The 144179-nt window shown below is 37.1% G+C and overlaps 1 pseudogene; it reads left to right on the plus strand.

The window, feature by feature from the left end:
- Positions 1–44219: 44219 nt before the first annotated feature.
- On the plus strand, positions 44220–95664 carry LOC145627763 (ABC transporter B family member 3-like; annotated as a pseudogene).
- The last annotated feature ends 48515 nt before the right edge of the window (positions 95665–144179 follow it).

Raw genomic sequence — 144179 nt, forward strand, 5'->3', positions numbered from 1 at the left:
AAAGTCGTACCACGATGATCTAGTTCCGAACATGTGTAGTGGACATGTCCACGTGGTGGCCGCCCCAAGAGGCGCTCACTGGAAATCCCTGCGGCGATGGTCTCGCCGGTGCAGCAGAAGGGAAGTGCTCGTAGAACCAAATCTACAAAGAGCTAAAAGTGTGAGTAAATGCTAAACTAATATGCAGAGCTAAACTTTATAGGGAATAATGTTTACCTCTACGACCTTCCAAAAGGCAGACAAAGCAACGTTCGTCCCAAAGGACCGGTGTCGATACGAGTCCCTCAGCGCATGAACAAAGTCAGCATAGGCCAAGCTGGCCCAGTCATAAGTCCCGATCCGGTGAAGATCATGGACAGCAGGGAGATAGTAAAGCAATGCCCTACTACCCTTGTAAAGGGAGAATGTCCCTAACAACAACATTAGCACAAAGATGCGCACATGCTGCTCTCGGGTGGTCGCATCGTCATCAAGATCCGCTGCCAGCGTCGAGCGGCGAATTCCCCTAGCGCTAAACTAAGTCGTCTCGACCTCAGCTCGGGCCCGAATAGCGATCGGCCCCAACAGCTCCTCGACCTCCGAAGAAAAGACGTCGATTCCACTGTCAAACGGCAGTGGCATAGAGGTAAACTCCAATCCTGTGATGAGACTGAATTCTTTAGGGGTGACCATCATCTCCCCCCAGGGGAAATGGAAGGTGTTGGTAGTGTCCCAGAAGAACTCCACCAAAGCGCGCACTACATGATGACCCCCACTGGAGGCGACCATAGCTTCAGAGGTCTCGAACAGAGTAGCTAGCCCGCAAGACTCCCATAGGAGTCTCGTCTCAAGATCCCTGGAGATGTACATCCTGTACAAATCGCCCAAACCATCACAGCCGGAGCCGTGATGCCGCGTCCTCCCGGGCACGATGCCCTGTCTCACCCTCTCAGAAATATGGTGGACGGGGGCGAAGAACAGGGTCCGCTCATCCCACTCCGGAAGTCGACCAAGCGAAGTGGAAGGCGTGACGTCATCCTCTACGGGCTCATGCTCCCGTCTAGTGTTTCGGGACCGTGAACCCCAGCCTCGTTGTCTAGCCATGCTACATTGTGCAAAATCATCATAAGTTAAGGTTCTACAGTATCTAAGGTTCGCCTGGCCGCATGATACTATGTTCGCAAAAACAGAGTACGTAGTACTAAAACAGAGCACAATTTCCAATTAAGTATAACGACATTTTTTCAAGCAATCAAACAATTTCTTGCAACAAAGCAAATTAAGCGTTATAAATTTCGAATTTTCATGAAATTCGTGAATAAACATGCCAAAAATTCATGAAAACCGATGTGAGTTTGAAGAAAACTTACATAGATCGGGAAAATAGATGAAAATAGCTTTGATTTGCAACAAATTTTAGCAAATTCGGTTGAGAAACGAGCAAGAACCGAGCAATTGAAGTTTTTGGACTTTTTTCGAGCAAATTCGCGACGAGCAGCCAGCAAAATGAAGAGGAAAGGGGTATTTAAGGAAATCCCCGTGCTGGCGCCAAGCCCTATGCATTGGCGTCACAAATTTGGCTTGGCTCCTGGCGCCAATCTCAGCGCCTTGCGCTAAGGCTAAGTATTGGCGTTGATGGCTTTTCAGTGGCGCCAGATCACCCGGCCCCTGGTGGGGTTGATCTACCTTTCTGCAACATATTTTTGGGTTCCTTGGTACGCCAGTTAGCCCCTCTAAGAAATTTAACATGATTTAGTAATCGGCTTGATTACGTAAAGTGATCGACCTGATGAAAGATCGTCTCACTTAGCTTAAAGCGCCTAAGCATTGGCTCATTAACAAAAAGCACCGGCATATTGATTCAAGATCAAAGGGCACCGATGTACAGGTTCAAAGCAATAGAAGCGCCAATGTACAGGCATAGCGGGAGCAAAGTTCAGGCAAACTTTTAAAGATCGACAGGCGTGGATCTTCGGTAATTTCCTTTGGAAAATTATCGCATCAAATGAGGATGACTTCAAGAGAGGATATCTTCGACAGCATTCCCTAGCTTGCAGAGAGTTGTCACCAACAACTGGAGGTAATTTCGGGCGAAGTTGTCTTCGATCATATTCCCTTAGGCATGGAAGATGGTCATAATGCGGATGGGGAATGTTTCAAGAGAAATAATCTTCGATAGTATTCCCTTGGACGTAGAATATTATCAATGCGGAGGAGGATCGTTTCGGGAGAAGTAATCTTCCAAATTGGAAGCAGTTACGGGCGTAGCGGTTTTCAAGCGGGATGACATTCTCTAGCTTGTAGAAGGTCACCAAAACAATCGGTTACTTTCAGAGACGTGTGCTCGACGGTGTAAGATATGCGTTTCTTAACTATTTGATCTGTTTAACTAATGCTAGTTTTGCAGGTATCGGCGTTACAAGAGTGATTTAGGATCGCAGAACGTTCTGAATCATTCTCCGTCCCTATCGATACTTTGACTTTTGTTTTCGAAACTTACGTTTATCCAAACTCAGTCAAAGTGGGGGCTTCTGTAGACACCCAAATGTGTCTCCCCAAAACCAAACTCGGTGATGAGTAACTTTCACGTCAAATCATAATCGAATGAAGTGAAAGTGTGGAAAGTCTAGTGTTGCAGAAAGTTTTTTATTTTCTTTTCTCTTCTCTCAGTTTTTGAAAACTTATTTTAATAAAATAGCCAATACAGTTTGGTTGGTCCATGATATGGGTCCAATAGTAGTGTAGTTGGATGGGGCTTTCAAAGACCTTTCCAACGATATATTATAGGCCCAATTTCGATGAATATTGAGGAAGTTATGGCCAATTTACCAAACTGGGCCCGGTTTGAGCTTTATGTACGGCCCAATGATCTAGGGGAGGGCCTAATATGATTTATCATTCCTAATGAAATTAGGAATGGTTTTAGTCCTCTAGATTCTTCTAGAAGGTTCTTTTCATTCCTAATTCAATTAGCATTGATAAATTGACTTTTGTTGACTTTTCAGAGTTTTAATCAAAATCAAATAGCATTTTCGAGGAAATTATATGATTTTATCCTCCAGTACGGCAAACTTATCTGATTTTCGAAAATGCGTTAAAATTAGGCTTGGCGCCTGACCCCAGGCCTGGCGCTAGCCATTGGCGCCTGGCGCTAATGTTGGTGCCTGGCGCCAGCTAGCCGGGGTTGGCGCTAGCTCTGTTTTTTGTGCGTCATACTCTGTTTTGTTTAATTTATCTTTTTGGCTGATTTTCTCTATAAATATCGTATTAAAAACTCCGTTTTCTTTAATCATTTATCATCAATTCTCATCTACATTCATCTACAATCAGTTTTAATTAGCATTCATCAATTCTTTCTTTCTTTCTTTCTCTAAACTTGCTTTTCAAATACAAAATTCCGCATTCATTAGATCTAGATACACCTAGCCATATTCGAAGTTGCCTTCGCCCTAGACGTGAGAGGTTTAATTTCTTAGGGTTTGGTCCCAAATCTCTCTTTCAATTATTTAATTTAGTTGTTTTGATTATTATTTTCCTTGAAGTAACTAACGTGTGTATTTTGTTAATAGAAAGAGGTACGAGGCATCAAAGTAAGTACTTTAATGGTTTTAATTGATATTATGATGTACAAATCATGTTTAAATTGTTATTATTGATTCCTAGTGTCATGTCTAGGGTAATTTTAATATTAAATATTATTCTTGCGATGCTTCCTATGTTCTTCCTAATATTTATGATTGTTAGTATCATGTTAGGGTTAAAGATTTGATTTTTATTGCTTAGTGACATGCTAGGGTTTGTTATTAATCTTGTTAGTATCATACCTAGGATCTTGCTATTATTATTATGCTTTAATATTAACATGAACATGATTATGATTATAATTGTTATAATTCATGATGATTATTATTCATTATTTATCATGATTATTTTTATTATGTTGCTTGATGATATTTATTGCTTGATCACACTTTAATGCATGTTTAAAGGGAATTTTTGTACTTGTAATCACGCTGAATAAGATAATTAATAATCTTGTTTAGGGTTAATTGTGATTATAATTCAAGTGATCGCCAATAATAGTTCGGATACCCTCCATCAAATAATAAAAATGACGGAATTTTTGCGCAAAATTGTTTGTCACACTTCACACACTAACATACACATAATAATAACAAACAAATAAATTCATTATAGCATAAATATACAAAATTCTAAGGAAATGTCGCAAATTTGTTCGAAAAAAGTCCGAAAACTTCAATTGCTCGGTTCTTGCTCGTTTCTCAACCGAATTTGCTCTAATTTGTTGCAAATCAAAGCTATTTTAATCTATTTTCCCGATCTATGTAAGTTTTCTTCAAACTCACATCGGTTTTCATGAATTTTTGGCATGTTTATTCACGAATTTCATGAAAATTCGAAATTTATAACGCTCAATTTGCATGTTAATCAGAAAGCGCACATGAATACGATCAGAATGAAGTAGAGGCCTATTATTAGGGCAGGTTCAATCTCTTTTAGGTTGGATTTGTACCTTCATCCCCGAACCCTTATTTGGTTCATGACCTTATGGAGTTGACGATCTCTTGGATCGTTAAGGGGTGTAACCTTCACCTCGTGAATGGTTTACAAGTTCCTAAAAATACTTGTTGGCGACTCTTTTGCTCTATCTTCTTCCCTTTTGGATGCCACCGTACTTTAGTGTATGATCACAGTGGGGTTCAAGCTAGTGGGATTAAAGCTTGAAATTATTCCCTAAAATTACATATATCTTTGCATGGTGATTTTCTTCTACTAAATCATACAGTATAATGTACTTATATAAAATTGGACTATGCATTTAAATCATTACATTCATAACACATTTACAAGTATTATTATTTATTTCACTTTATTAGTAGTGTTAATGACTTTTTTAGGTGCTCAAATTTAATTACAATATATATTAGTATTCAAAAATTAGTTTTATCGAAAGAATCTGTTTAAAATGATAGGTTGGATTTATGCACATCAACGTATCATATGTCTTTATTTAAGTTGTGTATAATTTCATGGACTTGCTAATAATATGATTAGCCTTTATAGTGATGACCAAATCAACTAATTTATGTTATATCATATTTGAGCTATTAAGCGACTAATGATTTTATTTAAATTTTTTACAATATAAATCACTATCATAATTAGCTTATTGTGACAAACAAATCATTTACACACATCTTAGGTGAAGTGTATGATTATATTCAATTATACGTAATTCCAACTTGAATCACTCAATTTTATGTGCAAACTCATTATTTTGCATTCGTTACTTTATTTTCATCTAATTGAAAAACTTCTAAATGTGTACTCTTTAAATTTATGGGACCAATTTTTTTTGAAATCATTCTATTTAATAAACCATTGAGAAAAATTAATAAAAATGATACAAGCTAAATTAAATATGTCATTAAATTTATAATATTTATTTTGACAATTAAGATGAAGTATTTAAAAGACTAAAACGTATCTTATGTTATTTACATAATTATTTAAAATTGCTCGTCAAATTATTACTTATATTGTACAAATAAGAAAAAAAATATATTTCTATTTTTAGAAAATTCCCATGTAGTTAATATGTATAACAACATCAGATAATCAGATATTATTATCTAAAATGTCCCTTCGTTTTACGTGCACTGAGTGAAACAGTAAAACTCTTCCCTTTTGCATGGTATGGAAGGAATTAGAAAAGACATAATAAAACTGACGGCTTGACTTTGAAATAAAAGGCATCAACCCCATCATTCCTCTGCAATCGGAAACGCCTTTTCATATCAATCTTCTTCTTCCATTTTTTTCTTCAAAGCTTCAAACCTAATTATCTCCATGGCAGGAAGCGGTGATGACACCCCGTTCAATGATTGGTACTGAAATTTCCTTGTAAAAAGGAAAGATAATGAAAAGGGACAGTTCATTGCATCCAGTCAAATTCATTTTCAACTGAAGCATAAGCTTGAAATGCTTATGGAAGAGATGAAAGACATTGATGCTCGAATTGCTAAATGTGATGAGGTAGTGAGAAACAGAAACAAGGGAAAGGATTCTAAGTGTGCTGAGGCAGGCCAAAATCAAAAAAAGGGTAAGGATTTTAAAATTGGAAGCGATTTTAACTCTCCGATGGATCTTGATAGTGATACGGATGAGGAGCTAGTCAGGATGAGAAGAATTGTGGGTTTCAGAGGGATAACATGTGAAAGAAAGGGTGAGTGTAGTAAGTTTAATGAAGTTAAAGGTGAAGGCGTTGAAAGCGGGGAAGCCGACATGGATATAAGTGATGAAGAGGGTACATAGAAGCTAGTCATCCCTTCATCGGTTATTGCTCGGGCTGAATAGGTTGAAGAACACCCTGCAATTGGTGAAGGTAATGCCAATGGGATGCAGCCGGGGCAACAAGAGCCGCAGCAAGTGGAGCTAGAAGACGAGGATGAAGAATATGAAGAGGATAAGGATGGGGAGCAGCACAATGGAGAGGATACAGAGGATTCTTGGTATGCTCACTTAGAGGAGGATCTTGGTGTTCCATACCATTATCACTCCCCTAAGGTTTCTCACAGTGATGATGATGCATATGGTTTGGACTCCGATTAGAGTCTTTAATTAGTTTATATGACTTTGATTTAGCCTATGAAGTTATGAATTAAATTCTTTTGAAGTGCATATTAAATCATGATAATATTGTTTTTGGATGTCATGAATTGGATGCTTTGCTAGCAATGTTTTCTTTCTTTATTTTGTGTTATTAGTTCTGAAATTCCTTTTTAGACATGTTTAACTTATGTAATTTCTCTATGATTTCTTTGCTTAATTATTAGTTGGTGAACTTGTGAATATACTTTTTATTTCAACAACTTACTAGACAATTATTTGGTGAATTGTTGGAAGAATTATAGTTGATTTTACTGCTTATATTTTGTGGATTGACATTTGGGTAAAGTTCTGGTGACAGAACTAACAAAGCAACAATATTATTTTCTTCATTAGATTGAACTGATATATTTTTATGCTTATTATAAGTAAGACTATTAAGTTATCTATTGGAGTTTATAAACATGGCACATTAGTGTATTATCAATAAACTGAAGATTTTGTAATTTATTGAACTTAAATTACACTCATGAACTTGATTCAGATTAGTGATAGCAGTTTATTAAGCAATTATTTGTAAAGGTGCAGTTCGTGTAGCAATGGTGTGCAACAAGTGCTCATTCACAATTCTTAGATAAATAATAGCAAAAGTAGCATATCAGATTAATTTATACTGACTAAATACTTAAGGAACAACACACTAAAGTAGCTAGCAAATCTTACAATAACAACACTCTTCAAATAAACTAAACAAGGCTAGACAAATGATTTAGGATATGTAGATAGCCTGCAGTAATACCCCCATCTTAAAATGAAACATTGTAGACACCTAAAAATGTCTCCCCAAAACCAAATCCGATGATGAACAACCTTTCACCGCCATTATTGGTCAGGTTGAGTATTTAATCTTGGAGTGCTTAAATCCATATTTCCATTTCATAAACTAACCCAACTTCTAGCCCATTTCCCCAAACCATAACTTATTTTCCTCTTTTCGTGTCTTTACACCCAAAATAATTCATTTCGTATCCTTTAAAATCATTCATTTCATGTCCTTTTTATAAAAACGTTTAGTACAGTTTATGTAGGTCCATAATCTGGGTTTATTGATTGAATAGTTGGATGGGGCTTGAAGAGAGCTTTCTAACGATATATTATAAGCCCAAATCCAAGTTATAACGAATAAGTTATGGCCAAAATATTAAGCCGAGCCCAAACCGAACCTAAGCCCACCTTACCTACGACCCAATGATCATATGGAGGGTAAAGCTTTAATCCCAATCCTAAACCAATTAGGATTAATTATAAGCTTCTATAAGTTTCTAAAAGATCTTAATTATCCTTTTTGAAAAGATAAGATTAAAGAGTTGGAAATTAAATAAAACTTTTCTTTTTGAAATCTTAATTCTATTCGAATTGAAAGACGTTCAAAGATAGACAGATATTAATTTTGTGACTCATAGTTTTTATCCAAATTTTATATGGTTGGATAGCCCTTGAAATTATATTTCCAATGATATATTATAATATCAATTCTGAGCTATAATGGAAAAGATATGAATAAAATGTCAAACTCTATCCAAAACTGACACCGTCTCACTATTTCGGCCATATATTTTATTCTAAAAAATATTTTAATCTTATTCCAATTGGGTTAGAAATTAGACTTCAAGAGATTTCCAACTATATCTTATTTATTTTATTTCAATTTCTGGATCAAAAGATATAATAAAAAACAAAAACCGCAAAAACTGCTGTCTATTGCAAGAGTTTTAATCCGATTCGAACTCGATCTTTTCTTGATTCTTCGACCCTCTTAATTTTTTCCCTATAAATAGAGGTCATATAACCCCCTTTTCAATCATCAACAAGCTTGATCAACAAATCATTCTCTACTCCCTCTTTAGCCTAAACACTAGCCTCCCCATTCTTTTACTATTTCTTCTTTAAGCACTCCAAGGAGTCCATACAATACCCGAAGTTCTATACTTAAACCAAGGCGTGAAAGTTATAATTAACTGAGGGTTTGGACCAAATCAACTCTACTTTTTATTTAATTTAATTTTCATTTGCTATATATTTTTTTATTGAAGTTACTATTAATTTATTCATGATGTAGCAATTTAAAGGAACGCGTAGAATGTGAGTAATTAATTAATTTAATTACTTTTTTTATTTTTATATTGCTAGTATCATGATTAGGTTTATTTATTATTTGATTTGACTAACACTATTATTGTTAAATTTCTTCCAATATTAATGTTTATTATATTATTATTTATTGATCACCACATTGCATGTTTAAAGGGAATATGTAATTGAAAATCACGCCTAATAAGATAATTTGGACAACCGGTTTAGGTTCCTTTTAATCTTGTTGTTTAATCAAGTGATCACAATATTTTAGAATAATATGTTGCATTAATATTAAACCAATTTAGCATAATAATAGTTTGGAGAGAATTGAATATTTTGTTTGTATGCCTTTGAGATCGCAGGAATCACTTTTCATGACTATAAGAATCGAGTAGAGGCCAATACAGGCGAATGTGACTCCATGACTCACTTCGTACCATCATCCCCGATCCTCCTTTCGTGGTTCCGAACCATATGGAGTTAGTAATCTCATGGATTATGAATGATGAATGGGGTGTAACCTTCACGGGTCAATCGTTCTTGCCTATCGTTGTCCCTTATTCGTGGTTGCCTTTTATGATCCGTGAACGGTTTACAAGTTCCTTAAAAACTTGTTGGAGGCTTCCTACTTTCCTTGTCCTTAATCGTATAATGTCAATTTCCACTTCCTATGAGTGCCAAGCATGTTCACAACATGCTTTAACGTAGGCGCACTTCAAACGACGCCTACAACCACCATGTGACGTATCACTTCCAAATGAGTGTGATGGACTGGAGTGGTGATGAATCTCAGAACTAGGAATGAAAGGTTGAGCACTGTAGGTGCTGGTTTCTCCCTGAAGTTTCTCTTTTGCTCCATCTTCAGCAAGATTAATGGAACATCCTCTCTAAGGACTAGGTTGCTTGTCTTCTGGTTCACCAAAACAAAGGGAAGCAACAACAACTTCTAGCTCTCCTATTTTCTGTTCAAGATACCTAACCCGTTCCTCTAACACTTCTAAACTGATATTCTTGGCTACCTCACACTTAGCAATTCCATTAGCCTTCTCTTTACCTTTACTTTCCTTAGAAATAGGAACACTTCTTGCACAATAGGGTAGTATTTTAAATAGTGAATGCTTATGAAATATGAGATTTCTAGCAGTTCACTCCTCTGTTATATAAGCTAGGTGGGTTATAGTATATTACCTAAAGGTCAGTTGTAGGTGCTTTAAATAATTCTCACATTGACTCAATATTAGATGATTCTTAGAAAAGTTTCATAGACAACAGTTTGTACTCTTAGAGTATACAAGTTACAACACTATGTAGGTAATAAATATGTAGCATACATGTCATTCATACCAATCTTTGACTGACACACTTATCTAGCTATATATAAAATGCTTATAGAGCATATTAGTAAGGCACATTCAACAATAAAGAGCTTTAACACTATTCAAATATGATTAGTGTATCAAACTTATGGATAAAACTGAGAAACACCGTAAATCTAGAATGTAAGTAGATATATAATTTAAATCACCATAGAAAGTAATACATGCATGAAGAGCTAACAATACGAAAACCTAAATTGAACTATCATCATCATACTACTTTTATTGTGTCCATAAAGCTTAAACAATAGATCATTTTGAGTGAGTCACACTAAGACCAAGTCTATATCAAAATCTGTTAGATGTCCTTCTCGATACTTAATCAATGCACCTTCATCTTTTTCAACATTGTACCGAGCAGTAAATTTCTTAACACCATTGTGTAATTCACACTTAGTAATAAGACTATCTTTCTTCACAACTTTCAGCTTGGCAGCAATTTGTTCATCAAAGTTCTGCAGCAGTACATTATTTGAATCACCAAATTCACTTAACCAATTGTTAGCAAAGTCAATAGGAACATTCTGCAAACAATGAAACCAGAGTAAATAAAATTATATTTCATCACAAGAGAAGATTTAAAATGCACAGCATGTAATTCACCACAATTATTTCTTATTAGCAACACATACAATTACTCCCGTCTTCAGGTAAGCTGCAGTGAAAATGAATTTAAAAAGTGGCTCAACACAGGTACGTACAAGGTCATCGATCCATTCATTTGTTTCGACCATCTTTGCTGAGCTACCATGGTAAGTAGGTGTGCGCCCACGCCTCTTACTCAAATCACCACTAGTAGAAAAATAGCAATAGGCAGCGGTTCAAACCCGGTCTAAGGCACCGGTTTGAACCGGTTTCTATGTGGGGGGTGCCAATTACCCCCCCCCCCCTCTTTTTGGCACCGGTTTAAAACCGGTGCCCTAAACCGGTTTTGGCACCGGTTAACCGATGCCTAAAATAAACTCCCGCGTTATTTTTTTTTTGGTGGCAGCTAGTTTTGGCACTGGTTAACCGGTGCCTTTTCAGTATATACTTCATTTTTCGTGCAATAATATTAAAAAAAAAAACCCTGGCCTGTTTCCAGCAATAATATTAAATAAAATAATTAATAATATTATTATTATAATTACTAATAATAATAATAATAATATTAAATATTATATAAGATACAAATAATATTAAAAACAAGAATTCATATATATATAGATATAAATATTCCCAAACGCAATACAATAAAAAAAAGGTGTTATATATATATATATATATATATATATATACAAATGATAGTAAGTAAATAATGAATAATAATATAGTTCAAAAGTTAACATAAATTTACAATTAAAATGCCATTTACATGTTGAAGGTGATAAAAGACGCCAACATGTCACGAAATTCATTAAGCTTCTTGATTGTCAACAAACCATCCTTTTGGACCTTGAAAAACTTGAGATACAAAAAAATTATGTTAGAATTAATTAATTGGGCAAAACAATATGTATTTTATCAAATATGACCTATATGACTTCTATTTAGCCCATTTCCTACATTTCTTATCAAATGAACTATTTCTTTCATATAACGTGTCAATGTCACCTAGTTTTATGTGTCTAAGCCCTAAAATTGAATCAAAAAAACATTTTATTAGGGTTTAAGACGCTTTTTACTCAAAATGGCCCAAATATGGCCTATATGACTTTACTTTGCCCATTTCCTACATTTCTTATTAAATGAACTTTATTTATCTCATAACATGTCAATATTATCTAGTTATATGTGTATAAGGAAAGAAATCACATCAAAAGAGCATATTAACACAAAATGGCCTAAATATGGCCCATATGACTTCTATTTAGCCCATTTTCTACCTTTCTTGTCAAATGACTTCTTTATTTCTCATAACATTTCAATGTTTGGTAATATTAGGTGTCTAAGGCTAGAAATCACATCAATATAGCATTTCATTAAGTTTTAGGACTTACCTCATCAAGCTGTTGACTGTCCATATAATGAGTCACTATGTCAAGCATGAATCTCATCACATACAAAGAATAATCAAGTCCATTTTCTTGTTGTGCGCACTAGCATATGACAAACAAATCACATCAGTGAAACATGCAAAGGAAATTAGCAAATATTTACTAACATAGATTTTGAAGATAATCACAATATCATGTAAATTACCAACGGTGACTTCCATGTTGGACCCTGTGGAGCACGACAATGTAGCTTCTTCATAACACTGTAGTAAATTAAGTACATTCAAATTTGATTAGTCGTTTGACTACTAAATTAGTTATTATTAGCAATAATCATCACTAGGTAGCTATATATATTTACTTTTGCAATATAGACTTCACGAGCCACTTCTCCGATGATCGAGCTGAATCAAGGTGATAAATTGTGTTATTGGAATTACAAATCACCATGAGGCTCCAATGCTCCCTACATAAGTTCACAATAGACAAGCAAATTAATATTTAGGAGTCAACATATAATGAGGCTAAATCGATTGAATTTGACATGGTTAGACTTACTCTTTAAAACATGGGGTGAATATGAACTTGTCTCCCGCACGCGCTGATTCCTTGATACTCTGTTCAACATAGTACAACACGTCATGGGGGTTGCCTATGATTCTAGTAGTGGATAACTGCTCGGGGCATAACCACCTAACTTTACAAGGAGAATCAGTTTCAGTTAAGTGCTCTTGTAGTGCTCTGCGTGCATGAACATTTAATAATTAATCACATGTAGGATAATCACCATAAATTTGAATAACTTGAAAAAAGTGTAGATTATGTTGGCATTGAAGTACCTCATGAATTTTGAATGAGGGAAATGTTATGCTTTGCACCACGTAGAAATTCCTTCACATCTTCTTTGCTGATCCATGCAACTACATCCTCATCATAGTGGAACATTGCCTTAGGAAGTGCAACTTCCATGGGATCGACCAAATTACAAGCACGGTTGTGAAGAAAGGTCATGTCAGCAGAGAGAGATTGAAGAACAATGTCTTCAACTAGTGGAGTAGGTTGCATGGGTGAACCTTTCGAAGAGTGCAACTTCGACGCTTGTTCACTCTTGGACCTTTGTTCACTTAGCTTCTTCTTAGGTTGATCAATGCTTTTAGTCTTATCAACCCTTTTTTTCTTTGAAGTTTTTCTTCCATGAAAAATCTGAAATAGTTTGAGGAAGAATAAGTTTATCAGTTGAGAAATGAAGATAATAGGCATATTATAAGTTATTTTGGCTTAAAATGGTTTTATTTTGATGAAATGGACCCATTTACTTAGAAATTAGCTTCTTTTATGTAATTTCAACTTACAATCACTTATAAATATGTAATTATGAGATGGTTTGAGAATGAATAAGTTTATAAGTTGAGAAATGAATAAAATAGGCAAGTGGGAAGCCATTTCGGCTCAAAATGGCTTTATTTTGATGAAATGGATTTAAAAACATAGAACTTAGCTTCTTTTTTGTAATTTCAAGTCACAATCACTTATAAATATGTAATTTTGAGATCTTTTTAGAAATAATAAGTTTATAAGTTGAGAAATGAAGAAAAGAGGCATGGAAGAAGCCAATTTGGGTCAAAATGGCTTTATTTTGATGAAATGGGCCCAAAAACTTAGAAATTTGCTTATTTTATGTAATTTCAACTCACAATCACTTAAAAATATTTTATTATGAGATGGTTTAAGAATGAATAAGTTTATAAGTTGAGAAATGAAGAAAATAGGCAAGTGAGAAGCCATTTCGGCTCAAAATGGCTTTATTTTGATGAAATGGGCCCAAAAACTAAGAACTTTGCTTCTTTTATGTAATTTCAACTCATAATAACTTATAAATATGTAATTATGAGATGGTTTGAGAAAGAATAAGTTCATAAGTTGAGAATTGAAGAAAATAGGCAAGTGAGAAGCCATTTCGGCTCAAAATTGCTTTATTTTGATGAAATGGACCCAAAAACTTAGAAAGTAGCTTCTTTTAGGTCATTTCAAGACACATTAACTTATAAATATGTAATTATGATATGGTTTGAGAAAGAAAAAGTTCATAAGTTGCGAAATGAAGAAAATAGGCATGTGAGAAGCCATTTCAGCTCTAAATGGATTTATTTTGATGAAATGGACTTAAAAACTTAGGACTTTGCTTCTTTTATGTAATTTTAAGTCACAATCACTTATAAATATGTAATTATGAGATGGTTTGAGAAAGAATAAGTTCATAAGTTGAGAATTGAAGAAAATAGGCAAGTGAGAAGTCGTTTTAAGAAATTGCTTTATTTTGATGAAATGCAGCAAAAAACTAAGAAATTAGCTTCTTTTATGTCATTTCAAGTGACATTCACTTATAATTATGTAATTATGATATGGTTTGAGAAAGAATAAGTTCATAAGGTGAGAAATGAAGATAATAAGCATGCGAAAAGCCATTCTGCCGAGTGAGTTGAGAAAAAAAATATGGCTCAAAATATTTAAAAAATAAATACGCAACTTCCGCCAAGGCCGGAACACCCGAGGGAGCCGCCTCCGCTGCCTGAACAGCGAAGGCAGCCCACGCCGAGGCCACATCAGCCCCGGCAGCTGCCTGCAGAGGCTGCAGCAGCCCAGGCAGGCTGCTGCCAAGGCTGCAGCAGCCCTAGCAGCCGCTTGCCAAGGCTGTCGCAGCCTAGGCAGCCGCCTGTCGAGGCTACAGCAGCCCAGGCAGGCTGCAGCAGCCCTGCCAGCTGCTGCCTTGGCTGTTGCACCCCAGGTAGCCGCTGTCGGGGCTGTTGCAGCCACCGCAGCTGCAGCCCCGGCAGCAAGGTGATTTCGATGCTGAAGCAGCCCCGGTAGCGGCTGCCGAGTCCGGAGCTGCTTGGGCAGCAGCTCCTGAGGGCAGAGCTGCCCGAGCAGCCGCTCTGGAGGCCGGAGCAGCGCAGGGAGCACCAGCCGAGGCCGCCGCTGCCTTGGCATCGGAGATGGGGGTTGGGGAGTCGTGCTATTTCGGGGGTTTTATTTTCAGAGGTGCAGTTAGAGAGTGTCTAACGGTTATTTAACACTAAAAAAATTGAGAAATAAATAATTTACCTCCTTAATCAACTTTACCCACGCACGTGGCCAATCAACGAAGCTACCTATATCTTGCAAAAGCTTTGTTATCTCAACCTCCTCTATCGATAAGGGTAGTGGGATGTCTTCGAACCCCTCAACCACCGAAGCGATCCCAACCGAGTAATGATGTGGCCCCGCCGTAGTACCGGTCGTCGCTTGGGCACTACCATACGCCACGAAACTCAACTCCATACTATTTGCATGCCCCGGGGCTAGAAGTGGACGCCGGGTGTCTTCCTACACAAGTACAAAAACAAGATAGTTAATTAAATAGGTCTTTTACTACAACATAGATAATATAACGAAATTCATTAAGGTAGAGGGTTACAATGCAAATCACCTGTAACTCTGGATATTCATGCGGTGTTGGATTATCAAGCTCCCTCGAGTCCGCATGTGTGGGAGTAGGAACCTGCAATAGTACACCAATCATGCCACCTTAGATCTCAATTAACTCAGTATTTTAAAACTTTTAATAACCCAATTGAAATTACCTCAGGTGGCACATCTTCACCATGTTTCTCATCTCCTCCATGTATATCACCTTCTCCTTGCCCTTTTGGTTGAGAACATGATTCGACTGGTGTACTCGCGAGGAACAGCAAAGTCGATAAGTTAATTTGCTTCGCCCAAGCATTGAATTCACCTACTAAATCGTTGCGTACTTCTTCCTTAATTGATGCCACCTTGGCATCCAACTCCCCCGGTGAGTTGACACTGGCTCGAGATCTACCCGATTTCGTGTATTCTTGACCCATCACCTTTTTCCATCCAAGCAATGAGCCTCCCAAACCTACTACTCGTCCTGGATGGTATGGCCTTCCCAAAGCCATGGTGAAAGGATCATTCTCCACACTTGGTTTAAATTTTCCCTCCATCGGCTCTTGAGTGTGCTCAAGCTGTAGCAAAAGGAAAAAGGATGTCAGTAAGAAAAATAATGGTTTGTATAGTGATTTTGATGCAAAAGTGACTTAAAATTCAACAGTTCATAGGTAACTTACAAGCTTATCTGCCATTTTTTTGGTTTCCGAACCCTTGATGACCTATTTTCCGGTTTCCTTATCAAACGTATGTAGAGAACAAAAGAAATCACCAGCATGACTCACCAAAGTAGTGATCGTGGAACTAGAGGGTTCCTTTGATGCCACTAGAAGCGATTTAGGGTATAAACCCTTATCGATCCACTCAGGTCTCTTTTCAGAAAATGTCTTAGGCCCCATACAATGGACGTACTCCTTCATCTCTGCATTTTTTTTTATTTTGCTCTCGAAGTTCCTACATAAAAACAAATGTTAGTATCATTGCTACAAAAAGAGTCAAGCTATTATTCAATTGAGATCAGATTTACACAAACTTACAATGGCTCTCTTTTAAGTCTCCATTCTAACGAACTCTTCCCATTCTTCTTTTTACATGGTCGACCATTATTGCCACGGGAGAAGGTCATCCTCATCAGCTTTCTTCTTCTTCTTGTAGATCCATCCATTAGTCAAGTTGGTCTTAAAGCCTCTGAATCTTTCCGCTAATAAATATTCAAACACCCTTCTCTTCTCGCATCATTAGGAATAGAAAACAGCCTCTGCAATCACAAATAAAAACCGATTATTAGTTTCTATTTACTAACAACCATAAGGTTAAGGTTTCTTAAATTGTCTAAATGTGCCAAAAACACACTTACCCTTGTATCATCCCAAAAGTTTTGAATCAAACCCGGAGGTAATTGCCGCATTACAAGTGTAATGGGGATTTTCCACGCACACATGCCAACCTGATTAGCATATTGTCGACACCATTTGGCCTCGGGTTGGCCGTTGTTGTCATACTCCATGACCATGGGACCGTCCGGTTTCATAAAACTTCTCGTCGGACCCCTTCCCTTTCTTTGAGCCGGTGCCTTTACCCCCCCCCCCCCCCCTCCACCACCCTTGTTGTTTTGATCTTGTCCTTAACCATGAGTTTCAGGAGTCGGTTTCTCACCAACAATCTCACATGCTGTATTTTCAATAGGCGGTGCACGTTCAGCTGAAATTTCAAATTCTTCAAGCCTACGCTCAAACTCATCTTGAGCCTGATCCTCTCCCTCACCCAAGTCATCCTCCTTGTTCACATTAAAAGGTACATCCTCGTCCGCATCCTCGTACTCGTCCTCATACTCATCATCGTCAATGTCCTCCACACAATGAGGGTAATGATCGTCCTCCATGAGATATAAGCACATGTCAAAGCAATCACAAAACAATATTAGTGTATAGTAAAGTATGAGTGCAAATGGGTACACTTAGGTAATTTCAAACTACAAGAATGTTAAATATAAAGAATATGGGTTGTTAGAATGAATAAATGTTTGTTCATACACAAAACAAAGGACTTGGGTTAAGTAGAAGCTCATTTAAGCCATTTTCACCTACTTATGGCCCTATAACCTTGTATATGCATGATAATGAGTAAACTTAGGCAATTTCAAACTACAAACATGTTAAATATAATTAATATGGGTTGTTAGAATGATTAAATGTTAGTTCATACACAAAACAAAGGCATTGGGTTAAGTAGAAGCTATTTAAGACATTTTCACCTACTTATGGTCCTATAACCTTGTATATGCATGATAATGAGTACACTTAGGCAATTTCAAACTACAAACATGTTAAATATAATGAATATGAGTCCATAGAATGATTAAATGTTATTTCATACACAAAACAAAGGAATTGGGTTAAGTAGAAGCTATTTAAGCCATTTTTACCTACTTATGGTCCTATAACCTTGTATATGCATGATAATGAGTACACCTAGCAATGTCAAGCTACAAACATGTTAAATATAATTAATATGAGTTCATAGAATGATTAAATTTTAGTTCATACACAAAACAAAAGAATTGGGTTAAGTAGAAGCTATTTAAGCCATTTTCACCTACTTATGATCCTATAACCTTGTATATGCATGATAATGAGTACACTTAGGATATTTAAAATTAGAAACATGTTAAATATAATGAATATGAGTTCATAGAATGATTAAATGTTATTTCATACACAAAACAAAGGAATTGGGTTAAGTAGAAGCTATTTAAGCCATTTTCACCTACTTATGGTCCTATAACCTTGTATATGCATGATAATGAGTACACTTAAGCAATTTCAAATTAGAAACATGTTAGTTTATATACAAAACAAAGGATTTGGGTCAAATACAAGCTCATTTATGTCATTTATGGTCATTTTCGCCTACTTATGCTCCTATATACATGATAACTAAACTATATTTGCAATGAAACCATTACTAACTTTTAATCAAACTACCTCAATCTGAAATTCCTTCGTTGTGGTCTGATAGCATATAACCTGCTTCGTTGTCTATGTCATTTAGTACAACAGGTCTAGGAACAGTGAAAGGTGTAGAATCATCAAACGCATCATATTCTTCCTCATCCTCAACATCTCCAATGCCTAGGATTCTTCTTTTGCCAGCTAGCACTATAGACCATTTTGAATCGACTGTGTCAGTTACACGTAGAACACTTGATTAGCTTGAGATGCAAGGATAAATGGTTCCGCACTATCATTCAAGTGACCAAGGTCTACAAGAGTAAAGTCCTCATATTTGACGTTACGCCTGATATTATCAACCACTTACACTTGAAAAGAGCAACCGTGAAGTTACAATAATCAAGCTCCCATATTTCTTGAATTCGACCATAGTATGATAGCTCTGCATCGACAGGTGATTTATCCTTAGCACTTGCAAACTCCCTTGACAATGCCATAAGCGTTACACCACTATTTTGGGTGGAGGAAGATTTCAAATCACGACCCTCGGTCCAAAAAGTGTACCCATTGATGTCATATCCCTTAAATGAACGAACATCATCCCTAGGACCGTACGCAAGCCACCGTACTGTATCGGTCACATTAGTATCATCTAATCGACTCATTACTCGATCAGGAAACCAATTAACAAACCTCTTATTATGCAATTGCATAAGTTCCCTTTCACCTTTCGATGGAATTCGTCACGCAAACTAGCCATGTGCTCGTCTAAATATGGGTGCACATCTGAAACATGGTGCAACACATAAAGGTGTGCTTGTAAGAACTGATCTCGGTCAAGTGACATTCGTTACGACCCAATTGTGCCATGACCATCAAGTCTACCTTCATGTCGAGAAGAAGGAAGACAAATAGGTTGAGAAAGGGCTATGTAGTCCGCCACAAAGTTACCTATCTCCTCACCCACGGTCCCTTGCATCATACTTCCTTTATGGTGAGCCCGGTTCCGTACTTTATCTTATAATGTACCCATGTGTCTTTCAAAAGGGTAGCACCACCTCATGAACACTGGACCACACAACTTAATCTTACGCACCAAATGAAAAACTAGATGTACCATTATGTCAAAAAATGAGGGTGGGAAATACATCTCAAATTTGCACAAAGTCACAACCACATCTGCTTGCAAAGCATCTAGTGTACAAGGATCAAGCACTTTGCTACAAATTGTATTGAAAAACGAACAAAGGCTTGTAATCGCTTCCCTCACGTGCTTCGGTAGAATACCACGGAATGCAATCGGTAGGAATACTTTCATCATAATGTGACAATCATGGGATTGCATACTTGTCAGCTTCAATTCTCCATTTAATGTTACAAATCTTTTCATGTTAGATGAGTACCCTGATGGAATCTTAATGCCGTACAGACATGCACAAAACATACGTTTCTCTACCCTTGACAATGTATAGCAAGCCGGGGGGTAAACAATTATTTTCATCATTCCCTTTACCCTTAACTTTCTTCTTTGACGCATCTTTGGCATTTCCCTTTCCCTTGCTCTTCTCCTTCCCTTTTTTTGAAACATTTTCATCTTCTTTTTTCGATTCCTTCCCCTTTCTAACCTTTTCTTGAGGCCACAATTCTGGACGAATCCCCATCTCTTTCAAATCTAATTATGCACCCTTTCCCTCCTTTGTTTTTCCTTGGATATTCATAAGCGTTCCCAAAAGAGCATCACACACATTCTTCACTATATGCATCACATCAAGATAATGCCTAACTTCATGTTCTCTCCAGTACGAAAGCTTCCAAAAGATTGATTCTTTCTTAAACAGAGCAGCTTAGATCACAATTTTTTCTGATTTTCCAAAAACCGTTTATCCCTTTCACCCGAGCACAAATATCAGCACCAGTTAATGGTCTAGGCGCAGTATCCTCTTCCACTGTTCCATCGAAAGCCTTTTCTGCTTACGGTACGGGTGATCACGCCTAAGGAACCTTCGAGTCCGTAGGTAGAAATCTTTGTAAGAATGAGTAAGGTATACGCTTGATGTGTCATCAATACATATGAGGCATGCTTTTTTCCTTTTGACCTTGTACCCACACAAGTTTCCATATGCAGGGACGTCATTCATGGTCCACATAAGGGTTGCACGCAATGTGAACATCTCGTTCTGATGAGCATCGAAAACGGAAACCCCTTCGTCCCACATCTTTCTCAAGTCGTCAATAAGCGGCTCAATGTAAACATCTATGTCGTTTCCAGGTTGCCTAGGCCCCGTTATTAGCAATGAAAGCATTACATACCAACATTTCATGCACAGCCAAGGAGGCAATTATAAATCACTAAAAGTACCGGCCATGTGCTATGTTAAGTACTAAGAGTGCCAAATGGATTCATCCCGTCCGTGCACAACCCAAGCCTTAAATTTCTGACTTCATCACCAAATTTCTCAAACTTCAAATCAATGTTCTTCCACTGTGGAGAGTCAGCTGGATCCTTCAGCGTTCTGTTTTTCTTTCTTCCCTCTGCATGCCACCTCAAGTTTTTAGTGTCTTTTGGTATTGAGAACGGACGCTTAAACCTTGGAATCATGGGAAGATACCACAACACCTTAGCAGGAGGTCCCTCCGTACCAGGATTGCAACTCATGCGCTTATAGCGCGACCGCTTGCATCGTGGACACTCCTGCAATTGTTCATACTCATTTCGATATAGAATATAGTCATTAGAACATGCATGTATCTTCTTATACTCCAAACCAAAGGGACACATGAGCTTCTTTGTTTAATATTAAGACTTAGGAATTTCATTCCCATCGGGAAACATATCACTTAATGCGGTCAACAAAGAAGTAACACTAATGTCCGTCCACCAATGCTTCGACTTAATGTTGAAAAGTATTAGCACGACCGATAGTTTGGAGTATTTTTTGCACCCATGATACAAAGGCTTTTTGGAAGCTTTCGATAATAACTCTAACACTCCACCTTCAACACCATGCAACATCTCATCCACTTGTTCATCCTCGACCTCATCCGCCTGATCATCATCGGCTCCATCCTCACCATTATCAACAATATAGTCGTCATTCTCGTATTCCTCGTCCACATGAATCTCATTGCTTTTAACAAGCACATCATTCCGATCAAGATCCCCACTGTACTCTCAACTTTCTCCGTGCCAAATCCACACATGGTATAAATGCCCAAACCCACGACATAATACATAATCTCTAATGATTTCAACACTATCGACCACATTCACATTATTACAATCAACACAAGGACGATAAAGGCCTTTTCCACCCACCAATATTACGCCATTTGCACCCACGAAACTGCTAGTGGAGGGGAGAAGGGTGGCTAGGGCTATAGAGGAGGGTGGTCAACGTCGTTAAAGGGGTGTGTTTAGAGTGGTCAATGCCGTAAAAGGGGGTGTGTTTATGGTGGTTAACACCATGAAAGGGTGGTTTTGTGGGTGTGGCTTAGGAGGGAGGTGGTTTTGTGGGTGGGGCTGGGGAGAGAGGTGGTTTCGTGGGTAGATTGGGGTAGTCAACGCAGGAAAATGGGGTCAAACCACATTTTTCGACATAAAGGTATTGATTTGCAAAAAAAATTTTGATTAAGGTAAACTCTTGAACCCCATTCCAAAATTCCAACGTATCGCGTCTACCATACATCCAACCATGACCCTTCTCCATTTAGTAAATTGTCTCTAAACATATATAGCAACATATAATGAATAACGTGTAATTACTACATATTTTATGTAAATCAAATGCAAGTACAAAACGTGAATATACCATTCATATAGTGAAAAAATGCATGTTTCCAAAGGGTCCTTATCACTAGTGAATGTATGTTAACTTTCAAATTTTAAGGAAAATCCGGCAACATTTCCCCCTAATTCTCCAAGTACACGATGTAGATAATTAATTACCCACATATGTACCCCAGAGAACATAGTGAGAAAATGGTAAGCCAAGATGTTCCTTAAAATCGAAAAGAAAACATACATTCACCACCTAAGTGAGAGTACACATTCAAGAACAGTCCCAACCGGGGACTATTCAAGACTTCCTCCTAATGAGAAAGCCTTGAACGGGTATCTAGGCTTATGATGATGCAAGTATTCTATATATTGTTGTATTTATTTGCAATAAAACAATACACAAGTTGCAATTTCATGAATAAACTTTTATTAAATGGATAAATAGAAAGAAATATAGCTTAGTAAAGTTTATAAGTCATACCAATATAGAAGCTACCCACTTGAGCTCAATATGTAGTCCTCAAGCTAAACTCGTGCTTCAATTCACAAATCTATTAAAAAAAAACAATAAACAAAAATTAGGTTAAATATTATGTATGTACTATTTCTTTCTCATAACATGTCAATTCACTAATTTATTTATAAACTAAAACACATCATTCATCGAACTAACAATTGCTAAACTATGTATTCACTACTTTAATTCATCTAATTTATTCAAAATTGCTAAACTAAAAAGGTTACTAATCTCTAATTTTTTTTCATAATTACCCATCAAAACAACTTAAAAGTAACCATTCACTCATTCCAAAATTCATCTACTTTAGTAACAAGTTTACTAATCTCTAATTTATTCAAATATACCCATCAAAACAACTTAATATTAACCATTTTAACATTCCAAAATTCAACCAATTTAATAACAAAGTTTCTAATCTCTAACTTATTCAAAATAATCCATCAAAACAACTTCAAATTAACCATTAAAAGTAACATACCAAATTTCACCTATTTAATTACCAAGGTTAATATTCTATAATTATTTCAAAACTATCTACCAAAACAAATTTAATTAACCATTAAAACGTAATAAAATCCAACTAATTGAGAAAATTCACTAATACTTTCACAAATTCCCAATAAAATAACCTAAAATTGAGAAAAATTAGAGTATAACTATATTCAAACCTAAATTTTAATTTGCAAACAATGATTCAACATGCAAAACACATTAATATAAGTACATAATTAGAAAATAATTGTGAAAAAAGGAAAAACCTTGAAATTAAGGAGGAAATTAGGTCGGTGGTGGAGGAGGGCAGCAGCAAGACCTGGCAATCCTGACCCAGACCTGATGACCCGACCCGAATGACCCGACCCATGACCCGAAATCGACCCGAAATTGACCCAAAACCCGAATTACCCGACCCGACCCATACCCGACCCGAAGTGGAACTGACCCGACCTTGACCCGAAACCCGAAATGACCCAACCCGAAACGACCCGACCCAAAGTTGACCCGAGACCCGAAACGACCCGACCCGAAGTTGACCCGAGACCCGAAGTTGACCCGACCCGAAAATGACCCGACCTTTAACTTCTTTTAGTAAATAATTATATAAGTTACTACCTCCGTTAACTTTTATTTGCAATTTTGGAATATTTTATATCTCACAAATAATACCCCAAAGTTACAAATAAAAGTTAACGGGGGTAGTATAAAAAGTTTATATTAGGAAATTATACATTAAAATAAACCCAACAACATCTTACATGACTACATTGACTTTCATATAATAGCTAAAAAAGATGGTCAAAGTGAGATGTGTGAATAGTGCAAAATGTCAAATCGTTAAGAGTAATTTGGGACGAAGGGAGTACAAGAATAATTCAAAGAAATTATTACAACAATGACAATGATAATAAGAGTACGTATTAAAACTAAGATCAATAAGAGAGTGAGGTATAACTCAATTAGTTCTTCTTAGTTTCAGGAGATCCTGAAAGTGATTCTTAGCCTAAAGTTCTAAACAAAAAAAAAAGTTAATAAAAGTCAAACAATTACTATAATCCATGAAAAAAATAGCCTTAATAAATATAGTGAGTTTTTCGTCAAAAAATAAATAAATATATATAGAGATTTGAATTTAACCCAATGAATCACCCGAATATGACTCGACTAGAAGTTGACCCGACCTGAAGTTGAACCGGAAATTGGACCCAAAAATTGACCTGACCCGACCCAAAAATTGACCCGACCCAAACTAACCCGACCCAAACTTGACCCGACCCGAACTTGACCCGACCCGAACTGTTGACCCGATACCCGAGCCGACCCGAAATTAACCCGAAACCCGAAATGACCCGACCCGACCCGAACTTGACCCGATAATCTTTTGACCCGAACTTGACCCGACCCGAAATGACCCGACCCATACCCGACCCAAATGACCCATTTGCCAGGTCTAGCAGCAGCAGCATGGCGAGCTTAGGGCAGCTGAAGCACGGAGCAGCGACCTTTGGGCAGCAAAAGCATGGCGGCGCGGCAACCTTAGGGCTGTGGCGCGACGAGCTTAAGGTGGTGGCGCGGCTTAGCTTCAACACCTTCACAACCCACTTGAAATTGAACAGAGAAAGAGAAAGAACAAGGGAGGAAAACCCGGTCAGGGGAGAAAGAGAAGGACGGGGCTGGTGGCCGGCGACGGTGGCGGCTGTAATGGTAGTGGGAAAATGGAGAAAGAGAGTGCAGTAAGCTAAGGGTTTGGGCTCGAATGAAACAGTGAAATGAAAGAGAGAAGGAAGAAGAAAGAAAGTATAAGGGCTAGGTTTTTTTTTTTTTTTTTAAATGCAGCGGTTCACTAGCACTGGTTCAAACCGGTGCCCTTTTTATTTTTGGCACCGGTTTGGCCTGAACCAGTGGCATTAGGGGGCTGCCTATTTGCATTTTTCTACTAGTGCACCAGTATTCTTTCCAGCTCAAAATCTTTTGTTTTCTCACTTCCTGATGACCTTAGAATTCGTACAGAGAAAGATCTATTCCCTATATATGTAAACGTTAAACCATCACCAACACTTATCCCATTCTCTTTAACAAAATCAACCCAACCACCGTCTAAGATAGTCATCCAACCATCTCTAGACTCTTCATGTGCCATAGTAGCTTCCCAAACTCTACCATATTCATGCAATTGCAGATCAACTCCTTTAGAACCATCATTCAAGATGTCCTTAAATTCATCAGGAATACGTTGTAGATTAATATGCATTAGCAAAATACCAACTCAATATATAAGCAATTAGCAAACAAAATCAAAGCAAAAAGTAGTCTCATCAAAACATATAACTAAACCTACCTTTCTTTTCAAACATAATAGCAATAATAAATCAGTAATTATAAATTTCATATCAGCTTATCTTTGTGTTGATCTTCATAACGAATGGTGAATGTCATCGCATAATTTGCCATTCAAGTTCCTCTACAAGTTACTAAAATATATATCTATACTTAGCTTTTTATCACAATTTAATAGCTAATTTATACAATAGTAAACACTGCCATATATATAACAAAGTTATTGCCAAAAATTTATAACACATTAATTGCAATTAAATATTACTTTGACAAGAAAGGACTTGAACAAATCTGATTTTCAAAAACTGAAATCTTAATTTCAATATTCCTTCCCAATGGTCATACTAGCAATAATTACCAGTCAAGTAAATTCAAAAGGGGCATAATAATCTACACAATTGCCACAATAGCTTATTGTCCTCATCATACACTAATGTAACCTTCCAATATAATAATTGATTTTTTTTTTCTAAATTAGTCTATCCATGAATATAATCTGATATGTATACATGCTACAAATAGCAAGATATGTCACTACTTATTAATATGAAATATGCCATGCAAAACTATACAAATAAGAGCCATTATCATATGTGTGCATATAAAAATAATACAATTAGCATCATACTTTTAGTAAACAAATTTGCATGCATATATTCATTAGTACTAACCATTTCTTACGCCCTGATAACCAATTATATTTCTATATTATTGAAAATAATCAAAATACATAGATCAAGATATAACGTATATAGTTTGCAACACTTTAATTTTGTAACAATAATATAAATCTTAATTATACAAACCAAAATTATATACATGATAATACAAATAAAAAATGATGCATACAATATAAACGATTTTAGACATACTACAACTAAAGATGACTAAATTTTACACACGCAATCAAATTGTTTAATTTTTATAAAATTCATAATTAAAACCATATAGAAGTAATATTGAATATAAATATTGTTATTATATACGTAATTATTTTCACTCCAAAGTTGATTTACAATTTGGTGAGCGCGTATCGCGCGCGTAAAAAAACTAGTTAAGTAAAACATACAATTAACTTGAATTTCTGAATCTTATTACTAGCTATAACTTGAAAATGAACATTCATTTGGACTAATATGTTAGGTTCACACTCTAAATTACTCTACTCTCAGCTTATACGTATACAAGAAATGAAAAGTGATTACTTCGAACTAGCTAAAGACGTTAATGAATCATGGGGCCAATCTAGTCAAGAAACAATGCCATTAGGAAGTTCTTGAAGTAAAACAAAGAAAGTTACATGATGTTTCCATATGGAGTCTTTTGACTGTTGGGATTTAATGGCTAATGGAACCCTTCATTTTAGCTTCCTCTTATTGCTTATTTAATGGGCATTATTGCTGATTAATTTTGTCACTTAAAAACTAGCTGTTACCTCTTTTAATGTTGATAAATGCTAGCTCTTATTGGGGAATAATGGGTGGATTTTACACCACTTGATTGATGACTTTTTCCTCCTTAATTGCTGGTCGTTTTACCCTCTCCATTGCCTTATAAATCAACCTTATTCACCTCTAAAAGACATAACAACAAAAAATCAGCCATCTTTGATTTCTTACCTTCTCTTAAAAAATATCCCTTCGGTTTTTGGGCAAGTATTCTGAGTTCCAATCGGGTTTGTGAGTGCACACAAATTCTGGCGCCGTGCTTATCCTGGAGGGTGACCACTTGTTGTCTACTGCATATTGTCAATTTGGTCCACACAACATTAAGATAAGTATATTCCGTTTAATTTGCTTATTTACTAACAATCTAAAAGACGATCTATTGCTTCCATATTTGATTCTAGCTTGATATGTCATATTAAGTGTCTTATTATAAAGAGTTGTGAATGTTGACATATTATTAGGATATGTTTTTGTTTGGAGCAATTTTTTATATGTGTGTTGTTAGACTAATGACAAAAACAATTTCTTTAATTAAATTAAATGAGTTATTGTTTTTCATATTCATAGGATATTGTAACTTCTAATTTGGTTTGATTTTGGTTTTATATGGTGGATATGATTTAATAGACTTTGGTTTGTTTGCATATGGGTTTGTGTTTGTATGATGTGTTAAGTTGATTTTCCTCACTAATTATTTAGTGGGTTCATCATATTATTAATTTGGTATATTATATAGTGTTTATTCTATATGTTAGTTGTTGAACGTTGAGTCGTTGAGATAAAATTTTAGTATATGATCTGATGAGCATGGGCTGATTTTGAGGCATTGATCCCTAAACTTTGGCACTCTGATTATTACACAGAACTCCGTAAACTTATCATCTAGTTGAATGATAACACAGGTTTGATAATTATGTTTATTCACTACTACGTACATTTTTTATCAAATGCAACGGTTAAAAAGAGCTATTGCAACGACTCGTTTTATTGTCGTTGCATTAGATAAGCCTAATACAATGACATAAACTTTGTACATCAAAAAGTGGGGCTAATGCAACGGCTTCAAGAAGCCGTTCCATTAGGGGTGCTAATACAATGGCCTAAAAGGCTAATGACACGGTAGTGATTTTGGAATTTTTGTGAACTACTATTCGTCGCTCCCATTTTACATACTAACGCTCCCATTTTGACTTGAATGGACAAATATGCCCTTTATGCACTTTGTGTTATAAAAAAGGACTTTGTTCCCCATATGGACACATTTTATGAAACGGTCCCCTCAAATTACGACGTTACTTTCCCGAGTCCACTAAATCGGTCCCCACGACCTTAAAACCAAATCGGTCCCCACGACCACTTTAATTCCTTTTTTTTAAAAAATAAAAATTAATCATAAAATTGTCCGACGGGTCTTGGGTCATGGACGATGAGTGGAACATTCGTACGCCGGAGAATGCGTCGGAACATTCTGTAAGTTTTTTTGTTTTTTTTGTTATTTTTTATTTTCTGAAAATAGGACATCCGCCTAAAAATTCCTGACGTCCCATGGTGGATCCGTCTAAAATTTTCGGATCCACCGTGGAACATCCGGTGATCCGGAAATTTTAGGCGGATCCACCATGGGACATCCGGAAGTTTCAGGCGGATGTCCCTTTTCCAGTTTTTTTTTTTCGTGGGCTTGTGATTGTTGTTGTGATTAAGTTTTTGATAATCAATGTAATTATTATTGTTTTGTATTAATATGATTATTGACAAGGGAATAAACGCGTCGTCAATTGTCTATCCCTAGATCAAATACAATTTATACAACCTAAACAAACCTAATACCAATATAAGGCAAGCATAGGGGTCGAACCACAGAGAACGAATAAACACCACCAAATGTTATCGACAATTAAGCTAGTCCGGAATAGGAGATAAATAAACTAAAGTCTAAAGATGCTAAAACAAGAAATAAAACATTAAGGGAAATGGTTTAGGTATAACATTCACTTGAACATATACAAAGGCATAGAAATAGAATTAATTATGAACTAAACATGCATGAATATCGAAGTAAAAGATCCAATCTAGCCGCCTTCCGGGGTCAATTGGCTTCTCCTAACACAGCCTCTATGTTTCCACATTAGAACCATATACTAGGAGGTACTATTAAATAACAATCGATAGTAATGAACCTTAACTAAGTCAGCTTCCGTTTCTTGTTAGCAAAGATTCACCTTTAATCAACCAACAATGTGCACTTGCAAGAAGATCAAAGAATATCAAGCATATAAAGACTTTAATCACAAATAAATCAATTCTAAACTCTAGAACATGCTCAAGATCCAACTACACCACAACCACCCCCTTAATGGGGAAATTACTCACTAATCATGCTAATAACAAGATTAATTAACAAATAATCAAGAATAAAAATGATTAATAAACAATACCAACAACTAAAATAATAATCAAAATAAAGCAAATAAAAATAGAGGAGAGAGAGTTAGAGATTCTCATTGATTGAACGTGAAAATCTACAAGCAAGATGATCAATCTTCCTCTTCAATATCCAAGCTCAACAATGGTGAAACCCTTACTTTCTCTCTCTAAACTATCCTAACCTAAACCTAGAGAGAGAAGCTCTCCTAAAACTAATTAGAGAGTAGAATAGATGGTCATTCCTCTCTTTCTAATTACCCCAAAATTGGATATTTATACTAAGCTAATAAAATAGAAAAATAAAAGAAAAGAAAATAAAATAAATTAAAAAGGAAAAGTAAAATAAGAAACTAAAAATAAAAATAAAAGAAAGACATAAGAAAAAGGGAAAAGAAAAGAAAGAAATAAAAAATAAAATAAAAACAAAATATTAAAACCCAAAATCTAATTCCCACAAAAACCAACATATTATTTTTCTTCTTCGTCGAATATAGGTGCTTTGAACTCCATTGAAGAGCCTCACCATCACCACCGTTCATCAACCATCATCATCAAATCGTCACCGCTCATCCTCCTTTTTTATCATCAAGCATCAAATAAAAACCGTTCGATCTTCATTAAGAGTCACCCGCAAAGCTCGTGAAATGGTTCGGTCGGACCATGGGTTGGTGCGGCCAAACTACGGGGTTGGTTCGGTCGGACCATGGGTGTGTTCGACCACACCTCTTCAATTTACAGAACTTTGAAAGTCTCTGACTCGTACTTCGACCAAACTCTCAACGGTTTGCCCAAACCCGATCAATTTGTGATTTACTCTAAATTGGGGATGTTGCTTGGGCGATTTGGGGTTGCAATTGGTGGCTGATTTGTTGCTATAAATTGGTGATGCGGCTGCTGTTGTGAAATGGTGGTGTTTGGTGGTAGATTGGAGGTGGTGGTGGCTGTTCGCAGGTGGTTGCGCGGAGTTGAGTGAGGGAGCAGGGGATTGGTTGGGGATTGGCGACTGGTGGCTGCTCTGGTTATAGGTGGTGCTGGTGGTTGATGGTGGTTTAGGTGCGTGGCTGGGTGCGTGAGGTTGCTATGGTTTGGTTTGGGTTGCAGCTCGTGTTGATGAGGGAGGTACAGGGGCTGTTGCGAGGTGAGGGTGGTGGTTGGTAGATGCGGAGGTTGTGAGCTGGTGGTCAGGTGCGCGAAGGGTGGATGGAGGAGGTTAATTGGTGGCTGAAATTGAGTGGCTGCGGTGGTGTTGATTGTTGATTGGAGGTGGTTGCTGGCTGGTGAGTGGCTGTGCGGATTGGTGGTGGGTTGATGTTGGGTGGCAATTGAAAAGCTTTGACTTGGACCTTGAACTCGAGCCTACACACAAACGAACCCGAGGATAAAAGTGTGAAACCGAGACAAATAAAATAAAATAAATAAAAAGGAGAAATAAAATAAAATAGAAAAAGAGAAGCAACACTAAACTAATAAAAATAAATAAAAGTAAAATAGAAATAATAAGAGAAATAAAACAAAAACTAATAAAGACATAAAACTATACAAGTAAATAAAATAAACTTAAAACTAATTAAAACTATGAAAGTAACAAAGGAACGGAATGAAATAAAATAAATCGAAAGCAAATAAAATACGAAAATAAACTAATTCTAATAAAACTATTAAAAGAACTAAAACACGACAAAATTACCAAATAAACAAGAAATGTTATTAAAGAGAAAACAAGAGAAAGAAAGGGAAAATAAGATAAAATAAATACGAAAATGACTCTAAAACTACTCCCTAAGAGTGACATAAATGTCACTCATCAAATATTAGTAATATGATTATTTTTTGTAACATTATTATTACTACGTATTATTATTGTTGTTGTTCCTCGTCAGATGTAGGTGTTCCACTTGCAGAGTACAAGGGCCGACTACTACCAGACTGTGGGTCTCCCGACCAACCACTAGTAGACCCGTATTGCTGCTCGGGCTAAAACGGTGCTGAACGAGATGACTGTCTCCTAACAGACGTATTCAGACGTCGTGATATTGCATGTCGAGCACCAGAACCCTTGATCTACATAAAATAAGTACAAAATCCAATTTTAGTAGTAATAATAATAGTAATAATAATAATAATAAATTTCCAATGTAATTTTAATATAAAAAATACAAACAAAGAACACTAATCATAACAACAATATAATCACAACAACAACACCAACAATCATAATCATAATAACAACAACAAAAAAAAAATAACAACAACAACAACAATAACCATAATAACAATAATAATAACAACAACAAAAAATAAAATTAACAACAACAGCAATAACCATAATAAAAATAACAACAACAACAACAACAACAACAAATAAAATTAACAACAACTACAACAATAACCATAATAACAATAATAATAACAACACTAATATCAACAACAATAATACTAATCATAATTTAAAATAATAATAATATTACTACTAATAACAATAATAATAATAATAATAATAATAATTATTATTATTATTATAATAACAACAACAACAACAACAACAACAACAAAAAATAAAATTAACAACAACAACAACAATAACCATAATAACAATAATAATAACAACACTAATATCAACAACAATAATAATAATAATAATAATACTAATCATAATTAAAAAAAAATAATAATAGTACTACTAATAACAATAACAAAATAACAACAAAAATAACAAAATCCAAAAAAAAAATATTAAATAAACCACAACAACAACAATCATCAAAATAACAATTCACATAATAATAACAATAACAACACAGAAATCAACTAAAAATAACAATAATAAAAATAGAAATAGAAATAATTCCAAACAAAAATTTTTGAAAAAAAATAAATCATATTATTCATGAAAAAAAAAATTAAAAAAAACGAATTTCCAGGCTTCCGCCCAGAAATTCCGGAAGGACCTGGGAGGATCCGCCTGGAATTTCCGGATCCTCCTAGGTACTTCCAGAAATTTTAGGCGGAAGTGAGATCCGCCCAGAATTTTCGGAAGTACCTAGGAGGATTCGAATTTTTCAGGCGGAACCTCCTAGGTACTTTCGGAAATTCTGGGCGGAAGCCCGGAGTTTCCGTTTTAAAAAAAAAATTACCTGCTCGCCGCTAACGCCGCCTCCGCCGCCGCTGCCTCCACCTCCGCCCAAACTCCTCCCTCCGTATGTAAGCCTTATTTGCCTCGAATCACCCATCTTTTTTGTGTACGTGCTTGTAGATTATTTTTGATGATTTTTTTTTTTTTTTTTTTTTAACAAAAAAAAATTCAGATTTTAATTTTCAAGTTTTTTATAGAGTTAGAGAGTAAGAGAGATAGTGAATGAGGTTAGAGAGTGAGAATGTGAGTCGTATAGTGGAAAAAACCGTATTTAAATGTTAGGGGTAAAATTGGAATTTCAAACAAAAATGTGAGCATTACCCTGTAAAATGGGAGCGACGTTTAACAACACCCTTTTTAAATGCGCTTAAATTTAGATAATCCGCCCCTCTAATAAGAATTTTGTGAGTCACTAGTTGGAGAACCTCTTTCATACATACCCTCTCTCTCTCTTTCACCCACACTTTATCTCTCCTCAATTGAGCGAGCTTTCCGATGAAGCGGCGTACTCTGGGCTTTCTTCCCTCCATTGAAGCTGGGTTGAGGTACTTATTATTATTAATCATTAAATATCAATTTGACAATCTAGGGTTTAACTATCTTTGATTTAATTGTCAATGTAAACAATCTAGGGTTCTTTGGTGGATTTGAATTTCTAGTAATTTGTTATTTACTCACTATTTGTATCACCTGTTACTCCAATGATCGTGGATCTTGTGTCTGACCACCATCAGTGGACATTCGTCGCAATGGTACACCTCTCAATCTCTCTCTTTTCAATCATCGATTATAATCTAGTTTAGATTAATTTATTGTGTATGAATCTTATTTATTCGACATAAGTTTGGATTGATTTGTTTGATTTTTTGTTGCTTCATATGTTAGTTAATAATTTTTAGTTTATTGTGAAATTTGAATTTTAAAAACTCCAAATCATTACAATTTTTTGCGCTTTTTGTTTATTTGATCTGATGAGATGTCAATTTTTTCATTTTAATTCTGATTATTAGCTTAGTTTGTTGGCTTTTGAGGTTGAAATCAATTGTTATCTAGGGTTTATGAAACATTTGTTTGTAATCTGTAAGTTTTGCTGGCTTTTGAGGTTTGTATTAATTGTTATCTAGGGTTTATGAAACATTTGTCTGTAATCTGTAATCTTTTGTAGTGATTTTGGTTCAATATATTGGTATTGTTGCCGGCACACTCAGATTTATCTAAATTTTGGCATTGAAAGATAACTTAAGCATATAAAATAAAATTGAGAATTTACTTCATTTACTAGTATAAACAATGAGTGAATTGAATGCTTAAAAAATATATATTAAGACTGTTAATCTTTCATACGGAGTGCATACTTCATGAAATGGAAGTTGGAATGATACGACCAAGTAGTTACATAGATTCCAATGTTAGTGTATATACGTACCTCTCTTTTTGTTGCTTCATCGTTGCTATTGATAAAGACACTCAAGCTATCTGTAACGTATTGTAGTTGGTTATTGTAGTTATTTCATTAAGTACAGCTTCTGGATTCTTGGTATATGGTGGAAGGTATTAATCGATTTTAATTTGTACCGTTTGAATGTAGTGAATTTTCAATCTATTTTGAGAACTGACTTGTTTATTTATGTCCCATTAATATATGTACTGGTTGATAATCAATTTACAGTTGTTGAAGCGATTTCCTATAGTTACTGTAGGTCGTCAAAAGAAGATCTATGAAGTAATATTTTGAACCCACAGGGTTAGTCAGAAACCAACTGTGTGAAAATCGACTTCCATCTGAACTAGACAGTTTATGATGTCATGAAACAAAAGCTTCCTCTTTCCCCCAGACAGAAAGAACGTTCTCAGCTCTGACCTTCATTTTCAGGTGGGGCATCAGCAACTAAGCATTTTTTTTAATTGTGGTATTTATTGGTCTAGGATGTGCGATGATTATGCTCAGCTTTTTCTTAGATTTTTTTTTTTACTTATGCTTGTTTATGTAAACAGGCCCAGAGAACCAAGAAGGTTGGTCTTGTCGGGAAATACAGTGAGTATTTTCAATTCTATTTGAATGTAATCTTATTGTATTTGAATTGTGTTACATCGCATGAAGTAATTCTTAGATTATGAATAGAAGGAATGACATGATTTTGAATGGAAAAGACACTTACCACCCTGTAATTATTGAGTGAGTTTTCAGAATTGCTGCTAATTGTGGCCTCTATGCACGAAAGATTTATGGTGGTGCCAAGACAGCTACATGTAGAAGCTCGAAGAAATGGGTTCCCCCACCCGAGGGAACGATTAAACTCAACTGCGATGCCTCATTGAACCTTGAGGGGTGGGTGGGGCTTGGTATTGTTGCAACAGACTAGAAAGGGGAGGTGTTGTCCGCTTCTTCCAGGCGCACCAGCCCCATGTTGTGGCAGAAAGCAAAGCTGCTGCTATGGCAGTCAGAATAGACAAACGCTTTGGCTTGAATGATGTTATTCTAGAAGCAGACTATCAAGTCTTTATCTCTAGATTATCACAGGCCTCGGTTTATCTCACTGATCTTGATGTTATTTTAGATGATATATTGTCTTCTTGTGTTGATTTTAATTCTTTTTTGTGGTGCCATGTTAAGTGAGATAGGAATACTGTTGCCCATAACTTAGCTCGTGTTTTGCCTTACGATTTTGAACAAGTTAAGGAAAAACTTCACAAGGACAAAGGTTTTCCTTATGTTTTGATGGATAAGTTATCTCCTTATGTTTTGACGGATAAGTTATCAATATAAGGCACCCATTACGGGTTTGAAAAAAAAAAGAGATTATGAATTATGACCATAATATGATTGATTTAGGTTGTTTAGTGCTGATTATGTTCATATAAATCATTCTTGATGACTGCATATGATAATCTTTGTTTAGAACAGCTTCGTATATGATTAGATATGGGTAATTTGAAGTTCAATACATGTGGTATCAGCCATCAGGATTTTATTTTGTTTTGCTGTTATGTTGGGTTAGTAGATTGAAAGTGTATGTATGGGTGTATCTTAATTGATGCTTATTGTTGCATTGTTCAGGTACCCGTTATGGTGCTAGTCTGCATAAGCAGATTAAAAAGATGAAAGTAAGTCAGCACAACAAGTACTTCCGTGAGTTTTGAATATGGGGAAGAAAGGAGAACAACCCCGAGCCTGGAAAGCAGAATGCCTGAATTGATCATATCACAGCAAGACTTAATAAAGACACGACACACAAATATTTAATTTTGATACTTATTTCATGGTTTAATTAGTGACATACTGTATAATTTTGTAATTTTCCCTAAGGGTAACAAACTAACAATGTACAAGTCTACAACTTATATCAATAAAATTTGGATTTGATTATTATTATTATTGTTGTTGTTGTTGTTGTTATTATTATTATTTGTTTTTTCTTATTGAAAATTATTATAATTATTGTTATAGCCGTTGCGTTAGCACTTTATTGCCATCGCATTAGCTAAATATAGCTACTGCAACGGCCATAAGGGTGTCGTGGCATTAGATGTTTAGCTATTGCAACGGCTATAAGCTTGCCGTTGTGTTAGGTAATTTTACCGTTGCATTAGACCTACTGCAACGCCAGAAGATGCTACGGTACATGGCCGTTGCAATAGGCCTAATGCCACGGATTTTGATGCCTAATGCAACGGATTTGAGGGTTGCAATAGGTTAAAAATGTAGTAGTGATTATTATTATTAAACAATTTTGTTGTCATATTGTATATTATGTTTTGTGAAGATGTATTTTGCAAATAATTGTTTACTAAGGATTAGGAATTTATTGAATGATAAAATTTGGTAGTTTTACTGTTCGTAGTGTTTTAACACTTGTGATTATTTCGAGTATTTTAATTTTACTCATTTGTGAAAATGTGACCTTACTAATATAGTAATATGGGTTATTTTTTTTATTGCCTAATAATATTATGTTGTTGTATATATGCATAACTTGTTGCATTCTTATCATTTGGTTTTGACCAAAAAAGGGTTCAAAATTAGGTGAATAAAAAATTTCGTTTAGACAAGAAAGGTTTACATAAGGTTGAGAAGTAGTACGCCTGGTTCACGAGGTTCTACCACTGCAGGACCCAAGCATCCTCAAAAGAGGAATCTCCTTCGGAATATGATAACATGACGAAGTATCATAATGTTTCCTAAATCTCATTTTTTTGTGGAGTTTTTGTTGATATTCTCTAATGCCTTTAATATGCTATATTATTGAGACTTTAGGACTTGTTCGTTATTCGCGGATTTTCGGGAGTAGTCCCAAAGATGACCCCTGATCAAAGGTCATCCTTAGTCGGTTTGGGCTGAAATTTTAAGAGTATGTTTGGGGCACATGAGACTTATTTTTCAACGGTTTGATTCTCACTAGCTGCTCAGATTGGTGAGTTATGATGACATCTTGAGGCCCTTATTTACAACGAGCTAAGGACGGTTGGGTATCTCATAGAGGTCTCACACATGTTACTTTATTTAATTCAAGGGAAATTCATTCTAAACCAAGTATCATGTTATTATGTTTATCATTTGGTTTAATTCCTAGTAATCATCATAACAAATATATGCTTTTGTGGTTGTTGACGAAGTATGTTGAATGTTCAATTTGACAACTAAATATTTGTTGAATGATTAATAGAAAGTAAAAGTTATAATGTCGATATTTTATGAGTATGACATTATATTGCATATAATTAGTTACCTTTAATTTGTTGGTTCTACATTTTGTGGATTAACTTGTTATTCAGTACGATTCTTTGAGCAATGTTTTTTAACATATTTTTGAGGTGCATGTATGTACTCCGAGTACTAGTATTATCATGATTCATGTATGTGTTGACTGTGGAGTGGAGATGTACTGTGTCATTTGCTTGAATCCATGATATGCAATACTCGTATTGAGAAGCTTTGTTCATAACTCAATTGATTTCATTACTTTATTTTTGGTTGATTAACACGTGTAGAATTTATAATTCTCAAACTTGTTGAGTTTTGTGAAGGAGATTTTGTGATAACTTTTCTAAGGATATTATATGACTTTCTCTTTGGAGAATTATCGAGTAAAATATTTTGGGAATTAGACTATGATTTTTTTCCAATATTTTATGATGGTTTATTGTTACCGCCTATATGACTCTTTATTGTCTTATAAATCTTTATGAATAAAGCATGAGTAATTTGTAAATAATGCCTTGAATTTTATATGGTGGCTTGGGAGTTAATATTTTGAAGTGATGTTGAATTATTATCTTTGATTAATTCAATGTTTCAAAGATCTCTGCTCTTGTCCACCTTATATGTTATTATACCCAATGCTATGACATAGTTATGAATTATTTCCCAACCATGTATTTGTTTATGCTCTATTTTGGTATTTGAACCTTTTCCTTTCATGTGGAGGTTCATGTTTTATAATTTTATGCGTTTTCTTTATAAGAAATTTATGTTAATAAAGACCCCATAAATGTGAATTTTTGAGGGAGGTTTTTATATCCAAATATTTCATTCATTGAGAATGTGGGTGCATTGGTAAGGGTTTTGAATCGGACTTTGTTGTGAAATGTGGGGGAAGTAATAAAGAATTAGTGTAAGACTCAAAGTCTTGACTCAGTTTCTGCTTAGTAATTGCATATAGTTCATGACTTTGTAGGCGAGTCTTGGAGTAATTTTTATTCTGAGCCTGATTGATTCTTTATATGGATAATTTGTCTTTGAACATATTTGTGTGTTAGCACTATGTTTCAAGTGATTAGATATGCACATTGTAATGTCATATCTTTCTTTCTTCTTTTATTAATGGCGATGGATTTTTAAATTTGGTAAAAATGAGAGGCACTATTAATGTTAGAGTTTTCTATTGTTTAATGTGAAGCCCGAAAGTGATTAATTGTGCTAAAGACAATTTTTTGAACGAGATTGTCTTACAAGATTATTTTGGTATCTTTATGTCTTTAGAGTATCAGCTTTAAACTAGTGAAATGGCATGAGTGATTGTTTCCGTGGATGAAATCGTTGACTATGAGTTAGGTTATGTCTAACTATGTGTAGAATTCTACAATCTTTTTCTTAGGATTGTAATGCTTGATATTTCTTCTATGGATTTTGTTGCTAATTTACTAAGTTTTGTTGGAAGTCTTTAAGACTAAACTTGTGATGGTTGAGTCATTGCTATAATATAAAAGTTTTTGATCTTATTGATCATATGGGAGCAATTTGTGTCCATTTAGTAGTGTTATGTTTCTTGGGAACTATGCTTAATCTAACATTACTTATTTTGTAAGTAGATTAAGCAAGTATACTCTTAACTCGAGCAATGATCATTAGATAGTTTTGAGAAGGTTCCATAGGTACTTGAAAAGTACAAACAATTAGAGTTTACTCTATTGTAAGTTTCCATGAGTTCTTGAAGTTCGACAATGAGTTCAAACTCAAGTGGTTATGTCTGCATCACTAAGTGGTGGAGCTATTTTTGGAAATTGTGCAAAGAAACCTTGATTTGCTATGTTTATTTTGGAATAATCTAAATTTATTGCTCTTGAATTGACAGGTTATGAGGCAAGATGATCAAGAGTATATGGCTCTTATGAGCAAATATGCTTGCAAATATCCCATTGAAGGGGAATTCGTTGTGATTCGCAAATCGTGATTACTTTTGATTGAACCATGCCTATAATGGTTGATGTCAAAGATGATTTGTCGAATGGGGTGATATCACTAGAATACTACATAAAGTCTAAAAGAAATGTTAAGGATCTGTTATCTAAAGGCCTTGTACAAAACTAGTTTTGGTAACATCGGAGGGGATGGGACTAAAACCCCAAAGCATGAATTACAAGTAATCAACTCCTACTCATTATGAGTTCAAAGGGGAACATTATAAAATAATTCGGAAGCACAAAAATTTTATTTTTGTCCATCCCTAGATGTTTGATATGTGCTTGCTACAAATGGAAAGAGGATGAGCAAATGGCTCTTAATGAACCCATATCCAAATTTTTGGTGGTGTGATGTAGCTCACACTTGATGGGATTCATCTACTTAAGTGTCGAAGTGTGGCCGCTTCCTATGAGTATTGTGAGGGCTAATACTCTAGAGCACCTATGATCATCCAGGCTGGACGTATGGCCAGTATAATGCGTCACCTTTATTCGCTGAATTTCAGAATATTATACATGTTCAATTGTGTGGCTCAAAGTGACGGGTCCCTAACTCCCTATTAATTTCAAAATGAAGTTCACTTGGTAGGTGAGGGATCATAGCTTGATGTCCAGTATGTGTTAATTCAAGTCGCGAGACATTGACACTTATGCAATCGCTTTGTTTTGTCCAAAACCAATTTTCTCTCTTTCTTTCTTTTCACTTCTTCAAACCTGTGGGGGATTGTTGGAAGTTCTTGAAGTAAAACAAAGAAAGTTACAGGTTGTTTCCATATGGAGTCTTTTAACTATTGGGATTTAATGGCCAATGGAACCCTTAATTTTAGCTTCCTCTTATTGCTAATTTAATGGGCATTATTGCTGATTAATGTTGTCATTTAAAGACTAGCCGTTACCTCTTTTAATGTTGATAAAAGCTAGCTGTTATTGGGGATTAATGGGTGAATGTTACACCACTTTGTTATTTTGGATGATATACTACAAGAGGGGGGTGAATTGTAGTATGTTCTTAGTGCCGACTTTTCGCGGAATATAAAACTGATTGTTGTTAGGAACTTAGACAATGCAAAGTGGATTTTACGAGGAAACCATCCAGGGCCCAACTGGAATTAAAACCTCGACCCTCCAAGGGATTTCAAGCAAAACCAATCCACTATAATAAGCCAAACACTCCTAGTTACGAACCTATTACAAACAGACCTTTCTCACAAGTTCCTGACTGAACTTGCTACACGATAAAACGCTATCTTACCCAACCTAACTCCCAAACTTAGATTCACTCAGTGTTCCCAAAATGCCTACACTCGGCCTCTCACTAGAAGCTCACACATTGCACTCTTACAATACAATATTATAAAAACGAGAATCCTCACGAACTCTTACACCTTAATACATAAAACACTCAAAACCCTTTTTCCCAATTACAAGATCTCAAAGAATAACTCTAAATACATATTAATGAATAAAGAGATAAAACAAGTATGCTGGACACTTAAGCTCTGTCAGGAACTTACTTGGCGAAGTGAAACCAAACCTGACTAGAACTTCGACCTGAAGGTTTGACTTAGCTTCGTGGTGAAGGATGAAACCATTAACCACGACCACTAAGCTTCGTCAGCCTCCCCTTTGAATGAATACATATGAGCATATTTATAGTACACCCAAGTTATTCTTTTCGTAAAAGATAAGTTTTATTAAAAGATAGAAATAAAAGATATTTTCCAAAAATAAGTTTTCCACAAATATATCTTTTGTTAAGAATATATTCTGTCAATAATAATAAGATCTGTTTACCATAAAATCATATTTTATCTAAATCTTATATTTTCCAAATATACTAATATATCTTTTTACAAAAGATATACTTACCATATCTTTTTACAAAAGATATACTTACCATAAAATTAGATTTTATTTAAAACTTGTTGTTTCAAAGAATACTACAAGAAGGGGGGGTTGAATTGTAGTATGAGAGTTCAGTCAAACTTTTTGCGGAATTAAGATTAAGTAATCTAAAGGAACTGAAAGATTAACTAATGGAACTAAAAGATGCAAGAGAGATTTTTACGTGGAAAACTCCTTGGCCCTAACAAGGAGAAAAATCACGACCACTTGGGATTTTGGGAAAAGAATCTTCACTAGAATAGGGCAAATGGTCCTATTACAAACTAAAGACTCAAACTTCAAGTTCCTCTACGAACTTGAAACCTCGAGGAACAAGTCACCCATCTTTTTACTCTTCGTCTCTTCTCTTTCTCTCTTCATTCTCACTTCTCTGTTCTCTATTCTCTTTCTCTTCTCTTTCTCACTTCTCTTTCTCATACACAGAAGTTCACTTAAACTTCCCCATTCCCCAATTACAACTCGAAAGAAGAAATAAAAACTCTAGTATAAGAACATTAAGAACACCCTAATTAACTTGTGTGGAATTGACACTTGACTCGAATTAAAAGCTAGAAAACTTATGTGAGCGAGGGTGAGATTTTCCAACATAAATCAATAGCTATTTATAGATTGCAAAACGCCTTGAAAAATCATCTTTGTGCAGCAACACCATTACGCCACTACTCCAACCCACTAAGAAGATCATGTCCCTTAAATTAAGGAACCATGAACTCCTTAATGTGCAAGGCCATGCCTTGAAGAAGAACATGGGGAGTAGGCCGCAAGATTAGGAAAACATGGTGATTTTATTTTACAAAAGATATTTTCAAAATAAGAAAATAAATAAAATCCTTTTGCACAAGATATTTTTGAAAATCAAAAAATAAAATAAAATCTTTTTAGTTGAGAAAAGATAGACGTTTAACACTTTAACCAATTTCCTAATTTCTAGCATGCACAATATTTTCTCCTAAGGCCAATTCCACACAGAATTTTTGAGTGTAATTAATTTCTTATACTTACACAAATCCTAAAATATAAAAATATATTTAGTCTTCAAGTCTTCTGATGAAGCTTCTACTCCGAGGCTTCCTGTTCCTTGGAAGGAACTTCTCTTCTTTGAAGCTTCTGTTCCCTGAGGGGAACCTTCTCTTCTCAAGTCTTCATTTATGAAGCACCAGTTCCTGGAAAGGAACTCTTCTTTATGGATAGCTTTGTTTATGGCCTTCTTGTTCCTCATGGTATCTTTACAAGACGCTTAATTCTCCTGGTCTTTGCAACTGAGCACACACTCAAACAATCAATCACTTATTAGTTTGTAAGTAAGTGAGGTTGTGTCATCATCAAAATCATTAAGTCCAACAAAACTTATTTTGCTGAAAATATTTTCCAAAAATAACTTATCTTTTTCCAAAGGGATTTATTAGAAAAAAAATATCTTTATTCTGTAAAACAAAATCCCTAAAAGATATGCACATATTAGGTAAATATTTATATCATTAAATTCGACCTGCGATCTTTAACGACGTGCAGGCCTAAGTTCCTATTAGGTTTCGGAACTCTGACAGTCTTTGAGTTCCTTACAAGTCAGTAACTCTAATTTCATTGACTATCATGAGTTCACCTTGGTTCTTTAGATTAGTTCCAGACTGACTTCTATATCCAACATACTTACATGAATCCTAGAGCGATATACTTTGATTTCTCCGTCTTCATGTTGTTTCTTTGAAACTCTTGTTCTGGAATCTGGTAGTATTGATGTATTCTAGATCTCGAGGCAACGTTCCACTTCTGGAACCGCAGGCCAAGTTCCTAACTGAAACTTGCTGTTACTTTCTTCATTTCTTATTGGAATTCGCAGCCCAGGTTCCTTTCTGGAACTTGATGTCATCTTCGCAATACAAGTCAACTCCTTAACTTGCTGTCTTCAAGTTCCTATTAGGGAACGTTCCTATTAGGGAACTTAGATAGTTCTTCTTAGAGAACTAAGTTCCTGTTAGGGAACTCTTCATGTACCTGTTAGGGAACATGTTCCAGCTTTCATGGGAAAGTCTGCCGAAAGTTCCTTCTGGATCTTTTTAGAGAACACCTTCAGGTTCCTTCGTGGTTTGGTTCTCATAGAGAACCTGCTTTAGGTTCATTCATTCTCTCTTTTTCCTCTTGAAGTCTTCTATGTTCCAACCCATTGACTTCACCTAAGTCAGTTCATGTCTTCACATAAACACTTAAAAGAAACATTAGATTGAAGTTTGTTTGTCATAAACAAACTTCAAGTGAGAGAACTAATTAAACTTAAAGCTTATGTAAATACTCCTACACATATACAACTCATGTATGCATAGTGTACTTACCTCATGAAGCTAACATATGCAAACACCTATTCACATAGTTACCTTCATGGTTCTTTAGCCATCATCATGCTTATCAACCATGACACTCATCATTGTTCTTGATTCTCTATTGCTTATCATATATTTCTCAGGTTCCTTATATATATATGTGACATTACTCAGTTTCCTTGTATTCTGTTCCAAGAATAACTTGTTCTTTCTATGCACAACTTAACAAACACGTTAGATAGATAATCATCATTATATTAGTTTACAATAAAATAATCAAAACCTAATTAATCAACACACTTAATTGATGACTTTTTCCTCCTTAATTGCTGGTCATTTTACTCTCTCCATTGCCTTATAAATCAACCTTATTCACCTCTAAAAAACATAACAACAAAAAATCAGCCATCTTTGATTTCTTACCTTCTCTTAAAAAATATCCCTTCTGTTTTTGGGCAAGTATTCTGAGTTCCAGCCGGGTTTGTGAGTGCACACAAATTCCAGCGCCGTGCTTATCCTGGAGGGCGACCGATTGTTGTATACTGCACCAGGGTAGCGTGTAATCGTCTTTTAGGTCAGTGGTTCACCACGACGCGACAATTGTCAATTTAGTCTACACAACATTGAGATAAGTATATTCCGTTTAATTTGCTTATTTACTAACACTCGTAACTCATTCTCAGCCATGACCGAACAACAAACATCAAACCCGGTTGAGCTAGTAGAAAATGGTTCTTGGCAACTAATTGCTGCAAAAGAATCAGATGTTTCCATAAAGCGTCTTGCCTCTCTTAACAAACTTGAAATCCCAACCCTTGTGCTTGGATGTTTATCTGCAATTGTCAGTGGCACGATTTTTCCAATTATTAGTATAATTTTTGCTAGTGCAATTGAAAAGTTTTACAAGCCACATGATACTTTGAAAAAAGATTCAAGGTTTTGGACGTTGATGTTTCTAGTAATTGGCTTAGCAGTATTGTTATCATATCCAGCAAGAACTTATTTCTTTGCCGTAGCTGGTTGTAAATTGATACAAAGAATTAGAATGTTATGTTTTGAGAGAGTAGTCCACATGGAGATTGGTTGGTTCGACGAGCCAGAGAATGCTAGTGGTGCTGTTGGGGCAAGACTATCTACTGATGCTGCATCAGTACGTGCTTTAGTTGGAGACGCTTTGGGATTGGTCGTTCAAAATATTTCATCTGGTGTAACGGGTTTGGCAATCGCTTTTCTAGAAAGTTGGATCCTCGCATTTGTTGTTCTCATATTAGTCCCTCTCATAAGAATAAGTGGTTACCTCCAAGTAAAGTTTACAACAGGATTTAGTGCAGATGCAAAGGTTCTATCTTCTTTCTCTTATATATATTCGACTACTAGTAATATCTTTTCTTTGTTAACTGTGTTAATTGTTATTTCTTCCACTTTTGTATAAGAAGTATGAGGAGGCTAGCCAAGTTGCTAATGATGCTATTGGGAGTATAAGAACAATTGCATCTTTCTGCGCCGAGGAAAAAATAATGCAACTGTACAAATTAAAATGCAAAGCGCCTTTAAAAGCTGGTATAAACAAGGGATTGATTAGTGGGGCGGCTTTTGGATTGTCTTTTACTTTCCTTTTTGGTGTACATGGCTTATGTTTCTTCGTCGGAGCACACCTTGTTGGCCACGGGAAAACAACCTTTGCAGACGTTTTCAAAGTATATTTTTCTTTTACAAGCATCAACCCTGTCTCATAACCATTGAACATTTTGAATGTAATATGGGGAACTCCGGATATCCCCTGATTCTCATATTAAGAAACCAAATTTGTTTCTCATGGGTTATTTTCGTGAATAAATCAATAACTTTTTCATAATTATGGGCTCCACAATTAAATAAAGTTGTTAGTTTATTTACGAAAATGTCACGTGAGCAATAAATTTTGTTTCACTCTGAGAAAATAGGGTATCACCATATGTAAGTACGTATATTTCTCAGACATGTCTCGTACTTTTTGCAGGTTTTCTTTGCACTTGCTATGGCAGCAATAGGAATATTACAAACAAGTTCATTTGTTCCGGATACAAGTAAAGCCAAGAGTGCTACTGCCTCTGTATTCTCAATCCTTGATCGAAAGCCTATGATGGATTCGAGTGATGAATCTGGGGCAACAATTGATCAAGTAAAGGGTGACATTCAATTCGAAAATGTTCGCTTCACCTATCGCACTAGACCTGATATTGAGATCTTCCAAGACCTAAACTTGACAATTAATGCAGGACAGGTAATTATGTCATCAAATGTATACTTCCCTCTGTTTCACAAGATTGCAATTACTACCTCCGTTACATGTTATGTACAACGATTTGACATAAAGTAGAGAGGGAAAATGTTTAATTGTTGCACATAACCTGTAACGGAGGTAGTATTTGACTTCAGTATTTCTCTTTATATAAACTAAATTTGAGCCTTTTTTTTCACTAAAATATAATTTGTAAGTGTTGATAGAAATAAAAAATTCTACAATGGTCATGTTAAATAAATGTCACTATTCTTAAATCTAATTGGTTGGTTTTTCCTTTTTTAAACATACTTGGTCAAATCTCTTATTCATCTATTTATTTAATTATTTTAATTCATTTTATTTTTTCCAAAAATTAATTTTTGTTCTTATTTTAGGAAAATCAATTTTTTATTTTCATAATTATTTCATTAAAAAAAAAATTATAATATTTTAAAAAATCAAAATAAGGTTTATAAAAAAAATCAAAATAAGAAAAAATTGTTAATTGTTAAGATAGAATATATCTTAATATTTTCTCAAAAAAAAAGAAAGAATATATATCTTAATATAGGATAGGAAAGAATATATTGTGTGTGATCTTGTGAGGGGCATTGTTCCCCAAAGCATAAACTTTGTATAAATATATCATATTAATGAATGAGAAGATCAGGAATTTGAGCTTAATTTGATATGGTATCATGAGCCAAAGTTGAAACCTTACAATTTTTTTTCCAAGAGATTTTATTCAGTAAAACATGGGTGAGAAAACTTCGATTGATTTAGTTTATTACCTAGGGTCGAGTGATAGTCCCGGCAATTGCGTGGTGAGAATTATGATGAATGGTCACAAGATATTCGAAGGGCTTTGATGGCTAAGAGAAAATTTGGTTTCATAGATGGAACTATCACAAAACCAGAAGAACCAGATACGAAGGTTGATGATTGGATTGATGTGCAATCTATGCTAGTGTCATGGATAAAAAATACCCTTGATTCGAAGGTGCGTTCGACGATTGGTGATTATGATGATGCAAGTAGTTTGTGGAAAAACCTGAAGAATTGATTTTGCATGGTGAGTGGTACCCGTATGTGCCAATTAAAGACAACATTAGGTGAATGCAAGCAAGGTAGTGTCAATGAGTCTGTGGTTGTTTTTTTTAGCCGCCTCTTGAAGGTGTGGAAGGAGCTTTTCACATTCATACATGTGCCCAAGTGTGGGTGTAGGAAGTGTACCTACAATATAGTCGCTCAAGTTGAGGAAATTAGAGAAGAAGAATACCCTCATTATTTTTTAATCGGGTTGGATGGTCATTATGCATCAATTCAGACTCATCTTCTTGCTCAAAAGCCTTTGTCGTCGGTAGATATTGCCTCTCAAAACATTATGATGACTGAGCGACTCTGGATGGTGCCACACTCAAGAACAATAAAGACACAGTGAGTGCCTTTTGATTGGATGCCCGATCGAAACAAAAATCTGGGGATAAAAGTGACAAATTTTGTAACCATTGTAATCGGGAAGGCCATGATGAAGAAGGATGTTTTCAATTACATGGTTATCCCGAATGGTGGGGAGATAGAGGTCGTGGCAGACGAGGTCGTGGCCGAGGTGGGGGGCGTAGCAGTGGAGGTCATGGGTCACGTACAGCTAGCAGTGGCATGGCAGCTGCTCCTTCTTCCTCTTTTTCGCAGAACGTGCGTGCAAATAAGGTGGCTGCTGGTTCAAGTAACACGCAGCACTCAAAGGTGTCCTCTGATGATGCAACGAGCCTGGTTGGGGTGAATGATACCCAAATTCAACAAATATTGGATGTCTTAAATCCAAAAAAATAGGCAATTACATGGTAAGGAAAATACTATCCCTTGGATTGTTGATACGGAAGCATCCAATCATTTGACGTGTGATTTTTCGATACTCAAAGATGTGTAGCGAGTACAAACCTGTCCCGTTGGATTGCCTGATGGAAAATCGGCAAATGCAGACCAATTGGGAACGGTGATATTGCCCGGAGGCTTACAGCTTGATAATGTTCTTTATGTTCCTCAATTAACTTGCAATTTAATTTCTGTAACTCAATTGAGTGATGAATCTAAATGTGTGATGCAATTTACTAACAAAATATGTGTTATACAGGACCATCGGACGAGGAGGGACGGTATCTTTTCCGTGGTGTTCCTCAAGTGAAGGTTCTTGCGGTTGATGGAGAATCTTTGTTTGATTTATGGCATCAATGGATGGGTCACCCTTCATAGACGGTATTTAAGATGCTTCCGATTATGAGTAGTTCTTCTAGGAAACATAATAATAAAGCATGTGATGTTTGTCCTCGTGCTAAACAAACTAAATGTAGTTTTCCAATTAGTGAAAAAATGCAAGTCGTATTTTTGAACTCATTCATATAGACTTGTGGGGGGTCGTATAAAACTCCTTCCTCGTGTGGTGCACATTATTTTTTAACTATAGTTGATGATTTCTCTAGAGGTGTTTGGATTTATTTATTGAAAAATAAAACCGATGTTGAAAGGATGTTCTTTAATTTTATTGCTATGGTTAAACGAAAATTTAATCAAGAAGTAAAAATTGTTAGGAGTGATAATGGTACGGAGTTTAACTCCTTGCATGATTATTTTTGTAAAAATGACATAATATTTGAGACATCGTGATGTGTGGGAACCCCACAACAAAATGGGAGAGTTGAGAGAAAACATCAACATATTTTAAATGTTGCGAGGGCATTGAGATTTCAAGGAAATTTGCCATTAAAATTTTGGGGGGAGTGTGTTTTGTCGGCTTGTCATTTGATTAATAGAACCCCAACACCATTGCTTGGTAATAAAACCCAGTTTGAAATTTTGTTCAATTAACCACCATCTTATGATTATCTCCGTGTGTTTGGGTGTTTGTGTTATGCACATAATCAAAAGAGTAAGGGTGATAAATTTTCGAGTCGGAGTAGAAAATGTGTTTTTTAGGGTATCCATTTGGGAAGAAAATGTTGGAGAGTGATTGATTTAGAAACCAAAGAAATTTTAATTTCGTGAGATGTGCGGTTCTTTGAGGCTATATTCACATTGAATACCCCTATGTGTGAGAGTACATCGAGGGCAGGTCACTCACAAATGGTGGAAGCTTATGGAAGTGATGATGATGAGTGGTTGTTTGGAGAAGTTAGTGTGCGTGGGAGAGAAGAGCCACAGACAGCAGGCTCCAGAGCCAGGCCGCGGCATGAAGGGGCAGACCGCAGTCCGCCTATGGAGGGGATTGCCCGCAGTCCAGCTGCTACTGTCCAGCCCCATGGAGAGCCAGCAGGCGCTGGACTGGACAGCCCGTAGTGCCGAGGTGAATTACAGTAGCCTGGTGCGTGTGATGGGGCTGCTTGTGTAAGGGAGCATCACCAAAATTGTGAAGATGAGGTGGCTACTAGCATGCGTGAGCAGGGAAGTGAGGTTGAGGAGTTGGGAAAAGGGAAGCGACCAAAAATACCATCGATAAAAATGCGTGATTATGTGACTTATACAATCCGGAAAAACAGTCCATCCAACACGGTCACATCTACATCATCTTCCTCAGGTACTCCTTATCCCCTCACATATTTTGTTGATTTCTCACGTGTTTCTGAAAAGCATATAAAGTACATTGCAGCTATAATAACAGGTCATGAGCCTAAAACATTTAAAGAAGCTCTGAAGCATGTAGGGTGGAGAGACACAATGGCTGCTGAAATTAGAGCTCTAGAAGAGCAGGGCACATGGGTTCTTAAGAAACTGCCGCATGGGAAGAGAGCTCTAGGAAGCAAGTGTGTGTATACTGAGAAGAGAGATGAACATGGCAACCTACAGCGATTGAAGGCGAAATTAGTAATCTTGGGTAATCACCAAGTTAAAGGCATAGATTACAATGAGACCTTTACACCAGTAGCGAAGATGGCAACGGTTAGAACATTCCTTGCAGTTGCAGCTGTGAAGAATTGGGAAGTACATCAGATGGATGTGCACAATGCCTTTTTACATGGAGACTTAGAGGAAGAAATATACATGAAAATTCTTCCTAGTTTCAATAAAAATAATTTTTACTATGTGTGTAGGATGAAGAAATCGTTATATGGTCTAAAGCAGGCTCTGCGATGTTGGTTTGATAAATTGACTGCTGCTTTGAAGAATTATGGATTTAAACAATCCTATGGAGATTATTCTTTGTTCACATTGAACAAAGATAAATTGCAGTTGAATGTGTTGATCTATGTTGATGATTTGATTGTTGCAGGGAATGATAAAAATGCTTTGTCGAAATTCAAGGAATATTTAGGAAATTGTTTTAAGATAAAAGATTTGGGAGTGTTGAAATACTTCCTAGGTCTTGAGGTATCTCGAAGCAAATACGGTTTCTATATTTGTCAGAGGAAATATTCCCTTGACATTATTACTGAGACTGGATTATTAGGTGCTAAGCCTGCAGATTTTCCGATGGAACATAATCACAAGTTAGCTCTCGCAGAGGGAAGATTGTTGGAAGATGTCGAGAAGTATAGGAGGCTTGTTGGCCGCCTAATTTATTTAACTGTGACTAGACCAGATCTTGTGTATTCTGTTCATATATTATCTCAGTTTATGGAGAGTCCGAGAGAAGAACATTGGGAGGCTGCACTTCGTGTGGTTCAATATTTGAAGAAGAATTCGGGCCAAGGAATACTTCTTAGGTCGGATAGTGAATTGAATCTTGAAGGATAGTGTGATTTTGATTGGGCGAGTTGCCCTTTGACTAGAAGGTCGTTGACTGGTTTGTTTGTGTTGCTAGGTTTTTCCCCAGTGTCTTAGAAAACTAAGAAGCAACCTACGGTGTCAAAATCCTCTTCGGAGGCGGAGTACAGGTCTATGGCAGCAGTGACTTGTGAATTAAAATGGTTGAAACAAATTTTACGAGATTTGGGTGTGCGGCATTCTTAGGGTATGAATTTGTTCTGTGTCAGTCAGTAAGCTTTATACATTGCTCAAAATCCAGTGTTTCATGAGAAAACCAAATATATTGAGGTTGATATGCATTTTGTGCGAGATGCGATTAAAGATTATGGTTTGATACGTCCTTCGTATGTTCCGACTAAGATGCAGTTGGCAGACATATTTACGAACGCATTGGGTAAGGCTCAGTTTGAGTTTCTACTTGGCAAGTTGGGAATTTGGGATCTCCATGCTCCAACTTGAGGGGGGATATTGAGATATAATATATCTTAATATAGGATAGGAAAGAAAATATTGTGTGTGATCTTGTGAATATTATATTGTGAGGAGTATTGGTCCCCAAGGCATAAACTTTGTATAAATATATCATATTAATGAATGAGAAGATCAGGAATTTGAGCTCAATTTGACATTAAATGTTCTTTACCGTGGTCGTTCATTGTTCCAACATTAAAGGTGATTCTTTAACGTTGATTCCTTGGGATTCAAGTTCTGTAACATAGATTTACATTCCGTTGATGGAAAACCATTACTTGATTCTTTTATCCTTCGTAAGGTGTTTTAGTTTCTTCAGCCTCATGAAGTTCTTTAGGAAGTGTTAGATTACAATCAATGTTCATTATCAAATTAATGTGTTTTGGTTAGAAATTAGAGATTATTGACTATAGGAGTAAGCTATTTAACATGAAATTTAAAGATTTGCAACTATAACAAAAGATAATTAATATTTTTCACTAGTATATAGAAATATTGCATCTTTTTAAGGCCCGGTTTGGTTGGGGGTAAAATGTTTTCAATGGAAAATGATTTTCCATGAAAAACCTTTTCCATTAGAAAATGTAATTTCCTACACATTTTCCTTTGGTTATAGTTAAAAACATTTTCCCTTTCAAAAAAATATGTAAAACAATTTTCCAATTTTAACATTCTTTTAAACAAAATAAAACTAATATTAAGTGAGGCAATTTATCAAACACTTTGTGGACATGATAAAAACATGTAAATATATGAATAAAAATAAAATTCGCAACAAGTAAATTGCATGTAATAACAAATTCCCAATTTATAATCACCTTTAGAAAATTTAATCACATCAAAAAAATAATTTCGAATTGATGTATTTAATAATTTTTGTGCAAAAACACCATAAAATAATCAAAATATGGGTAAAAAAAAATACCCTAACATAATAAGATTTTAAACCAAATTAAACCCTAGAGTAATAATCATGTGAAGAAGAGATTGAATATTACCAATTTGCAGCAAGAGATAGAGTGAGGAGATCTACTTCAGTTTGCATCTTAAGAAGAATTGAAGAAGGGGAAAGATAAAGAGCTTCCCCCAGTTCATAAGCCTTATGAACGAAATTCGTCCATAAGATGGCATTTTCGAAAATATTGAAACATCTTTCATTATTTTATTATTTTCCCCTTTTTAGCTGACATGGCACTTAACTGGGAATATTTTGGCCGTTAGAGCGTGGGTAACAGTACTCCAATTCACATTGCGTTTTGTGTTCTCCTTCAGAAGCTATGCCTCACCATTCGTCTGGAGAACACGATCTCATCAAGTTGTGCTCTCTACATCTGCACTCCATTTTTTTCAAGGTTTGAATATTGCGAGATTCCGAATTGATGCCCCTTAGCGTAATCTGTTATTGGTACCAGCTGAATTGGTAAGTATTCCTTAGTTTTTCGAAAACCCTAGTTTTTGGAAAGTTGTTAATTGGTGCTAATTTCTGAAATTGGTATATCTCGTTTGTTGCAATTGGGAAATATATGCATGTGAAGTGGTGAATTGAAGTTAAATCAAGTTAAAAAGGCAATTGCTTTATACACATAATAGGGGTTTTAATTACTGAAACTAATTGGAAGTAAGTGAAGAAAGAGGTAACTAGCAATTTGATTATGAATTATTATCGACATGCTAAGTGATTGTGTTGAATTTTGATCGCATTATATTTGTAAATATTAATATTCAATTTGACTAATTTGAATTGGAATTTTCATACCAAATATTGCATATGCTATTGCGTGTTGTTGATTATTACTCGCTGTTCAAGTTCAAAGTTACATAAATCATGTTGTTTGTTTCTGAAGTGGCATTCACACTGTATGTTGGTAACCATTACTCACTTTGGGTATGAAATCATGACTCAGTTTGGGTATGAAAATATAGTGTCTTGTTAATTGATGTCCTTTGATGAATGCTAAATTGCATGAGTTTGGTATTATATCAACTTTGTGTTGTTTTTAGTCATTTTGCTATGGAAGCATGCAATTTGAAATGAAATTGACTCAGTTTGGGTATGAAATTATTGTGTCTTGTTAATTGATGTCAATCTAAAATTATAGTTTTTATAATGCAATATGGTTATGGAATCAGATTGTGATCCTGGAAAAATGGGAGAGCCTATTTGGAGTTCCGCTATTGATGTTGAGGAGGGAAAATTATTCACTTCTGGTGTTGGTACCGATGTTCCCTCTCTTAACCTTGTGCCATTGAATGTTCCAAACTTTGCTGACAGATTAGCTGCCATGTCTCCAATTAAAAACGGCTGAAACAGTGGAGACAATTGTCTCAACAAACATAGTGACCATGTACAGTTATGTGGAATCGCCTAGGTTAGGGATGGTTTTCAAATCCTTTGAAGATGTAGAAACTTACTACAAAGAGTATGCCGAGCAGAAAGGTTTCGGAGTATCAAGAGTTTCATCAAATTTTCTAAGAAGGATAAGGAGCGGAGAGGGGCGACATGGAGGTGTGAGTGTTATGGTCCACCTGATATGAGGGCAAGGAGGGAGGAGAAGAAAAGGTCTAAGTCTATGGATGCTTGTGGTACAGGTGGAATAGTGAATGGTGAAGTTGGGGAAGATATGTTGCAGTGGGCGAAAAGGACCTCCAAGAAATGTGAGTGTGGTGCTATTTTATACGCTGGGGTTGACAGTGATGGGTTGTGGGTTATTAGGAAATTGCAAAATGAACATGATAACCATGCCCCTATACCTAGTGATGCTAAGTTGGTAAAGGAGTATCGAATGAAAAATTACACATCGAATGTAAGGAAGAAACTGTTTAATTTCTACGATGAAGGTGTCCCCATAAGGTAAATACATGGGTTTATGGGTATTGAGAACGGGATCGACAACCTACCTAGTGTTAAGGACCTTGAACATGAAGTGCAAAAGGAAAAGGTAAAGCGGTTGAAAATGGAAGGTGGTGATGCGGCTGCTATGATGGCGTACTTTGACCGGATGCAACAGGATAATCAGAATTTCTATCAAGAACACCGTTTAGATGAAGAGGGTCGTTTGAAGGACGTATTGTGGGTTGATGCTCGGAGTACAGTGGCTAATGAAGATTTTGGTGACGTTGTTTGTTTTGATGCCACATATCTCACTAATGAGTATGAGCTCCCTTTTGCCAATTTTGTTGGGGTTAATCACCACGGGCAATCTATATTGTTAGGTTGCGCACTCGTTTCACATGAGGATTCAGACCCATTTGGTTAGGTATTTAGGCAATGGCTGTCATGCATGGGCAATAAACAACCCGGGGCTATTCTCACTGATCAAGCCGCTACTATGCGCAAGCCTTTGGAATAAGTATTGTCCAATGCTCGGCATCTTTGGTGCATTGGCACATACTGAAGAAAATACCAGATAAGCTTGGAAAATGTGAAGGGTAAGTAGTATATTGTGTATGTTTAGTAAGTTTCGACACACATATTTGTGAAATTAAATATAAGTGCAAGCTAAATTTCAATTCTATTCCTGTATTTGAACACTGACATTGTGATGTTGTTTATGAATATGCATTTGTTTTCTTATGTTATGGTCACATATATCAGTTGACAGTTATTTTGTTCATGTGCAGAAATTTTGTACTTAGTTTATCTGGTTATGAAGTGAAAGTGTGGAAAGTTTAGTGTTGCGGATAGTTTTAATTTCTTTTCTCTTCTCTCTGTTTTTGAAAACCTATTTTAAGAAAACATCCAATCCAGTTTGGTTGGTCCATGATATGGGTCCAATAGTAGTGTAGTTGGATAGGGCTTGAAAAGACCTTTCCGACGATATATTATAAGCTCAATTCCGATGAGTATTGAGGATGTTATGGCCAAGTTACTGAACTGGGTCTGATTTGAGCCTCATATGCGGCCCAATGATCTAGAGGAGGGCCTAACATAGATTTATCATTCCTAATGCAATTAGGAATGGTTTTAGTCTTCTAGATTCTTCTAGAAGGCTCTTTTCATTCCTACTTCAATTAGCATTGGTAAATTGACTTTTTAGAGTTTTAATCAGAATAAAAGAATGTTTTTAAGGAAAATACGATTTTATCCTCCTGTACGGGCAATTTCTATCTGATTTTTAGAAAACGCGTCAATAATTAAGTCAGCGCCAAACGCCAGCATTAGCGCCTGACGCTAAGCTTGGCGCCTGGCGCTTATGTCAGCGTCTGGCGCTAATCTGGTTTTACGCGTCAGAACTTTGTTTTGATTTTTTATCTTTTCTTTATAAATAGCTCTCTAAAAACTCCGTTTTCATTCACCAATTCTCATTAATTCTCATCAATTCTCATCAATAATCACCAACTCTCATAAAAAATTTCTTGATTCTCTCTTTTTTTCTAAACCAACCCTTTTTAAAAACACAATTCCTCATACATTAGCACTAGACACACCTAGCCAAGTTCGAAGTTGTCTTCGCCCTAGACGTGAAAGGTTTGATATTTCTGAGGGTTTGGTCCCAATTCTCTATTTAAATTATTTAATTTAATTGTTTTAATTACTATTTTCCTTGAAGTTACTAACGTGTGTATTTTGTTATTAGAAAGAGGTATGAGGCATCCAAGTAAGTGCTTTAAAAGTTTGCATTGTTGTTATGATATATAGAAATCATGCATAGATTATTATTATGATTCCTAGTGTTTTGTTAGGGCGTTTTGATCTTCCTAGTATCATGTCTAGGTTGTTATTATGATTTCTAGTATCATGTCTAGGGTAACTTTAATATCAAGTATGATTAAAAGTATGATGCTTCCTATGTTCTTCCTAATATTTATGATTGTTAGCATCATGTTAGGGTTAAGGCTTTGATCTTTAATGTTTAGTGACATGCTAGAGTTTGTCATTAATCTTGTTAGTATCATGCCTAGGATCTTGCTATTAATATTATGCTTTAACATGATTATTATAATTATGATTATGATTATAATTATGATTTATTGTTATTATGTTGCTTGATTTATTGTTATTGCTTGATCACACCTTTTTATGCATGTTTAAAGGGAATTGGTACTTGTAATCACGCTTAATAAGATAATTAATAATCTTTTTTAGGGTTAATCTAATTATAATTCAAGTGATCGCCAATAATAGTTTTGTTTGTGCACTAATATTCAACCAACATATATAAACAAGTTTAGGGTTAATCCTATTGATTGCATGTTAGTCAGAAAGCGCACATGAATACGATCAGAATAAAGTAGAGGCCTATTATTAGGGTAAGTTCAATCTCTTTTAGGTTGGATTTGTACCTTCATCCCCGAACTACCAGTCATGGTCCAGGACCTATTGGAGTTGACGATCTCCTGGATCGTTAAGGGGTGTAACCTTCACCCTGTGAACGGTTTACAAGTTCTTAAAACTTGTTGGCGACTCTTTTGCTCTAGCTTCTTTCCCTTTGGACGCCATCATACTTTAGTGTATGACCACAATGGGGTTCAAGCTAGGGGTAATGCTTGAAATATTCCCTACAGGTTTTGGCGACTCCACTGGGGAGGATTTCTATTTTAATTCCTGAAATTTATTTCGACAATGATTTAGAATGAGTACATGAGACTCGAAAAGTTCTAAGTATTACATGTGCGTAATTTAGATTAACATTATTGTCATATGCATAAAAAAGATCTCATTAGAAAGGCCATCCGTAATGAGTTAAAACATAGGATTTTTACACGTACGAAATTTGAGGAATATCTTTCACAACTAGGACCAAAATAACACTGCGCGAAACTGGAAAATTTTATCGAGCACAGAAAGCTGCTGAGGCATGTAGAAATTAGCGTCAGCGAACAGAAGTTAGCGCCAATCCTTTGACTTTAGCGCCAGACGACAGCTCTGTCGCCAGGCGCTAAAGCCAAAAGATTGCGCCAATCTCTAATTGCGGCGCCAAATTCTTCCAATACCGAGCCAGAAATATGCGTTCTAATTTCGACCAGTTTTTAGCATTGTTTGCTCGATCCTACTTTCTGATTGAGTTTTTCTCACTTTTCTGAAACCCATATGTGTTCTACATATGGACATAACCCTATGGGAATTCATTCTCCATCTACCTGATTGAACGCTCTGTGCAACAAATGGTACATCCGAGAATATTGAATTCACCAAACCATAGAAGCGAGTTTTTAACTCGCGGTGTCCCATCCCCTCGCGCCAACCCTTCACGATTAGGCTTCCGCACGGTGCATCCGGACAATTAAACATGGCACCTCTTTGACTAACCCATATCCCGAACTTTAGAGAACTAGAGCCATGGTTAGGTTGCAAACTCATTGCATCATGTTGTGACTACTTGACTACTTGGGCATCTCTTACTTGTGCATACTTATTATGTGACTAAACTAACCGTTTGGTTTGACTTGTGATTAAGCCTAAATAAACTAATTAATGACTAAAGGACTTTGTTTAATTAATTAATTAATTAATTTGAGCTAAAAAATATACCTAAAATCGAGTCATAGTTCTTTTAAATCAACCCGGATTTTTATTCCCGTATACTGCACAAGCGTCAACTTGTTTTGGTCATATCCGGAGTTCTAGGAAGAACTACGAGTCTTGCAACATATGGGTCTGTAGCCCCGAGTTTTATACTTAATTTTGCGTTGGTTTCATCCCAATAAGAGTCACAGATCAAAAGTTATGACTAAAATACCACAGCCTATCCAGTTTAATGCATATACGTGAGGTCTTAACTTAGTCTTTGCTTGAGTCTAGTCACATAGTCTAGCCACATGGTCATGACAAGAGTCTTAACATGTGACCTACACTCACTAGTCCTAGCACACACTTTGTATATGTCACCATGACCATGTATTAGGTTCATGCATAAGTCGGGTTTTTTTTCCGTCATTTGAGTTGGGGGTAATTCTATTCCTAATTTTTTTTTCATATCTCTCCATCTACATCATCTTTCCATTCTCTACATGCTTTCTCCATATAACAACCTTCATTCTTCCTACCTTCTTCCATCAATGTATGTTGAATCGAGTTTGAGTCATGTGATTGACAAACAAAAAATGAGGGTAATGATGAAACAAATGCACAAGGCGAGCTTCAACGACGAGATTTCGTGACCTCTTTTTTCTATTTCTTTTTTATTTTTTTTCCTTTCCCCAATGAGTCTAGCATAGGCACCTTTCTTTTCCCTTAAATTTATTTTTTTAGGTTTTTTCTTTTTTCCCTTTCAATAAATGAGCATTTATTTCCTTGCATATGATCATTGCATTGCATTGCAAAAAAAAAAAAATAACAAAATAAAAATAAAAATAAATAAAAATAAAAAAAAAATCCATGTCAAACTAAGCACAAGGTATACCAATGATTTGAGGCACCCCTTGTAGCCACATCATATCACCTTTCACCCTTCAAATTTACAATCCTTTTTTGATAAACCTCTTTGAGCCTCGTCTAACGATAGACCTTTCATTTTTCAACCCATATCTACCTAACCTTGCGATGGGATGGTGTGCAACTTATGCAATTTTCAATTTCATAAAAAGCTTGAGTGACTTCAAAAGATTAAAATAGAAAAAGATAAATAAAATAAATAAATAAATAAAAGTGTACAAAAGGGCAAGTGTTCCAATGTCTTTGATATGAAAATGTCTTTAATAAGAACACGTCTCATATTGCATATCTTATTATCGAGTGCTCGGTACCGTGCCTGAGAAACATGAATGCCAAGTGAGTGATAGACTGCATGATCGGGATTGCTCAAACTTATTAAAATAAAATAAATGCTAAAGCAAAAAAAAGAGCTAAAAAAGAGTAGAAACTCAAGTATAAAAATATAAAGATTTCAAAAGCAAGGTTGAACACCTTGGGGGCTTATCTAGGGTCTTGAGCCTTTATCCCCTTCTTCTTCAACCTTTAGCCTAACCACGTTACAACCCCTTAAAAATACCTTTTTGAGGTATACACACACTTGTGCGAGGTTCGGCTAGAGCTACGTTCGGCCTGATTCCTAACGGATACGTAGGCAAGCTCACATCGAGGTGCGGGCGTAATAAACATGCATTCATATTCACATTCATACACCATGATCATATCAAGGGATCTCCTATGCTCATCCCTATTTACTTAGAGCTTGACTTGGGGGCTTGATCCCTATATCATTAGCTTACCTAGCCTAAGAGTCACCACCATTTGACTCTTTTCAATATATTTTCCCACACACTTAGCCCTTGCGGCCTAACTTTAGTGTCACTATCACACACATCACACATACATGACCAAATATACTTCCCTTAGGAACCCTTTGTCATGGAATCTTAACACAACGCTGAAGCATGCCTTGTCATATCAACATCACTCATCAATCATAATTGTCATTGCATCACGAAGTATAAAGTGCTTAGCCTCCGTGCCTAAGTTACCCAAATGCTTTCATCATTGAGTCAACAATTGAGATAGCCTAGGATGGGTTAATCCTTGCACCTTGAGAGATAGTATCAAATGATATTTGACTAAGCTCATTCAACATGCACCTTCAAAAACTTCGCTTCTTTCTTTTTTGCGTCTTTCTTTTTCGGGAAAGTCGGTACACTCCACAAAAATGACGGAAAATTTTTGCTTTTTTTGCATTTTCGAGTCGCACGATCACATTAAAATGCACACACGAGTCATGTATATATTGAGTCATGTCGTGTTATCACATTGAGTCAACACTATATATGCACACACGAGTCACATGAGGTGGGTCGTCTTACCTTGAGTCAAGCAACACTAAGTCTTAGGTCAACCCTAAAGAATGATAAGCAAAGTCCTATGATCAAAGATATAAATGCAGGTGCATCAGCAAGCGAGGACATTCCCGGATCTTTATTTTGAAAAAACCGCGAGTATGACACAGGAGATTCCTCCAAGATAAAAGGAGTTACATAGATCAGTAAATTAGAGATGAAGAGCTTTAATTTACAAAAGATTTGAGCGGATTTGGTTGAAAGGAAATGACCAAGCTCAAAGTTCGGTGCAAAACCAAGCAACAGCGGCAACAAGAGCAGAATAGGGAAGACCCGACTCTAGCCAGACGACAAGGTTGTCGTCTGGCAACAACATCTGGTGTCTGGCAACAACATTTGGCGTCTGGTAACAGAGTTCAGCGCCTGACTCTAGATCCTAGCATCTGGCGACAAAGCCCATTCTTGGCGCCAGAGATATTTCAGCAGCGACAGAGCTCGAAGCCTCTCAGAAAGGTGATTTCGACCTCATGCAGCAATTTCGGGTTCCTTGGTACGCCAGTTAGCCCCTATAAGCAATTTGACATGATCAAGTAGTCAGCTTGATTACAATCGCAATAAGTGATCGACCTAACGAAAGATCGTCTCACCTAGCTTAAAGCGCCTAAGCATTGGCTTATCGTAGAGACGCCGACGTACTAGTTCATAAATAACAAAGACACCAACATACTGGTTCATAAACATCAGAGGCACCGACATAATGGTTCACAAGCAGCAAACCGTCGACGTATTGGCATAGCGGAAACAAAAATCAAGTGAGCTTTAAAGATCGACAAGTGTTGGTCTTCAGAAGTTTTTTTCGGAATATTGTCGCAACAAACATTCAAGCATCAAAGCTCTTTTGTTCAGAGACACGTGGACATTTCTTTTCAAGCTCTTTTGTTTAGAGACGCGTGGACATTTCTTTCAAGCTCTTTTGTTCAAAGACGCGTGGACATTTGTTTCAAGCTCTTTTGTTCAGAGACGCGTGGACATATCATCAAGCTCTTTTGCTCCATGGACACGTGGGAATATCATTCAAAAAACCTCTTTGTTCAGAGACGCGTGAACATATCCAAAAGCTCTTTGTTCACAGACGAGCGAACATCAAAACAGCAAGATGGCATTCCCTAGCTTGTGGAGGGTTGTCACAAACAACTGAAGGTAATTTCAAGCGAAGTTGTCCTGATCGTGTTCCCTAAGATGTGGAAGATGGTCATAAGCGGAAGAGGATCGTTTCAAGCGAAGCAATCTTCGATGATGTTCCCTGGATTGCGGAAGATTATCATGGCGGATTTGGAGGCAGTTATAAGCGTAGAAGTCTTCAAGCGGGATGGCAGTCTCTAGCTTGCAGGAGGTCGTAAAAAATACAGAATTCAACAGCAAATCGGTTACTTTCAGAGACGTGTGCTCGACGGTGCAAGATACGCATTTCTTAACTCTTTTATCTGTTTTAACTAACGCTAGTTTGCAGGTATTAATGTTGCAAGAATGATTTAGGATCGCAGAACGTTCTGAATCATTCTCTGTCCCTATCGATACTTTAACTTTTGTTTTCGAAACTTGCGTTTCTCCAAACTCAATCAAAGTGAGGGCTTCTGTAGACACCCATTTGTGTCTCCCCAAAACCAAACCCGGTGATGAGTACCTTTCACGTCAAATCTTAATCGAATGAAGTGAAAGTGTGGAAAGTTTAGTGTTGCGGATAGTTTTATTTTCTTTTCTCTTCTCTCTGTTTTTTGAAAACCTATTTTTAGAAAATAGCCAATCCAGTTTGGTTGGTCCATGAAATGGGTCCAATAGTAGTGTAGTTAAATAGGGCTTGAAAAGACCTTTCCGACGATATATTATAAGCCCAATTCCGATGAGTATTGAGGAAATTATGGCCAAGTTAATGAACTAGGCCCGGTTTGAGCCTCATATGCGGCCCAATGACCTAGAGGAGGGCCTAACATAGATTTATCATTCCTAATGCAATTAGGAATGGTTTTAGTCTTCTAGATTCTTCTAGAAGGTTCTTTTCATTTCTAATTGAATTAGCATTGATAAATTAGCTTTTGTTGACTTTTTAGAGTTTTAATCAGAATAAAATAATGTTTTTGAGGAAAATACAATTTTATCCTCTTGTACGGGCAATTTCTATCTGATTTTTAGAAAACGCGTCAATAATTAAGTCAGCTCCAAACGCCAGCATTAGCGCCTGACGCTAAGCTTGGCGCCTGGCGCTAGCGTTAGCGCCTGGCGCTAATGTCAGCGTCTAGCACTAATCTGGTTTTACGCGTCAGAACTCTGCTTTGATTTTTTATCTTTTTGCTTGATTTTCTTTATAAATAGGTTTCTAAAATCTCCATTTTCATTCACCAATTCTCATTAATTCTCATCAATAATCACCAACTCTCATCAAGAATTTCTTGATTCTCTCTTTTTTTCTAAACCAACTTGTAGACACCTAAAAATGTCTCCCCAAAACCAAACCCGATGATGAACAACCTTTCACCGCCACTTTTGATCGGGTTTAGTATTTAATCCCGAGAGTGCTTAAAAAATCGTATTTAATTAAATTTATATTTTTTAACGGTCCATGGATGGGTCTTGATGTTTGGTAAAAGCATAGTTTTTATTTCAGCCCAAACTTATTATTTAATTTTAGCCCAAACCCTTTTTTATTTTTGGCCCAAAACTTTTGTTTATTTTTATTTAATTATTTTCTTATTTTAGCCAAAATAATAATAAGTCAGAATAGGCCCAAAATTATCAATCGACACTTAAAATGCCGAATGAAATTAGGGTTAAAAATGTATTTAGACGGAAAAGTGGGCTAGAAATTCCCGCGCCATGGTAGACAGCCACCGTGTCACGGGAATCCTTCCCGTCTGACGGTGGGATTTCCCGTGACACGGGAAGTCTGCCTTTACACGGGACATTCCGTGTCTTTTCCGCGTAAACCCTTAACGCGTTTTCTTTCTCGTTTTCTGAAAATTTCCCGCGTCACACTAAAAATGTACCGTGTCACGGGAAAGTTTGCCATCTGACAGTGGGACTTCCCGTGTCATGGTACAGTTTCCGTGTCACGGGATATTTTTTTAGGGTTTTTATCATTTTAGGGTTCCGTGTGCTCCCTCAGCACATTTTATCATAAGGTAGAACTGTTTGAGGGTTTGGCCCCAAATCAACTCTACTTTATTTAATTTAATTTAATCATTATTTTATTATTTCCTTGTAGTTACTAACTCGTTTATTATTTTGTAGTTGCAAACAAACAGAATCAAAGTAAGAATCATGTTCCTTTTATTTCTATTATTTTTCTAACGATTTTATGTTGTTGGAATTATGGTTAAATTGCTTCCAATATTAATGTTTATTCTATTATATTTTTTTATTGATCACCATATTGCATGTTTAAAGGGAATATGTAATTGAAAATCACGCATGATAAGATAATTTGGACAACCGGTTTAGGTTCCTTTTAATCTTGTTGTTTAATCAAGTGGTCACAAATATTTTAGAATTATGTGTTGCATTAATATTCAACCAATTTAGCCTAATAATAGTTTTGAGCAAATTGAATATTAACGTTTTAACGTCGCATTCAGATCTGTCCCGTAGGAAAAATTGGATAACTTGGTTGCGCACGAAGGAAAACAGGGCACCAGTCAGATCTTCTGACTGCCGTGCCACGGAAAAATCTGTCGTGTCACGGTACAGTGCACCGTCTGACGGTGCACAGTACCGTGACACGGGAATTTTTGTCGTGTCACGGCAGTCCTAAAATCAGTCCGGTGGCTTATTTTCTTTCCTCACAGTCGACTTCCTTCGATTTTTCTGAAAAAACGTATGTGTTCTACATGCGTCTTAGCCCTAGGGGATTAAAGCTCTATCGACCCAAAAACTCTCATGGCAATAAGGGTTCATCCGAGTTATTAAATCCACCCAAACCATGGAGTCGAGTTCAATTTCATCACGAACTCGCGGAGCCGCCCGTTGGCATACACCCTCAAGGGAGGCTGCCTTGCTAACGCGTCCAAACTCTTAACCATGGTACCCTTTTGACACCCAAAGCTTGACCAATAGTTGAACATAGATCTTGACTCTAGGTTGCGAACTTTTTTTACATCATCGTGCCTAAATGCTATGTGGTTGTTTGGTGCTAACCTTCATGTGTTTACTCTTTTGTTTAACCCATGACCGAGGGTTTTTATTCTCACATAATAATTAGTACGGACCTAAAATCAGTTAAAATCTGGAAAAATCACAAAACTGACCTAGAACTGCGCACCGTGAACAGTGCCGTGACACGGGGCTCTCTACCGTCTGACGGTAGACTGCACCGTGTCACGACAGTCTGCACCGTGACACGGTGCCTAGGAAAAGTGTCATGTCAGTCCTTTTTTTGATTTTTGTGCGTACGTATGTGGTTGTTGTGTCCAGTTTGGTGTCATGTCTAGCTGTACGGTCAAAACACGCGTCCATAACTTCAGTTAATCACTCACAAATCGTGTTCACACAATTTTTTTTAAGTCGTGCACTACTTTTTGACCGTATTTTAGGGATGTCTTGTTTTTGTGTCGTTTTTTTTTTCGGAGTAAGTCGGATGGTATCCTCCCATATTTTTTTTAAAAAAAATAATAATAAACAAGTAGAGTTTCAAAATTATAGATTTTTAACAAAAAAAAAAAAAAAACAGTTTATTTTTTCCATTTTTTTTTCTTTTTAATCCGGATGGGTTAAGGTTAAGTTTGGTCATTAAAGGTGTGTTTGTTTCGGTGTCACAGCACTTGGTCAAGAAGCAGGGGTAGATTGTTACGGTTCGAGTCAATACCTCAACAACCTCTTATACCAAAGAGGCGTATAAGGAAACCACCTCAGTCATCTCCACAAGATCCATCTCCAGTCTACTTTCAACCAATGGCCACTAAGGAAGACATCGAGAACCTCAACAAGACAATTGAAAGGTTGTCTAACATGATGCAGACACTCACCACTAGAGTCAGCACGGTGGAAAAAGACAGTCAAAACAATGTTACTACTGCTGCAATGGACAAGATTAAGGAACAGATGAGCAAAATTTCGGAAGAGTTCACTTATGTAGAACAGCCTGTCACCTCTTCGTCCATAAGAGACAAGCTTCCTGAGAAGTTTTCCACTGCTGACATTCCCAAATTCAAGCCTACTGATAATCCGCTTTTCCATTTGAAGGCTTTTTCTGCAACTATGGCTCTAAAGGGAGTAGATGTGGCACTCTTCCCTATGGTGTTCCCTCTTTCCTAGGAGCATGCCTGTCAACAGTGGTTCTATTATTTGGAATCCAAACATGTCGCGACCTAGGAGGATGTTGCTGAAAGCTTTATGAATCGATACAAGTGTAACATTCAGGCCAAGACTTCTGAACGTGAACTCTCCATTCTCAAACAGAAAGAGAATGAAGGCTTCACCACTTACTTAAGCAGGTGGAGGGAAACAGCTGCGCTCCTGGTGGATCCCTCCAAGGAGAAAGAAATGGTTCGCCTGTTCATTGCCAATCTGATTCATAAGTACAAACAACACTTGAAGTTTCTGCCTCTGAGTACATTTGAAGTTGTATACGATATTGGAATCAATATCGAGGACGAACTAATGAACTCTGTTGGTAGCAACAATAATAACAGCACTTGGAAAAACAAGAAGAAGGACACTCCTTCTTCTTCATCTTCTAAGCCCAATAATGCTACCAACAATATCAATATCAATGATGTGCTGGCCATTAATGCTCCTCCTCAAAGATTCCAAAGTCAAAGGAGGGTTTACACGCCTTTGGGAATTACTTATGATGCTGCTTATGACCGTTTGCATGGTCAAGGACTGATTATGCCAATCGGACCATTTCCAGAACCTCGATCTGAGAATAGGACCGCTAGCTATGACCCCAATGCTTATTGTAAGTTTCATCAAGGCAAGGGTCATAACATTGAGAAATGTTGGAGGTTGAAGGATGCAATCCAAGACCTAATTGATGCTAATCAACTTCCTGTCCCTCCAGGGGGCAAGAAGCCTAACATTCAAACAGGTCCTCTTTCTGATGCTTTTGCTATCACGGGAGATGAAGTCTCCTTTGATCCGTCGATACTCATCAACCTGTGAATGAACCTCTGCCAGAAGTTGTATTTGTCTCGAGTTCTGAAGAAGTGAACGGAATTTGGGATAGTGACGATGAAGACGTCTGTCTCAAGAATATAGCCTGCTCGTCTCTTGGCACAAGTGAAGATCTTTGGGGGGACTTTGAGGTCAAGGTTCTCACCAGAAGTGGACGGTTGCGACAACCTAATCCACCTCCACCTCCACCACAATCACATCCGATAGTTGATCCCATCGACCCTGTGAACAACGATGTGGTCAAACAACTGCAAAAGACCAAGGTGGAGATGAATGTATGGAAGCTTTTGGCCACTTCCCACGAGCATCGAAAGGCTGTGATGAATGCTCTAGTGAAAATAGGAGTTGATGATGACATGACTCCTCAAGGACTGGTCAACTTTCTCACTACTAAATTGCTAAGTACTAGCAATCTGATTTCGTTTTCTGACAAGGATCTGCCCCCGGAAGGGGACCAACATAATAAGGCCTTACACCTCACTGTGGTGTGTAGGAAGATGAATGTTCCTATGAGCCTGGTTGATAATGGCTCTGCAATCAATGTGTGCCCACTCCGTACTGCAAAGAAGCTGGTCATAAAGAATGAAGAACTAACTCCCTCCACTCAAGGGATTCGCGCTTATGATAATACTCACTGTCAAGCCGTGGGTACTATCATACTGAACATGACTACAGGGGCCATTGAACGTCGCACTAAGTTTCAGGTGGTGGACATTAAGGCCTCTTTTAATCTGTTGTTAGGACGACCTTGGCTTCATGAGCTAAAGGCGATTCCATCATCGCTGCACCAGAAAGTGAAAGCCATAGTTGGAGGGGTTCCAATTACTATTGATGCTTCTCCTATGCGCATTCAAGTTATCTACACTCCTATCGTCCATGTTGAACATGACGAAGAAGATGAAGATCTTTGGGGGTTTTCTCTAGATGATGTTCTCGTGATTGAAGAGGAGGAAAAGTGTCATCTCGACTTCGATCCCTATTCAAACACCAATATCAATTCCATTCTGAAGAAGCAAGGTCATTTCCCTGGAATGACCCTTGGACTCAAGAAGAAAATGGCTGAATCTTGGGGCCATCCTGGTGCACTCAAGAAGGATACTTTTGGTTTGGGATTCAATCTAACAAAAGAAGATGTGAAACAAGCCTTATTGAAGATGAAGGCTCGCAATAATGCTCGAATCACGAAGACGGAAATGGCCATGGATCCATATCCGTTCACCCTCAATGGCCAGTACATCAAAGAAGGGGAAAACTTCCCATGCTATGAATTCCCTGAGCCATTCGTCCACGATGGGATCCGTGAACCAGGATTCGAGATGTTTCTCGATTGTGACTTTGTTGATGAAGACGAAGAGCTCTTCACAACCGATAAGCCAGCTAGCCCGAGTTATGATGATCTAGGAATCAACCTCCTTTCTGGAATGGAGAAGAATGAGTCTAAGCCGGTCCGCAATGATAACTCCGAGCTCGTTCAAGCAGTCATAGCAAACAAGGATTTCGACCCCTCCGAGTTAATCGTCCAAGCTGACAACATTTCATGGGGATGGCGCAAGACATTGAGGATCACTACGCCAAGTGGAGAGAAGTTGGAAATAACCGCTGGTGAGGGTCCTATGTTTGATGAGTCTGAGTCGTCTGGGTCCGAGTCCGAGTCTGAGTCTAAGTCTGTAGACGAGTCCTTAGAGTCTGAGGCTGACCCTCTTTCTGCTATAGAGTTCAACCCTGAGTCTCTTGTTGAGTCCTCTCTTTCTAGTCCTAATAATTCCGGTGAGGTCGCAGTCGACCTTTCCCCTCTTGATGTATTAGCCAATGAATTCAATAAAATGAGTACCTTTGCTTACGATGTGTGTCATTCCCCTAGCCCTGATCAATATTGCTTTGCTAATGATAAATATGACAAAGAAATAATAAAAGCAATGGAAGAACAAGAAAATAAAACAACAGTTATCGAAGATACAGAAACAGTTAACATTTCTAATGATACGACTATTAAAGAAGTAAAAACTGGATTAACACCAAGTCAAGATGAACGCAAAGAGCTAATTAACTTGCTTAGTGAATTTGTTGATGTATTTGCTTGGTCATACCAAGATATGCTAGGAATTGACAGGGATATAGCTCAGCATACGATACCACTCATTCCAGGTATGAAGCCTGTCAAACAAAAGTTGCGCTATATGAAACCCGATGTGGCTCTCAAAATCAAGGAAGAAATCAGGAAGCAGTTGGCCGCAGGTTTTATCAGAGTATCCAAATATCCAGAATGGATAGCAAATGTGGTCCCAGTTCCAAAGAAGGATAAAAGGGTCAGAATGTGTGTTGATTACAGGGATCTCAATAAAGCAAGCCCAAAAGATGGGTTTCCTCTACCTCACATTGACATTCTAGTCGATAATACAGCAAACCATGCACTCCTATCATTCATGGATGGTTACGCCGGATATAATCAGGTATTGATGGCCGAAGAAGACATGGAGAAAACCACATTCATCATGCAATGGGGTACATATTGTTATACGGTAATGCCATTCGGGTTGAAAAACGCGGGTGCCACCTACCAAAGAGCAGCTACAGCATTGTTACATGACATGATGAACAAAGAGGTGGAGGTCTATGTCGATGATATGATCGTCAAGTCTAAAGATTGCCCAGGCCATTTCATTGCACTTCGCAAGTTCTTTGAAAGACTCCGCAAGTACAACATGAGATTTAATCCAAAAAAATGTGCATTCGGAGTCACGTCAGGCAAATTACTTGGATACGTGATCAGTTCTCGAGGGATTGAAATAGATCCTACAAAAGTAAAGGCGATCATGGCCATGCCACCACCCAAAAATGAGAAGGAGATTCGAGGTTTCATTGGAAGGTTGCAGTATATAAGTAGGTTCATATCCAAGATCACAGAGATATGTGAACTTATGTTCAAGAAGCTCAAGAAAAATGTCCCAGTCACATGGGATGACGATTTCCAAAAAGCTTTCGACAAAATCAAAGAGTACTTGGCAAACCCACCCGTGCTAGCGCCAGCAATACCTGACTTTCCTCTTCGACTCTACCTTACGGTCACAAGAAAAACGATGGGGGCAATGTTAGTGCAAGAAATCGAAAGTAAGGAGAATACAATCTATTACTTGAGTAAGAAACTTCAAGGATATGAGACGCGATACACACCACTTGAGAAGTTGTGTCTCGCACTTGTATGGGCCGCACAGAAACTAAGACATTACATGCTCACTCATACGGTGCATGTTGTGTCCAAGATGGATCCTCTCAAATAATTGTTCGAAAAAGAAACACTCAATGGAAGATTATCAAGGTGGATAGTCAATCTTGCTCAGTTTGACTTGAGATTTGTGCCACAAAAAGCCATCAAAGGTTCTGCGGTTTCTGACTTCTTAGCAGACTTTCCGCTAGAAGAAGCTGAAAAAGAAGAAGATGAGTACGATTTCCCTGACGAAGATTTACTCATGACTGAAGATGATAGCTGGACACTCTATTTCGATGGAGCTTCAAACCAAAAAGGATGTGGTGTAGGAGTCTTGCTTGTATCACCCAATGAAGAGCACATCCCAATTTCCATGAAGCTCGACTTTGATGTCACTAACAATGCCTCAGAATATGAAGCCTGCATTTTGGGGTTAGAAACAGTTGTCGCCTTGGGAATTAAGAAACTCAGAATCTATGGTGATTCTTCACTAATCATTAACCAAATCTCCAAGAGATGGAAAGTGAGAAGTGAAAGTCTCGCTACGTATCAAGCTCATTTAGAAACTCTCACGGAGCAACTAGATGAAGTGGAATATACGTATTTGCCAAGAGAAGAAAACCAATTCGCCGACTCACTAGCTAAATTAGCATCAATGGTGCGAATTCCAACTGATACAATCAGAATGCCACTGACCATAGAAAGAAGATATGAGCCGGCTTATGTTCTCGCACTTGACGATGAACAAGAACCACAAGAAGAAGATGAAGAGCCATGGTATACGGATATCCTTAATTATGTTACAAGAGGAGAATACCCTCCTAATACTGATAAAAGGGCACGCCGTGCTTTGAGGCTCCTGGCCTCACAGTATGTGCTCATTAGGGGAGAACTCCACAAGAGAACTGCAATGGGAAGAAATCTCTTATGCATAGCCAAGAAAGAAGCACATAAAACCATGGAAAACCTGCATGCCGGTATATGTGGAACACACATGAATGCAAAGATGTTAGTCCAAAAGATTAAACGACAAGGTTACTATTGGACTACCATGGAGAGAGATTGTCACGAATACGTCAAGAAATGTATGAAGTGTCAAGTCTACGCAAATTTACAGCATGTTCCACCTTCGTTTCTCTACACATATACTTCTCCATGGCCTTTCTCCACTTAGGAGTTCACGCGTACTCCTTTGCTACCTCCCCTCTTTGGTTAGGATCCATGAGATAGGATCCTATAGCTTGGCCAGCCTCGGATACGCCGACCTTCTCTTATCACTACGTCATGGATGTTGGAGACTCGTTGTTCAGCTGCCGACATCCATGACGTAGCGATAAGAGAAGGTCGGCGTATCCGAGGCTGGCCAAGCTATAGGATCCTATCTCATGGATCCTGACCAAAGAGGGGAGGTAGCAAAGGAGTACGCGTGAACTCTTATCAGGAGAAAGGGTCATGGAGATCAGAATCAGGATGAAGATCCGCACTCGCTGCTCATCCGATGTATCCTCCATGTCGAAGCCACGAGCTAAAATTGAAGCCAGCTCCGATCGCCCGCTCCTAGGACCACCTCGAGACACTGGTCGGGTCCTGATATGCTAAACGATTGGACCTAACAAATCAGCTGCCTCAGCCGATCCCCAAGACAGATCAGACATCTGAGCTACGGCCCGGTCGGTGAAGCGCAGCCCGCTTATCATACTGAAGTCCAGAGGGGTCACTGTCATCTCCCCCAAGAAAAATGAAAAGTGTTGGTAATATCCCAGAAATACTCCAACAATGCGCGAATGACCGTCGCACCGCAACCCTGGGGGCTGCGAAACCCTACAACAGTCGTATAGAAATCTACTAAACCAGTTGATTCCCATAGCGCGTTCGTAGCAGGATCCCTCGTAATGATCTGGTGAAGTCGAGGAATCAAATCACCGGCTCCAGAACCGTGGTGGCGAAGCGTGCCATTGACTATGCCGGAGAGTGGGCGATGAGAAACATGGTTTTCACGGCAGAAAACCAACTGGTCTGGAGTCCACAGAGGTGGAACCCACCTACCTCTACTCGTAGAAGCCCGAGGCTCGGCCTCTAAGGCATCATCGTCCATACCCTCGGGAATAGTGGGAGTGTCCTCCCGAAAAGCCTGACGCCGGCCGTGGGTAGAAAGATCGCGATCCCGTCGCCTAGGCATGCTATTATAAAGATCTAAATGCTTAGCATCATTTCCTAAGACATTTAATTCGAGTAGCATTTTTATAAAAATAAAGATCTAAATACTTAGCATCATTTCCTAAGTTATTTAGTTATTTATCTAATTATACGCTAAATTTTTACCTCCAGGCTAAAAATTGGCAAAATTATGGTATTTAGTTTCTCCATGACAAACTAATACTACAGGTCTCCTAGCCGCATGATATTATGTTCGCCATGACAATATAGTACATACGCAAAATATGTTTCGGAGTTGCAAAAAAACAATGAATCAACACATCATGAAATATTTTACAAAGTCTACCACCAAATTTTCACCATTTCAAGTGCAAAGAAGTAACATGAACATCATTTCACAAAAGTAGTACCCAAAAATGGTGATTTGCTCAATTCTCCATCAAATCATGCAATTTTTGTCTCAAATTTCTCACAAACACACATGCATACATATACAAGTAAAATCATGGCAAGAATTTCAACATAAAACCTCAAAATCAAAAATCCCCAAATTGATTTTTAAGGGTTTTTCATGAAATTACTCATTTGAAGCAAATTTGAGACAAAAATTAAGAGGAACTTACATAGATCCTTGTAGAGGTTCGAATATTAGGAGTATGGCAAAAATTTGGAGTGAATTTGGTGAAAAATCGAACACCAAAAGCTCGAAAAAGCTTCGGCAACCCAGCAGACCGCCGCGACACGATCAGTTAATGCCATGACACGGTGAGTGTGTCCTGTGTCACGGTGAGCCTCAGAACCGACGGATCTCCGGCGACACCGGCGGCAGCTTCAAGAAACAGCACCAACGAACAACAGCGAAGTGAACAGCGGCAAGTCGCAGCGGAAATAAAAAAAAATTATAAAAAAAAAAAAGAGAGAGAGCGGAAGCAGAACCGTTGTGACACGGTGATGAACGCCGGCTGACGGGAAAGAACTCAGAGCGCCGGTGAGAAGTCGCCGAGACACGGCAAACTGAGAAAAAAAAAATTTTGAGCTTTTGGGTGAAAATCGGACGAGAAAGAGGAATAGGGGATGAGCAAAATGAGAAAAATGTTTGATATTTAAAACCAAAAAATCCCGTGCAACGGACCCTGTTCGCACGTAACGGTCATATTTTGTGTGGTGCACAAGCTTTTCAGCCAATAGATTCCCGCGCCACGGGACCCCCTTGCCGCGTCACAGGAAGTAGCTCCGCGTGACGGGGACCCGTGCCGTGTCACGGGAATATTATTTGTGACACAGTGGCTTTGTACAGTAATTTGCGAATATTCCTAACATTTTGACTAAGGTTGCACGATTTTTTTTGCGTAAATTGGAAAGTTATTTTTTCGCTGGAATTACGCGGAAAATTGTAATTGATACTTAAAGGGGACTAAAATTACCATTTTACCCCTAGCCAGCATCAAAGTCTATTTTTCGGCATTTTAAGCATCTAATATGGTCGGATAATCGACTTAAATGTGTGAATCATCTGCGGCCCACGTACGGGGATAATCGAACCATCATACACTTGCAAATTTCAGCAATTGTCGGCTTTCCTCAGGCTTGGAAAGCGTTATCGGTGGATTTTCTCCAAGTATAGAAAACCCCAAGTCGGCTTTCCTCGGGCTTGGAAAGCGTTATCGGTGGATTTTTCTTCAAGTATAGAAAACCGCCAAGTCGGCTTTCCTCAAGCATGGAAAGCGTTATCGGTGGATTTTTCTTCAAGTATAGAAAACTGCCAAGTCGGCTTTCCTCAAGCATGGAAAGCGTTATCGGTGGATTTTTTCTTCAAGTATAGAAAACCGCCAAATTCCTTTGTCGGCTTTCCTCAAGCATGGAAGGCATTATCGGTGAAATTCTTCAAGCATAGAATGACACCAAATTCATACGTCGACTTTCCTCAAGCATGGAAAGTGTCATCCGGTAGGTTTCTTCAGGCTTAGAAAACTACCAAACTCTTCAGTCGGCTTTCCTCAAGCATGGAAAGCGTTTCAACAAACGTCACTCGGTGGATTCCTTCAAGCATAGGAAGCTGCCAAATTTGTTCGTCACCGATACACTGGTGCCAGATACGTATTCTATCCTTTTACTCTTTTATCTGTAGAACTAACATTTTTCTGCAGCTATCGGTGTATACAGAATGATTTAGGATCGTAGAACGTCTTAAATCATTCTCCGTCCCTATCAACTACTTTGACTATCTTTTTTCAAACTGACGTTTCTACAAACTCAGTCAAAATGGGGGCTTCTGTAAACACCTAAAAATGTCTCCCCAAAACCAAACCCGATGATGAACAACCTTTCACCGCCACTTTTGGTCTGGTTTAGTATTTAATCCCGAGAGTGCTTAAAAAAGTCGTATTTAATTAAATTTATATTTTTGCACGGTCCATGGATTGGTCTTGATGTTTGGTAAAAGCATAGTTTTTATTTCAGCCCAAACTTATTATTTAATTTTAGCCCAAACCCTTTTTTATTTTTGGCCCAAACCTTTTGTTTATTTTTATTTAATTATTTTCTTATTTTAGCCCAAATAATAATAAGTCAGAAAAGGCCTGAAATTATCAATCGGCACTTAAAATGCCGAATGAAATTAGGGTTAAAAATGTATTTAGACGGAAAAGTGGGCTGGAAATTCCCGCGCCACGGTAGACAGCCACCGTGTCACGGGAATCCTTCCCGTCTGACGGTGGGATTTCCCGTGACACGGGACATTCCGTGTCTTTTCCGCGTAAACCCTTAACGCGTTTTCTTTCCCGTTTTCTGAAAATTTCCCAAGTCACACTAAAAATGTATCGTGTCACGGGAAAGTTTGTCGTCTGACGGTGGGACTTCCCGTGTCACGGTACAGTTTTTCGTGTCACGGGATACTTTTTTAGGGTTTTTATCATTTTAGGGTTCCGTGTGCTCCCTCAGCACATTTTCCCTATAAATACCCCCTCATTTCTGATGTACGGGGCGACAATTAATTCTCTGATTTATTTCTCTCTCTTCTATGCTTTAGCCTAAACACTAGCCTACCCATCTTCGTTTCAAAATTCCTTCTTCAAGTACTCAAAGGAGTCCATACTTTACTCGTGGTTCTGTCCTTAAGCCAGGGCGTGAAAGGAAGAACTGTTTGAGGGTTTGGCCCCAAATCAACTCTACTTTATTTAATTTAATTTAATCATTGTTTTATTATTTCCTTGAAGTTAATAACTCGTTTATTATTTTGTAGTTGCAAACAAACAGAGTCAAAGTAAGAATCATGTTCCTTTTATTTCTATTATTTTTCTAACGATTTTATGTTGTTGGAATTATGGTTAAATTGCTTTCAATATTAATGTTTATTCTATTATATTTTTTTATTGATCACCATATTGCATGTTTAAAGGGAATATGTAATTGAAAATCACGCCTGATAAGATTATTTGGACAACCGGTTTAGGTTCCTTTTAATCTTGTTGTTTAATCAAGTGGTCACAAATATTTTAGAATTATGTGTTGCATTAATATTCAACCAATTTAGCCTAATAATAGTTTGGAGCAAATTGAATATTTTGTTTGTATGCCTTTGAGATCACATGAATGCTTTTCACTATAAGAATCGAGTAGAGGCCAATACGGGCGAATGTGACTCCATGACTCACTTCATACCATCATCCCCGATCCTCCTTTCGTGGTTCCGAACCATATGGAGTTAGTAATCTCATGGATTATGAATGGGGTGTAACCTTCACGGGTCAATCGTTGTTGCCTTCGTTGTCCCTTATCGTGGTTGCTTTTATATGATCCATGAACGGTTTACAAGTTCCTTAAAAAACTTGTTGGCGGCTCCCTACTTTCCTTGTCCCTAATCATAATATGTCAATTCCCACTTCCTATGAGTGCCAAGCATATTCACAACATGCTTTTAACATAGGCGCACTTCAAGCTACGCCTACACAACCCTTTTTACAAACACAATTCCTCATACATTAGCACTAGACAAACCTAGCCAAGTTCGAAGTTGCCTTCGCCCTAGACGTGAAAGGTTTGATATTTCTGAGGGTTCGATCCCAATTCTCTATTTCAATTATTTATTTAATTGTTTTAATTATTATTTTCCTTAAAGTTACTAACGTGTGTATTTTGTTATTAGAAAGAGGTACGAGGCATCCAAGTAAGTGCTTTAATAGTTTGCATTGTTATTATGATATATAGAAATCATGCTTAGATTATTATTATGATTCCTAGTGTTTTGTTAGGGAGTATTGATCTTCCTAGTATCATGTCTAGGTTGTTATTATGATTCCTAGTATCATGTCTAGGGTAACTTTAATATCAAGTATGATTAAAAGTATGATGCTTCCTATGTTCTTCCTAATATTTATGATTGTTAGTATCATTAAAGCTTTGATCTTTAATGTTTAGTGACATGCTAGAATTTGTTATTAATCTTGTTAGTATCATGCCTAGGATCTTGCTATTAATATTATGCTTTAACATGATTATTATAATTATGATTATGATTATAATTATGATTTATTGTTGTTATATTTCTTGATTTATTGTTATTGCTTCATCACACCTTTTTATGCATGTTTAAAGGGAATTGGTACTTGTAATCACGCTTAAAAAGATAATTAATAATCTTGTTTAGGGTTAATCTGATTATAATTCAAGTGATCGCCAATAATAGTTTTGTTTGTGCATTAATATTCGACCAACATAGATAAACAGGTTTAAGGTTAATCCTATTGATTGCATGTTAGTCAGAAAGCGCACATGAATACGATCAGAATAAAGTAGATGCCTATTATTAGGGCAAGTTCAATCTCTTTTAGGTTGGATTTGTACCTTCATCCCCGAACTACCAGTCATGGTTCAGGACCTATTGGAGTTGATGATATCCTGGATCGTTAAGGGGTGTAACCTTCACCCTGTGAACGGTTTACAAGTTCCTAAAACTTGTTGGCGACTCTTTTGATCTAGCTTCTTTCCCTTTGGACGCCACCATACTTTAGTGTATGACCACAGTGGGGTTCAAGCTAGGGGTAATGCTTGAAATATTCCCTACATTAACGGAGGGAGTATTTTCAAATTTGAAAATAGGCCCCAAATTGGTACTGCGTTTGGTAGTACAAAAATACTAAGTCATGCATAAATCTAGAATTTTGAACTTTGGCAAGCTAACTAACAAAAAATTGAGTGATTAATCGGCTGTGGTTGTAGTCAAAGTTAATGTTTTGTAAAAGCATTAAAAAAAAACTTTCTCATATTTATATTATTTCACACGATTGACGACACAATCCCAGGAATAGCCCGGAGAAATTCAAGACAAAAATACTACCTAACGTAAAATGCACAACATGAAAATGGAGTCCAAAAAGAACATACAAATGTGGATGCGACACGATGAAAAATGTCATCTCATTCCCCATATATCCTATGTAAACATAGTTACTTTATTAGACATATAAAATTATATTTTGCAAATCTATCTTCCAACAGACCATGCATATTCTCTTTTGTAAATACATTTTAATGTCATATTTGATATAAAATGTAAATTAGAAAAATAAAAGAGGTACATAAGATACAAATAAAAAATAACCACATCTCGGTCGTCTCCATAATAATTAAATCATACATGCACCTAAAGAAAAACAAGCCCGTACAGTGTACGGGACAAAAGACTAGTTTTATGTAAAATATGTCCTGACTTGTCAGAACAATTACAAAGTATTTACATGTAAAGGAAATTCACATCTCCTATTTCACTTTTTAAACAACTCAATCACCTACCTCTGTGTCTTCCCCCCAGCCATGGCTCACGGCCAAAACACCAATGTTGTGAATGTGTATGCAACTGATCCTCGACGCCGAGTTCGTGACAAAGTCCACCTTCACCTAGGGCATCCCCTAATGTACTTCACACTTCTTATTCCTCAAATGAGGCCCGAAATTGATTTCAATAGCCTTAAGTACTACGAAAGCCAGCAACACCTTATTGAAGACAACCCCAGCTCAGTTACATTTCGGTTCAACTACATTTGGATCGGGTTTAAAACGGGGAAAACCCAATAACTTCGGCTCGGAAGATTTTGAATTGGGATGCATTCTGTTGGATGATTTCGGTTCGGTCACGTTCGGTTTGATAAAAATAAAGGAAAATTGAGATCGAGCTACTAATAAATTGACGACTAATAGTTACATATGGTGATATATACAAAAAAGAATACCAATTTTTAAAGGTTATTACAAGATTTTAGCTCTATCAATTGTACAATCTTACGAGGTTATGAGTTCTGTAGTATTAGTTTAGATTATTACTAATTCAATTTGTATAAGATATTTGTTACAGTTGTTCGAATTACCTTATTACTAATTCAATTTTTATATTTAAAGCTTCACATTATAGATATTGATAAGTTGATTGTTACTATGTACATTCTTTTATTTTGAGCTATAAATTATTGCATATGTATAATTAGTGTGTATATATTCATCGTTGAATAACGCCTATATTTTAAGGATAATGCAAAGTTGTAGAGGAAGTAGTAATGACGGAATGTTTTGTATTTGTAAATACATACCAATGCTTACAATATTCTAAAAACACATGGTAGAAAAAGACAAAAGGAGATACATAGGAAGAGAGAGCTCATTATGTGGACCCCCACCTACTTTTTAGGTCAGATTATCTCGCGTGATGGGTCAGGAAAATATCAGTTTAGGTCAAAAACAAATCGGATGTGATCGGATATTTGTCGGGTCAATTTTGGATTGGCTTTGAGCTGAGTTCAGGTCAAATCGGTTCAGTTTGAGCACATGTCATGTCAAATCTTTTTAATGCCCTATGTAACACTATATATTAACTATTTATTAGTTTGTTAACTTTTTCACTTCAAAGAAATAGTCTGGACTCTTAAGTTATACTCACCATTTACACCCCCATCCACAAATTTAATCGAAATCAACTTAACCCAAACTCATCCGTCAGTCGAAGTCACCCGGGTAAATCCTTTTTAAACCTGATCCAAATTTAACCGAACCGAAAATAAACCAATCTGAAGTTGACCCGACCCATATGTGACACGAATTCGATAGACAATGTCCCACAAATGACCACATCATAATTTGATCCGATCCGACCCGATCAGAGATAATAAGTGAAGTTTAATCCGAACATAGCAGACCTGAACAGACCCGACCTGAACATGTCCTGCCGATAACACCATCCGGTTATCCAAATTGACACGTTTCCAAACCTGATTACACCCTAAGCAAAAAGGGGGGCAAATTTATTTTTCCAAACGGACACGTTTCACTTTAGGTTCACTATTAGTATAGGTGATTAATTGATTTATTATGTTATTGTATTATAGAGTTAAACAAATTATTGAAACAGAACTTTCATATACGGATGAAAATAATTGATTCACCCTATCCACCCATTTGGGGCTAGAGGTGTCAATTCGGATAACCGGATGGAGTTTGGGTAGGGTCTATTCGAGTCGGATCTGTTCGGATCAAAATTATCCTTTTAACTCGGATCGGGTCAAATTCGGGTAAAGATCTATCAAGTACTGGTCGGATAAGGGTCGGGTCAACTCCAGATCGGTTCACTTCTGGTTCAGATAAATTTGGATCGGGTTAAAAAAGGGGTTTAATCGGATAACTTCGGGTCGGATGAATTTGGGGGTTGATTACGGTTCGTATGATTTCGGTTAACTCAACTTCGGTTTGATAAAGATAAGGTTGATCCGTTGTTTCATTAAATGGTCAGTTTCAATTCAATTCCTTTTTGTGTTTGGCTGGATTTTGGTCGAGCTAACCGAATTCATATCCAAATAAGGTTATTTTTAATCTAGAGATATTATTGAGTTTTTACCTTATTATTGGTTCAAAATGATTATTAATTACGAAGCACGAAGTTTTAGTTTACTCATTTGATCAAGTTATTTATAATTTTTATCTTAAAGGAAAATTGGGGATTGAATAATTATCGATAACTTATCATACCTATATAAGTGAGACCAAGCTAGTGATATATTGACGAGTAATAGTTACATATGGTGATATATACAAAAAAGTATATCAATTTTTTAAGGTTATTATTACAAGGTTACAACTCTTCATCAATTGTACAATCTTACGAGGTTATGAGTTCTATACTATTAGTTTAGTTTATTACTAATTCTATTTGTGTAAGATATTTGTTAGAGTTGTTAGAATTACTTTATTTCTAATTCAATTTTTATAATAAAAACTTGACATTATACATATTGATAGTTAATTGTTACTATGTACATTCTTTTTATTTGAGCTTAAATTATTGCATATGTATGTAGTGTGTATATAACCGTACGATGTATAATGCCTATAATTCTAGGATAATGCACAGTTGTAGAGGAAGTAGTAATGAAGGAATGTTATGTATTTGTAAATACATTATAATGATTAAAATGTTCTAAAAATATATGGTAGAAAGAGAAAAAAGGAGAGGGAAAGGAAAAGAGAGATATTTATATGGACCCCACCTACTTTTTGGTCAGATTGTCTAACGTGATGGGTTTGTAGTAAACTTAAGACTCCAGACTATTTTTTTGGTGTAAATTAGTTAACTTATTAATAATTAGTAAATATATAGTATAAGTACTTGAATAAAAAGGTCGATAATCAATTATGGTCAGTTAAATTCGGATCGGGTAAAAATCAAATTGAGCTAAAAGCGGGTCGGGTTAATATCAGTTGGGGTCAAAACAGATCGGATCTGATCGGTTAATTGTCGTGTCAATTTCGGATCGGGTTGAGCTCAGGTTCGGGTCAACTTGGTTCGGGTTCAGTTCAGATCGGGTCAAATCGGATTCGGGTTGAGTTCAAGTCGGATTATATCGGTGCCGGGTTAAGTTCAGATCGGGTCAAGTTCTGATTCGAGTTGAGTTCAGTTCGGTTACAGTTCGGGTTTCTGTCATGAATTTCTCGGATCAAATCGGATCGGTTACAGTTCGAAACGGATAATTTGTTTCGGATTGGTTCGGGTTTGACACCTCTATTTGGGACACGTGCAAAGGGAGGATCTAAAGCAATCAACCCTACCCACCCATTTTGTAAACGTATAACGTGCGGATTGAAAAGGCCAATTTTGCACACTTTAAATTTTGTATACATTCTCATTGACTTTAAACCCTAACTTCACCCTCATTCACTCTAAATTCTCTGAATCTATTCCCCCACTTCCCCATTGCCGGCCGTGATCGCAGATCCGAGCCAAATCACCTCCGACCAGGTACGTCTCCCATTCTCCTTTCGAATTGTACTTCATCATCGTGTTTATTCTTGAATTTTAAAACTTAATAATCTTGATGTTTGATAAGCATTCGGATTTGATTGTTAAACAGCAAGAATTCTTTTGTTTTATATATTGCCTACACCTTAACCTTGAAATATGAATATCAATTTCTGGTCGAATTCTAGGAAATTGTTGGACTGCTTTCGTCTTTGAACTGTTAGCCTTAACATTTTGTACAATTTTTGTCCTGCGCTGTTTTGGGGGTCCTTATGCCAAAACCCTCTCCTCTGTTTTCAATGTTAATATGCTGATTTGCTGTGATTATCTACGATGTATGGCGAATTGGGCTGTGAACCTGCTCCAAATGACTAATGAAGCACCAGAACATTATTGTCTAAGAAGGACCATTAACAAACCAGTTCAATATTAGCACTTGCATTGTTATGATGATTTGGTTATGATGATTTGGTGTATTACTGTCTAAATTACGACAATAATATTATCACTTTGTTTTATAGCTTAGTTAGGAAAGTCTAGGCTTGGAGTTTGCAGTAAATTATTATTAATATGGTATCGGAAATGGGTTAAATGATTGCATGTGAATAAGATATAAATTGATTCTTGATGTTGTTGATAAAATTAGAAACAAGATGTGGTTATTGGTGGGGATTGTTGTCCCATTTTGACATTCAATTGGGAATGTGTACTCTGTAATAATTATATTCCTTATTCCTACCAATTATACTGTATTTAATACACATTATCAATTGCTGAAATTTGTATATTCATAGTTGTAGTGCTAAATAAACATAATGTCACTATGGCGATTTTGTACATTCAATAACTGAGTATGTGCCCATGGAGGTTTTTTTTAAACCACCTTCTTTCAAATTCACCTTCTCCAAGGGATATATGGACAAACCTAAAATAGTGAGTTTATCCTAGCCTATCCGAATTCAAAGTTCATTGATATTATGCTTCTAGTTGGTAATAAATAAATGTATTCTAGTTGGTAATAAATAATTTTTATGTTTAATGTAAATCAGAACATTCCGGTGTCCTTTGCCCGTGCACATTTCCAAGAACTTGAAGACCTGAAAAAAAGTTGAATTGCAGGTGAGCAAGTGGTGGAAAGCAACAATGTGTATTAGGTTTGATATCAACCACAAGATTATTACTTGCGACATCAAGAAAGGAGTGCCCGAATTTATTAATGGTGAAGGGGTCGTACAAGATGAAAAGGCTTTGGTTCAGCTGGAAGGTATAGATCCTCCATCATTTAGTCTTACATTCACTTGATCCTTCGTAGTTCACAAGATGATTTTTGTATGTATTTTGGCTATTACTTACCTAGTACCAAGTCTATGACTCTCAATGGTTGATTGGGTGCTGTATTTTGGATATAACTTAACTAGTAGCAAGTCTAGGACAGTTTGATAATGATCCTTTCCAAATATTATTAATATTAGGGAGTTTCATATTGTAAAGTATTGCACTACTTGGTTGGATGCTCCTGTATTTGCATTTTGAGACATGATCAGAATTTTTGAATATATGTTGGATGCTCCTGTATTTGCAAATTTTCCTCGTGGTGGTATGAAAACTATTTTAAAAGGCAGCCATGGAAAGTGTTATAGTGTTTTTGGATAACATGGTGAATTAGACCGTACCCATATTGTTTGTGGATAACATGGTACCTCTATAGTACACAACTCTTGCAAATGTTCTATTCACAAACTAAATAGTGTGATTTTTTACAAATGTTCTAACCTAGCACCATAACTTTGTTGTTGTACTTAGTGTATAAAGATATACTCAGAATTATCTATTTGTTTATTTTCTCAAGCAATCGTTAGAGTTGAGTGGCCTTATTCACTCAAACCTAAACCCTAGTGAATTAGAAAATCTGGCATCATTTGTGCCAGGCTTCTAATCCTTCTATTATGGAGAAAATCCTCGTTTAACTGATAATTGAACAACTTGGTTGCTTCCAAGCAGCATAACTTACAAAATTTGTATTTAACGCTATTAATTATATGGTACTTAGTACTAGCCTAGTTCTTAACCATTGAAAAAAATAAGTACAATCCTTAACTTAAATAACATCTGCTAGGGGACAAAATAGAATTCACATGGGGAAACCTAGAAGGCACCCCTGATTGTGGATAAAATAGGGTTGTAGTTTTTAAGTAATTAGGTCATTGCCCAACTTTTCCTGCTAGTGGACAATGAATAGGCTATTTCATAGGAAATGCATGACCCCGCCAAACTTTAAAAATTTAGCCACAAAATTTGTTTCCTTTCCCCCCAAAAAGTAAACATTTCCCGTCAACATGTAGTAGGTTTCATGTGAATATATATATATATCATCAACCACTTAAGAAAGCATGCTCCACTTCATTTTTCAAACATACATAAGTTTCTGCATAGCCACTAAAAATGGTTAAGAACAAAATAGCAATCCATGTTAGTATGATAAAACCATTCAACCCTAAATCCTCGACAAAAGATTTGTTACTCCTACCATGTTCACAAATTGTTAAAACAAAGGGGTTGAAAATGGTACGAGCTTGTCCTCCCATATCGTCCAATCATTCAAGGCAACGAAAGGGTATCCTAGGGGTTATTGATTCACCAGTGCTTTCAGGTGATGGAAAGGTCAAGATAACTTTTCTTCAAGCTGCATCATTGGCACAAATTATCGCAGGTAATAAGAAGCTGAAGGGAGATCTAGTACTGATCACTCCTAACAACAGGGTAAGGCCAATACACTTGTCGGACTTATCATATATGGCTTTGCTACCAATAGGGGTTAAGCAATTTGTAAGATGGGTGCTATCTACCCACGGTGGTAAGGAGGGATTGGGTTCCGTACATGTCATACCAAAATTAGTGATAAGCTTGGTAGATCCTCCCTCGGATATACCGCCTGTTGTTGAAACTTGTAATTTGTCATATGGTGATCATCACTTAAGCATCCCAAGTTATAGGAATTATGTTAAACTATTTACTATTCCATTTCCTATGTATACGTCTAAGATTTGTATGGAGTGTAAAACCTACTCCTCAAACGTACTAGATGGTAGAGATGTGGAGGTCAATATCCAAGTACTCGAAAATGAACATTTAGGAATTTGAAATGGAGTTGGGGAAAATGGCATACGTTGCCTAGTTTGAAATTGCCGTCATTTGAGAAAGGAATCATTTCTGCCACAAATGTGGTCTACAATAGAAATGCATATGCCTCATTTGATAATTTTAACGGAAACTCGAGTTTCCATTCATATGGCACGTCTTATTTGTGGGTATTTGACACCATTCGCTGTGTATGGAGTATCACAGACTGACACCGTCGGCGGAATTGCCATGATCACCTTCTCAAAGCATATGAGGATGAAGTTGGTTAGTTCTTTTGCTAATGATTATAGTTGGGCCTTAGACGTTAAGTGAATTGCTTTTAAAAATATGTCCATTGTGGAAATCATTGTAAGCAATTAATATTGTTGGGCCCTTTTATGTTAAGTTAAGTGGTTTTAAAAATATGTGGTATGGTACTTTTTGCAAATGCTAACGGTTAAGGATCCCAAATCAAAAGGGTCCAGTTTACAATTGTTGGACTATGTGATGATAATTGTTTGTAATAAAACTTTATCCGGTTATTTTAAATATATTATGCATTATCTTATCTTCACCTTTCCTTTTTTGCGCAATATAACTTATACTTTAATACAAAAATATTCTTGATTGTAACCAAATAATTAGTATCCATTAAAGGAGAAATTGAAGAAACAAAGCCCATCTATAAACGCCTTGTAAAGGTCTACTATAAATGGCATACAATTATTTCACAACCAAAACTATAAGTTATGGAGTATATTATGTTTGCCTTTTTAAGTTGGAAATTATAACTTTAAATGTTATACAGAAATATTTAAAATTGTATAAATACAACTAATTCAAAATGGGCTATTAAAAGTCAAATATAAATGGCTTACAATAATTTCACAAAAAACTATTACTTATGAAATATTTCATGATCTTACCACAAATGAATAAATTTCATGATCTTTTTAAAGAAATGCATATGCCTCATGGCTTACAAATTCTAAAACATTTTCTCATCGTGTCCAAATATTAATGGATATGTAAATAATTCTTAGCTTCTAAACTACGCCGACGGTACTTGAATGGTTGCCATTAATATTTGCTCATCATATCCAAATATTAATGGCAACAATTCAATCTGTATATGGTACAGACTAATAAGCGGCCCCGACCGATAATTTGACCCATAATGTAAATCCACCGTTAAATCCAGTTGTGTAATGGGTACAACAATAAGCTTTGTTTACTATCCACTGTTTTTCGTGTTTTAAGGCCCATTAAATATGACTCATTTTCAATATCCAATATCCCATTAAACATATGCAATTTATTTGGGCTTTTAAAGCCCATTTACATTAGTCTTTTAAAAAGCCTAATAATTACACCTCACAAGTCACATACTATGAAATGTTACATTCAGCCCAATCTCACAACAAATTGAAAAATAACTTGGTAAAGTTTCATGTATTCAAATCTATCGCGCACTTCACATCTTTAGTTATGATGACATTGCTGTTGATATAAGTGCGGGTTAATACGCCATTGTAGATAACAGATTCGGGTTCCAACCTGGATATATAAAGATCGGTATAACTTTGGTAAGCATCACTAAATTAGTACATTAGCAACACATTTATGTGTTAAAACTTCTGCTTCTGTGTTTACCTCTTACGCTTACATCTGGGTATCTGTTTTCGTGCAACCTTAGACCTATAACAAACACTACCGCTGCCCAATCTCTCAACTTGTAAGTTATTACAAATGTCATAATTAAATGTAAAAAAATTTAACACCTTAAATTAATGTAAACAGAAAGATTTAATCAATCTCACACCTTGGATGTGCCATCAGGCCCATTAGTATCCCTTGCCTCCGTAGGATGCATTTCACCATAAGCCACATCAAGAGTCTAATAAGCAAACCAAAGATTAATCAAACCAAACAGTAGTAAGCAACACCTCATAATTAATAGACCTAACACTTCCTATACAAATTTTTTTTAGTATCTTACCCCAATGTCACGTGCCGACTACTTTGCCCTAGTCACGCACCGTGCGCCACCCGCTTACAGTCCGTCGTAAGGCGAGTCAGGCTTTCTCCTTGGCACTAACTCCTTGTGCCTACGTAGCACGACTCCTTGTGCTGCTATTATAAGTTTGCTAGCACGATTCCTTTGTGCTAACAAGTCCCCTTTGGTTGAACTAAGCACTCACCCTTAGTGCCTTAGTCCGAATTTACGACTAAGTGTCGTAGACAATTGAGCACACAAGCTATCACCCTTGCTAGTATGCCCGACCACTCACTTGGCACCCTCGTGCCTTAGTTTTCCTCACACTCTCTAAGTGTTGGAAGGAAAGGATTGAGTTGCAAGAGAACACAAGTGCTTATGGAAGGCTTTTTGTATTGCTCTCAACTTAAATGTACAAATGATGCCTTGGAGCCTATTTATAGTGCTCCTCCCTACTTACAACCTATATCTAGAACGTTCCTAACCTCCTTAAATGGAGGGTTCTAGACTACAAGGATCTAGAGTGTTCCCACCTCCTTAGGAACTACATTCATGGAGGTTTTCTACAAGCTTCCTTCCTAGAATGCTAAGGACTAACCTAAAACATTCTAGAACTTTACATACAAAATGTACATACATAGAAGACCCTAGAGACTTCTAAGATGCACTAGATGAACCTTAAATATTCTAGAGACATCCCCTCTAGAATACTCCTCCAAAAGAACCCCGTAGATAGCTCCGGAACCTTCTAGAAGCTTCTCGCGTTTTCCGGGCTACCTGCTGCACAAACTTGTATTTCGGGACCTCGTCTCGGAAAACCAACACCACCAACGTCTTCCTTGGCCCAAAATACGGTGGACCCCCAAATTTGAGCCCATTTGGAGCCCATTTGCTCGTCCAAATGGCCCATTATTGTGTTACTGTCAAGTGGGTGTTCACTAGTATTTTAAGCAAGGTGCTAAATACAGCTCTTTAGGGAGAAGTGCTTAGCTGAGCACCAAGGCAAGCCCCCTAGCCCCGATTGTTGCCTTGCTGCCTAGTGACCCTCTTGACGTCCCTCCTTGGTGTGGGAGATGACCCGTGACATTCTCCCTCACCTAAATTCTTGTTGACCTCGGCAAGATTGCCCGATGGAGTACGTGCCCGCGACCCGGTCTAGCGCACCACTCGTCCCTTGGATGCTTCCGTGCGCCGCTGCCCCGTCCCTCCTATTGTCTCCATACTTGAGCCTTGTTGTCCCATCCCTTGGAACACCATGATGCCTTGTCCCTAGCATCTTTGTTGCCTTGATCCTCCCATGGACCGCACCTTGACGCCTTGGCCTTGGCGCCCACCAAGCTTTCAAGGCCGAGACCCTCACGTCCCGCTCCTTGAGTTGAGCGAGCTTGATCCCTATCTCGCTCCCCTTTGATGTGATGGTTATCATGCCATCACTCACCCGAAAAGGTAGGACCTTGTGCAAGAACTCCATGCCTAGCACCACGTCCTCATCATCAATGTCGACCACCAAGAAGTCGACTTTTCCCTTCCACTTCCCCAAGCGGACGGGAACTCCCCACACCCTTCCATACACCGGCGTGGCCTTTGAATTGATGGCCTTCATCTCGCCATCGACCTTTGTGAACTTCACCCCTAAGTCTTTGGCTTCCTCCTTAGCCAAGAGATTGTGCGACGCCCCCGTGTCCATAAGCAGCCTTGTCGGTACCTCGTTCACTTCCCCATCTATGGCCATCAAGCTGCTCCCTTGCTTGATGCCCATCCCTTCATTTGCTGAGGATGACTCACCCTCAACACTCGTAGCATTAAGAAGCCTCATGCGAGCAAAATGAGCCTTCTCACCCAAGGCCATTGCCCCCATACTCATCTCCGGAGCTGGCTCCTCCTCATCTGCGACCATGGCATTCAACTTTTGCCGCACCGGGAAATTTCTTGCTAAATGAGGACCCTCACAAAGGAAACATTTGAAAGGCTTTGAGGGCTTACCTCCGTCTCGGTCGTCCCCCTTGGACTCCCACTTGGACTTGGCCTTGTCCTTGCCATGATCCGCATACCTGGCCTTTGGATGCGATGCCTCTTCATCCTCCTGGTCGCCTTCCTCGACCCTTTTGCCCCTGTCCCTTTTCGATTCCTTCGGTATCTCGATCAAGGACTCCGCCACGGCTATTGCCTCAGCAAGTGTCTTCACGTTTCTTCGTTCCACCTCTTGCTGAGCCCATCGTTGTAAACCTCCGGTGAAGTAAATGAGTTGGTTATCCTCCGATAAATCATCGATCTCAAGCATGAGGGATGTGAATTGCCTGATGTACTCCTTGATGGTGCTAGTGTGCTTCAAGTCACGTAGCTTCATCATGGAGACCTTCTTAGCATTCTCCGGGTAGAATTGACGCTTGAAATCTTTCTTGAACTCGTCCCATGTGCTGATGGAACAAGTCCCCTTCTTGATATCAAACTCTCGACGCCTCCACCAAAGGACAGCATCCTCGCCCAAGTACATTGTGGCGGTGTTGATCTTTGATGCATCGTCATCCATCTTCATTGCGTCGAAGTATGTCTCGACGCCCCATAGGAAGTTGTCGATTTCTCGAGCGTCCCGCTTCCCATGGTATTTTTGTGGCTTTGGGACCTCCAACTTTGGCCCCTGATTAATGGTGACACCCCCGGTCACTGCTGCCTTCTTGCATAAAATGACATCCTCCTTCACCGACTCCACCTCGGCTCGGATGTCCCTTAGTTGCCCAAGCAACTCTTCTTTGAGTTTCGCGACCTCTTCGCGAATTGTTGCCAACGCGCTATTGACGAGCCCAAGAGTCTCGTCCCTCAAGTCTTGGGTAGCAGTGTGTGCGGCCTCCACTTTTCCTTCGAGCCCCTCCATGGAGTCTGAGAGTTGTGTGATATCATCGTGCATGTCCGCCACAGTACACTCTACCCTCATGAGGCGGGGTTCCAACTCGGAGGTCAAGGTTCTGGGCACCGATGGATCCCTCGATGGGTCCCTCGTTCCCTTCTTCTTGGACCTCCTCGTTGATTCCTCTTCCCCTTGAAAAACTTGGCTCGCCAGAACTTCTTTGTCGCCAGCCATACTTATATCCACAATAAGAATAAAGCGACTTACCTTGTTCCCTAGCTACCGTCCTTCGTAGCTCCGAACAGCAACGCCTTGAATTTACGACGTCGATCCCTACACGACAATCGTAGCCTTGCTCTGATACCACCTGTCACGTGCCGACTACTTTGCCCTAGTCACGCACCGTGCGCCACCCGCTTACAGTCCGTCGTAAGGCGAGTCAGGCTTTCTCCTTGGCACTAACTCCTTGTGCCTACGTAGCACGACTCCTTGAGCTGCTATTATAAGTTTTCTAGCACGATTCCTTTGTGCTAACAAGTCCCCTTTGGTTGAACTAAGCACTCACCCTTAGTGCCTTAGTCCGAATTTAAGACTAAGTGTCGTAGACAATTGAGCACACAAGCTATCACTCTTGCTAGTATGCCCGACCACTCACTTGGCACCCTCGTGTCTTAGTTTTCCTCACACTCTCTAAGTGTTGGAAGGAAAGGATTGAGTTGCAAGAGAACACAAGTGCTTATGGAAGGCTTTTTGTATTGCTCTCAACTTAAATGTACAAATGATGCCTTGGAGCCTATTTATAGTGCTCCTCCCTACTTACAACCTATATCTAGAACGTTCCTAACCTCCTCAAATGGAGGGTTCTAGACTACAAGGATCTAGAGTGTTCCCACCTCCTTAGGAACTACATACATGGAGGTTTTCTACAAGCTTCCTTCCTAGAATGCTAAGGACTAACCTAGAACATTCTAGAACTTTACATACAAAATGTACATACATAGAAGACCCTAGAGACTTCTAAGATGCACTAGATGAACCTTGAATATTCTAGAGACATCCCCTCTAGAATACTCCTCCAAAAGAACCCCGTAGATAGCTCCGGAACCTTCTAGAAGCTTCTCGCGTTTTCCGGGCTACCTGCTGCACAAACTTGTATTTCGGGACCTCGTCTCGGAAAACCGACACCACCAACGTTTTCCTTAGCCCAAAATACGGTGGACCCCCAAATTTGAGCCCATTTGGAGCCCATTTGCTCGTCCAAATGGCCCATTATTGTGTTACTGTCAAGTGGGTGTTCACTACTATTTTAAGCAAGGTGCTAAATAAAGCTCTTTAGGGGGAAGTCTTAGCTGAGCACCAAGGCAAGCCCCCTAGCCCCGATTGTTGCCTTGCTGCCTAGTGACCCTCTTGACGTCCCTCCTTGGTGTGGGAGATGACCCGTGACACCAAGCTGTCCAAAATCACAACCATTTGGAAGACGATCATCTTTAATAGCCAATCGTATCTCTTCCATGTTCCAAACCTCCATCCTTGGGAAGTAGCCCCAGTGTACCGGATGTCTATTAAGCCGATCTAAATACATAACATGTGTATAACCATAATTTTATACTTAAAGCACTGGGTAAGATAAAAATAAGTTTATGGAAAACATTAGACTAACCGATCACATACCACAATAAAAATGAGGCAACTAGCGCAACCACTGGCTACGCCTGATGCGTAAAACCGCCGTGCGAACATCGCTACACTTTCCATGAGCTTCTTTAGCACAAGGGAACACTAATCATATTCAGCAGCTCTTTAAGCACACGTTAAAGCGGGCACCAAATCTGCGGCCAACCTCGACGACTGATTAGGGCATAGCAACATCTCAAGTGACAACAACAACAAAATTGTCTTGAACTCTTCCGCTTGATCTTCCTCCCATTTCCCCTCTAGCCTACCAATCAGGTCACTATTCATTGGAATACCCTCATATATGTAATCCCGACCAGTTTTTATTGTCTTGTTATTCCAAGATTTACCATAAGTCTTCAAAATCATTTTGACTTTTTCAGTCATATCAATATCCAACGACTTGTATGTCGGAACAGGTAAACCCCCATTAGGGATACCTAACACCCAATGAACCTAATTTTGAGACAACTTAAATACTTTCCCATCTAGGCTAGTTAATGTACAGTTAAAGGGATCAATTCGAGTCATCAACCAGTACGCCAACTGTCTAGGAAGATTCATATAACCACCAAATTTTAATAGCTCACCAAACCCCATTTCACCTACCAAGCGCCTACGTTGCTCATCAAACTTTTTGCATATTCTCCCAAAAGACTCTATCCGACAACTTGTATTTTCCGGCTACCAATGACAGTAAAGGAAAAAAAATCAAACAAACTTGAACACATACTCAAACAAACTTGGTCACAAATCAAGCAAACTTGCACACATAATCAAACAAACGAGAATCTACCACTTTTAATCCACATAAACACATACTATAAATCAACTAACTTACCCTACATCGCGCCTTCAAATGTTGCACCAATACTTCACCTTTCCTCTTCACCTCCCCACCAACACTTACAGAGTCATCCTACAATAACTGGCAACTTTGTTAGCGATTTACTTATTCCGACTTATGGTTTACTGACAACAACAATTCTAAATACCTTTAATATCTCTGGATAATTCTTCTTCATGTGACCCGGTATACCCTCCTGAGAATAGGCAGGTTTATACATATAGGTTGATTACACACATGACCAATGTATAAAGAGATAAATATGCTCTAACAAAATAGTCAATGAATATACCTCAGAAATATTTGCAGTTCGGCACCTTTTCCAGTTACGTTTTTTACTCTCCAATGAATCTATTCTCATTCAAAAAATTCCTAAAATCTCATATCAATGATCATTCGTACTTCAATCCCAAGTCCTGCTACTAAATATCAATTATAGTACAAAAACATTAATCTAGACTATGACATATTTCAATCCCAATTAACCCAAGGCTTACTGCCCCATAATCACCTGTGAAATCCCTTTGCACCATATGATATATCTATAAATTGCGCATTCTAAACTATGAATTGCACAAACAAATCACACACTACTAGAAAAATTGACCCGCCATTATGAATTCAATCAGAACTTTATTTTAAACAACAATGGGTCCACGATTATACAAGCCAATATAAAAAATATTTAACACAATATCAAATAGCCGATATGATTTCGATAAAAACACCAGTCAAATCAGACTCGAAATCATCATACAGTTGAAACAAGATAATGAATCACCAGCAACAATTACACAGCCAGTATAAATTAAATTAAAACCACAATTTTGAAAAACAATCAAAAGCAAATTACACACCAATCAATTGAATTATACAACCTATGAAAACAATTTATACAAGACAAACATAGAATTGCAAACACAAACACGAACGATAAACCATAAATTGCATACACACACAGGAGACATACCTGTCGAAACCCTAGCTATGCATTCCTCATTCGCGGCCAACTTCAGTGCATGGGATTATAGTCGCCGCCAATTCGACTCACCGCCACCACCTCCTCCACACTTTATCATCCGTATACAGCAAATTGGTACAGGCGAAGAGCTTTCAGACAAACCCAATTGCTTTGTTGAATTCACATTCCCATTCAGATGCATAATCTTGTTGTTATTGAAGCTAGGTGTAACGGGATGGAAATTAATAACGGGATATCAAAATTAAATAAATTTACAGCGCTATGTTGAAGTTAAGAGGCAGATTTCATTTGGACGACTTTACCCTTACTATTATTGCCGAAATGACGTGATTACCCTCTTATGAACGAATTTCATTCATAAGCCTTATGAACGAGGATTTTCTCAAAGATAAAAGGAAAGTGGAAAAATGACTTTCCTTCTAATTCGAGGGAAAACAATAGTTTTCAGCCCAAAATTTTCTTTTCATATTTGGCCCAAACCAAACAATGTAATTTAAGGAAAACTATTTCAGAAAAGGTTTTCAACTCAACCAAACAGGGCCTTACTCATAGCTAGTTTTTATGACCGGATAATGTTCCAAGTTATTGCAATAATTCAACAATTGAAATTCATATTTATTTTTAATTTTAATTTAACAATATGATACTCCCTTATCCCATAATATAGTTCTTGTTTGGGTTTTCACAGTATTTAAGAAAATAGTAAGAAAAAGTTGATAAAATACATAAATAAAGTGAAAAGTACAATTATAGATAAAACTTAGAGAGAGAAAGTGGACAAAAGTACAAGGCATGTGCAAATTCAAGGGTAATTTAGAAAGTACAATAAATAAAGTTAAAAAATGTGAGGATATAATAGTCTTTAAATACTATCTAAATATAGAAACAACAACAACATTTTAGATCTCCACAATAGATAAACAGGAACTATATTATGGGACGAAGGGAGTATTTAACTTGACAATAGTTTAGGGGCTTTTACCTTAAGTTATGATTTCAATTAAATGAAAATTAAATAAAATTGGAAAGCGTCACGTGTCATCTAAACTGGTTTAGTAACGCCTTTTATCATATATAATTGAAGTTTTAACATCTCGCAATTTTATGCATTTCACTTTTTAGAAAGTGGCTCTTGTGGGACAGAGTGGAAGTGGAAAATCAATTGTCATTTCCCAGTTGCAAAGATTCTATGATCCAAATTCAGGCTACATAACTCTAGATGAGATTGAGATTAAAAAGCTCCAGCTAAAATGGTTAAGGCTGTTGGAAATAGGTAATGCAAACGGATTCTCGCGCCCGATCGGGCAGTGGTTCGCCCGGCCGGGCGGAGTTGGCTAAGGAAAATAGGAGAACTCTCGCGCCCGATCGGGCGGTCCTCACCCGACCGGGCGACGGGCTCGAGTTTTTGACGAGCCCGATCGGGCGGCCCTCGCCCGACTGGGCGACGGGCTCGAGTTTTTGACGAGCCCGATCGGGCGGCTCTCGCCCGATGGCTCGCCCGAGGTGGGTTTTCTAGATCGCCCGATCGGGAAGTGTTCGCCCGACCGGGCGCGACACCAGGTCTAGAAAAACTTTATCTCTCGCCCGATTGGGCGGATGTTTGCCCGCCCGATCGGGCGGATGTTTGCCCGATCGGGCCCACCTTTTTTCCTAGGTCGGTTTGCTTTACTTGTCTCCTATTTTCGGGACTCATATAAATACGAGCATTGCCTCTTTATCATTATTCAATTACTTTCAAACCAAAAAACACAAAAACCTACCCTTTGAGATCTGAACAGTTCTTGAACAATTCAACTCTTCGGGTTCGGGTGCACGGATTACAGAGAGAGTTGCGTTAAACTTGGGGGGCGTGCGTCACTAGGAATCTTGTACCGGTGGTGGCGTATTTCGCTTCTAAGGCAGTGGATTATTGTTCCACAGCGCGACTGTGAGTTTGGGATCTTCAATCCAGGAAAGTTCTAATCTTTTGTTTGTTATAGATTTCAACAGTTATTTTACCAACAAAGGCAACAAATGGGTCTTGTGAGTCAAAAACCTGTTCTTTTTAATGACACAATACTAGCTAACATTGCATAGTGAATTGGAGGCAACGCCGTGGAAGATGAAATTATATTTGCTGGAAAGCTAGCAAATGCTAACAATTTCATTAGTAGCTTGCAACAGGTATGTTGTGATATTTTTTATAAAATTCTTACTAGATTAGTCAACACGTTTTGACCACTAGAAAAGTTTTAACTAATGGATATTTGTTACAATTATCCTGTCTTTTTAATATCTGTATCTCTAATCTTCAACTTATAATGTGTGATTGGTGCACTCGGAAATAACACTAGGTTTATTTAAAATAACATGTATGGGCGAAAAAAAAAGGAAAAAAGAATATTAGTGACATTTATAAAGAATGCGATTATAATATGATCTTTGAGTTATGTTCTTTGAGTTTGAACTACATGTTCTTTACATTATATAATATGTTCTTTAATGTATCAATATGTACATAAAAAAAATGTTAAATTCAACAATCTAAGTAACCATGGAAAGAACATGTTCTTTAATTTGTCATATTCTTTTGTAAATTATGTTCTTTATCTAGAGGTGACTTAAGTTAGTCCGGCTTGTTGGTCCAGCCTGATTTTGAGCGAATTTTTCGGCGCGAAATTGGTTGGGGCTGGCCCGAAAAATTTATTTTTGGGCGGGTTTAGAAATGCGTTTTTATGTATTTTTAATTGATTTTTTTTACTCGGTTAAGAAAGCCTGCCTAACCCGACCTTTTTTTTTCCCCGGCCCGCCAATTATCACCTATATCTTTGTCTAACACAAACATAATATTTTGTCGAACATAGGGTTCTTTTTCAAACACATTCAATCACTTGAGTTACCATGAAAAATAACATGTTCTTTTCGTAAAGACTTTATGTTCCTTGTAATGCCATATTCTTTATCAAACACAAACATATTATTTTGTTAAGTACAAGTATGTTATTTTTCAAACATCAGTATGTTCTTTTTTTCGCCCATGTTCTTTAACATATAATATGTCTAATGTTCTTTTCAAGGTACACCCGGATGCACTATACTATTTTTAGCGTGTCAAAGATAACTTTATTAAAGAAGTCTATCAACAAACTAGAGATAGAAAAGTACGAAGTAACAATTAAAGTCTAATAATAAAAATATTGTTTAGGGCTATGATACCGTTGTTGGGGAAAGAGGGGTACAACTATCAGGAGGCCAAAAACAAAGAGTTGCAATTGCACGAGCCATAATAAAGAATCCAAAAATACTTCTATTGGATGAAGCTACAAGTGCGCTTGATGCTGAATCTGAAAGAGTAGTACAAGATGCATTGGAAGAAGTCAAAATGAACCGTACTACTATTGTTGTTGCTCATAGGTTGTCTACAATATAGAATGCTGATGTGATTGCAGTGGTCAAGAATGGAGTTATTTTAGAGAAAGGGAAGCATTAAACTCTAATTCGTATCAAGGCTGGACTATATGCTTCCTTTGTTGCTCCTCATATAAGTGCCGCTATCTCTTATCCTGCTCGATGCACCTCATATTGTTACGGCATGGAACAAAGTGAATACGTTTTTTCCTTTGGGAATGGCCAAGGAATTATTTTTCTAGTTAATAAAATTCACAACCATGATATATATGAATTTAAAATGTTTGTATGATCAGTATTATAGTCTATTTAGACAACTCATGCACCATAAAATTGGTTGCACCTTGAATTGCTAGGTACAATCAGTTTTTTAGTTTGCTCATTTGATCTAAATTAAATGGGCAAAACTTGTACAAGTTCTTTTTAGTAAGAAAAGTTTAACAGTTCTCATTTTAATTTAAAAGTGTAAAAATAATGTTCGTTTGAAAAATATTTACATTAAAATTCGGATGGAATATTAAAGATAAACAAAAGTTGAGATTATTTTTGGACGAATGAGGCAAAGTTTTGATTATTCTATAAATTTTTTCCAAAATAAAATTCAAAGAGAAAACATAATTTACGTTTAACTAGATTTTTTAAGAGAAACTAGGTTATGTCTCCTGCCATGCACGATGATTTTCAATAATTGTCTCATATTAACACTACATTTAGGGCCTGTTCTCAAACGTTTATTTTCAGTTCAGTTCAGTTCAGCTCAGTTCAAGTTCGGTTCAGTTGAGTTCAGTTCAGTTCAGTTGATTTCAGTCTATTAGAACAGACCCTAAGTTATAAAATAAAAAATTTCCTAAAATATTATGCTGAATTTATGAAAGAGCCTGTTAGCCAATATATTTCTTTAAAATTACTTTTGGCTACACATACCCTATGTGCACTCGGTGATAATTGACCACTAACAAGACATGATTTTAAAATACGCATGTGTTAATATGTATATATTTTTGTATATATCTGACACTAATAAATTACATTGGTATCATTTATTAACCAAATAAATTTCCTGAAATGTAGGATATTACAAATTATGTTAAGTTTTTTATTTTATTATTATTATTTTTGCTTAAATTGAAAATAGTTTAATTTTTTGGGAAGGATACGTCAAATCTTTAATTTTAAGTAATTTTTTAATATCTGACATTCGGATTATTTTCTTTAAATATATAGTTGACAATATATTATGGAAATATACATCAAATATTTTATAATCTTCTATATATATGTATAAATTTATTATCTTTTATTTATTTATTATTGTATAAGATTTGTTATCAAACAAATTTTTTTTAAAACAAAAATAAAAACTAAGGACACATCAGAAAATGACACGTGTCATTGCTGGTGTGTCTTTTAGTATATAGTTATTGATTGATTGGTAAATATAATTTCAGCTTTCACATATTCGCTTCAACTAAATCCCTACTTTGGATCTTTTATATAATATGAACATTTAGGGGTATTCGCTTTCATTGGTCCTAACCAGTCACCCAACCTAATATAATAGGTTACTAGGCACGTGTCAGCATTTTACTGGTCAAAATAATTTTTTATAAAAAAAATGAAATAATTTAAATAAATTAAATTAAAACACCGAGCTCTGCCATCTCTGCCAAGTGACGCCCGTGCCACCTCCGACACCCTTTGCCACCTCCGACACCCCTAACCCTGCAAACGACCACCCCTCCCCACGCCATCCCTTGACTTTGTTGCCCCTTAGCCCACCACCCCAAAAACGACCCTCGTCCCCTAGCACGCCACCGGAAACCCCACCCCTCCCTTTCCCCAATCCCGAATTGAAAAACATTAGAAGAGGCGTCTTAGAGCTAAGGAACGAGAGAGGGGTGGTTTTGAGGTAGCTTAGGGGAAGGGGCGGGGACGGTTTTTGGGGGTGGGATGTGAATTAGGGCGATTCCGGACTATGGGCTTGGGAAGGGGAAATTTCAAAGGGTGTGAGTAAGGATGGAGAGGTGGTCTTGGTGATAAGGAACGGCGAAGGTAGGCCTGTTGGAGGTGGTGGTGGAAAGGTGGCGTGGTTGGAAAACTGGCCTTGTTTGGTAATTGGCTGCTGGCTGTTGGCTGTCGGCTAGTTGATTGGCTGGTTTGATTGGTTGTTTGTATTGGTTTTTTTTTTTTTTTACTGTTTGACTTTTATTAGTGTAAAAACATGTTTGGTAAAATTGGTTATTGGATGTTATTAGTAACTTAGGTAACCAAAAGCCAAAAGCTACTCTAAGTAGCTTTTTCATTATGGCTTAAAAGTCAGCTTTACAGCTGGCGAAAAAAGCCATTTACCAAACACAAATTTATGTTTGACCAAATGAAAAATCCAAAAGCCAATCAAAAGTCATTTACAAAACAAGCCCACTATTTTTAATTTATTTTATTTTAATTTAATTATTTTAATCACGTGCTGGTATGTGTCCATAAAATCCAAAAAGAAATTTACCAATTTATTGATTACCGGTCGCTTGAGAGTTGGGACTAATAAAAGCGAATACATTAAAGTTGTGATTACTTTATCCAATTGTTCCAAATATTTGTATTTAATAAAAAAATTTAAGTTTAAGTGAGGAATACTTCTAGTGGTTAGAGCTTCCCTTCCTAGTTCCTATTCCAAGAATTGCTGGGATTGATTCTCACCTCCGCTCTTGCGGCTCTATAAAACACCCCAAGAAAGAAAAAAAAAAAAAAAAAAAGTCTTGCGACAAAAACTTGGCCTATATTTTCTGGCACAATTCCGATCCCTCTGTTTACCTTAAGGAAAAATTCAATAGACCTCTTCATACATTCCTACGACTACCTATCTCAAATTTCTGTATCCAATTCAAGATAATATTTTCTAGTCGAACAGTTGGAGTTGGGCGCAAGAAAGCTGAAAGCTCTTCTAAATTTTAAAAAGGCGTAATCAATTAATTTAACCTTATGTCGTTCTCTAACCTTAGTCAAGTCTCTAAGTAACCAAGATTTTGTTGGCGACAATAATACTATATAATTCATCTACAACTCAAACTTATGACTTTTACAGGATTGAGCTTACTTTGCCAAGAAGGATGTTTTTAACATGTTCAGTGTACATCATTCATTCAGTGTGTCATGGTACATTAGATACTCCTTCCATTTTTTGTAATCACAACATACTTTGTATTATTTAGAAGTTTTGACTTTTGGTACCCCTAAAATACCATACTTTGATTTTTGATGCTTATTTAATTTTTTTTTTCATTTTAAAAATTTATTACTCCCTCCGTACCTAAAACTTGACTGGGAGAAGATGACTAAGTATCGAAAGTCTTGGGGTTAATCATCATATTCCTTATCTATTTAATGTATTTGTACGTAAACAAACATAAAAACACTACAAAAGTCTAGAATAAGAGTAGACACCCAAATGTGTCTCCCCAAAACCAAACCCAGTGATAAATACCTTTCATGTCATTTGATTATTGAATGAAGCAAAAGTGTGAAAAGTTTAGTGATGAGGATGTTTTTATTAAAATATCTCTTCTTTCTGTTTTTGAAAATATTTCTTTTCTTACCCTATTTATGAAAAACGTGCGTTCCAGTACAGTTTGGTCCATGATAAAGGTCCAATAATAGCGTAGTTAGATGGGGCTTGAAAATACCTTTCCAACGATATATTATAAGCCCAATTCCGATAAATAATGAGGAAGTTATGGTCAAAATAATAAACAAGGCTCAAACCGGATTTTACCTATGGCCCAATGATCATGTGTAGGGTCCAAAGGTTTAATCCTATTCCTAAACTAATTAGGATTTATTAGAAGCTTCTATGATCAGTTTCTAAAAGATCTTAATTATCCTTTTTGAAAAGATAAAATCAAAGAATTTGAAATTGAATAAAACTTTCCTGTTTTTTAAATCCTAATTCTATTCTAATTTAAAGATGTTCAAAGACAGTCAGATATTATTTTCGTGTCTCATAGTATTTATCCAAATATTACATGGTTGGATAAATCTTGAATTATCTTTTGAATGATATATTATAATATTAATTCCGAGTTATAACGAAAAAGATATGAAAGAGATACGAAACTCTATCCAAAACTGACACCCTTCCACTATTTTGGCCATATCTTTTTATCTAAATTTTTTTTAATATGATTCTAATTGGGTTGAAAATTAGACTTTAAGAGCTTTCTAACAACATATTATATGAATTTTTTGGACTTCTAGATCAAAAGATATGATAAAATCAAAATCCACAAAAACTGTCTTGCACCGTCTGGCGACGATTTCGTCACCTGGCGACAAGCCCTGTCGTTGGCGACAGAGGGTAGTTTTATTCCTTTTCAAACTCTGATTCTTTTTTATCAATTCCGAACTATTTTCTTATAAATAGGGTCCTTGGACCTCCGTTTTTTGATAACCAAAATTCTTTTCTCTCTCTCAAGTTAAAGCTTATTCTCTATCTCCCTCTTTCTAGCCTAGCCTTTTACAAACACAGTTCCTCATACATTAGCACTAGACACACCTAGCCAAGTTCGAAGTTGCTTTCGCCCTAGGCGTGAAAGATTGATATTTCTGAGGGTTTGGTCCTAAATCTCTATTCCAATTATTTAATTAAATTCTTTGATTTTATATTTTCCTTCAAGTTACTAATGTGTGTATTTTGTTATTAGAAAGAGATACGAGGCATCCAAGTAAGTACTTTAATTGTTTAATTGATATTTTGATATAGAAATCATGTTTAGATTATTATTTTGATTCATAGTATCATGTTAGGATGTTTTGATTGCTTCCCAGTATCATGTTAGGATGTTTTGATTGCTTCCTAGTATCATGTTAGGATGTTTTGATTGCTTCCTAATATCATATTAGGATGTTTTGATTGATTCCTAGTATCATGTTTTGGATAGTGAATAAGTTTCTTATATCAAGTATGATTGTTATGATGCTTCCTATTTTCTTTCTCAATATCATGTTAGTATCATGTTAGGGCTAGATCTTTGACTTTTATATGTTTAGTGACATGCTAGAACTTGTTATTAATCTTGTTAGAATCATGCCTAGGATCTTGCTAATATTAAATTTTTACATGATTATTTTGATTATGATTATAATGATTATGATTATTATTATTGTGTTGCTTGATGATTATATATATTGTTATTGCTTGATCACACCTTTTATGCATGCTTAAAAGGAATTCGTACTTGTAATCACGCTTATAATTAATAATCTTGTTTAGGTTAATTTGAATATAATTCAAGTGATCGCGAATAATAATTTTATTTGTGCAATAATATTCAACCAACATATATTAAAAAGGTTTAGCTTTAACTATTGATTGCATGTTAGTTAGAAAGCGCACATGAATACGAGAAGAATAAAGTAGAGACCTATTATTAGGGCAAGTTCTTTCTCTTTTAGATTGGATTGGTACCTTCATCCCCGAACTTCCAGTACTGGTTCCAGACCTATTGGATTTAACGATCTCCTAGATCGTTAAGTGGTGTAACCTTCACCCTGTGAACAGTTTACAAGTTCCTAAAACTTGTTGGAGACTCTTTTACTCTAACTTCCTTCCCTTTGGACGCCACTATGCTTAAGAGTATGATCACAGTGGGGTTAAAGTTTGGGGTAATGCTTGAAATATTCCCTACAATATGATACACATATTCCTGTCTTTTTTTTTTTTTTGTTAGCAGTATTTTCATATTTCAAGGTCTCATATAAATACTCCATCCATCCACTTTTGATAGTTACTTATGGGCAAATTTTAGTCCCAAAATGTTCACCCCATTTGCTTTTTCCAACAACCACTAATATTAATTTTTTACCAAAATTCCCTCTAATTTGAAACAATACTTGTGCAAATTTAAATTTCCCATGTGTAGGGAATATTTCAAGCATTACCCCTTGCTTGAACCCCACTGTGATCATACACTAAAGTACGGTGGCGTCCAAAGGGAAAGAAGATAGAGCAAAAGAGTCGCCAACAAGTTTTAGGAACTTTTAAACCGTTCACAGGGTGAAGGTTACACCCCTTAACGATCCAGGAGATCATCAACTCTAATAGGTCTTGAACCATGACTGGTAGTTCGGGGATGAAGGTACAAATCCAACCTAAAAGAAATTGAACCTGCCCTAATAATAGGCCTCTACTTTATTCTGATCGTATTCATGTGCGCTTTCTGACTAACATACAATCAATAGGATTAACCCTAAACCTGTTTATCTATGTTGGTTGAATATTAATGCACAAATAAAACTATTATTGGCGATTACTTGAATTATAATCAAATTAACCGTAACAAGATTATTCATTATCTTATTAAGCGTGATTACAAGTACCAATTCCCTTTAAACATGCATAAAAGGCGTGATCAAGAAATAACAATAAAAATCAAGCAACATAATAAATCATCATAATAATTAATAATCATCATAATAATAATAATTATAACCATAAATCAAAACAATTATAAAAAGAATCATGAATCACGTTAAAGCATAATAATAGCAAGATCCTAGGCATGATACTAACAAGATTAATAACAAACCCTAGCATGTCACTAAACAATAAAAATCAAAGCTTTAACCATAACATGATACTAACATGAATAAATATTAGGAAGAACATTGGAGGCATCATACTTTTAATCATACTTGATATTAAAGTTACTCTAGACATGATACTAGCTAGAAATATCAAAACGCCCTAACATAACATTAGGAATCATAACAACAACCTAAGCATGATTTCTACATAATAACATCAATAAAAACCATTAAAGCACTTACTTGGATGCCTCATACCTTTTTCTAATAACAAAATACACACGTTAGTAACTTCAAGGAAAATAATAATTAAAACAATTAAATTAAATAATTGAAAGAGAGATTTGGGACCAAACCCTCAGAAATTAAAACCTTTCATGTCTAGGGCAAAGGCAACTTCGAATTATGCTAGGTGTATCTAGGTCTTGTGAATGCGGAATTTTGTAAGAAAGGGGGTAAGTTTAGAAAAGAGAGAAAGAAGCTTTAGCTTAGAGTGAAAGTTGATGATTGTAGATGAATGAAAACGGAGTTTTTAGAAGGCTATTTATAGAGAAAATCAGCCAAAAAGATAGAAAATCGAAACAGAGTTCTGACGCGCAAAAACAAGGTTTGCGCCAGACGCTAACATTAGCGCCTGGCGCTAACGCTGGCGCCAGGCGCCAGGCGCTAATAGCTGGCGTTTGGCGCTAATTAAATTTCTGACGCGTTTTCTAAAATCAGATAGCAATTAACCGTACAGGAGGATAAAATCGTATTTTCCTCAAAAGCATTCTTTTATTCTGATTAAAACTCTAAAAAGTCAACAAAAGTCAATTTATCAATGCTAATTGAATTAAGAATGAAAAGAATCTTCTAGAAGATTCTAGAAGACTAAAACCATTCCTAATTGCATTAGGAATGATAAATCCATATTAGGCCCTCCCCTAGATCATTGGTCCGCATATAAGGCTCAAACCGGGCCCAGTTTAGTAATTTGGCCATAACTTCCTCAATATTCATCGTAATTGGGCTTATAATATATCGTTGGAAATCTCTTTTCAAGCCCTATCCAACTACACTACTATTAGACCCATATTATGGACCAACCAAACTAGATTGACTATTTTCTTAAAATAGGTTTTCAAAAACAGAGAGAAAAGAAAAGAAAATCAAAACTATCCGCAACACTAGACCTTCTACACTTTCACTTCATTCAATTACGATTCGACGTGAAAGGTACTCATCACCGGGTTTGGTTTTGGGGAGACACATTTGGGTGTCTACACCATGTAAATTTTGTTTTCCCATGTACTTTTATTAGTTTCTATCTCTACTTTTTTTTTTGCATACCCAATGTTAATTTACTTTTTCAATGTAGCTTAACTATTCTTATTTGTGTTTATTAATTCCCGTTAAAATTGTCCATAAGGGACTATCAAAAGGGGACAGAGGGAGTATTTTGAATACATATTTGTACGTGTATGTTTAATTTTGTATCATTGAAATGTATAACAAAAATTAATTCTATATCATAACGAATCTATCAAAATCTTACATGATTATATTTTTTCTTATACTTCGTAATTGAATGAGAATACATAATTACAGGTGATTTTTAAGAAGTTACTCCATAATTTAATTTATTTTGACTTATTGAGTAGTACACATGGAAAATAGAGTAAGAACAGTCAACATTTTGTTAAATACATAGACTTGATTCAATGCATGTCTTCCATGGTCAAACTTGTCTGCCAAATGTGACAAACATTCCCATGCCACTAATCAAATTAAAGTTGGTCACTTCAATCATACTCCCTCCGCCCCTTTTGATAGTCTCTTATGGGCAAAGTTTAGTCCCAAAATATTCACCCCATTTGTTTTTTCCAACAACCATCAATATTAATTTTTTTTACCAAAATTCCCTCCAATTTGCAACAATATTTGTGCAAATTTAAATTTACCATGTAAATTTTGTTTTCCCATGTACTTTTATTAATTTCTCCCTCTAGTTTTTTGCATACCCAATGTCAATTTACTTTTTCAATGTACTTTTACTATTCTTATTTGTGTTTATTAATTCCCGTGAAAAATGCCCATAAGGGACTATCAAAAGGGGATAGAGGGAGTAGATTCACCCGGTTTTCTTTCTCCCTTAGACAAACCATGGTATTGCAATTGCCAAACCATAAAAATGAGATCACTGCTAGCTTACCTTACTGCGTTTCATTAATCTCTATAAACACAATTAGGGCTTGTTCTCATTAGATTATTTTTAGTTCAATTCTTTTCATTAGATTATTTTCAGTTTAGTTCTGTTCATTTTAGTTTAGCTTTAATGAGTTTATGTCTGATGATATTGTTAATGATTTAAAGCTAAATTTCATACTTTTAAGCTTATATTACAACAACGACAATAATAATAATAATAATAATAATAATAATAATAATAATAATAATAATAATAATAATAATAATAATAATAATAATAATAATAATAATAATAATAATAATAATAGGAAAACGCTAACGAATGCCCCGGGGCGTTGGATAAGCTAGTTAAAATTAGAAAGATTAAAATAAACTTAACATTAAATACACCGATCGACGCGTGATTTTGTCATGCTTTCCCAAATAAATACCACTTTAAGTAAGATTTTAAAACATGGAACCCCAAAACATTTTAAAAACATAATAATAATACTACAACAACAACAACAACAACAACAACAACAACAACAACAACAACAACAACAACAACAACAACAACAACAACAACAACAACAACAACAAAAACAGCAACAACAACAACAACAACGACTTCTACGGCATGCTAGCATTGTTGGTCTTGGACGAGCCTTTCAGGATGCTTGAGTTTGTTTACTGGAACGGTGGAGTCTGACATTTGGAGTAATCCTAGTGAGGTCGCTGCCCCCAAACTCATGAAGAAGTTGACAGATATATATTTCACAAAGGTTCCCGCTTCTGCAGAATCCGCTTATTCTTTAACTCCTCGACAATCAGCATTATGGAAATCGCAGAAGGGATATCACACCTCTGCTTGGCTTCGGGCAGTCCCTATTTGGGGGTTGGATCAGACGATGAATGCCAAGACTTATTGATGTGTGTTGTGGTACCAGTTAGGTGTTCCTTTATTCTCTATCATCACGACGTCGTGCTCTGCTTGTTCAAGGGTTTTTGTTGGGGATATTTTCGGTGATCACACAGTGTCTTGTGCTAGTATTGTGGGCATTAAACATCAACATAATGTTGTTCGGGATACCCTTGTTAATGTTGCTACCGATCAGGGATTTCAGCTAGAAAGGAGGTTGACATTGAGTTATCTAGAGGGAACGACGGAGCCCTCAAACCTGCAGATGTGTTACTTTATTCCTGGGATCGTGGTCGCGATGTTTGTGTTGACTTGACAAGGTCTTCTCCTTTGACAAAGTTTGGGCTATCTGACTATGATCCTAGACGGGCAGTGGCTGACGCTGTCAATCAGAAGCGGGTCAATTATGAATCTAGTTGTCGAACAATTGGATATGGCTTCCTACCTTTCTCTTTCTCTTTTCTTGGAGAGTTAGAAAAGGAGGTTGTTGCACTACTGAAGTGGATCCAGAACTTCTCAAAGACTTAGAACATTGGAGCACGTGCTGCAGCTCATATCTTCACTAAAAAAGGGTTTGCTCACTACTATAATTCGGTCGAATAGCGACCATTTTTCTACGACTGTCATGAATCTCAAAATATGATATTTGCGATCGTTTTTGGCTTATAAAACGATCGCAAAGGTACTTAAAGATATTTTTAAAATAAAATTCATGTGAAAATTTATTCAAAATTAAATTAATTCTGTTACGATCGTTAGTAGCGGTCGTAAAATACATTAATTACAACCGTTTGAGAAACAATTGAAAAATTACGAACGCCATTTTGGTCGCAAAATGTGTTAGTTACGACCGTTTGAGAAACGGTCGCAAAATTACGACCGCTAATACCGGTCGCAAAAGTGCTTTTTTAAATAAAAAAAAAGGGTATAAAAGGAGATCCACCCAAACCCTAGTATTAGAAGCAGCCGTCTACTCTCTATCCTCTTCTCCTCTCCTCTCTCTCTTTCCTCTTCTCTTCCTTTTCTCTTTCCTCTTCTTCTCAATCTCTTTCCTCTTATGCTTCTCCTTTTAAAGAGTCCGATGATGGCAGCGAGTTCGGTGTTGGCGAGTTCAATGATGGTGTAAACAATTTAATGGTTTTCAAGGTCGAATTCGACCATGAAAACTCTAGATATAGACTTTTCATGGTCAATTTGGCCTTATTAATCCAAATATGAGGTAAAATTTGAAGTTTAGGGTATGTTTTCGTGTTTTTTTTTTTTTTTTTTTTTTCGTTTTTGGTTTATTTTCGTTTCTTTTTGGGTGTCATTTTGTTTTTTTTGTTGATTTTTAAGTTTGATTATCGGGTACTTTTTAATTGGATAATTTTGTGGCTTAATTTTCGTTAATTTTAGGTTTTGATATTCGAAGTGAAATTGTTTGATTTTTGTTATTTTTGGATTTGATTTTCGCTAATTTTTGGGTTTTCGTGTTATTTTGTTTATTTTTGGTTAATTTGGTTTATGGGTGGCTTTTTTGGTGGTTGATTTGGGTTTTCGTGGGAAAGGGGTGTGAATCCGGGGTGGGTTGGAGTTTTCGTGGTGGCAGGAGGTGTTTTCGAGGTGATTCGGGGTGGCTGGAGGTGTTTTTCGTGCTGGCTGAAGGTGTTTTCGGGGTGGCTAAAGGTGATTCGGGGTGGCTGGTAGTATTTTAGGGTGAGTGGTGGGTAAAGGTGAATAGGGTTGGAAATGGTGGTGGGTAAAGGTGAATAGGGTTGGCAGTGGTGGTGGGTTGGTGCGGCTGGATACGGGTGATCTGTCCAATTTATATAGTGTTTTACCCCCGTCCCTTGGTCATAAATAGTGGTGTTTTTGGCTCTTTTAGAGCCACTTTTATTACTAATTGGTGTTTTCTAGTGTTTTTGTAGTTTTGCTTGAGTTTTGTAAGAAATTGCACATTTGGAGCGTTTTTCGGGTTTTTCATGAAGCAACTACGAGCATTAGGAGGACACGACCATCTTTGAAGCCTAGGACCGGTTAGAGCCGGTGATTAATAGCTCGGTGTGTGATACCGGGGCATATGAGAGCATCAGCAAGAAGGTGCACCCGATCGGGTGAGCGTAAGCTCGATCGGGCGCGGCTGCCCCGGAAGAGTGAAGGAAAAAAGGCGGGCCCGATTGGGCGCGTGTTTTTGGAGCTGAAGTTTTAGTTTTTAATTAGGATTTGTTTTAGGGATGTTTAAGTACGATTTTTGTATGTAATTTTGATTACCTTCTCTTTTTGATTTTCTCTCTCTACTTAGAATATTTTCTCTCTCTTAAATTCTCTCAACTTTGTTCTTAATTCCATTCCTTAATCTAGATTTACTTTTGGTAACAATTTCTTCTCTTTTAATTTCAGTTATTTTCTTTAATTCTTTCATCATGTTTTATTTTATTGTTTTGATTAGTTTAAATTTAATTATGCTTGAGTAGTTTTATTTCTAGGGTTTATGGGGATCTAATAAATAATATGAAGGGGTAATTTGTGTTTGTTGATTATTAATGCTTGATTAATTTCCTATTGATTGATTTAATGCTATGCAATTAGGTTTGGCCAGATTTAATTGTATGAGTTTAGCAATATTGATTCGAGATGAGAATTGATGTTTAGGCTTAGTTTCAATAGGCGGACTAATTTATAAATGGTTAAGTCGAGATTCGAGAGATGAGATTTAATACCGGTAAATTAACTCTGTGATTATAATACGTAGCGAAAGCCCTTTATAATCTGATTAATAGACGGACTAATTTGCCCTGGAATGTTGTTTATTAGTGAACCTATGCCCTAGGTTTTCTCTTCGTTGATTTATCTCCTATTTTATTCCTTTCCTACTCTTACTTTTTAGTAGTTTAATTACCTTTTTACAACAATTTGGTTACTTGATAATTTAAATTGCTTTTAATTAATTAGGAATAAATTGACCTATTTCCTTGTGGTTCGACCCTTCTTCCCTATCTACATAGTTAGTGGATTTAGGTTTTATTTTTTATTAGGTGAATACGACTTGAGCCTGTCAACGGGGTGGGGGTGATTTTCTTTTTTTTTTTGTTCTTTTTTTTAGTTTTAGCGACGGCTTAAGACAGTCGCTAAATCCAATTTTGCGACCGCTGACTATACTGGTCGCAATTATATTTATTTGCGACCGTTTTCCAAACGGTTGTTGAAAATATTAAAAACGGTCGCAAAAAAATTGCGACCGTCAAACGGTCGTAATTTTGTTTTTGCGACCAAGTTAATAACGACCACCTCGTTACGACCATTGACGGTCGCAATTATGTTTAGCGATCGTTTTTGCTATTTTCAACGACCGTCAGAGACGGTCGCAATTTGGCCGAATTTTAGTAGTGGCTATCGCTAGAGGAGTGAGGGCCCAGATTGTATATCGACTTCGCACTAATTTTTTGTAGGTTGTATGGTTTTGTCTATTTTTGAGATATAATAATAATATTAATAATGATGATGATGATGATGATAATAATAATAATTATTTAATAATAATAATTATTATATTATCATCATAATGGTGTAGCTATGCCCTTATAGTGAACATATGATAAATATTAACTAATTAAAGTGAACTGAACTGAAATTAAGCTGAAGAAAACAACCCCTTAAAGTGTCTTTAACTCTTTACTACTATATCAAACTCAATTTGATTTATGAAACGCTCCATATATGACACAAGAATTAAAATGACCTACACCACTAAATCAAGCTTAATTACTACCTCCGTTATACATTATTTGCAACGATTAGAAATTTTTTCTCTCTACTTTATGTCAAATCGCTGCAAATAATATGTAACGGACGTAGTAGTTTGATATCTAAAATGAAGACAAAATTAAAATGACACGTATGAGATGTGGTAATTAATCACCTTCATTTAGCGGCGTCAATTGAGTTTGCGATTTGGTTTTAGGTTCGGTTTATTGGTTTTCGGTTTGTAACTAGTTCTTTTAAACGGATTGGAATTATTATCGGGCTAGTTTGAGTAGGTTTTATATAATTTCGGGTCGGTTCGGTTCGATTTATTTTTATTACTGTTTCTTTTCAGGTCAGATTCTAATCGGGTCGAGTTTTAATTGGTTCGGGTCATAATCGGTTTGGGTTAAATTCGGTCGGTTTAAAAACGGGGTTCGTTAGTTTGAAGCGGGTTTTGGGTCAAAACATATCGGGTCCTAATCGAGTCGGGTTGTAATCAGTTCAGGTTATAATCGGTTCGAGTTGAACTTAGTCGGTTTGACAACTGATTTTGCCAGCTTTAAACGGGTTTCATTTGAAAGGAATGGTGTCCTTCGAACAAGTATATTATTCTGATAGTGGGTTCAGAATTATTAGAAAGCTAATATATTCAGTAAGGTCAAGTGATCGGAATGCCTGGGTGGAGGCCGCTTCTGATAAGTTTTATTAATGCATCATTAATATTACAGCTTAAACTTGACTGAACCCTTCGGGTCACACCCAAGCAACTAACGAGCCGAATCGACAAATTAATTCAGAAGTAATTAATGAGTCGACCGAGTAATTTATATTTAGACGTCGGAAATTCAAGCTTGGAGCGTCGAAACCGAGCGTCGGAGAATCTCAAATGTCGAGCCAAAATTTAAAAATTGGCGAGACGGAAAAATTCTTCAAGTAACAAGCAAAAACCCTAGCCACGCAAAAACAAGATAAGCGCGCCAAACAAGAGCGTGCCACGTGGCAGCACACATGGCAGCACGCCATGTAGCAGCACACGTGGCAGCCACCAATTGGCAGCGCGCCACGTTGGCAGCGCGCCATGGTGGCAGCGCATGTGGCATGGGGGTCGTGGACCCGGGTGACGGGTCATGGACACGGTCCAAAAGAAAGTGGCCCAACCGAACCAAACTTGGGGCTCAAGGTTGGGTGACACATGGTTAGCTCACAATGCATGTGAGTTGCCCTGGGGACCAAGTGAGAAAGTGGTCCTCACCTAACCATGTGACACTTGTTACTTGTTCCATGATTTATTTAACTAAGGGTTCAATTCATCAATCTTTCCATGTGGGATATTTTGTGAAAAAGTCCCACATTGAAAGATGAGTGGAATTCACAAGGAAGCTTTCCTTATAAAAGCCAAGGCATGGTGTAGACACCCATTTGTGTCTCCCCAAAACCAAACCCAGTGATGAGTACCTTTCACGTTGAATCATAATCGAATGAAGTGAAAGTGTGGAAAGTCTAGTGTTGCGGATAGTTTTAATTTCTTTTCTCGTCTCTCTGTTTTTGAAAACTTATTTTAAGAAAACAGCCAATCCAGTTTGGTTGGTCCATGATATGGGTCCAATAGTAGTGTAGTTGGATGGGGCTTGACAAGAGCTTTCCAACGATATATTATAAGCCCAATTCCGATGAATATTGAGGAAGTTATGGCCAATTTACCAAACTGGGCCCGTTTTGAGCCTTATATGCGGCCCAATGATCTGGAGGAGGGCCTAATATAGATTTATCATTCCTAATGCAATTAGGAATGGTTTTAGTCTTCTAGATTTTTCTAGAAGGTTCTTTTCATTCCTAAATCAATTAGCATTGATAAATTGACTTTTTGTTGACTTTTCAGAGTTTTAATTAAAATCAAAAAGCATTTTCGAGGAAAATATACGATTTTATCCTCCTGAACGGCAAAACTTATCTGATTTTCGAAAACGCATTGATCCGTGCCATTTATGGCACCTTTAGGCTTTGTTTTCTTTATATTTCTATGCTCCTTTGTAGTCGTTTATGTCGTGTTTTTAGAGAATAATGCTCGATTCGCGTGTTTTTGTGTTAGTTTAGAGAAATGCATGCTTTTAATGGCTTTCTTATCATTTTATTCATTTCTCGGCTATTTCTTTTGATTCTCCGTTTCTTTGTCTTGTTTTGTAGGTACGTTGCGGGCTATATGCATGGGAATTGAAAATAGCACCCACTAGGATCAATATGCACTTTTCGGAATTGAATTTGAGTTTGAAACAAAGGAAAATGAAGGATTACAAAGTATCAAATAGGACCTTTGTGCATTGTTTTAGTCATATCTCAAGTTCTACAGATCGGATTAGGGTGATTCAAGTTGGGTTGGAAACTAGACTTGAAGAGCTTTCCAATGATAGGTGGCACGCTTTCATAAGATTCTTATATCGGAAGTTACAGCCTTCTGAAGTTGGCCCTGGAAAACTGCCGCGGGCGCGGGCTACAGTACCCGCGGGCGCGGGGTTGCTGCAGCTCCAAAACTGCCGTATTTGGGCAGTAAGCACCCGCGGTTGTCCCGAGGGCTCCCCGAGGGCGCGGGCCTTTGCCCCGCGGGCGCGGGCTTGGGCCGCGGGCGCGGCTATCGGGGTGTCCGTTCCCCTCCGCGGGCGCGGGTTTCTGGGTCTTTTACGATTTTAAGCTTCTTTTCTCCTTTTGTTTATATAGTTTTTGGTTTCCTTTATTATTCATTCATGTAATTCTTTAGTTTTAGAATAGTTTTCTCTCTCTTAGGTTGAGAGCTTCTCTCTCTAGATTAGGAGTAGTTTTAGAGAGAGAAAGTGAGGAATTTCAATGGTGATTGAGAGATTGAAGATGCAAGTGTGACAATTGTGTTGGAGATCTTCTTAATTATCAATGAGAATTTCTAAACTCTATCTCATTCAATTGCTTTGTTTAATTTGATGTTTGTTTGGTTTGATTTTGATATTTGATGTTTGATTAGAGTAATTGTTCTTGATATTTTGTTGATTCTTGTTCTCTATAGTTGATAGTTGATTTGATGATGTTGTTTGAGTAGTTGTTGGCTAGGAATTGGGTGAAACTTGTATGATTGATTAATTGTGATTAATTTTGGAATTGTGTTGATTAATTGTTGAGATTAAAGTGATTAGTGAAGGTTTGCATGTGTGTAATTCAATTTGGCCTTGAGAATTATGCTAGATTGCATTGTAATTGCTAATGACTTGAACAATTGATTTAGGAATTGCAATTATTGATTGGTTTTGATTGTGATTCTCTTAGTTTGTTATTCATAGTGAACCCTAGCTTAACAATTAGGAGATAGCTCTTTGATTCCTATTGATTGCTCTTATCACTAAGTCCTCACAACCTTTGATTGGCATGCTCTTCCCAAGTTGTTGCAATTGACATGATTACTTGTTGATCCCCGTTCCTAGTGTTTTATTTCCTTGGTTACTTGTTTTGTTAGTTGTTAGTATTCTCTCTTACCTTCGTCTTCGACCTAGCTTAGGCGCATAATTGAAAGTGCTTGAACATTACCGTTCCTTTGGGTTCGACCCTTGACTTGCCTCTATACCCGTATTTAGGTTTGTTAAGTGTTTATAAATTTAGTTTGACCGAGGGAATATTAGATAACGACCTAGTTTTCCCATCGCCAAAATGGCGCCGTTGCCGGGGAACGGTGTCTATGTTTGAGCGTTTTTGATTGCTTGAGTTTAGGTCTTTGTGTATACTTTTCTTTTATTTCTTTTTGTTTGCATTGTAAAAAAATGGCATGTCTCTCATTTCCTCAATTTGACAATGAGCCTTTTTGTGAATATTTTAATAGACTAGAGGGATTTCTTGACTATAATGGTTGTAGTCTTTGGTAGGCTTGTGAGATTTGTTATTTTGGTTTGAATGAGAAAACTAGGGATGAAGTTGAATGCGTGCATAATGGTGAATTTAGAGCATTGTCAATTGATGATGCTTGGGATTTCTATGTTTGGTTTGCTAGGGATGTTTATAATAGGGATAATCATGTTCATAATATTGACGTGCAATGTCTTGATTCTTCTAATGTTAGCATGATTTCCCATGATTTATCACATGATCCCATTAGTGAAACTAGAACACATGATTTCAACTCCATTTCCCCTTTTGTTCATGACGATGAAGTACATGCTGAAGTTGATGCTAATGGTGTGTTTCAATATTCTTCATTATTTACCATGCCTTCTTGTGATGTGCTTCGTTCCCTTGATGATGAATCTCATGCCCTTGATTGTGCCCCTACTCCCCATTGTGATGAATATGCTCATGATCTTAATGTTAATTCTTCCAATCTTGGTTGTATTTCTTCTCCTCTTGTTGAGCCTCAACCTTCTACATCTTTTGAATCTCTTTTTGATATATTTGAGTCTTAAATTAGGCACATTGAGCTTAATGATGATCTTGGGACTAGTAAGGAGATGATTCTTCAATCTATGAGAGGTCAATTAGAGATAATGAAAAAGAATGAGGAGCGTCTTGAGGAGGGAAAGAGAAGAAAAAATGAGTTAGAAAGCCAATTGTCATCCTTGATGCTTGTTTGTGAAAAATCTCAATTTGATGTGTGTGTTGAGGATGATGATGATGATCATTTTGAACAACCAAGAGTGTGTGAGGATCCTATTGTTGAGCAAAGGAGTGAAGGAAAGGGAGTTGAGAGTGATGATGATTATGATGATTTTGTGAATCTAAACTCCTCTTCCTTGGTTGATTATGATGAGTCTCAAGTGTATGAATGCGACTCTTCTATCCATGAGTGTTTGGACTTGTTTGAGGTTATGTCCAATGTGTTTATTGAGAGTCAAATGAAAACCCATAGCCTTCTAAGTGAGTTCATTGATGATGCTTCATGGGAGAGAGATGATTTTGAGTTATATTTGCATCCATTCATGCATGGTTTTGAGGACTTAGGTTTTGAGTTTGTGGAAGGAAAGGTTGTTTATTGTGGTGCAAAGAAGGATGAGGTTGATTCCTTTGGAGTTTTTGAGCTTGAGGGAGATGTCGATTGTGAGAGAACTTCATTTGAGGACTCTATGATTGATTTTCATGCCCTCATTGGCGATGTGAGACCTTGTGTTGAGGGAGTCACGAACCCTTTGCCTATTTCTCATACCCCTTTTTCTCAAAGGTTTGACCACATCCCCTATTGCCCTATTTTTCTCCCTTCCTTCGTTGATAAGCCTATTGGGGACTCTCTTGTCTATGATGATCTTAATTTCCCTCATTCGTCTATTGTTGAGGAAAAGGGTGATGTTGCCACCCAAAAATATTTTAGTGAGGAGGATTTTTCTTTTTCTTTTTCTTTCCATTCTTTTATTCCCCATTCTTTTTCTTCTTCTTCTTATTTTCTTGTTTTTCCTTTTGATCCTTCTTCTTCTTTCTTTTGGCACCTCCCTTCTCACTTGCGTGCAATGATCTTCTTGCACGTTTTTCTTCCGTCATTTGCCTACCTTCTATCATATGAAATGTGTAGTAGTGCATTTGACAAGCTCTTGCGATCGTTGCAATATTATTTTACTAGAGCGGTCAAGCTTGGACCTTAAGCAAGCCTTTCTCGGGAAGTAACCCGTGTTTTAGAATAGATTTTCTTTTGTTTTTAGAATAGATTTTCTCTCATGGAAATTTTTTTGTGCCTTTTTCTAGGTACATGAGTTGATATACTTCGGTGCTTCGATTTGGATCAAGAATAAAGGAAGTTCGACTCCTATTTTTGCTAGAATATGGAAACAAGGTTTAGTTCTTGAGAAATTAGCTTTTAAAGGTTAAATTGGGTCATTTGCGGGTATTTACACCCACCTAATATCCGGTAATATCTGTAGACACCCATTTGTGTCTCCCCAAAACCAAAAACCAGTGATGAGTGTCTTTCACGTCGAATCATAATCAAATGAAACGAAAGTGTGGAAAGGTCTAGTGTTGCGGAAAGTTTTATTTCTTTTCTTTTCTCCCTGTTTTTTGAAAACTTTATTTTAAGAAAACAGTCAATCCAGTTTGGTTGGTCCATGATATGGGTCTAATAGTGGTGTAGTTGGATGGGGTTTGCAAAGACCTTTCCAACGATATATTATAAGCCCAATTCGGATAAATATTGAGGAAGTTATGGCCAATTTACTAAACTGGGCCCGGTTTGAGCTTTATGTGCGGCCCAATGATCTAGGGGAGGGCCTAATATGATTTATCATTCCTAATGAAATTAGGAATGGTTTTAGTCTTCTAGAACATTCTAGAAGGTTCTTATCATTCTTAATTCAATTAGGATTCTTCAGAGTTTTAATTAGATCAAATAGCATTTTCGACTGAAATTATATTATTTTATCTTCCAGTATGGGAAATTTATCAGATTTTCGAAAACGCGTTGAATTCCGAATTGGTGTCCAACCCCAGGCCTTGGCGCCTGGAACCAGGATTGGCGCCAGACGCCAGCATTGGCGCCTGGCGCTAGCCACTGGTCTTGGCGCCAATGAGCCAGGGCTGACGCCAAGGTTGTTTTGTGGTCTTCAGACTCTGTTTTGATAAATTATCTTTTTTGGATGATTTTCTCTATAAATATCGTATCAAAAACTCCGTTTTCATTCATCATCTACACCTATCGTTCACCAATTCTCTTTATTCTTAAGTTTTCATCAACTCTCTTCATTCACGAAATTATTTATCAATTACCATTCATTAATTCTCTTCATCTACAAACAATTCATCTCTTTTCATCAATTTTCAATAATATTAATTCTTTAGTATTCTTTCTAAACTAACTTGGCTTTTTTAATACAAAATTCCGCATTCACAAGATCTTGATACACCTAGCCATATTCGAAGTTGCCTTCGCCCTAGACGTGAAAGGTTTTAATTTCTGAGGGTTTGGTCCTAAATCTCTCTTTCAATTATTTAATTTAATGTTTTGTTTATTATTTTCCTTGAAGTTACTAACGTGTGTATTTTGTTATTAGAAAGAGATACGAGGCATCAAAGTAAGTACTTTAATGGTTTAATTGATATTATGATGTAGAAATCATGTTTACATTGTTATTATTATATTCCTAGTATCATGTCTAGGGTATTTTTAATATTAAATATGATTGCTATGATGCCTTTTATTTTCTTCCTAATATTTATTCATGTTAGTATCATGTTAGGGTTAAATATTTGATTTTTATTGCTTAGTGACATGCTAGGGTTTGTTATTAATCTTGTTAGTATCATGCCTAGGATCTTGCTATGTTTATTATGCTTTAACATGATTATGATGATTATGATTATGATTAATATTATTGTTAATGATATTGATTATTTATTATGTTGCTTGATGCTTATTATTTATTGCTTGATCACACCTTTTTATGCATGTTTAAAGGGAACTTGGTACTTGTAACCACGCTTAATAAGATATTTAATAATCTTGTTAGGGTTAATTGTGATTATAATTTCAAGTGATCGCCAATAATAGATTTATTTGTGCATTAATATTCAACCAACATAGATTAAACAGGTTTAGGGTTATTCCTATTGAATGCATGTTAATCAGAAAGCGCACATGAATACGAGCAGAATAAAGTAGAGGCCTATTATTAGGGCAGGTTCAATCTCTTTTAGGTTGGATTTGTACCATCATCCCCGAACCCTTATTTGGTTCATGACCTTATGGAGTTGACGATCTCTTGGATCGTTAAGGGGTGTAACCTTCACCTCGTGAACGGTTTACAAGTTCCTTAAAAACTTGTTGGCGACTCTTTTGCTTTATCTTCTTCCCTTTTGGACGCCACCGTACTTTAGTGTATGATCACAGTGGGGTTCAAGCTAGGGATTAACGCTTGAAATTTATTCCCCATAGCTTTTGGCGACTCCACTGGGGAGGATTTCTATTTTAATTCCTAAATTTGTTTCGGCAATGATTTAGAATAAGTGGATGAGACTCGAAACGTTCTAAGTATTTCATGTGCGTAATTTTGATTAACATTATTGTCATATGCATAAAAAGGTTCTCATTGGAAAGACCATCCGTAATGAATAAAAAACATAGGATTTTACACGTAGGAAGTTTGAGAAATGTCTTTCACAACTAGGACTAAAATAACACCGCGCGAAACTGGATGATTTTATTGAGCACAGAAAGCTGCTGAGGCATGTGGGAAGTAGCGTCAGGGGCCAGAACTTGGCGCCAAACTTTTAGCCGTAGCGCCAGACGCCAGTATTGGCGCCAGGCGCTACAGTTAAAAGTTGGAGTCAGTCTCTGTTTGCTGGCGCCAATTTCCCCCAATACCGAGCCAGAAATATGCGTTCTAATTTCGACCGGTTTTTCGTATTGTTTGCTCGATCCTACTTCCTGATTGAATTTTTTCTCATTTTTCTGAAACCCATATGTGTTCTACATATGGACATAACCCTCTGGGAATTCATGCTCTATCTACCCGATTGAACGCTCCTGGAAACAAAGGGTACATCTGAGAGGTTGAATTCACCAAACCATGGAAGTGAGTTTTTTTTTTTTTTTCTAAAAACTCGTGGTGTCCTATCCACACGCATTAACCCTTCACGGTTAGGCTTCTACGCGGTGCATCTGGACAATTAACCATGGACCCTATTTGACTAAACCATATCCCGAACTTTAGAGAACTAGAGCCATGGTTAGGTTGCGAACTCATTGCATCATATTGTGCCTACTTGACTAATTGTGCATTATTTGTTGTGCATACTCTATGTGATTTTTCCTAACCGTTTGTTTGACTTGTGTTAAGACTAAATAAACTGATTAATGACTAAAGGACTTTGTTTAATTAATTAATTAATTAATTAATTTGAGCTAATAAATAAACATAAAATCGAGTCATAGTTCCTTTAAGTCAACCCGGATTTTTATTCCCGTATACTGCACAAACGTCAACTTGTTTTGGTCATATCTGGAGTTCTAGAAAGAACTACGAGTCGTACAACCTATGGATCTGTAGCCCCGAGTTTTTTCTTTAATATGGCGTTGGGTTCATCCTAATCAGAGTCGCAGATCAAAAGTTATGACTAAAGTACCACAGTCTGTCCAGTTTAATGCATATACGTGAAGTCTTAACTTAATCTTTGCTTGAGTCTAGTTACATAGTCTAGCCACATGGTCATGACACGAGTCTTAACATGTCACCTACACTCACTAGTCTTAGCACACACTTTGAGTATACATCACCATGGCCATGTCTTAGGTTCATGCATGAGCCGGTTTTTTCCGTCATTTGAGTTGAGGGGGTACATTCTATTCTTAATTCTTCACATCCCTCCACCTAAATCTTCTTCACATTCTTCCATCTTTCTTCACCTTCTCCATCCATGTGTGTTGAATCGAGTTTGAGTCATGTGATTGACAAACAAAAAATGAGGGTAATGATGAAACAACACAAGAGAAGAGGCGAGCTTCAACGACAAGATTTCGTGACCTCTTTTTCTATTTCTTCTTCATTTTTTCCTTTCCCCAATAAGTCTAGCATAGGCACCTTTTCTTTTCTTTTAGATTAATAGGATTTTTTCCTTTTTCCCTTTTTAATAAAATGAGCATTTATTTCCTTACATATGATCATCACATTGCATTGCAAAAAAAAAAAAAAAAAAAAAAAAAAAAAAAAAAAAAAAAAAAAAAAAAATCCATGTCGAATTAAGCACAAGGTATACTAATGATTTGAGGCACCCCTTGTAGCCACATCATATCTCCTTTCACCCTTCAATTATACAATCCTTTCTTCATAAACCACTTTGAGCCTCGTCTAACGATATACTTTTTTTTTTCCAACCTACATCTACCTAACCTTGGGATGGGATGGTGTGCAACTTATGCAATTTTCAAAGAACAAAGCTTGAGTGATTTCAGAAAATCAAAATAGAAAAAATAAGCAAAAATAAATAATAAATAAAAGTGTACAAAAGGGCAAGTGTTCCAATGTCTTTGATATGAAAATATCTTCTATAAGAACACGTCTCAGATTGCGTCTCTTATCGAGTGCTCGGTACCGTGCCTGAGAAACATGAATGCCAAGTTAGTGATAGACCGCATGATCGGGATTGCCCACACTTATTAAAATAAAATAAATGCTAAAGCAAAAGAAAGAGCTAAAAAAAAGTAGAAAACCTCAAGCATAAAAATACAAATATTCAAAAGCAAGGTTGCACACCTTGGGGGCTTATCTAGGGTCTTGAGCCTTTATCCCCTTCTTCTTTAGCCTTTAACCTAACCACGTTACAACCCTTAAAAAGACCTTTTTGAGGCATACACACACTTTTGCGAGGTTTGGCTAGAGCTACGTTCGGCCTGATTCCTAACGGATACGTAGGCAACCCCACATCGAGGTGCGGCCGTAATAAACATGCATTCATATTCACATTCACACACTTGCACCATGATCATATCAAGGGATCTCCAATGCTCCTCCCTATTCATTTAGAGCTAGACTTGGGGGCTTGATCCCTATATTATTAGCTTACCTAGCCTAAGAGTCACCATTATTTGGCTCTTCTAACAATAATATTTTTCCACACACTTAGCTCTTGCGGCCTAACTTTAGTGTCACTATCACACACATCACGCATACATGACCAAATATATTTCCCTTAGGAACCCTTTGTCATGAAATCTTAACATAACGCTGAAGCATGCTTCGTCAAAATCAATCATAATCATCATTGCATCACGAAGTATGAAGTGCTTAGCCTCCGTGCCTAAGTTACCTAAATGCTTTCATCATTGAGTCAACCATTGAGATAGCCTAGGATGGGTTAATCCTTGAACCTTGAGAGATAGTATCAAACAACATTTGACTAAGCTCATTCAACATGCATCTTCAAACTTTTGATTTTCTTTTTCACGTCTTTCTTTTTTCGGGAGAAAGTCGGTACCCTCCACAATTGACAACGGAAAATTTTTGCTTTTTTTTGCTTTTTTTCGAGTCGTACGATCACATTACAATGCACACACGAGTCATGTACACATTGAGTCATGTCGTGTCATATCATTTTGATTTGAGTCTAACACATGTGTCATTTCACCTCGAGTCAGTCAACATATCGAGTCAAGTTTATGCCTTGAGTCGTGTCAAGTCGATGAGTCAAGCAACGTTAAGCCTTAGGTCAACCCTAAGATGATTAAAAAGATTGGCAAAGTTCTATAGTAAAAAATAAACACAGGTGCAGCAGAACAGTGAAGACCCTATCACAGCATTCGGCGACAGAGTCAATTCTTGGCTCCAGAAATATTTCAGCAACGAAAGAGCTCGAAGCCTCCTAGAAAGGTGATTTCGACTTCATACAGCAATTTCGGGTTCCTTGGTACGCCAGTTAGCCCCTATAAGCAATTTGACATGATTAAGTAGTTAGTTAGATTACAATTGCAATAAGTGATCGACCTGATGAAAGATCGTCTCACTTAGCTTAAAGCGCCTAGGCATTGGCTCAAAAGCAGAAAAAGTACCGACGTATAGGTTCAAAGCGACGAAAGCGCCGACGTACAGGCATAGCGGAAGCAAAGTTCGAGCGAGCTTTAAAGATCGACAAATGTTGGTCTTCGGTAATTTTCTTTGGAATATTATCGCAACAACTGAGGATGACTTCAAGTAAAGTTATTCTCGACAGCGTTCGCTAAGATTGTGGAGGTTGTCACCAAAGATTTGAGAAGATAGCACGAGATGGGCGGTCTTCGACGGCATTCGCTAAGATTGTGGAGGTTGTCACCAAAGATTTGAGAAGATAGCACGAGATGGGCGGTCTTCGACGGCATTCGCTAAGATTGTGGAGGTTGTCACCAAAGATTTGAGAAGGTAGCACGAGACGGGCGGTCTTCGACGGCATTCGCTAAGATTGTGGAGGTTGTCACCAAAGATTTGAGAAGATAGCACGAGATGGGCGGTCTTCGACGGCTTTTGCTATGATTGGAAAGGTTGTCGCTATGATTCAAGGAAAGGCTCAAGATGTAGCAACATTGATTGACGGCGTTCCCTAGATTGCGGAAGGTCATCAAAAACAACAGCAACAACAACAAATCGGTTACTTTCAGAGACGTGTGCTCGACGGTGCAAGATACGCGTTTCTTAACTCTTTTATCTGTTTGACTAATGCTAGTTTTGCAGGTATCGGTGTTATAAGAGTGATTTAGAATTGCAGAACGTTCTGAATCATTCTCCGTCCCTATCGTTACTTTGGCTTTCGTTTTCGAAACTTGCGTTTCTCCAAACTCAGTCAAAGTGGGGGCTTCTGTAGACACCCATTTGTGTCTCCCCAAAACCAAACCCAGTGATGAGTGCCTTTCACGTCGAATCATAATCGAATGAAACGAAAGTGTGGAAAGGTCTAGTGTTGCGGAAAGTTTTATTTCTTTTCTTTTCTCCCTGTTTTTGAAAACTTTATTTTAAGAAAACAGTCAATCCAGTTTGGTTGGTCCATGATATGGGTCCAATAGTGGTGTAGTTGGATGGGGTTTGCAAAGAACTTTCCAACGATATATTATAAGCCCAATTCCGATGAATATTGAGGAAGTTATGGCCAATTTACTAAACTGGGCCCGGTTTGAGCTTTATGTGCGGCCCAATGATCTAGGGGAGGGCCTAATATGATTTATCATTCCTAATGAAATTAGGAATGGTTTTATTCTTCTAGAACATTCTAGAAGGTTCTTATCATTCTTAATTCAATTAGGATTCTTCAGAGTTTTAATTAGATCAAATAGCATTTTCGACTGAAATTATATTATTTTATCTTCCAGTATGGGAAATTTATCAGATTTTCGAAAACGCGTTGAATTCCGAATTGGTGTCCAACCCCAGGCCTTGGCACCTGGAACCAGGATTGGCGCCAGACGCCAGCATTGGCGCCTGGCGCTAGCCACTGGTTCTGGCGCCAATGAGCCAGGGCTGACGCCAAGGTTGTTTTGTGGTCTTCAGACTCTGTTTTGATAAATTATCTTTTTTGGATGATTTTCTCTATAAATGTCGTATCAAAAACTCCGTTTTCATTCATCATCTACACCTATCGTTCACCAATTCTCTTTATTCTTAAGTTTTCATCAACTCTCTTCATTCACGAAATTATTCATCAATTACCATTCATTAATTCTCTTCATCTACAAACAATTCATCTCTTTTCATCAATTTTCAATAATATTAATTCTTTAGTATTCTTTCTAAACTAACTTGGCTTTTTTAATACAAAATTCCGCATTCACAAGATCTTGATACATCTAGCCATATTCGAAGTTGCCTTCGCCCTAGACGTGAAAGGTTTTAATTTCTGAGGGTTTGGTCCTAAATCTCTCTTTCAATTATTTAATTTAATGTTTTGTTTATTATTTTCCTTGAAGTTACTAATGTGTGTATTTTGTTATTAGAAAGAGATACGAGGCATCAAAGTAAGTACTTTAATGGTTTAATTGATATTATGATGTAGAAATCATGTTTACATTGTTATTATTATATTCCTAGTATCATGTCTAGGGTATTTTTAATATTAAATATGATTGCTATGATGCCTTTTATTTTCTTCCTAATATTTATTCATGTTAGTATCATGTTAGGGTTAAATATTTGATTTTTATTGCTTAGTGACATGCTAGGGTTTGTTATTAATCTTGTTAGTATCATGCCTAGGATCTTGCTATGTTTATTATGCTTTAACATGATTATGATGATTATGATTATGATTAATATTATTGTTAATGATATTGATTATTTATTATGTTGCTTGATGCTTATTATTTATTGCTTGATCACACCTTTTTATGCATGTTTAAAGGGAACTTAGTACTTGTAACCACGCTTAATAAGATATTTAATAATCTTGTTAGGGTTAATTGTGATTATAATTTCAAGTGATCACCAATAATAGATTTATTTGTGCATTAATATTCAACCAACATAGATTAAACAGGTTTAGGGTTATTCCTATTGATTGCATGTTAATCAGAAAGCGCACATGAATACTAGCAGAATAAAGTAGAGGCCTATTATTAGGGCAGGTTCAATCTCTTTTAGGTTGGATTTGTACCATCATCCCCGAACCCTTATTTGGTTCATGACCTTATGGAGTTGACGATCTCTTGGATCGTTAAGGGGTGTAACCTTCACCTCGTGAACGGTTTACAAGTTCCTTAAAAACTTGTTGGCGACTCTTTTGCTCTATCTTCTTCCCTTTTGGACGCCACCGTACTTTAGTGTATGATCACAGTGGGGTTCAAGCTAGTGGGATTTTTAAAGGCTTGAAACTATTCCCAGCGGATAATATCCTTCCTTGCTCTTTCTCTAGTGGATGATGACTTGTTGGACATATGTTGGACATATGTTGGTTTGTTGGATTGATCTCCTTGTTTTCCCCTCCCATGGATTATTTGATTTATGTTTGAGTGTATAGTCTCATTCAAGCTTGGGGGAGGGTATTCTATCATGTTTGATGGGATGTTGATTCATATATGCTATGCACCTTTGTATATGCTTTTCCATGTTCTTATATTTTGAAAAACTCCAAAAAGATTTTTGTTTCTATCAAGGCAAATTTGCAATGTGTTTTGTTTTTTTCTTGCTTTGGACATAATAACATTTGGACTTGTATAATTGAATGCTTTTCTTCCTAAATGGTAGTGGTGTGCACGGTTTGAGATTACGTTTGGTTGATTCTAGGATAAAGCATGCTAAGGTAGTTGTCTAGAACTAGGGGGATCATGAAGCCGGATTCTACTTGTTTGTGGCATGTTTGGTAGTTGCTCCCTATCTTTGATTTGACAACCTTAGTGATTTTTTGCTACAACCATGTGAGATTTATATTGTTCAAGATTTCATCATATTCTTGCATGAGCGGCATGGGGTCCTTGACTTTGCAAGCCTAATCTATAAAGCTTGATGAATGATTCTTAAACCCGAGACCGAGCTATCTAGGGAGGACAAAGGCACCTTTTTCGGGGTGGTATTTTTCATTTTTAGGTTAGTTTGATTCATATTTGTTTTTGGGTTTCCATTTGCCTTCTTGCAACCATTTGAGCCTTATACCTTCTTTTCAAGCCACATCTTTAGTTCTTTGGCCTTTTGTTTCATTTTCTTTCTATTCTTGGTTTTTTGTGAAGTAAATTGATCACGTATGATGGAGTTTGTGGTGGATAAGTTGGAAATTTGGTTTTTATGAGTGCTAGTTTGTGATTAAGTCTTCTTTGTGAATAATGGCAAGTGTTTGAGTAAAAGCCGTCCTTAATCATAAAAGGCATGGACTAATAAATTGCATTATAGAAAAAGCCGTCCGAATTTAGCAAAAGGCGAGGACATTGCAAGTTTAAGTAAAAAAAACGAAAAAAAAATTTGAAAAAAGTGAAAATTCAAAAATATTTTCATGTATTCTTTTCTCCTTCTAAGCATTGAGGACAATGCTTCATTTAAGCTTGGGGGAGAAGCGTTTACGCTTTTTGTATATATTTCTTGTGAGTATAGCTTCAAATAAGCTTGGGGGTGTTGCTTTTGCTTGGTGATTTCTTGGTCGTGTTGTTAAGGATTGATCACCCTTTTGCTTCACTTTTTAGGAAAACCTCCAAATTTTAAATTTTAGCCTACCTTCACCCTTTATGCCTTATGTTATAACCTTGGAGAAAGACCTTTCGACCTAGAAAGTTGAGTCACTATTTGGGGGAGGGAATCATGGGTCATTGCCTAAGGAAAGGGGATGCGAAGTCAAGATGTCGAGTAGCCCATAAATTTGATCTTTTTCCGGTTCCTTCGCGGAATCTATGAGATGCTCACTATGGGGAGATATGAGATTAGTAGGGGGAACGCGGTAAGACCGTTTGGGATGAAAGTGGAGTGTGATAACTAGTTCCTATGCTTAGCATTTTTATGTTTCAATCAACCTTAGGTATCTTATAGCTTGCACTCCCTTACTTATTTAGAAAGATTTGCATTCTTTGTGCTTGTACATTTGCAAAATTCCTTTCATGAACATTTTTTTGCTTTTCTTGTATTTTGTTTTCTTTTTCATGCTTTGCCTTGTTTGTATTATTATGAGAGTTATGGGTAAACTCTTAGGATACCCTTACGAGAGCATCACTCGTCCTCTAGGGCGATCTAGGGGTTTAAATGGCTTGTCTTTAGTTGCTAAAATTGACCGTGATTCCTACGAAAGTGAGTTAGTGTATATTCCCATCTTCTCTAGTTTTCTCGTTTCTTTCTTTGCTTGAATAATGTCATCATCTTTCCCTTGGGTTGGATTTTGTTTTGCTCGAGGACGAGCAAAAGTTTAGCTTGGGGGAATTTGATCTGTGCCATTTATGGCACCTTTAGGCTTTGTTTTCTTTATATTTCTATGCTCCTTTGTAGTCGTTTATGTCGTGTTTTCAGAGAATAATGCTCGATTCGCGTTTTTTTGTGTTAGTTTAGAGAAATGCATGCTTTTAATGGTTTTCTTATCATTTTATTCATTTCTCGGCTATTTCTCTTGATTCTCCGTTTCTTTGTCTTGTTTTGTAGGTACGTCGCGGGCTATATGCATGGGAATTGAAAATAGCATCCACTAGGATCAATATGCACTTTTCGGAATTGAATTTGAGTTTGAAACAAAGGAAAACGAAGGATTGCAAAGTATCAAATAGGACCTTTGTGCATTGTTTTAGTCATATCTCAAGTTCTACAGATCTGATTAGGGTGATTCAAGTTGGGTTGGAAACTAGACTTGAAGATCTTTCCAATGATAGGTAGCACGCTTTCATACGATTCTTAGATCGGAAGTTACAGCCTTCTGAAGTTGTCCCTGGAAAACTTCCGCGGGCGCGGGGTTGCTGCAGCTCCAAAATTGCCGTATTTGGGCAGTAAGCACCCGCGGTTGTCCCGAGGGCTCCCCGAGGGCGCGGGCCTTTGCCCCGCGGGCGCGGGCTTGGGCCGCGGGCGTGGCTATCGGGGTGTCCGTTCCCCTCCACGGGCGCGGGTTTCTGGGTCTTTTACGATTTTAAGCTTCTTTTCTCCTTTTGTTTATATAGTTTTTGGTTTCCTTTATTATTCATTCATGTAATTCTTTAGTTTTAGAATAGTTTTCTCTCTCTTAGGTTGAGAGCTTCTCTCTCTAGATTAGGCTAGATTAGGAGTAGTTTTAGAGAGAGAAAGTGAGTAATTTCAATGGTGATTGAGAGATTGAAGATGCAAGTGTGACAATTGTGTTGGAGATCTTCTTAATTATCAATGAGCATTTCTAAACTCTATCTCATTCAATTTCTTTGTTTAATTTGATGTTTATTTGGTTTGATTTTGATATTTGATGTTTGATTAGAGTAATTGTTCTTGATATTTTGTTGATTCTTGTTCTCTATAGTTGATAGTTGATTTGATGATGTTGTTTGAGTAGTTGTTGGCTAGGAATTGGGTGAAACTTGTATGATTGATTAATTGTGATTAATTTTGGAATTGTGTTGATTAATTGTTGAGATTAAAGTGATTAGTGAAGGTTTGCATGTGTGTAATTCAATTTGGCCTTGAGAATTATGCTAGATTGCATTGTAATTGCTAATGACAAGAACAATTGATTTAGGAATTGCAATTATTGATTGGTTTTGATTGTGATTCTCTTAGTTTGTTATTCATAGTGAATCCTAGCTTAACAATTAGGAGATAGCTCTTTGATTCCTATTGATTGCTCTTATCACTAAGTCCTCACAACCTTTGATTGGCATGCTCTTCCCAAGTTGTTGCAATTGACATGATTACTTGTTGATCCCCGTTCCTAGTGTTTTATTTCCTTGGTTACTTGTTTTGTTAGTTGTTAGTATTCTCTCTTACCTTCGTCTTCGACCTAGCTTAGGCGCATAATTGAAAGTGCTTGAACATTACCGTTCCTTTGGGTTCGACCCTTGACTTGCCTCTATACCCGTATTTAGGTTTGTTAAGTGTTTATAAATTTAGTTTGAGCGAGGGAATATTAGATAACGACCTAGTTTTCCCATCGTCACGTATCAAAAACAGGCCTGACGCCTGACTCCAGGCATTGGCGCCTGGAACCAGGCTTGGCGCCTGGCGCTAGTGTTGGTGCCTGGCGCTAGTTAGCCAGGGTTGGCGCCAGCTCTGTTTTACGTGCGCCAAGTGCTCTGTTTTGATATTTTATCTTTTTGGCTGATTTTCTCTATAAATAACGTATTAAAAACACCGTTTTCATTCATCAACAATCAGTTTTCAATTTGATTCACCTACAATCAGTTTTCATTCGCAATCATTAATTCCCTAATTCTCTCTTAATTCATCCATCTCTCTTCTCTTCAACTTGCTTTTTCATACAAAATTTCGCATTCACAAGATCTAGAAACACCTAGCCATATTCGAAGTTGCCTTCGCCCTAGACGTGAAAGGTTTAATTTCTAAGGGTTTGGTCCCAAATCTCTCTTTCAATTATTTAATTTAATTGTTTTGATTATTATTTTTCTTGAAGTTACTAACGTGTGTATTTTGTTATTAGAAAGAGGTACGAGGCATAAAGGTAAGTGCTTTAATAATTTTTATTGATGTTATGATGTAGACATCATGTTTAAATTGTTATTATGATATTCCTAGTATCATGTCTAGGGTAATTTTAATATTAAATATGATTGTTACGATGCTTCCTATTTTCTTCCTAATATTTATGATTGCTAGTATCATGTTAGGGTTAAAGATTTGATTTTTATTGCTTAGTGACATGTTTAGGTTTGTTATTAATCTTGTTAGTATCATGCCTAGGATATTGCTATTATTATTATGCTTTAATATTAACATGAACATGATTATGATTATAATTGTTACAATTCATGATTATTATTATTTTGATGATGATTATTTTATCTATGATGATTATGATTATAATTTCATTATTGCTATAAATATTATTATTATTATTATGATTTTAATTATTATTGATTATAATTATGTTCCTTGATGATATTATTTTTATTGCTTGATCACGCCTTTTATGAATGTTTAAAGGGAATTGGTATTTGTAATCACGCTTATATAAGATAATTAATAATATTGTTTAGGGTTGATTTGATTATAATTTCAAGTGATCGCCTATTATAGTTTATTTGTGCATTAAATTCAACCAACATAGATAAACAGGTTTAGAGTTAATCTTATTGATTGCATGTTAGTCAGAAAGCGCACATGAATACGATAAGAATAAAGTAGAGGCCTATTATTAGGGCAGGTTCAATCTCTTTTAGGTTGGATTTGTACCTTCATCCCCGAACCCTTATTTGGTTCTAGACCTTATGGAGTTGACGATCTCTTGGATCGTTAAGGGGTGTAACCTTCACCTCGTGAACGGTTTACAAGTTCCTAAAACTTGTTGGCGACTCTTTTGCTTTATCTTCTTCCCTTTTGGACGCCACCGTACTTTAGTGTATGATCACAGTGGGGTTCAAGCTAGGGATTAACGCTTGAAATTTATTCCCCATAGCTTTTGGCGACTCCACTGGGGAGGATTTCTATTTTAATTCCTAAATTTGTTTCGGCAATGATTTAGAATAAGTGGATGAGACTCGAAACGTTCTAAGTATTTCATGTGCGTAATTTTGATTAAAATTATTGTCAGATGCATAAAAAAGATCTCATTGGAAAGACCATCCGTAATGAGTTAAAAACATAGGATTTTACATGTAGGAAATTTGAGAAATATCTTTCACAACTAGGACCGAAATAACACCGCGCGAAACTGAAAAATTTTATCGAGCACAGAAAGTTGCTGAGGCATGTGGGAAGTAGTGCCAGGGGCCAGAGTTTGGCACCAGACTTTTAGCTATAGCGCCAGACGCCAGCATTGGCGCTAGGCGCTACAGTTAAAAACTGGCGCCAGTCTCTGTTTGCTAGCGCCAACCTCCCCCAATACCAAGCCAGAAATATGCATTCTAATTTCGACCGGTTTTTCATATTGTTTGCTCAATCCTACTTCGTGATTGAATTTTTTCTCACTTTTCTGAAACCCATATGTGTTCTACATATAGACATAACCCTCTAGGAATTCATGCTCCATCTACCCGATTGAACGCTCCGTGCAACAAAGGGTACATCCGAGATGTTGAATTCACCAAACCATGGAAGCGAGTTTTTTCTAAAACTCGCGGTGTCCCATCCACCCGCGCTAACCCTTCACGGTTAGGCTTCCGCGCGGTGCATCCGGACAATTAACCATGGACCCTATATTGACTAAACCATATCCCGAGCTTTAGAGAACTAGAGCCATGGTTAGGTTGCGAACTCGTTGCATCATATTGTGCCTACTTGACTAATTGTGCATTATTTGTTGTGCATATATATTATGATTTCTCTTAACCGTTTGTTGACTTGTGTTGATATTAAATAAATTAATGACCTAAAGAACTCTGCCTAATTAATTAATTAATTAATTTGAGTCAATAAAGTCTAATATTTTAATCGGAATTGACCTAGTACGACTTTAGGCGTACCCCAATTGACTAATAACACCAAAAATAGTCCCAGATCGAAGCTCCAATATTGGCGCCAAGGTCTGAGCTGTAGCGCCACACTGTGGAGTGTGGCGCCTGGAGACATCTCTGTCGTCTGGCGCCAAGCTCAACAGTGCGACGCCAGTCCTGTTGCTTGGCCGACAGTTCGGATTATTGGTCGAGTCATCACCTAGGGTCTAATTAATCAGTTTTCTAATTAATTTGGTTAAGTTTTGCTGTCAATAGTACTTGTTTGAGTCGATGATCGAGTTTAGGCGCTAAGTCCCATGGTCTTACACAAGAGTCCAAGCATGTCACTTACACTCAACGCACACACCAATACACATACTTTGACCATGTTTAAGAGAGTCTTGTGTGCGCTTTTTTTTCCGTCATTTTTAGGGGGGTAAGTCGGATATTAATCCTCCAATAAAAAAAAACTATACTTAGTTCCCTAAAAATATGTACATTATTTTTGCCAAAAATATGCACCCATTTTTTTTTCCTCCTTAAAATAAATCGTAAAGTCAAGTTGATTCGAGTCAAGTAATTAAAACGCAAAATGGTTTAATTTACAGCGCGTGGTCAAGAAAGGAAGGACGGTTAATCAAAGACAACCTTTTCGTACAAGTCCAACTTTTCGACAAACCCATAGCTCGTAAGAGGAAAGCTAAGACTATAATGGCAACACAAGAAGAAGTCAATGATCTTAGGAACCAACTGGTTACCGTGACTGAGACACTGAAGCTTCTCGCACTCAAGATCGATGATCCCGTGAAGCAACAATAGATGGAACTCATGCAAGAGAGTCTAAGCAAGCTGTCTAGCGACTAAAAGTTTCAAGAGCTTACATCACAAGGGGTCTCGGTGGACAAAGATCTTCTTCCGCAAAAGTTCAATGCCAACGACATCCCAAAATTCAGAGCAATTGACAACCCTTACTTTCATCTAAGAGCATTCGAAACAATAATGAGTATTAAGGGTATCGATAAGAAGGTTTTCCCCTCTTTGTTCTCACCATCTCTCGAGACCGTTTGCCAACAATGGTTCTTTTCTCTCGAGAAAGAAAAGACCTCTACCTGGGAGTCCATAGCAAACGCTTTCGTTGATAGGTACAAGTGCAACATTCAAGTCGAGACCGACCATAGGGAACTTGAAATCCTTAAGCAGAAAGAGAATGAAGGCTTCACCTCTTTCTTTAACAAATGGAGAGAAACCTCGGCCAAGATGATTGAGGTGCCAAGTGAAAAAGAGTCTGTGAGGCTGTTCATAAAAAATCTTCAAGAAAAATATTCCAAGCATCTCAAGTATCAAAATAATCTCCATACCTTCAAGGCCGTCTATGACATCGGGATCAATATTGAAGACGACTTGGCTAAGATAAAAGCTGCCAACAATAACTCCAACAGTGGCTGGAAAGGAAAGAAGAACGACAATCCTTGTTCTTCCAAAACCACTCACTCAAATAATGTTAGCACTTTTAATTTAGGTGAAGTCGTTGCTATGAATAATCAAGGACAAAAGAAACCATTTAGGAGAAACTTTACTGCTATTGGCATGAGTTATGACACCGCATTTGATCGATCAAATGCAAAAGGTTTTATAACTCCTATCGGACCATTTGGGGATCCACCAGTCGAGAAGAGGTCAGCTTATTGAAACCCCAATGCACACTGCAAGTATCACCAAGGTAAGGGCCATCTCACCGAAAACTGTTGGAAGCTTAAGGAAGCTATCCAAGACTTAATCGACAACAACAAAATGTCGTTGCCCCCTGCCAGTAAGAAGCAAAGCATCGATAATGCACCTCCCGCTCATACCCTGGCCATCTCTGATGAGGAAAACGAGGTTGACCCCTCGTCTCTCATTAGACCTGTCGAAGAAATCCCAGAAAAGGAGGAGGAAACCTTCTTTAATGTCAAGGATAACCTTCCAGAACCGGCAAGTAAAGAAGATATACAATTGCTCACACTGTCTATGATGGAGGTATCACATTTACTACGTGAAACTCTCAAGGCTATAAAGGAACCCCAAGAGAAACATGACGAGGTTCCACTTCTGAAAGATAAACCTAAAAGAGAATTCACACCCATAGGAATGACCTATGATGCTACTTTTGATCGTCTCTATGATCAAGGACTAATCAAACCTATTGGTCTAACAGAGGATCCAACACCAGAAAAGCGATCTCCAAGGTGGGATCCTAAATCATACTGCAAGTACCATCAAAGAAACGGTCATACCACAAATGAATGCTACAGGTTTCAAAACCTTATCCAAGATCTTGTGGAAGCTAATAAGATGTCATTACCTCTAGCTAGCAAGGGAACGACTTATGAGGCAAAGCATTTTTCCTTACAAGTTACTGAAAAACCCAAGAGGAGTAATAGAATCTACACTCCAAATGGGATCCCATATGCACAAATGTTCAAAATGCTCTCCGAGAGTGGCGACATCAAACCTCTCGAACCAAGACCATTCGAATCACTGAAAAGGACATATAGATATTACTGTCAGTATCATCAATCAAGAGGTCACACTATCAAAAACTGTTTCAAATTCAAGGATTTGGTTCAGAAAATGATTGATGAAAAGAAACTAGTCCAAGTGCAACAAGAAGATGATGCAACCATCAATGGAGTATGGGACAGTGATGAAGAAGATGTCTACTTAAAAGACATAATAGGATCTCCACCTTCTGTGTCGTACGTCACAGATGACGTTTGGGCTGAAGAAGACTCATCGATAGACGTCCTCACAAGATCCGGGAGAATGCAACCTCCCGTTTCAACACAACCTATGCCAACCACACAACAAGTTCCTATACCTATCATTAAAGACAATGATATTGTTAAGAAGTTTAAGAAGTAAAAAGTTGAGATGAATGTATGGAAACTTCTGGCAACATCTCGAGAACATAGGTTGGCTGTAATGAATGCCTTGTACAAAATTGGGATAGATTCCGACACCACTCCTAAGGGATTAGCCAACTTCCTCACAAGTGATCTTCCTAGTCCAATTAATTTGATCACTTTTTCTAACAAAGATTTACCCCCAGAAGGTGACAAACATTACAAGGCATTAAACCTCACAGTAGTTTGCAAGAGGATGAATATTCCTATGACTCTTGTAGACAATGGATCGGCCATCAACGTTTGTCCACTTAGAACTGCGAGGATGCTAGGCATAAGGGACGAAGATTTAACTCCGTCTACGCAAGGAATAAGGGCCTATGACAACACTCGTCATCAAGCTCTTGGCAAAATTACCTTGAATGTAACGGAAGGAGCAATAGAACATGCTACTACTTTCCAAGTAGTAGACATTAAAGCTTCGTTCAACTTGCTGTTGGGACGCCCTTGGCTTCATGATCTAAAGGCCGTCCCTTCATCTCTCCACCAACAAGTAAAAGCCATAGTTAGGGGAATTCCAATCACCATCGATGCTTCGCCTATGAGGATCAAATCTATAGAGAATCCAATCATTAATGTGGAGCACGACGAGGATGATGAAGATTTATGGGGCTTTAACGAAGAAGTCTCCTTAATCTAGGAGGATGAAAGGACCCCTCTTTGCCATGACCCCCATTCCAACATGATTTTAAATGCCATGCTGAAGAAACAAGGACATTTCCCTAGGATGACCCTAGGAAAGAAGAAAGGAATGGCAAAACCGCTGGAGTCACCTGGCCTCCCTAAGTTAGACACTTTCGGACTTGGTTTCAAACCAACTCGGAAAGATCTCAAGCGAGCCCAGGAAAAGTCGAAGGCACGTAGGGACACTCGCATTCAAAGGAAAGCAATCCCAATGGATCAGTACCCTCTTACGCTTAATGGTCAATTTATAAAAGAAGGAGAGGACTATCCATGCCATGAATTTCCCGAGCCATTTGTTGTAAACGGCATAAGACAACCGGGATTTGAGATTTTCTTGGATTGCTACTTCACTGATGAAATCCCAACTCCTGTCCACAAGGAGAAAGCGCCCCCATGCTTTGACTTTAACATCATGGGATTACTGTTTGGGCGAGAAAAGAATGAGCCAACTTATAAAGAGGATAACTCCTCGCTCATTCAAACAGTCCTACAAAGCGAAAACTTCGATCCCTCGAAGCTAATCACTCCAGCTGAAGGATTACTACAAGGGTGGCGCAAGACTATCAAAGTGACTACTCCAATTGGAAGGAAGATATCCATCACGACAGGGCAAGGACCAATGTTTGAAGAGTCGTCTGAGTCAGAGTCTGAGTCAGAGGCTTTCCCCCTAGAGTCTTCTAAGTCCTTAGTAGTAGCACCTTCCCCTCATATTTCTTCTCCTAGAATAGTTAGTGATCAAGTCCCTGAGGACATATCACTCTTTGATGTAATGATCTCAGAGTATAATAATATTTCTCCTTCTCCTTATTTATCGTGTTCTTCTCTAACCCAAGATGACGAGCATTGCTTAATTAACAATGAAAAAGACAAAGAAATTATTAAAGCAATGGAAACACTCGAAAAGAAAACACCGGTAATTGAAGAAACTGAAACAGTTGATATCTCAAATGATTCAACCCATAAAAGAGAATTTAAAATCGGATTAACACTAAATAAACAAGAAATAACTGATGTAATTAACTTACTTAAAGAATTTATCGATGTATTTGCTTGGTCATATGAAGATATGCCAGGCATTAATAGAGAAATAGCTCAACACACTATACCACTAATTCCAGGAATGAAACCCGTAATACAAAAGTTACGTCGAATGAAACCCGACGTAGCTCTTAAAATAAAAGAAGAAGTTCAAAAACAAATAACTGCAGGTTTCATCAAGGTATCCAAATACCCCGAATGGGTCGCCAACGTCGTCCCAGTTCCGAAGAAAGACGGAAGGGTAAGAATGTGTGTCGACTATTGAGATCTAAATAAGGAAAGTCCAAAGGACGACTTCCCTTTGCCACACATCGATATTTTGGTAGATAACCGGCAAATCACGCGCTCCTCTCGTTCATGGATGGGTATGCAGGTTACGACCAGATTCTCATGGCAGAAGAAGACATGGAGAAAAAAACTTTTATAACACCATGAGGCACTTACTGCTACACGGTAATGCCATTCGGGTTGAAAAACGCGGGTGCTACTTACCAACGTGCAACAACTGCCTTATTCCATGACATGATGCATAAAGAAGTCGAGGTATATGTTGAAGATATGATTGTAAAATCAAAAGACCGTTAAGGCCATCAAGTAGCCTTAAGAAAATTTTTCAAAAGGCTAAGAAAATATAATATGAGGTTGAATCCAGCTAAGTGTGCTTTTAGAGTCACCTCGGGCAAGCTTTTGGGATATGTCATAAGCTCTAGAGGAATAAAGGTAGACCCAACCAAGATCAAAGCAATCATGTCGATGCCACCGCCCAAGACGGAGAAACATATTCGAGGATTTATTGTCCGGTTGCAATACATAAGTAGGTTCATATCAAAATTGACGATAATATGTGAACCAATCTTCAAAAAGCTTAAGAAGAATGTACCAGTAATATGGGACGACGAGTGTTAAAAAGCCTTTGAAAAGATCAAAGCCTATCTCGCAAATCCTCCCGTATTAGCACCAGCACTTCCCGGAATACCTCTTAGGTTATATTTGACGGTTACCAAAGAGACAATGGGAGCTATGCTAGCACAAGAAGTAGAAAGCAAAGAGAATGCAATCTACTACCTAAGCAAGAAGATGCTCGAATACGAAGCATGCTATACACAGCTCGAGAAGTGTGCCTCGCCTTGGTGTGGGCCACAACCAAGTTAAGACATTACATGCTAGTGCATACCGTCTTCGTAGTCTCCCGACTAGATCCACTCAAGTATCTATTTGAGAAATCTACACTCAATGGACGCATATCGAGATGGATAGTCAATCTAGCCCAATTTGATGTAAGGTTCATGCCACAAAAAGCTATCAAAGGATCCATCGTGTCAGACTTTTTAGCATACTTCCCAATAGAAGACTCAACGCCAATACAAGATAGTGAATTTCCAGATGAAGATTTAATGGTCACTGAAGATGATACTTGGACCTTATACTTCGACGGAGTCTCAAACCAAAAGGGATGTGGCGTTGGAGTATTTCTAGTATCACCTAAAGAAGAGCATGTTCCAATCTCCATAAAGCTCGATTTCGACGTTACCAACAATGCTACTGAATATGAAGCATGCGTGGTAGGCCTTGAAACAACTTTGGCATTGGTAGTAAAAAAGTTAAGAATATTCGGAGACTCTTCTTTGATCATCAATCAAATATCCAAAAGGTGGAAAGTAAGGAGCGAAAGTCTAGCCCGTTACCAAACCTATCTGGAAACTCTTACCGACCAGTTAGAGAAGGTAGAATACACATATCTACCTAGAGAGGAAAATCAATTTGCTGACGCCTTGGCAAGATTAGCCTCAATGGTTAGGATTCCCACGGAAATTGAGCAAATGCCTCTAACTATAGAAAAAAGGCACAAACCGGCATACATCCAGGCTATAGAACACGACGAAGTAGTCCAAGGCGAAGAAGAAGAGGAAGAAGAATCGTGGTATACGGATATACTCAATTATGTCACCAAAGGAGAATACCCTCCCCATGCCGACAAAAGAGAAAAACGAGCGTTAAGGCTTTTGGCTTCCCAATATGTACTCATAGACAACGAGCTACATAAAAGGGTACCTAAGGGTCGAGCACTCTTATGTGTAGGAAAGAAGGATGCACAAATAGCAATGAGAATAGTCCACGAAGGAATCTGTGGCACTCATATAAATGGCAAAATGCTAGTCCAAAAAATAATGCGAGAAGGATATTATTGGACTACAATGAATAGGGATTGCCATCAATATGTAAAAAGATGCCCTAAGTGCCAAATTTATGCCAATTTACAACATATCCCTCCATCCTTGCTCTACACCTACACATCGCCATGGCCATTCTCTACATGGGGAATCGACATCATCGGCAAAATCACTCCCCCAGGAACAGGAGGTCACGAATATATCTTAGTAGCGATTGATTACTTCACAAAGTGGGTCGAAGCGCAATCATACGCTAAACTCACTACAAAACATGTAGCACTCTTTATCGAAAGAAATATTATTTGTCGATACGGAGTCCCACACGAAATGATAAGTGACAATGGAACTCACTTTCAAACCGAATGTGAAGAATTGCTACAAAAATAAGGCATTCAACATCATTATTCTTCCCCTTACAGACCTCGGGCGAATGGAGCAGTCGAGGCAGCTAATAAAAACCTAAAGACTATCATCGAGAAAATGACAGAAAATTATAAGGATTGGCCTAACAAACTTCACTTCGCATTGTGGGGTTACCGCACGTCAATTCGCACATCAACAGGAAATACGCCATTTTCCTTGGTATATGGAATGGATGTCGTACAACCTGTCGAACTAGAGATTCCATCTCTACGCATTGCGTTAGAGAGTAAACTCGATGAAGTTGAATGGACTAGGGCAAGATATGAAGAATTAATTCTACTCGATGAGAAACGACTAGAAGCTTTACATCACACTCAGTGTTATCAAACTCATATGGCTAGGCATTTTAATAAGAAGGTCAAGACAAGAAACATCAAAGTAGGAGACTTGGTGTTAAAAGCACTAAGGAAAAATTTTTTGGATCCAAGGGGAAATTTTAGACCTAATTCGTCTGGACCCTATATTGTCAAAACAATCCTGTCAGGAGGTGCAGCAAAACTAACTGATATGGATGGCAATTAGTTCTCGAACATGACAAATCTTGACCAACTTAAGAAATACTACCCATAATTACTTAAGTAGGATACTCAAGAGAGCTACATTTGGCCTGATTCCTTAAGAAAGGATACGTAGGCAACCCTTTACAGGTGCGGCCACCTTATTTTTTTGACATCCCCGTGTCCCAGAATTAGTTAAAAATTCGACAGAAGATCGGCAGAATATTGGCGTCGCAGAGTAAGCTCTGGCGCCAGCCAACAACCATCAGCGCCAGCCGATGAAATTGGCGCCTGGCGCCAGACTTTCATGGCAGGCGCCAATAGCAAACAAGCAGAGCCAATTCACAGATAAATTCTGGGCAAATTTCGGTGTTTTTCGGAAAATTTTCGACTTCTGTACTCGAAGAATTTCTGGAAAATTAATTTTTCGGTTTTCATTGCTTTAATAAAATAAATTTAAAGTAAATAATTTAATTAAAAGCTGAAATTTCATTAATAAAATAAAATTACATTATTGATGGAATTTAAATAAAGCTGAAATAAATTAACTTTAAATGAAAAATATAAACTAAGTCTAATAATTTGAAGTTAAGCAATGCTCCTAATCTTTCTTTTCTTTCCTAGCCCTTTTCCAATTTTTGTCTGCTTCCTCCTCGTCATCCATAACCTTAGCTAGTAGGCATCCTTTAGAGGACCTACATTCAATCTTAGAATAGATAATCTCCCCTTCGGCTAGGACTCCATGCTTCTTTTCTACCCAAGCTTTTTTCTCTATGGTGTCAGCTTTCCTTTTTCCTTTATCTTTTGTAGTACTTTTCTTCCTAGGCATTGCAGGTGTTTTGAATTCAACTCTCCCACCTAAGCGTTCCTTGGCAGGATTCACCCTGTCACCTAGACGACTCTTCATATCAGTTTTACCCTGATCTTTCTTCGAATCCTTCGAAGGTTTCTTCAGCAACCACTTCTTCACATCATTGGGCAAAGGAGGAGGAACCTTTTGGGTAATCACTTCCCATAAAGGTCTAGCACTCCAGTAAGCATCAAATCTGTTTACTTCTTGAGAAACAGGGTACTCATAGGGAGGACGAAGATCCCCAGAAGGAATATTCTGAAGCAAGCCGTATTGTCTTTTTACCCTGCACGGGTAATAATAAGTCATACGAGACAAACTTGGAAGACGGCAGAAAGGTTGCTTGTTCACACCAACCATCCTTTCTATTTTCCACCATGGGACGACCCACTTGATAGCAAAATTGCGAGATACGAAGACCTTTCTCCACCCATGGCGCCCAATTTTAGGGAAGCACTTCTTCCTTCTCACGAAGCAATTGGGAGTGTACTTCTCAATATTGTCCGGAGGGCTAATTAGTTCTAGCCTTTCCATTAGCCACATCTGTAAAAAAAATGCAATGGAAATAAATTATTATTACAATACAAAAATATATTTTTTGATTTCTATTAAAAATATTATTTTTCTACCTGTAATAAAATTGGAGAGCCGCGAAAAGGTGCTTTTGGGTTCCTTTTCAATTAATCAAGACTAATCATAGTCTCTCCAACTATCAATGGAATTGGATTTCTCCCTGATTCAATTTGTTCTAGTACGGTGGTTATAATTGATTGGCCTTCATTATTTTTACCACTACTAAGAAAAAATTAATTAAGCATGCAAAATAAGAACGCCCTTCTTCTATATATATGAAAAGATTCAGAAAGAGGTTTATCAGAATAATGGCGTGCAAATTCTTTCAAATTAACTATGTTGCCATCTACTATTTTTGATAAATCCCTTTCTTTTAAATTAAAGAAGCGTTCAAAATCCTTATAATAATATGCATCTACTCTAGGGATTACTATAAGATCTATTGCAGGGAAGCCTAAATAGCACCAAATTCTTCTGGCAAAGGGCTAATCTCATCATACCCTATTCTAAAGCAATGAGTATCAACATTCCAAAATTCTAGAGCGGTATGAATGAAGTCTAAGTCAAGATCTACCCCTTTTATGCCATATATTCCCCCCAAGTGGAACAAATCTAATTCTTTTCTTTCTCTAGCATTAAGAGATTGACACCATTCATGGGTGTATTGAGTGAAAGTTTTGGTGACTAGAGACATGATATTATTTTCCTAAGGCAAAGAATTATTTTATTTGCTGGAATTATGAGAATAATCAGCTGGGCAGGGGGCTATTTATACACAAATTGCGAGCAGTTTTAATCAGAATGAAATACGGAATCAGCGTCAATTGGCGTCAGACTCCGTAATTGGCGCCAGACGCCAGCGCTTGGCGCCACACGCCAAATGCAGCGCTTGGCGCTACACACCATTGCGTGGCACTAGCTGGCGCCAAGTTGCCACATCAGGCGCGCTTGCTTAAATCGCGTTTTTATCCTAAACTCGAGTCGGCTAATGACTTTACGGCTCCGATTATCTTTTCTAAACATCTTTTTTTTCATTAATTAATATAGCTATTATATTAATTATATTATTCTTTTTTTGGATTTTATTTAGATTAATTTCCAAGTTTTTATACGCACAAGCTTTTAGTTGATTTTTCCCTTTTTTCATTTTTTTCTTTTTGGGGGAAAGATTCGGATACCCTCCATCAATAATAAAATGACGGAATTTTTGCGTAAAATTGTTTGTCACACTTCTCTTTCACACACAAACATGCACATAATAATAATAGCAAACATGATAAACTCATATGTCTAAAAATGAGTTTTAACTAAAAGGAAAAGTTCTATACAAAGTCAAATAAATAATAAGCACATGTACAAATCACCTCGCGCAAGAGCTGTCAAAGAACCCATATGATGGATAGACATACGGGATGGCACGAACTCAGCAGCATCATCCGGACAAAGCAAAACCAAGTCAGTGGAGCATTACTAGGGGGCTACTTAACGAAAGATAAGAGCTAAAATCGTACCGCAACATTCTCAAGAACTGGAGCTAACAACAGGCAGTAGCTCCTCTACACAACATCTACCAGGGATCGTGCAAGATCACCAAGGGGAATTAGTTCCCTTTGACATGCTCAACAATTTCGCGGCGCTTGGACACTCAGCCACTCGGTCGAGTTGTTCTATCTTTTTGCGATATATTTTGGGTTCTTTGGTACGCCAGTTAGCCCCTCTAAGCAATTTGGCATGATTTTTAGTAATCGGTTTGATTACGTAAATTGATCGACCTGATGAAAGATCGTCTCACTTAGCTTAAGCGCCTAAGCATTGGCTTGTTGACAAAAGACACCGACATACTGGTTCATTCGCAAAAGGCACTAACATACTGGTTCATGAATAGCAGAGGCACCGACATACAGGTTCAAAGCAACGGAAGCGCCGACGTACAGGCATAGCAGGAGCAAAGTTCAGGCGAGCTTTTAAAGATCGATAGGCGGAGATCTTCGCTAATTTCCTTTAGAAAATTAGCATCGAATGAGGATAGCTTCGGGCGAGGAAATCTTTGACAACATTCCCTAGCTTATGGAGAGTTGTCACAAACAACTGGAGATTGTTTCAAGAGAAATAATCTTCGATAGTATTCCCTTGGACGTGGAATATTATCAATGCGGATGAGGATTTGTTTCAAGAGAAGCAATCTTCGATAGTGTTCCCTGGCTTATGGAATATTATCATTGCGGAGGAGGATCGTTTCAGGCGAAGCAATCTTCCAATTTGGAAGCAGTTCCAGGCGTAGCGGTTTTCAAGCGGGATGGCATTCTCTAGCTTGCAGGAGGTCATCAAAACCAATCGCTTACTTTCAGAGACGTGTGCTCGACGGTGCAAGATACGTGTTTCTTAACTCTTTTATCTGTTTAACTAACGCTAGTTTTGCAGGTATCGACGTTGCAAGAGTGGTTTAGGATCGCAGAACGTTATGAATCATTCTCCGTCCCTATCGCTACTTTGTCGTTTTTTAAAACTCGCGTTTCTCCAAACCCTGTCAAAGTGGAGGCTTCTGTAGACACCCATTTGTGTCTCCCCAAAACCAAACCCAGTAATGAGTACCTTTCACGTTGAATCATAATCGAATGAAGTGAAAGTGTGGAAAGTCTAGTGTTGCGGATAGTTTTAATTTCTTTTCTCTTCTCTCTGTTTTTGAAAACTTATTTTAAGAAAACAGCCAATACAGTTTGGTTTGTCCATATTATGGGTCCAATAGTAGTGTAGTTGGATGGGGCTTGACAAGAGCTTCCCAACGATATATTATAAGCCCAATTCCGATGAATATTGAGGAAGTTATGGCCAATTTACCAAACTGGGCCCGTTGTGAGCCTTATATGCGTCCCAATAATCTTGAAGAGGGCCTAATATAGATTTATCATTCCTAATGCAATTAGGAATGGTTTTAGTCTTCTAGATTCTTCTAGAAGGTTCTTTTCATTCCTAATTCAATTAGCATTGATAAATTGACTTTTTGTTGACTTTTCAGAGTTTTAATTAAAATCAAAAAGCATTTTCGAGGAAAATATACGATTTTATCCTCCTGAACGGCAAAAATTATCTGATTTTCGAAAACGCGTCAAAAACAGGCCTGTTGCCTGGCGCCAGCCATTGGCGCCTGACGCTAGTGTTGGTGCCTGGCGCCAGTTAGCCAGGGTTGGCGCCAGCTCTGTTTTACGTGCGCCAAGTGCTCTGTTTTGATATTTTATCTTTTTGGCTGATTTTCTCTATAAATAACGTATTAAAAACTCCGTTTTCATTCATCAACAATCAGTTTTCAATTTTATTCACCTACAATCAGTTTTCATTCGCAATCATTAATTCCCTAATTCTCTCTTAATTCATCCATCTCTCTTCTCTTCAACTTGCTTTTTCATACAAAATTTCGCATTCACAAGATCTAGAAACACCTAGCCATATTCGAAGTTGCCTTCTCCCTAGACGTGAAAGGTTTAATTTCTGAAATTTAATTGTTTTGATTATTATTTTCCTTGAAGTTACTAACGTGTGTATTTTGTTATTAGAAAGAGGTACGAGGCATCAAGGTAAGTGCTTTAATAATTTTTATTGATGTTATGATGTAGAAATCATGTTTAAATTGTTATTATGATATTCCTAGTATCATGTCTAGGGTAATTTTAATATTAAATATGATTGTTAAGATGCTTCCTATTTTCTTCCTAATATTTATGATTGCTAGTATCATGTTAGGGTTAAAGATTTGATTTCTATTGCTTCGTGACATGCTAGGGTTTGTTATTAATCTTGTTAGTATCATGCCTAGGATATTGCTATTATTATTATGCTTTAATATTAACATGAACATGATTATGATTATAATTGTTATAATTCATGATTATTATTATTTTGATGATGATTATTTTATCTATGATGATTATGATTATAATTTCATTATTGCTATAAATATTATTATTATTATTATGATTTTAATTATTATTGATTATAATTATGTTGCTTGATGATATTATTTTTATTGTTTGATCACGCCTTTTATGAATGTTTAAAGGGAATTGGTATTTGTAATCACGCTTATATAAGATAATTAATAATATTGTTTAGGGTTGATTTGATTATAATTTCAAGTGATCGCCTATAATAGTTTATTTGTGCATTAAATTCAACCAACATAGATAAACAGGTTTAGAGTTAATCTTATTGATTGCATGTTAGTCAGAAAGCGCACATGAATACGATAAGAATAAAGTAGAGGCCTATTATTAGGACAGGTTCAATCTCTTTTAGGTTGGATTTGTACCTTCATCCCCGAACCCTTATTTGGTTCTAGACCTTATGGAGTTGACGATCTCTTGGATCGTTAAGGGGTTTAAGCTTCACCTCGTGAACGGTTTACAAGTTCCTAAAACTTGTTGGCGACTCTTTTGCTTTATCTTCTTCCCTTTTGGACGCCGCCGTACTTTAGTGTATGATCACAGTGGGGTTCAAGCTAGGGGTTAACGCTTGAAATTTATTCCCCATAGCTTTTGGCGACTCCACTGGGGAGGATTTCTATTTTAATTCCTGAATTTGTTTCGGCAATGATTTAGAATAAGTGGATGAGACTCGAAACGTTCTAAGTATTTCATGTGCGTAATTTTGATTAAAATTATTGTCAGATGCATAAAAAAGATCTCATTGGAAAGACCATCCGTAATGAGTTAAAAACATAGGATTTTACATGTAGGAAATTTGAGAAATATCTTTCACAACTAGGACCGAAATAACACCGCGCGAAACTGGAAAATTTTATCGAGCACAGAAAGCTGCTGAGGCATGTGGGATGTAGCGCCAGGGGCCAGATCTTGGCACCAGACTTTTAGCTGTAGCGCTAGACGCCAGCATTGGCGCTAGGCGCTACAGTTAAAAACTGGCGCCAGTCTCTATTTGCTGGCGCCAACCTCCCCCAATACCGAGCTAGAAATATGCATTCTAATTTCGACCGGTTTTTCGTATTGTTTGCTCAATCCTACTTCGTGATTGAATTTTTTCTCACTTTTCTGAAACCCATATGTGTTCTACATATAGACATAACCCTCTGGGAATTCATGCTCCATCTACCCGATTGAACGCTCCGTGCAACAAAGGGTACATCCGAGATGCTGAATTCACCAAACCATAGAAGCGAGTTTTTTCTAAAACTCGCGGTGTCCCATCCACCCGCGCTAACCCTTCACGGTTAGGCTTCCGCACAGTGCATCCAGACAATTAACCATAGACCCTATATTGACTAAACTATATCCCGAGCTTTAGAGAACTAGAGCCATGGTTAGGTTGCGAACTCATTGCATCATATTGTGCCTACTTGACTAATTTTGCATTATTTGTTGTGCATATATATTATGATTTCTATTATTATTATGCTTTAATATTAACATGAACATGATTATGATTATAATTGTTATAATTCATGATTATTATTATTTTGATGATGATTATTTTATCTATGATGATTATGATTATAATTTCATTATTGCTATAAATATTATTATTATTATTATGATTTTAATTATTATTGATTATAATTATGTTGCTTGATGATATTATTTTTATTGCTTGATCACGCCTTTTATGAATGTTTAAAGGGAATTGGTATTTGTAATCACGCTTATATAAGATAATTAATAATCTTGTTTAGGGTTGATTTGATTATAATTTCAAGTGATCGCAAATAATAGTTTATTTGTGCATTAAATTCAACCAACATAGATAAACAGGTTTAGGGTTAATCTTATTGATTGCATGTTAGTCAGAAAGCGCACATGAATAAGATCAGAATAAAGTAGA

This window comes from Chenopodium album, chromosome 4 (assembly GCF_948465745.1).
Source record: "Chenopodium album chromosome 4, dcCheAlbu1.1, whole genome shotgun sequence".
In the NCBI taxonomy this organism is placed as follows: domain Eukaryota; kingdom Viridiplantae; phylum Streptophyta; class Magnoliopsida; order Caryophyllales; family Amaranthaceae; genus Chenopodium; species Chenopodium album.